Here is a 144,179-nt window from a genome sequence, read left to right as displayed (position 1 = left end):
TGTTGGAGCCCTAATCTCCTATATGATGATATTAGGAGGTGGATCTTTGGGGAGATAACTAGGTTTAGATGAGGCTGTGAGAGTGGAGTCTCATAATGGGATTAGTGTCTACAAGAAGAGGGAGAAGAACAGAGCTCACTCTCTCCAGGAGCACATAAAGAAGTTATGTGAGCAAACAGTGAGATGGTGGCCATCTGTGATCCAGGAAGCAAGTCCTCCACAAGAACTAAATCTTTAGGCACTTTGATCTTGGATTTCCCAGCCTGCAGGACTGTGAGAAAAAAGTGTATGTTGTTTAAACCACCCAGCCTTTGGTATTTTAATATAGTAACTGGAGCTGATTCAGTCAAAGGATTTCAACTCCTCAAGGGTAATGGGACTCAAAAGCACCCCATGCCTGACAAGTGACCAGAGCTGGGATCACTCCATGAAAGGTTACTAAAAACTGAGACCACATCTAGGGCCATGGCTTGTTAAAGTGGAGTGTCTCTGGCCCTATTACAAGTGTTGTCACCAATCGCCATCCTAAAGTAGAGAAAAGCCTTACGTATATTATCTCCTCACAGAAGCCCACACTTCCTTATATTAGTTTTATCTTTTTAAGGCCCCCAAATTATTTCATCAGATTTACCAATATATTTTACTATCTTGCCTTTTTTTCTTACATCCTATTTCTTCTCTATGAATGTACTTCTCTTCTTGCTAAAGTATATCCTTTAGTAACTCTTCCTTCAAGGGTCTATAAAAGGTAGATGCTCATATTTTCTATATTTCTGAAAATATCTTTATTCCCCCCCTCTTGCACAATAATTTAATTGGATATAGAATTCTAAATCGACAGTGATATTCCTTCATAACTTTGAAGATACTATTCTGTCTTCTGGCATTTCATTACTAATGAAATACCTTTTGTCAATATAATTGTTCTTACTTTTCTCTCTATTAAATTTTAACAATTTTTATTTATCCTTCATGTTCTAGAGTTCCCATTAATAAGTTTACTTGTGAGTTTATTTAATCTTGCTTAGCACCCTGTGTGTTCTTCTAATCTTAAAACTCATGTTTTTCTATAGTTCTGACAGTCTGTTATTATTGCTTCTAATATTGATTTTCTGCCATTTCCTTATTTTATTTCCTATGTGATTTTGTATTTTTGCCTGCCTTCCATGTCGTTGCATTCATATTTTTTATTGCTTTAGTTCCATAACTTTCTGTGTGATTTCTGCTATTCTATATCCTGGTTCATCAATTATCTAGAGTTTATTCTATGTATTGATTTGTATTTTAAATTTTGAAGAATATTCTGACTTTTTTAAGATTTCTGTTTCCCTTTTTTTACATTACGTCAAGATTTTTCCATGTTCAGGATTCACATCTAAATTGTTCTCATTTCATAATTCCCTGTTCTTTTTTATGGATATTATTCTGTCTCTTAACAATTTGGATAGTGTATTCATTTATTTAATAGCCTATTATACAGGGCTTACTATGTGCCAGATATATTAATTCCTTATAACAATTCTATAATAGCTCCTGTTATCCCCATATTACAGATCAAGAAACTGAGGTCCAGAAAGACAGTGGAGAGAAAAATCATCCTTTCAGCATAATGGAGTAAGTGAGAAAGGGAAAATTCAACTTTATTATAATGCTTTACTTCTTTGAAAAGGGTGAATTTGAAGGAAGAAATGGAAGATATATAATATTCTTATCAAATGAAGCTATTAATTCTATGCAATTCTAATCAAAATCTCAATAGGCATTTTCATTAAAAAGATAAATTGATTCTAAGTTGCACATGGAAGAAAAAGGCCAAGAGATAGCCAAGATAATTCTGAAACAAAGAATTTACTCTACAAGCTATATGGCCTTACTATAAAGTAAGATAGCAAGTTAGATAGTAAGATGATAACAGCCCAAATATGAACAAATAGATCAATGGAATAGACTAAACAGCCCAGAAATAGACCAAAGTATAAATGAGTCTTTGGTATAAAGTAGATGAAGCATTGTAAATCATTGGGGCAAAGACAAACTATTTAATAAGTGAAACTGAGACAACTTGATTTCCATATTAAAATTTCCATAGCTGAAAAATGTCGTTGGATCTCTACTTTACACCACTCAGAAAATAAACTCCAGATTGATTGAAAAAAATAACAATATCTATATGAACTTGGAAAGGGAAAACAACTCCTAAACAAGACACAAAAAGCAGAAATCATAAAGGCTTGATTAATTTAACTATAGTTAAACTAAATCTTCAGTACAATAAAGGTCATTTTATTGAGGGACAAGTGTTTCTTCCCTATAGTCACAGAAGAACACAAATGGATGATTAGTATATGAAAATGCTAGTAGCAGGAAAACATAAAAACACTGAGCTTCCATTTAACATGTCTCAACAGGACAAAAGTTGAAAGTATGACATAGTCCTGTTGGCCAAGATAAAGGAAAGCAGGAATTGTCAAATACTGCAAATACAAGTACAATTTAGTTTAACCACTTTGGATAATAACTGGAATCTGAAAGTTGACAACCCAGCACTTCCAACTCTAGATTATCACCTCGGATGAAATCTCAAACCTATGTTCTAGAGGAGAACTGTGTTTGTAATAAAAAAATATTGTAAAGAGCCCAAATATTCATCAAAAGGAAACAGATAAGTAAGTATTGGCATATACATATGATAGCGTATCATAACACAATTTATTTTTTAAATTAAAAAATTTTTTTCTATATAGTTAATTTGAAAAGATACATGCATCCCTATTTTCATTGTAGCATTATTTACAGCAGCCAAGATATGGAAGCAATCATAACACAATTTAAATGACTGAACTGTCTTTTTTTGATGTATTGAAAAAAAATTTAACAACATAATGTTGGATGGAAAAAGTCACATAACATTATGTACCATATGATACCATTTATGTACATTTTACAAAATCAATTATATATTGTTTGTAGAAATACATGTATTTATGCTTTTATGTGACAGATTCATGATAGTCCTTGCTTCTGGGCATGGAAGGAGGGGAATGAAATTGGGTATGTGAGCAAAGTAGAGTTAAAATTTATTGTAATGTTTTATTTATTTAAAAAGAAGCTAAAACATATATGATAAAATGTTGACATTTATTTATTTTTGGATTTGGGTGCATTGATGTTTATTGTATGTAGTTCTTTTGTACTCTTTCCTCAATTAAAAAATCAAAGAGCAAGGCAGCTGCTATATGTGAGTCTCTATCAGCCTGGCTAAAACTAGTCACCCTGCCCTGCTGATTCCCTGAGACCCTGCCCCATCCAACTTTCAGGCACACCCAAGTGGCTTTTCCATACAAACAGCCTGTCTGGACTCATGCTTCAGACTTTCCTAAAATCTCTCAAAGATTCACAAAACCCAAACAAGCAGCATCTGGCTTTGGCATGCCCCATACCTGTTGCTGAGCAGCTTCAAGCCTAACACTAGCAGCAGCCGACCTGGTTTGTGGCTTGGCCTCTTGAGGCACCTCCAAGGCCAGTGTGAGTGGTGGCCATCTAGTGATTGCTTTGTGGTTCATACGAGGTGGCCCCAGGGAAGGGCCTAGACAGTGGCTAAACTTGAACTATGGCAGGGCCCCTTCCAGGAGGCCCTGGGGATGACATGCCTGGTGGCCAGTATGCTCAACTACTAATACAACAGGAGGGCACACACAATCCATACATGTGATACAACTGGAGCCGCCAGCTCAGGTGACCAGGGAGATTGCACCACTGAGCCCCACAGTACATCTACTACACAAGGCCACTCTACTAACACAGGGAGACATAGCAGTTCTACCTAACACATAGAAACAAACACAAGGAGGCAGCCAAAACTGGGAGACAAAGTAACATGTCTCAAATGAAAGAAGAGAACAAAGGTCTAGGAAAAGAACTAAACAAAATTGAGACAAGCAATATACCAGACACGGAGTTCAAAACACTGCTTATAAAATGCCTCAGTGATCTCAGGAAGAACTTCAACAAAGAGATAGGAAACGTAAAAATGGAGATTGAAAACATAATTAAGAGGGTCGGCTGGGTGGCTCAGGTGGTTGGAGCTCCGTGCTCCTAATGCTGAAGGCTGCCGGTTTGATTCCCACATGGGCCAGTGGGTTCCCAACCACAAGGTTGCTGGTTCGATTCCTCGACTCCCACAAGGGACGGTGGGCTCTGCCCCCTGCAACTAAGATTGAACACGGCACCTTGAGCTGACTTGCCGCTGAGCTCTCGGATGGCTCAGTTGGTTGGAGCACGTCCTCTCAACCACAAGGTTGCTGGTTTGACTCCCACAAGAGATGGTAGGCTGCGCCCCCTGCAACTAACAATGGCAACTGGACCTGGAGCTGAGCTGCACCTTCCACAACTAAGATTGAAAGGACAACAACTTGACTTGGAAAAAGTTCTGGAAGTACACGCTGTTCCCCAATAAAGTCCTGTTCTCCTTCCCCAATAAAATATTTTTAAAAAAGCATAATTAAGAACCAGTCAGAACTAAAGAATACAATAACTGAAATGAAGACTCCATTAAAGGGAATCAACAGATTTGAAGAAGCAGAGGATCAAATCAGCAATTTAGAAAATAAGGTAGCAGAAAACACCCAAACAGAACAACAAAAAGAAAAAAAGGATCCAAAAAATGAGGATAGGTCAAGGGGCCTTTGGGGCAACAAAAGTACCAACATTCACATCATAGGGGTATCAGAAGGAGAAAGGAGATAGTAAGGAATTGAAAACCTATTTGAAGAAATAGTGATGAAAAACTTCCCTAACATGGTGAAGGAAATAAATATACAAGTCCAGGAAGTGCAGAGACTCCAAACAAGATTAACCCGAAGAGGCCTAACACCAAGACACATAATTAAAATGCCAAAAGTTAAAGACAAAGGATTTTAAAAACAGCAAGAGAAAAGCAGTGTTATGGGTGCTCCCTTGTTGGAAACTATCAGCTGATTTCTCAATAGAAACTTTGCCAGGAGGGATTGGCACAAAATATTCTAAGTGATGAAAAGTAAGGACCTACAACCAAGATTACACTATCCAGCAAAGCTATCATTTAGAATTGAAGGACAGATAAAGAGCTTCCCAGAAAAGCAAAAGCTAAAGTAGTTCATCACCATCAAACCAACATTATAAAGAATGTTAAAGGAACTCCTTTAAGATGAAAAAAATCAAAAATATGAATAATAGAGTGTTTCTAGAGATCCAAGATGGCGGAGTAGATAAACACTGTGCTTGCATGCTTCTGTGAACATTAAAATTACAACTAAATTATAGAACAATCAACTTGGAGAACCATCTGAAGTCTTGCCAAACAGAAGTCATAACTAAAAATATAAAGAAGAAGCCACGTCGAGACTGGTAGAAGGCGCGGAGATGCAGAACAGGCCCCAAACCTTCTTGTGGCCATTGAGAATCAGGAGGGATATCTCAGCTGTGGAGGTTCCCCCCCGGAGGAGAAAGGGACCACAGCCCACGCATCAGGCTCCCCAGCTTGGAGAACTAGTGCCAGGAAGAGGAGCCACCACAACATCTGGCTATGAGAAAAGTGGGGATTCTGACAATTCGGGTGGGACAGAAGGCTGCGGGAAACCCAGACTGCCTCTTAAATGGCCCGCATAAAGACTTACTTGCAGGCACTCACCTTGAGTTCCAGCGGAGGGAGAGTGACTTGGGGGGCCTCAGAGACAAACAGAGGGCAGACTGAGGTGTGTGACTTCAGGAGGAGGACTGGAGGACAGCCAGCATTTTCCTGGTGAGGGGTTCTTTCCCTGTGCAGCCTGCAGGTGGGTGTCATCTTTCCTATGTTGAGCCCGCCCCTACAGGCCAAATCTGAATCTAATTGGTCTAATGAGCTCTGCTGCTCTGCGTTGCTGACTCACTGGGACCTCGCCCCACCCAACTCTCACACTGCTGAAGGCACTTTCCAGGGAGCAGACAGCTCTGCCCACATTTCACTCTTTCTTGGAAAACTATCAGAGTCCATGGGCCCCAGGTAGGCACTGGCCTTGGTGTGCTCTGAGACTTTTGCTGAGCCACTCCAGGCTCAGCACTGGTGCCAAACCAGAGTCTACATTAACCTGGTGACTACAACTCTTCCTACTCTAGTGACTCCCTGAGACCCTGCCTCACACCCAACGTAATGTACCACATGAGGCTTTATCAGTGAGTGGCTGAACGTTAAGGGATCTGGCAGGTGGCAGCAGGCCTGTGGGTTTCCTGCCTTTTTTGCAGAGTTACCCCAGGCCAGGCACTGGTAGCAGCTGTCCTCAGTTTGCAATGTGACCTCTCCCACGTGCCTCTAGGCATAGCACAGTTATCAAACAACTGTGGATCACTTAGAAGTTCCTACCAGGTAGCCCCCCACCAGTCACAGATAGTTGCTGACTTGGGCCTGCACAAGAACCCCTTCCAAGAGGCCCCAGAACCAACATACTTGGTACTTTGCTTCAGAACACAGCAGAGCACCTCCCAATTAGCCTTACAAGTGGCACACAGAAAGAGCTCACTGGGGCAAATCCCACTCAGTGGGGTAAGTCCTCTGCACAGCAGCCTATAAGCTATGGATGTGGCCAAACCCCACAGCCAGTCAGCCTGAGGGTTAATCTGACCCACTGATATGTCAATATCATTCAAAGCTCAACTATAACAGGAGGGTACACACAACCCATACAAGGGACACTCCTGGAGCACCTGGCTCAGGTGAACAGGGAGTATGTGCCACTGGGCCCCCCAGGACACCTACTACATAAGGACACCTGGCCAACACTGGGAGACATAGCAGATCCACTTAACACATAGAGACAAACACAAAGAGGCAGCCAAAATAAGAAAACAAAGAATTGCATCACAAATGAAAGAACAGGAGAAAAATCCAGAAAAAGAACTAAATGAAATTGAGGTAAGCAACCTACCAGAGACAGAGGTCAAAATAATGGTATAAAGATGCTCAAGGAATTCAGTGAAAACCAAAACAAAAGCTGGTGTAGCAAAACTTATACTAGACAAAATAGACTTTAAAACAAAGGCTATAACAATCGACAATGAAGGATCTAGTAATCCCACTTTAGGGTATTTATACGAAGAAACCCAATATGCTGCTTTGAGGGGATAGGAGCATCCATATGTTCATTACAGCATTGTTTACAATGGCCAAACGGTGGAGGCAGCCTGGGTGTCCATGATGGATAAATGGATAAAGAAGAGGTGGTACATGTATACAATGGAGTATTGCTCGGCCATGGGTTCTTGCCATCGGTGGGGGCATGAATGAACCTGGAGGGTGTTGTGCTGAGTGGAGTGTATCAGACAGAGAAAGACAGATGCAATGTGATTTCACTTATGTGGAATCTGAAGAACAAAACAAACAAACAAATCAGAAAAATACTCATAGATACTGAGAACATTTTGATGACTGCCAGATGGGAGGGGGTTGGAAAGGTGAATGAAAAGGGATTAAGAAGTACAATTGGTTGTTACAAAGTAGTTATGGGGGTGGACGTATAGCATAAAAAATATAGTCAGTAATATTGTAATAACTATATGGTGTCAGATGGGTACTAAATTTATTGGGGTGATAGATGGGATGGGAATTGGGGGGCAGGGTGAAAAAGGTGAAGAGATTAAGAAGTACAATTTTATAGTTACAAAATAGTCATGGGGATATAAAGTAAAGCACAGGGAATATAGTAAATAATATGGTAATAACTATGTTTGTGCCAGGTGGGTACTAAACTAGTGTCATGCAAGGTCTCTGGTCCCGCTCCCCGCACCAGAACGCAGGATATGGTGAGGCCAAAAAGGAACACCAACGGAGCCATGGATAAGGGGTGTATACCACTATATTCTCACTGGTGGCTGGGTTGGAGACACAGGAAGCAGGAGTCACACGATTCGCAATCCGCCGTCCGCTTCTCTACCTACCAACAAACCAACCCCTTGCTAACAGCAATCCGCGCTTGCTAGCTCAGCCACGGCAGGTATATCAGTGGCCAATGGCTAACTGGTTACAGCTGATGGCCATCTACTACCCGAGTCAGCACATTTCCAGTGAGGCCGAGAGCCTGGAAACTGCTCTCTGGGACTCTGTCCCCACAACTAGTCAGGGGGATCACTGAATAAATTATATAACTGTTTAACCACTATGCTATACACCTGAAATTAATATAAAATAATATTGAATAGCAACTGTAATTGAAAAAGTAGAAAGGGGGGAAAAGTGAAGGAGACTAAGAGGTTCAAATTTCCAGGTATAAAACCAATAAGTCATGGTAATGTAATATACAGCATATTAGTGAATATATTCAATAATATTGTGATAGCGTGGCATGGGGTAAGATGGTTGCTGGACTTATCATGGTGATTACTTCTTTAAGCATGTAAATGTTAAATAACTATGGTGTACACTGTGGAAACTAATATAATATTCTGTTAGCTGTATTTTAATAAAAATCTTTAAACAGGAAGTAAAACATCAAAAAAAATCAAAGAGCTATTTCTTTCAGAGCATGTGAATCCATCAAAGTCCCTCTAACCTCATTAGCTTCCAACTGCTTTCTATCTCATTTGTAGGCACTCCTTGATCTCAGAAGTTTTTCTGTTTTAAGATGCACAGAGAGTCAAATGGCAACAAACACTTAGGCCATTTGAACTAGAAGCCCCAGAGGTCCTAAGAGAAAACAATCATAATGGAATTAGTGACCCTGATGAGTCAGGGGGCTCCATATCCTGCAAGAGCCATGCTGAATGCCACCAACCTGTCTACTTCAGCTCCCTTAAAGGAGTCTTCTTGTTGACAGAGCCTACCTAGCTCACATGTTGACAATAGCCAGCTCAACCCATAGGTGAAACTTAGGAAAAGCTGACCAGTGTTGCATAGAGGAAAGAGCTAAGTGGTTCATGAAATTTGCAGCCATGTTAACTCTGAAACAAGAACATGAATTCACATGGCAGATTTCCCGCAGAGCCAGGATCAATAAGGAGGGAGGGTTTTTTCCTAGCAAATGGTGAGCCCCACAGGATTTCATTACCTAACCTGACTGGTTCCTAAACTCTTTCTATACTAAATTCTCACCCTAATTGTGTTGGCAATGGTAAGTGGGTTCCAATGAAATGAAGTTAAGTCTCCAGGCTCAAATCCACACCATGCTAGTTTGCTGAGGGAACATGCAGAATATGATCAAGGAAGAAGTCAGTAATTTCCAAGAAATCAGACCAAAGTCGAGATAGATAAAATAATATCCGAGTTTTCAAACAGGAAAAAGTGTGGATCCCAGGGTTTATACCAATCAGATGGATTCTAGAATGTATAAGTGACTATGAAAATATGAATGGGAGGCAATGTTCACATGAGTTTTGAATCAGGCAGGCCTGGAAGGGCCAGCTTCACCGTTTAAGAGAAATATGATCTTGAAAATTTACTTACCATTCCTGAGCCTCAGTTTCCTTTTCTGTAAATTGAGGATTTTTTTTAGCACATAGTTTTCTTTTTAATATTTTTTAAATACCTTTTGTTATAGAAATCATCAATATTCCTAAAAGTACTCATCTAGTGAACTGCCTCCCTCCCTTCGTTTTTACCTTTCCTTCCTTCTTAATTTGTAATTTAAACATTTGGACAAGACTCATTTAGGGGAGAAGAGTTTATAACTCCATCGTCCTACCATTAGTCCCTCTAACCTCGTTAGCTTCCAACTGCTTTCTATCTCATTTGTAGGCACTCCTTGATCTCAGAAGTAGGAAATACCCATGAAAAAAATGGGGCTATGAATACCTACCTCACAGGATTTTTCGTGAAGATTAAAATTGGTAATGAATGTAAGGCATTTAGCATTGAACGTGCACATACCAATTGCTCAATAAAAAGTAGCGATGATGAAGATGATTTATAAATAATTTTTAAACCCATAAGCTTTGCGAAAGAATGCAATAAGCACTAGGGACTGGGAAAGATTTATTAATAGTTGTTTCAGACTGATTTCACTTACTTTTGGTTATTAAATCGATAAACCAAGGAAATACTAGTAACCTTAATCTGTCCTTATTTTATTAAATCATGTAGCAGAATCATTCTATCATATTAATATTTTTGTACTTAAAGGATATCATGTTATCTATGAGGAAGAATCTTGATCTATGAATAATTGTACCAAGCCACTAACTCTGTGTCAATCTTGAGGATAGTCAAGGTATGTGTGGGCTGAAGGTGCTGCTTCATTTAATATGTCTATTGTTTACTGATGGTTTGGATCCATTCATAGTAAAAAAATACGCACTTAAGCCTCCATAGAATTGAATTGGCACAACCTGTATTTTGTTGAAGATAATAACTGTATAACTTTTATTATCACCTCCCCTAAGGAGAACATTTTGATTTTATTTAATTTCTCCCTGAGAGAAATTGAAATACTAAGGAATAAGATTTTTGTTGGGTATGACTGAACTTTGGAGAGCACAAACCATTGCAAGGTAGAAATTATTTTCACTAATCACTCCACTGAGAATGCATAGGATACATAACCACACACTTTGTTTTATTTGAATAGAGAACATTCAAATTCATATTACATCATCAGCATTTCCTCATGTTAATATATACTTTTTATTTGGTGTTAACATTTTATTTGAATAGACATTTAGTGTGAGCCAACAAGGAGATACAGCTGCTAAAGAAAATATAGTCATGGGCTGTGTCAAAAAGTCAAGTGTTGAAGATAGTAGTAGTGGAAATGCTAATGTATTAGTTTGGTGCAAAAGTAATTGCAGTTTAAAAGGTTAAAAATAATTGCAAAACCACAGTTACTTTTGCACCAACCTAATTATTTGTTTTGGTGAGACTTCCTGAGTGCTGATCCAGTTCTAGACAGATAACTGTCAATGAGGTTCTGACAAGCTGCAAGCAATCAGAGTTGTGAAGCCTTGCCAAATATCACACGAGAAGCCAGATCACATGAGGAACCAGATCATAGAAGAAAAACTCGAGGGACTCAGAATAATTAGACGGAAGAAAAAGAAATGCATATGGAACATGATAATTATAGTCAAATATTTAAAGGAGGAAAACAGGGGGAAAATAGTGATTCAAAAATTCCACCCACAGCAAGGCTGCCATTTATGAGTCAGGGTAAGACGAAGACATTGTGAGCTAAGCGAGGACCCAGAAAACACACAACTCAGCTCCCTTTTTGAAGAAGCAACTGTCACCATGTTCTAAAAGTGTAATCCTAAATGCAACATAGTATCCTTGATTGCAACCTAGAACAGAAAAAAGACATCAGTAAAAAACTGTGGAAATCTGGAAAAAGCCTCTACTTTAGTCAATTATGTTACCTATGTCAATTTCTTAGTTTTGTTAAATATACCATGGTTGTGTAAAGTGTTTGTTCAGATTTCTCTGTTTTTCTCCTTTAAACATTCTCCTTTAAATATTGTTGGTGAGACTTCTTCTGGAGTTTTGAGTCTAGTTCTAGGCAATAAACCACCAACCTAAGAAAATAATTTTTAAAATCCACATGCACAAAGATAATCATTACATCATCATGCACACTTGTGACAATTTGGAAACAAAATGTTCAACAATATAGGAGTTGTTAAATTATGGTACATCTCTATGACTTAACGTCTTGGAGCCATTACAAATGTTTATAAAGTTGGTATTAACATGAGGAACTGTTTATGATGTAATATGAAATTTAGAAGCTGGATATAAATCTGAGTTGTAACCCTAACTGCTATTAAGCGATTATACAATTTAACCAAATAGAAAAGATTAGGGGAAAAAAGACCCACAAAACTAATACACATTTTCTCTGGTTATTAGCTTCTTTATCTTTTTCTCTATTTTCTTGCTTCCTGTAGTAGGTATGTACATATTACTTTCATAATTTAAAAATCTGTGAAAAGATTTGAGCTAGTTTTATTATGTAAACAGTTTAGAGGTCAACATCTCTCCTCTCTCCCCCAGGCTTTGTCTGACTATAGAATGTTCAAGGACTGAGAATAAAAGTCTGAAGATTGCGCAGCATAAAATACCAAACTCATAAGGATTTTTTTTTAAGAACATGAACTATGGCTTAATCACATTAGAGCTGGAAAAAAAAAAAAAAAAACACCAAAAAAACAAAACTGTCTACGTGCTTCCAAGCAGTCACAAATGGCTTAGAGGCAAGAAAGCCATCAAGATTGAAGAGTGTGCCAAAGATATTTCAACTGCTGATGAGTCTCCTGTATATGGAGGGGAAAACAAAGCCATAGGGGGAGGGATTAGAATCTGTCACAGGCCTTGGACAAAAAACCAAAATTACATTTTAGTGCAAACAAATGTTCATAAAATAAGAGTGGCAATAATCCAAGCTGAAAAACATATACTTAAGGATGGCATTTATCCAAAACAAAGATTTAAGTCTCATTATCAAAAATGCTTCATGTAACCGTCAAATACAGAGCAGAGAAAATCCAAGTCAGGGAGCTGAAATGCCACAGGCAAAATACCAAACACCAAGTATACAGGGATTGCATTGTATCCTAGAGAGCCTTCCTCGTGTGAGCCAGTCATTTCCTCCCCATGAGGGTTCCTTACGCAATGCTACTGCAAACAGAATCTCATGCACAAAGATGAAAGAGAGCATCATCTCATGGATATGGACAAGTGATACCAGCACCTGCACCCATCTTGCACAACCATCCTCAGGTATTTAGGAACATTGAAACTGTTGCAGAGACCAGCCATGAATCAGTAACCCTTCAAAGGCACCACATCCAAGCTGCACATTTCATTTTTCCAGTGATGGACCACATATGTGTGTAGACTGTATACAAATTTTACTGACAGTCTGTTTGCAAGCCAGAAGTAGGGGCTTTTTAGCTTTAATGCCAAAGAAAATCAAGACACATTTTAATAAACGTTGCTTCTAAAAAACATTTGATAAACCTATTAATTATAGGACTGATATCAACAGGCCAAGCTTTTATCAAACCTATAGAATATATTCATAGTTTAGTCTACTCTGCATATCTCTGTCTCCAAAACTTCAGAATTATGGCATCTTACCAGTCCATACAATATACTTTTATTTTTTTTAATTTTTTTTGGACAGGAAATATAGTTTATTGGCCAGTGCCAAGACTCATGAGTATAGGACCAGCCATTTGTCCAAGGGGCCATGATTAGGGATGTATTTGAACCCATAGCCATCCGGGATGAGCCACTTTTTAGCCACCGTGTCTTCAAACTCATCCGCATTAAACGTAGTAAAGCCCCACTTCTTGGACATGCGGATCTTCTGGTGACCAGGACACTTGAACTTGGCACTGCGTAGAGCCTCAATCACACACTCCTTGTTCTGCAGCTTGATGCAGATGGACATGATGACTTGGCCAATGTGGACCCTGGCTACTGGGTCCTGGGGGCTTTCCAAAGGCACCCGCATACCTGTCTGGAGTCTGTCAGCCCCAGCACAGGACCACATCTTGTTGATACAGATGACCTGGAAAGGGTGGAGCCGCACTCGGATTTGAAAACCATCTTTGCCACAGCTTTTCACCATGTACTTGTTGGCACAATTACGGGCAGCCTCCAGAGCTTTGGAAGAGAGCTGCTCCTAGTCATCTGACATCACGTGGCCGCAGAGTGGGAACTCATCCACTTTTGCCTTCTTCCGCCCCAGGTCAAAGATGAGGATCTTGACATCAGGAACACCTTGACAGAAGCAAGTACGGTTTGGGTACGGCTTCTTCTTACAATAACGGTCACATTGGGCGGGGCGACGGCCCATGGTGACACCAGGAACTTCTGTGGCCCAACCAAAGGGAAAGACGATGCAATGTACTTTTAACCCCAACGGTCCCATTGTTTATGGTGATATTCTGTACTTCTGAATATCCTGAAATTTCCAATCCAAGAGCAGCTACAGAAACCTAAGGAATGAATCATACGCACTAAAAAATTTGGGACTTTCTTTTAATACTTTGAATTAATTTCCATGAAATATCTACAGTTTGTACATATTTGTATTCCTTCTGAACTTGGGGTAGTTTGATAAAGGAAAGTATGTCCAGTTTGAATCTGAATACATTCACGTCTTTCAGTAAATTGAGGTACTCTTGACTTTTTTCCCCTTAAGCAGTTTTAAGGTTAATGTGTTCAAATGTCATGTCCTTTCACCAAAGATGTAAAATTCTCTGAGCCATTAAGAGCCTGATAAATGGGATCTCTCGGGGCATATTCATTTCCTAAAATTCTTGACCTGAGAACAAAGTTCAGTGCACTTCTTTCGATGACATTAAATAAAATAGACTTTAATTCTCTGCTTCAACTTATTTGAGTATCTCTCAAGGTATAGCCATGAAGAAAATTCAGCCTTGTTCACTCTTTTTCTCATCATGTAAGAAAGTTAATACAAACATTCATAAAGAAAATTTCTTGATAGAAGATTAATGGAAGCTGGGGTCACCCACCTTCTCTGTTAACATAAATGTAGATGCCAGTTCTACTTTTAATTACAGTGGCCCATCTGTGACATGTGAACTAAATTTTTCCAAGGTATTGTATATATTGATAGTGAGGGGTCACGCCAGGATCAAATAACACATCTACTGAAACTCACGGAGATACAGAGTTGGTCTTTTTGTTCCTTTCCCATTCTCATAGGTAGGAGGAAGTAATAGGGAGCCTGAGTCCCTGAAAGTGAGGAAGAGAGAAAGGTGAAATTCAGGCTGCTTGCTAAGGCCCACTGTTCACGAGCAGGATTTTTCCTGTCCACCTGCAGCAAGGGCTGCGCAAGGAGAAGTTACAAGGGCACATACTTGTCATGTGCATGAACAACTTACAACAATATTGCCCGTGAGCCACAAGCCACAAGCCATAAGCCAAGGCTTTTCTGGGGTATTTATGGCCTATTTGTTTTCACTCCATTCAGCCGGTGTGTTAGAGGACAGTTTTGTTCCCAAAGGACTTATTAGTTAGTGAGGGCTATAGACGTGTTGCAACTTGAAAACTGACTAGGATATGAATATGTAAATTATTTTCAAACACAATTGAAACATGAGCTCATAAGTCAGGATAGGGCCTTTGGGAAAGTTCCAGTAGGCTATACTATACTCATACTGTCAGAGATAAATTTGAAGATAGATTTTTTTTTTTTTTTATGCTGTCTGGGTTCCTTCCTTTTATATACCCTCTTTAGCTTATATAGTCTGGTACAACTATGGCTAGATGAGGATATTTACATTAATGAGGGAAACCTTCTAATCTTCCTCTATTCTTTCTTGATCAAGAGAATCATTTAGTATTTCAGAACTATCAGACTGAAGAGTGTAATATAAACCAGGTAGGAGGACTTCTCATCTTTTGATTCGAGATAGCTGACAGATTTTGCGTGGCAACCTCTCCCTTCACTCTAAATTCTTAGAAAAGATAATCCGCTCTGAAAAACAAGAAGATGAACCCTCGGGGGACCTGAAATCAGAAAAAAAATCACTAAAACATGACATACAGATAGGATCGGATTGAAGAAAAACAACAACTAAAATGCACACAGGAGAGGGCAGCTACAAAAGATGAAGCAAAGACAGGGCAGAGCCTACCAGCAGAGTAGAGAAAGAGGGGCCCTGAGGCACAAGGTGTACGGACTCCTTCCTCGCCTTCAACCTCTCCATCTCCCCACTCATTCCTCCTACTTGGATTGACCCACTTGGATCGAGAATCAAACAAAAGAATTGTCTGTTCTTAGCGGTGAGCAATGAGCATTTGTGCTTGCTCAAGTGAGAAGCAAACTCTTGACTTGGGCAACTCACGCCCCCCTGCAAGTATGAGGAGCTCTCCTGCCTACAAGCCTAATTATCAAAGTAACACTCCCAGCAGCAATTTGCTCCTCCTTAGGCTCACTATGCACACTGGCTGGCATACAAGTGCAGTAGCACGCAATGCCTCTCTCCTACCTCTCACCCTCTCTATGCAGGCTTGCAAGCAGGTAATGCACACATAACAGTTAACAGGAAAAAAAACAAAGAATCACTCACAGTCACAAATCATTAAACATTTGACAAAAGCTAACACCTTTGAAAAGATGGAAAACAGAGGTAATCAGGTGACAAGAAAACTAAAACCCCAAAACCAAGTTAAAATACACATACTCTGAAAATAATTGCCATGAATACTACAGATAAAGGAAAAGTATGTAGGATATATAAAGAACACCAATAGATCAATAAGAAAAAGATAAACAATCCAATGGGAAATGAGAAAGATTCTAAAGAAGTAATTTATAGAAATAAAAATATAAAAACAGTTTAATTTCACTGTTAATTGGAGAAATGCAAACTAAATGAAATATTGGTTTCACCTTTGAGATAAAAGTTTCTTAATGTAAAATGACGGCAAAAATAAGGGGAAATGGTTGCTTTTATGTAATAATCCAGCCACTTGGAGAGAGATTGAGGAGTATCTATTGAGATTGAGGAGTATCTATTGAAATGAAAATTCTAGATCCCTTGACAAAGCCATTCCATTTTTCTGTATGAGCTCTACAGAAACACTGATATATGTTCACTAAGTCACACTAAGTTCACATATGTAAAGATATTTGTGCCCACAATGTTTGTAATGCAAAATCTTGGAAATAACCTTAATGTCTTCATATAGGGAAATTATTAAATATACCATGACACATCCATATTATAGAAAACAAACAAAACAATAAGATTTCTCTACACTGATATGGACAACTGTCTAAGATATGTTATTAAGTGAAGAAAGCAATTTGTGGACAGTACATACAAAAAAACTCCATGTATGTAAAAAAATTAAAACACAAAAAAACCATATAATTTTAGAGGCACATTTATGCATGTAGATATCTGTACAGAAATTTGAAGGGATAAACATATAATTGATAACAATCCACCTTGAGGAGGAGAATGGGAAATGGGAGATGGCAAGAAGAGATTTCAGCATTATTTGCAATATTTGAGTTATTCATTAACAGAATATATACACATATTACTTGAATAAAAGGTTAAAGCTTCTAAATTCAGACAACAAATTTAAATATAGATCAAGTAGGGAGATAATTATTTGTTAGATGATAAAGAAAACCCACCACCCAGGATACCAAAAGGCACTGGTGACTGCTTTTGCAAACAAGATAAAAGAAAGCAGCCATTCATTTTATGATCTCCTAAGAAAAAGAAAAATAAATCAATGACAAGTTGTAGCTGCGTAGATACAGCACCACATACTGGCTTAGGAGACAACACAGCATTTCCTCTCTTTGAATACCAGGGCTCTCAACTTGTCTACTACAAAAAAAGAGAGAAATGATCTCTGAAAATAAAGTCTTGATACAGAGCTCACCTTTGCTGAGTGTATGAAACCCATACTTGTTTTACTAATAGATTACCTCTCACCACTGGATTATCAGAAAAAATAGAAACATGCCTTGTAAGACAGCCTTTTAGAAAGATAATATTCCACAAAGTATTTTATACATTTAAGTAGAATTTTTTTTAACTTAGTTTATGCCCCACTATTTATAATTATCAGAGTCCCATGTGAGAGGCAAATACAAGCCATTGCCTTTCAACTGATAACATCATGTTCTCAACACTTAGTGGCTATTCTGAGAATTCTGATGGGTCCCTAACCTGTTTAATGGGGGGAAGTGTTCTTTCATGCAAAAATGGGGATAGAACTTTGTGATTCATAAATCTTTGAAGTGGAAAAACATAAAAATTTAAATTGGTTATGGGGCATGCTCCTTCCCAGTAGACACAGAAGAGAGAGGAGATTTCAGAGTGATAAGCCTACCATTTCTGGCTATATCAGTCAGGCGAGGGTAGATTATGCTACAATAACAAACATCCTCCAAATTTCAGTGGCTTCAAGCAATAAAAATTCCTTTCTTGCTCATATCATGTGTCTGTTGTAGGTCAGCAGGGAGGCCCTGTATATCATTGTCACTCGGGAGCCCATGTTGATAGAACAACCACCATCCAGAATACTGCCACTCACAACGCAGAAGGAAAGACAGAGGATTCTGGAGGGTCTTGCACTTGTAATAAAATGCCCTGGCCCAGAAGTGACACACATCACTTCTGCTCATTGACAGAGTTATTTATACGGTCCCACTCAATCACGGGGGCCAGGAAGTAGAATCCTATTATGTACCAAGAAGAGGAAAGAGCTGTGTATATTTAGCAAACAAGCCTAATGACTGTCACATTAGCCTGGTGCAGGGGCATCAGAAACTTCTACGTGGAGGATGCGAGGCCAGCACCAAGTTAAATGAAGGGCAAGTGTATTAAGAACTTGGAGGCTCAGGTTGGCTTAACCGGGGAGTAGAAATAATTCATCCTGCTCAGGAATCTTAACAGAAATATAAAAATTCCAGTAATTTCAGTTTAAGATAATCTGTGCAGGTAGGTAATCCTGGGATATTTCTCCCAGTTGCTCACTCACAATTTATGACCAATAGTTTCCAAAGCTGGCTGACGGATCACCAGAATCACCTGAGAAGCTTTAAAAACTAGAAACGTCTGGGTCTCACTCCTAATGATTCTAATTCAATATACAGCTGGAATGGACTTCAAGAATCTACATAATTAACCCTCAGGCCCCAGAGATTCTTGTGATCATTAGGTTTGGTGTCTTTTGCTGAAGATACTCAGTCCAGCAGTCTTCGTGGAAGGTAATGCACCAGCCTCTCCAACGACACAGACCACGGAGACTGGTGAACGACCTCGGTAACCCAAAGAGAGCCACTGAGCAGCAACGCACTAGAGTGAAAGAAACACTGGCTGAGGGCCATAACACATGCTGCTTGGTACTTGTTCTGAGTATCTATTGCTACATAGTAAGCCATCCCAAAAGTTAGTGGCTTAAAACAACAACAAGCATTTCATTTGCTCATGAATCTGCATTTTGGGCAGGGTTCTGCAGAGATGGCTGTTTCTGTCCGATCTTTCCATCAGGGGGCACTTAACTGGAGCTGGAGGATCCACTTCCAAGTTGGCCACAAAATGCTGACTCAGCAGGGGCTGTTGACCAGGGACCCCAGTTTCTCTCCACGTGTATCCTTATGGAGCTACTTGGGCATCCTTACAGCATGGCATTGGGGTTCCAAGAGTCCATATTCACAGAACAGGAAGTAGAAGCTGCCAGTCTCTTGAAACCTGAGTCCAGAAACTGGCACAGTGTCACTTAGGTAGCTCTCTATTAGCTAAGTAGCCACGGAGCCTGCCAAAATTCAAGGGGAAGGTATAGGTCTCACTCTCAACGGGAGACATATCAAAGAATGTGTAGCCATTCTTGAATCTGCCATAGTCCTTGCTCTGCCCTTTGGGCCTCAGGCTTCTCACCTGTGAAATCAGAGTGAAGTTGGATTATCTTTGAGGGTGCTGACACCCCCCAAAGGCTATGAGTCACATGTTGTGTTGCATGATTTGCTGATTTACAAAGAAGCCCAGTCTGTGGGTCCATGCTCTTTGTAGGCCTGCACGTGGTGACAGGTGAACTCAGCCTGACAGACATGCATAGCCATGGGACAGTGATGACCCTAACCCCCCAACTTCCTCTTCATTGCCCACTAAACTCACTATTTTTCTCTCCAAAATCAAAGTCAGATTTTAATTTCCAGAACCTGACAGCAGCTGCCCTGAGGTTTCCTAACCATCCACATCATTCTTACCCCATCTCATGGACGATAATTCACAAGCTAACCATGCAATGAGTGAACAAGAGGTTTCCATACGAGATAGGCAAGGCTCAGGAGTACAACGAAGGGCTTCGAGGAATGAGCTCTAGTTCCAGACAGCCGGGGTTCGAACACCCTCAGCACTGCATTCTAGTCGTGAGTCTTTGGGTAACAGGACTTCATCCTTTTAAATTTCATTTTTCTGTTTTCAAATGGTGATACAGAGAGCACCTACCTCACAGAGTTGTTACAAGGGTTATTTGCAATAATGCATACAAAGCACTTAGCACAGCACTTGATCCACAGCAGGCACTTGATAAATCTTAGCCATTGTTTTTATTAAGTTATACTGCAATAGTCACTCTGGTCAGTGTTTGTTGTTTATTTTCCAGAACAAGTGAATATAGATCTTGCTGGAGTACGCCGTGTGAGGCCTAGGGCTGCCATACTACAGGCCTGGCCACTGACCACTGGCCTTCCCCTGGGGGAAAGAAAAGATGACCGCTTGAGCATCTCAGAGTGGGAGACCCGCATTAGCTGAGCATGACTGGTCAGGAATTTACTGATCTCAGTGTGGACAAAGGTCTCACCTCCTAGGTTACCCAGAGCCTTTGTTGAGTGTCTACCACGAGCCTACCAGATGCCGGGGCTGCAGCAGTGAACAAAGCAGCCAAGGCCCCTGCCCTCATGGAGAGCATATTTGAAATGCACTCGTTTCAGAATCCCTTGGCTGAGGTATTCTGGTCTTCCCTGACCTTCAGTCTCACATTCTAGAATCAGCAACTTTCTCTGATACCTGAAAGCTGGCTTTGCAGCCTCTCTTAGGGGTGGGGGTGTGCGACTGGTGAGGAAACACTACATACATTCTGGACAACACTTTTATGACCATATGAGAATATTTGGATGAAGCAGTAAAATGCAGTTCCTCCGTGTTATTACAAAACTGCCAGCTCGTTTCTGAAGAAATGCAAAACACAAACAAGCCAGCCTTGTTTGCTTTATCAATGCTGTACTGTAGTGCTGAGTTTACGGAGGTGGCTGCCCCAACAACATCTTATGATGTCCCTACTGACTCCTTCAGGAGATGGCTGCAGGGTTCCAACGCTTCCTGAATAAGGAAGAAAAGCCATGTTGCGCATGGGAGAGAGATTCAGACGTGAAACAAACAGGCAACAGGAAACGCATCCTGGTGCTTCAATGGGTGATAGTCAGCTCTCAGCAAAGGATGAACACAGACAGGCCAGTTCCATCAGAGTCCCTTACAGTCCCATACCCTCTGCCCCTTCCTTCTCAGCCACCTCCTGCATGGGATCCTCTGCCCCTTGCAGCTCCTTAACCATGACCTTCCCCAAGGTTTCTCTTCTCAGGCTGCTTACCGACTTGCTGTGATCACTCAGTGCTGTTGTCTCTTTGCTGGCAGATTCTAGATAAAGATACGCAATTCAAGCCTCCCCCCTGAGCCCTCACTCATTTCTATCCAGAGACCTCCTGGACATCTCCACCAAGGTCCCATGGCTCTTTAAACTCAGTGTTAGGGGTTGAATTGTGTCCCCCCAAAAGATTTGTTGAAGTCTTAACCCTCAACACCTGTGACTGTGACCTTATTTGGAAATTTGCTGATGTCATCAGTTAAGATGACGATTGGGGTGGGCCCTAATCCAACATGACTTGTGTTTTTACAAAACGAGGAAAATGTCATATGAAGGCGGAGACACACAGGTAGAAGGTTATGTGACAACAGAGGCTAAGATCGGAGTGATACAGCAGCAAGCCGAGGAAGGGCCAAGGATTGATGGCCATCAGTGAAACTAGAAAAAGGCAAGAAAGGAAGGATTCTCCCCTTCAGGTTTCCGAGGGAGCATGGCCCTGCTCACACCTTAAGTTTTGGACTTCCAGCCTCGAGAATTGTGCGAGAATAGATTTCTGTTGTTATAAGCCATTCAGTTTGTGAAATTTAGCCACCCTAGGAAATAAGTACACTCAACATGGCCCAGATCGAGTTTGTCATTTTCTACCTTTTTCAGACTTGTTTCTCTTCCGGTATATCTTATTGTAATCAGTGAAACAAGTTGCCAAATCAGAAATCTGAGAGACCACTTTGGCTCCCTCCCCATCCCCACACCAGCCCTTCAAGCATCGAGTGATGCCAACTTGACCGCCTTCGTCCTTCACCGATCTTTCCTCCTTTGAGCCTAGTCTCTGCCCTGGGTCAGCCCTGGTAACTTCTCCAGTAGACGACTGTAGTAACTTCCTTTCCATTTTGCACACTTGGGTAGTCTCCCTTCATCTGACATCCTCTCCTGGCCCCAGCCTAACCCATGCTGCCACTCTGATCTAAAACCCTTCACGTCACAGCCCTGCTTAAAACCTTCCTTCGTCGTTCTGCCCTATAAACTCGAAACTCAAGGGCATGGCCTGCAGGGACCTTCACGAATGATTTGATTCTAGTATAACTGCCTCCATTTATCATCTTTCATATATTCTTTTCCCCAGCCTTGAACTTTATACTCAAGCAGTACTAAATCTCTTGAGGTTTTTCAGAATATGTCATGCTCTTTCATGCCTCTGTGCCCTTGCAGGGGCTGGTCCTTGTGCCAGAGACATCACTCCATCCTCTTATTTTCCTGTAAATGACTATTCATCCTTCAAATCTCTGATTAAATGTTTTCTCACTTGTGAAACCTTCTAGAATTTCCCCAGGCAGTTTTGGGTAGCTAATGTTCCCTCTGTCCTGTAAGGATAAGTGTTCATGTTGTATTATGACTGGCCTGTTTACATACCTGTCTGTTCACCACACAATTGTGAGGGCACAGACTGTTTTCTTCTTTGTATCTCTAATGCTTGGCATTCATCCGTTTCATTCTTCTTTCCTTTATTCATTCAACAAACATTTATTGTATTTCACACCTACAATGAGCTAGGCAAGGCCCTGGGGACACTATGAAGAATGCTAGTCCTGTCCTCTTGGGATTTACTGTCCAATGGGGGATTAAACTAGGTAAACGAGCAATTACAGAGGAGGCCAGCAATGCCACCAGGGGCATAGGCATGAGATGATACAGGAATAGATGCGCAGGTACTGTTCCCAGTCTCAGGGATTCCCATGGGAAGGGAGGTCCAGGTGTGTGGGGAGGGCAGAGAGCTGTCAAGAATACTCCTGGTCCTGCACAGCTGGGGAACAAAGGGAAAAGGGCAGAACAAAGGGAAGAGTCTGGTGGCATATGCGGACCCCAGGTCCCAGGGCTTTGTAAGTTTGTTAGAGAGTGGACTTTATCCTGAGGGACCAATGAATCATAAAAGTGTTTTAGGCACTTTGTCATTTTTCTCCCTTTAAAATAGCCTTTATCCAATGACTTTTAATCAAAAGAAGCAAGAACATGATTCTTTTAGTAATAAGCAAAAAAGGACAAAGATATAGAAACAAGAAATTAAAAATCATTCCCTCTCATTCCTATGCCCTGAGGTAACTTGTGCTTGTTAAGCCACACTTCTGCAAGCTGTATAAATACATGCAAACACAGAACAGGCATGTGTATTGGGTTTTATTTGCTTTTATGATTGTTTTACAAAAATGGGATCACAGTATGCACATTTTTCCGCAACTTGCCTTTGCACTTAATATATTAGCATTTCTCCATGTGAATATGTTGATGGATCTAACCCATTCATTCTTCTTTGTGACAGCTATGAGACACCCCACAGTATGGAGGCGTCGTGTTTATTTAGCCATTTTATTATTGACAGACTTACATGCATTGCCCAATATTCTGCCACAGCAAACAGTGCTTCTATAAACACCTTCGTCCATATATTCCTAGGCACTGGTGGAATGACGAGCCAAATGGGGTTGCTGAGGCAATGGCTCACATCTTGAACTTTAATAAACAGTGCCAGAGTATTTTTCCCTAGAGGTTTCAGCAGTTCACACTCCCACCAGCAAGTTCCCCTGCATTTTCTCGAGCACAGAATGTTTCTGGTCTTTTTAAATTTTTGCCAACTAATGAATAAGTAAGTAAATTAGACTTTTTCTAATTCTTCTTGGACTTCATTAAATCTTCATTTCCTCTTCTGTGAATTGCCTGCTCATATTTTTTCCTATATTCCCATTGCCTTTTTCCATTTTATTACCAATTTATATGCGCTTTGGGCAAATCAAGAATAATATCTTTCATAGGTGCTACAAGTGTTTATCTGAGAGCATAGTTTGTCCTTTAACTTTCCTTGTGGTATTTTTTTTTTTGAATTGAAAAAAAATATCTGTAGGAACATATCTTTTTTTCTTTTTCCTTTCACAGTTTCTAAGATTTCCACCATTATTAAAAATATCCCTTCTACTCTAAAGTTATACAAATTTTGAAATTTGGAAAATGAATTTTCTATTAATTTTTTTCAAATATTTTATTTATGTATTTATTTGTTTACTTACAGTTAGATCTTTAACCCAAACCCATATCTGGGATTTAATGTTGGGTGTGGTATGAGCTAGTGTCGACCCCCCTTTTTTCCCCAGAGGGAGAGCCATTTAGGTCAATACCATTTCTTGAATCAATCATAATTTTCCCACTTAATTGAAATGTCACTTTTATCAAATTTTAAGTATGTAAACATATTGTGTCCATTCCTAGAATCTGACCTATTCCATTGAGCTAATTTACTCATGTGCCAAAACATATTCTCTTGACGACAATCGCTGTGTTTTAAATTTTAATATTTGGTAAAGAAAAGGTCCCCTATTTTCTTTTGCAAAATTATCTGACGAAAGTCTACAAGCACTCTGCTAAAATGCCCCACTATAATTATGTTTTCTAATTAAATTCATCTATGTTTCAAAGAGAATGTGGTTAAGAGAGGCTCAGTAAATCCGGAATGGCTGCAGGAATAAAAGCCAAGTCATCCCAGGCTCCACCCCCCCGCCCCCTCCCCCAGACACACACAGCCTCATACTCTGGTTTCCTGCCCACCAGACTACCCAAATATCCCCCAGAACTCTGGACCCTGATCACTGTTCTCCCCTTTCCCTCAAGTCCCAGTGATACAGGTTAGCTAGCATGTTCCTATGTAGACAGGGAGGTCCCTGGTGGAATAAACAAAAGACAACCATATCCTAAAACTTTAGGTTTTGAAATCACTCCTTCACTCCAGGACATAATGTAACAAAGCCCTGAGATTAATCATAAAATTCCTTTTGGCCTGACAAAAGGAGCAGATCTGATAGATAAGAACAGGTTATTTTGCTAATTCCTTTAGGATGGGCAAGCAGAACAAATCCAGTAGACGAATTTCATTAGAAGGCGCCAGTTCCCTTCTTCAAACAGTTCCCTTCTGCAAACAGCTCCCCTTCCCCAAGCAGGCAAGGGAAGGTATAAAAGTAGGAGCTTTTGCCTCAGTCATGAGGCACCCACATTCTGGACCCCTCCTGTTCGGGAGCTTTGACTCTTTGCTTTCAATAAACTATCCTCTTTTTAAAACTCTTTGCCTCTCCATTCTTCGGTCTCACGAGACAGGATCCTGGCCTACACTCAGAAACTGCTGGCAGATCCAACATCACCTACATCACCATGGGTCACCTCACCCCGATCCAGGGGGCAGCCTGCCCCCTGCTCTCCTCAGGTACCTCTGTCCTAGGCTAAAGGGCTCCCGCTTGGGGCTTTCCTTCTCTCAGTCTCCTTCCAGCTCTGAACACAAAGGCACAGAGGACCAAATCCCTGTGCCTGCCAACTGCCACTCCCCCTTTGTGCAGCAGTCCATGCGACCTGCACAGGCCCCTGCTCTCCAGCACAGACTCCCCTCCCAGCAGATGCTTCTTCCCCTGGGTTTCACCCTGGGGCACCACTCCTGACCCTCCCTGATGGAGAATCTCTCTGACCTCCTCTGCGGATGGCAGCAGCAGGGGAATAAAGTCAGAAACATGGTGTTATGGGTTGAACTGTGTCCTCCTAAAATTCACACATGGAAGTCTAACCCCCAGAACCTCAGACTGTGACTTTATTTGGAACTACAGTTGTTGCAGATGTAATTAGTTAAGTCACTAGAGGGATGGAATGTTTAGACACAGGGACCCACAGGGAGAATGCCATGTGAAGATGAAGGCAGAGACTGGGGCGGTGCTTCTAAAAACCAAGGAAGGCCAATAATTGCCAGAAAACCACCAGAAGCTAGGGGAAAGACCTGGAACAGATTCTCCCCGCCAGTCCTCAGAAGGAACCAACTCTACTGACACCTCAATCTTGGATTTCTACGTTCCAGAAAAGGGAGACAATAAATTTCTGTTGCTTAAGCCTCCCAGTCTGTGGTACTTTGTTACAGCAGCCCAAGCAGACCAATACCCACGGCAACCCAACACCGCTGAAGGAAGGCTGCCTCCCCGCTTGAGCCCCTTTCTCGGACCTTTACGGGTTGGGTGAAGAGTCAGACCATGACCTGAAATGGAAGCACCTCAGGCTCCCCATGGCCACCCACAGCCTGGACCCCAGGCAGAAGCAGGCTGATGGCTGTGACTTCACGGCTGGGAGTCGGGAGGGGGAGCGTTGTGTCCAAGATTCAGGGGTTCGGCAGGAAACAAGGAATTAACAACTGCTCTGCAAACTACCCAAACATGGCATGCTAAGGATTCTGTGACTTCTCCTAAGGTTTCTGTGACTTCTCCCCGCTGTCTGTTGGGGCCTGCACTGCACAGGAATCCTCACTCTGAAATGTGCGGAGACGATCTGTGGGCAGTCATTAGGGCTGTATCCAATCATGCCTCCTGCAGCCCCAATGGCTGCCTCACAGCAAGTGCTCAGTCTTTGTTTATTGGATGGATGGATGGATGGATGGATGGATGGATGGATGGATGGATGGACGGACAAATGTACAAGGAGACTGGGCTAAACTTTCTGTGGTACATGAGTCAATAAAACAACTGTGAAATCATTACCTCAAGGAGCTTCTAGGAAGTGAGTCAGTCTCTGAGTCTCTGTAGATTCTTGTTCTTGCCATGTGGACCCTAAATTCTTTCTCTGGGCTGAAAGTTTCCCAAACACCAACCTCCACAGCAGACTTCCAAATTCCCTTCCATTATGTTCCCTCCTGGCAGCTCTTTACAACAGCTTCACATAAAGGAGGTTTAAACAGCCTCTGGCAAGTCTCTCTGGAATTCCCAACCAGCACCCCCCACCTCCAAATCTACCAAAAGCTTCAGACAAAACTCAGAGAGGAAACGCTGTATGTTAAAATGGATCTCTTTCCTGACGCTTCAACAGCTTCTTCTCTCTAGAAAGAACACATTCATCTTGAAACAAAGATACACAGGGGTAAAAAAAAAAGGCAAAACAAAACCCTAAGGCTTATGTCGCTATATTCCAGAAACTTCCACAGGTGGAACTGCACTGGGGAGGGAGGCTGCCAAAATTGGGGAGAGACTGCGTGCGAGAGACACTGGGGACTTGAGAAATGGCAAGGAAAGTGCCCTGCACTTGGCCCAACTTGGCTCTTAAAGAGAACCCCACCACTCATTAACCAGCCCTAAAACCTGTTAAGTGGAAAAGAAAAATAAATGAGCTCATTAAATCCGGAAGGAGGGAAGACCTGGAGGCTTAACCAAGGAAATTCCCAACACTCAAAGTTAGAAAAACAAGGGGGTGTTGGGCACAATTAGATTCACGGCCTGGAGTAGGAGCCGGCCCCAAAATGAAGGGGTTCAGTCATCCTGTAACACCATGTAGGGCTCCGCTCTTTCTAGCTGTGCATACAGGCACCTGAAGAGGGAAGCACTGCTCAGAGAGAGGCTGGCCAGGATGGTTGGTGTGGTTATCCATTCAAGTGGTCCAGGTCTTCGGTCAAACTGGTGGGGTAGTGTGGGGACAGAGCCCCAAAAAGCAGTTTCCAGGCTCTCGGCCTCACATAGAAAGGTGCTGGCTCAGGTAGTAAATGGCCATCGACTGTGATCAAATGGCCAGCAGCTGTGGCTAGTTGGCCGTCAGCTGTAACCAGTGAGCCATCGGCCATGAATATAACTGCCATGGCTAGGCTAGCAGGAAAAAAAGGGGGGAGCTAGCAAGAAGATGGTGGCTGAGTCTGCAAGCGGCGCAGTGAGGGTTGAGAATTGTGTTGCTCCTGTTTCCTGTGTCTCCAACCCAGCCGCCAGCGAGAGTATAGAGATATGACTCCCCTACTTATGGCTCCGTGGGTGTTCCTTTTTGGCCTAGCCATATCCTGCGTTCTTATGTGGGGAGTGGGACCAGAGACCCCGCCGGACGCCCCGCACGACAGGTAGTCAGTTGGGAAGCACAGAAGGAAGGACATTCCAGAAGCATGACAAGTTCTTGGGAGAATTATGACTTCAACCCAGCCTCCAGTAACGGCCTGTGACAAATATGTACAGCCTCAGGTTTGGCTTAATAAAGGCTGCTCCATCATATTTCATCCATTCCTCCCTCGTTCATCACCCACTTCCTAAAAACCCTCCATCTATGTTCAGCCAGGCCAGATGCTGTGCCTTGTCACCTGACCTGCAGCGCTTGCTCCCATCAGCGTCTCCAAGTTCCTGGCTCCGGGACCCAGCTCTCCCCCCTAACCACAGCCCCCTTTGGTTTGGGGGTTCTGCAGACTCCTTTTGGATACCCTTGTTCTTGACAGTTTGGGGCACTCATTCCTGGCATCTGCTTTTGTCTTGATTAAAAGAGAATTCCCCTCCCACCCAAGAAGCCTGGGGCCTAAACAAACAATGACTGTGCCGTGAATAACACTGGTGCCTGGGCAAGAACAATGGGAACGAGATGAGAGAGTGCCTAACTCCACCTGTGTGTTGGGAGAGCCCTCAGAGAAAGAAAGCCTGCAGAGGCTTTCTTTGAAGATCTGCAGAGGTGACAGTCAGACTTTCTCCAAGTGGAGCCAAGTCGAGGATGATGGTAACTCCAGGCAAGGGAACAGCAGGACAACGGCACAGAGACACAAAAGAAGATGCCAGATTAACAGGAAGCACACTGACTACCAAGGAAAAGAAGTGGTCAAGGTCATTCTGTGCCCTTTGCTCACACCCACTGTTTCTCTTTCCACTGGAGACTGTAGGTCAGAACAGTTTTCATGGTTGACACATAGGCAAAGGTATCATTTGTCTAAACTTGAAATCTCACAAGGAACCCTGCCATATGGCCAAATCCATTCCCAACTACTTTCTCCCTGCCATCCTCTACCAAGGTGGATACCATTCTCAAAAAGTAACAGGATTAAGGGAAGTGAATGAGTTGCAGAGTCCTAAGATCTGGGTTTGAATCCCATCTCCACTAATAGCTAGTAGCTGTGTGACAGTGGACTGGTTATTTAACTTCTCTGAGCCACTTGTTCCTCATCTGTAAAATGGGGATAATAAATACTATCAAATAGTGTGGTTGTGAGGATTAGAAATAACATATGCAAAGTGTTTCCCCCCTGTGCTTTGCATATAGCTCATATTCAAAGGTGGCAGATGCTATCTTTGATGGCAGCCCATGTTCAAAGATGGCAGCTCAAAGATACCTGATTGTGAGATCTGTTGTCTCACCCTGGGAGCCCTCTGCTCCTCTCAGTGCCTGGCTCCTACTCAGTAAAGGTGAGACGTTTGTTAGTCACTGGCATGGCATCTATCACTCCCTGACTTCCTTCCCTGCAACAAAAACCCTAGGTTCACACTCTACATCTCCATGGAGTCTACCTTTTGCTCTTGGAAGCTTTAAAAACTAATTGCCATGCATGAACAAGCCGTTGGAATCTAAATTCACTTCCTTAAGTCAGAGGGGTCAGACTGCAGTGCTGTTTTCAAATACGCTCCCAGAGGTCTGCGGTGAAGGTCAGGGCCACAGATTGTTCTAGATCTTAAAGACTGTTAGACATACTTTTACTCTGAGACAGAGTGACTTACAAGAAGGGTGCCTGTGAAAGATTAAAAGATTACATTTACAGTCCCTTTTTTTAAATAAGAAAAGTGCCAACTTCTTCTGAGCCTGTAGACTCAGAAAACCAATTTGGCCTTCCTGGGCTGAAGTGGAGGGTAGGGAAGGGAAGAGGCAGGGCACCTGGAATCCCCTAGAGAGTCACTGAGGGTACTTTTCTCAGAAGTCTAGATGGATGGCAGGTAGCCCCACTGTCCAGGAAGGGGAGGTGATAACAGGACACTTGGTGTTTTTAGTTGAAAACAAAGGTTCTCTGGCATTCTGGGAGCCTATGCTGCCCTGGGGCTCCTGGGACCAGTTGGCACCTGGACGGCGGCTGTGAAAGAAAACTGGCGGCAGAACTCAGCTGAGCAGCAACCTCGTGAGCGCCAGTGGGGGTCACCCTGGCTGAGGTTACCGCCAAGGGAATGGGGTCATCCTCCCTCAGAACCTGAGCGGCTGCGTGGGGACACGGACAAAAGCGGCTTTGTGGAAGGCCGAGGAACCGTTCAACGGCGCCACCGTGTGGCAGCGGCGGATACAGCGATCGCAGTGCTCCCTCACACACCCGACCTTTTCTAGGATAGGTGAGAGGGGCGGCTTCAAGGAGGAGGTGACTTTCTGCTAATTAGATGGAGGTTACTGGCCATGAAATTGAAACGAGAGAGAGATCTGCCCACATTTGCACCTCATGTTAAAGGAGCAATATTGACCACTTGCATACTCTTTGCTGATTTGGGTCCCAGCCAGAAGCCTTACCTAAAAATTTATAACTTAAAGACAATCCAAATTGAATGGAATAAGGACTGCTTAAACATTAGAGCTGTCCAGTCTCTCAGGTGTTTCCAGGTTCCTGACAAAGAACAGGCTCTGTGGAAGTGATGGACGACGGAGCCAGCGATTGAGTGAATTGAGAATCTGTGAGTTGACCCCTGCCCACTAAAGTTTCCACCCACCCTGTAACAGGTCTGCCAGATGGGACTTTTCCTGCCTCAGGCTCACCTGTTGCCAGGCTTGGCTGGGTGAGAGTCATCTCACCACGTGCAGAATTCAGAGAAGTAATATCCTAAACTGGTTCTATAATCCTTGAGCACATCCCATACTTGAGAATGTAGACGGCTCTATAAAAGATCTGAAGAGGTGAGAAAAAGGAGACATTGTGAAAAGATTTCTTGGAAGGGCATTTGCTGCCAAGTCCTTACCGCCCTCTGAGAAGTGTGGAGGGGTGGTCTTCTTCCCTCAAGCCTGGAGCCCCTACCCTCAAGGGCCTCCCAGGTATGTTGGAGGAAGGTTTCATGCCTCCACTGGGACACTTAGTTGAAACAGGGTCACTGCAGACTAGGTGCCTTTGACTTCAGGCTCTCTCTCTCTTCCTTTCTTCATTGAGGACTCTGTGGCGAGGACCTGCCCAGTTCACGGAGGACACTGCCATCCCAGGGCTGCCCCAAACCTGTTAACATTCTCCAGGCCCTAGGGAGAGGGCTGAAGTGGCAGTTCCAGCCTGAACTGCCCTGATTCTCCTGGGGTAAAGCTGTTCTCCACCCTCCCTGCTCTACCACCATCCCCCAGCCAGGTGCAAACTCCTCCCCCGTGGCTCACGTCCCAGTTCTGCCCACAAGTCCCAATTCTGTCCTCCGGTCCAGCATCCAGTCCTTTCTGGACCCTGATCTGGCTCCATTGTCATCCTCCTCGCTGCTGCCACACGTTCAGGGACAGCTCAATGAGCAGTAACCACTGTCTGAAGTCCTCCTCCTCTTCTTCCTCACTTCCTGGCCCTGCCAATGATTGTTATTTTACAGATGACAGAAGCCTGAGCAAGGTGAGCCATGATGTGGATGCTGAGTAGCTGTGTCAGAACTAGAAGGGATATCTCGGCTCTGATCTGTCCACTTAGAGAGATGGAGAACATTCCATTCTTTAAATCTCCTCCGGGCCCAACTTTCTCCATCAACTGTTGTACTTCTCAACTGTTAGCATTCCTCAGTTATCAGCTCAGCCCGTAGCACTCTAAGGGCTCTTAGCACAGTGGGAGGAGGCCCTGCAGTGTGCAGCATTATCCCTATTTTAGAGATGAGGCCACAGAGAAGGAGAGAGAATGAAGGGCCTTTCTCAAGTCTCCCAGGCCCACAGAAGTTCTCCTGATCCTGTGTTCCATGTCAGAGTGACTAGCCCCAACTGCTATGTCCGGGGCCCCAATGAGAAACTTGTTGGGAATCCTTGTAGCTGCTGCTTCCGTCTCCTTTACCCTCCACGTCATTCCTAGAGAATGAAGGAGAGTCCGCTCTCCCTCATCAGTGTCTCAGGATTCTCTTCATTTCTGCTGCATCTGCTTCAGCTCAGACCTCTCCTCTTGGGACAGCCACAATTCTGTCCAAATGACCTTGCTGCATCAAGTCTATCCCACCAGCTTGGCTCCCACTCACAACAGAGTGTCTTTCTTGAGCATTTGTCCAATTCATGTAGATCGATCACCCCTTTTGGGCACTATGTGCGTCATCATCTAGTCGAAATGCACGGTCCATGCCAGGGAATTCAACAGAGGGAACTGAATACAGAGGACCAGTGACAGTGGTGTAGGATGAGCTGAAAAGGCAAGCGGAGAACAACGAAGCAACTTGGAATTAGCAACAGCAGCAGGGGTTCCCTAAAGTTGGAGAGACTAATGGAGGATGTGTGTTATCAGAGCCTGGATGGAAGAAGGGACCCCTTGGCAGAAACTTGAACTGTGGAGAGAGAGGTTGTCCTGCAGGAGCTGGAGGCTGGGGAAAGCCATTGCCCGTAGTTCTGCTCCAGGCAGAGAGAGAGGTGGAGAAACACTCTGGCCTTCCCTTTCTCCCACCAGTGCCTCCCACTGGCCAAACCTAGCAGGAAGCCAATTGACAAGTGATCCTGGGCTTAGTCCTTTGCAAGAGTTGGTGGCTGTGGTGCACAACAAGGAGCTGCAAGGATCTGAAAGCAAACATGCATATTTTCTGCATAGGCTCTGTGGTAGGAACTGGGGGCATAAAAATCAAATCAGACATTCACAGCCAGAAGGCATCCATAGCTATACAGATAGTTACAGTGCCGTGTGGTAAGTGATCAAGGAGATGTGCCGTCTAGCAGAGTGCTGGGAAGGACATCCAAATCAGTCTGCTTGGGGTGGCGGGGGCAGATTAAGTAAAGGCTCTTGGAAGAGGTGACATGTGAGTTGAAACTTGAAGGATGAATTCGACTTAATCAGATGAAAAGGAAGGTGGGATTGGGAAAGCCATTTCAGGGTAGAGAATGCTTGAAGGCAAGGAACCAAAAAGGATCATGACCAATCATAATTTCTCCATGAAGAATCCTTTGCTGGTTCCCTCTCCACATGGTACAAAGTTCTGCTCACTCCATGTAGTATGTGCCCCCATACTCCAGGTGCCTTGCCATTTTCTCTGCGCATATCAGGCTTGTGAGTTCACCCTCAATGCCTTTGCACAAGCCTTTCCCCCTCATTTCCTAGCAAGCTTCAGCTCAAAAACCAGCTGCTATGTGACCTTCTCTGACTCCTGAGACAAAGTTGTGCTCCCCTAGGACCTTACACATGCACTGGTGGATTTGTTCCCATAGCACACTGCCTCCAAGAACTGTGAATAAAGTCCTCGTGACTAAGATCTGCGTGTGTCTGTTATGTATCCTTAGTGCCTACAAAGCGCCTGGCACAAAGTTGGCACCCCAAAAACTGGGAGAGGGTGGAGAAGAGAGGGAGGGAGGGAAGAAGGAGCTACGGCACGTGGATTCCAAGGTCACATCATTGCTACACTTTAAAGTACTCATGTCTGTGTTGAAACGTAGAGAATTTTTTAACCACACTTTTGTGGATATTTCATTTTCAAAGCAAGATTTGATAGAGTGGAAATGTTCTATGGGCTTGGTTTGTTTTTTTCAAGGTTGCATTGCATTTCAGAATCTACCCCCTTAATGAAGTCATCCTCAGGAAGATAATGAGTCTGGTGGTGTTGTCCCCTGTCCGCCTGCCCCCAGCAAGGGTGAGATTTCACTGCACACAACCCACTTCTGCTTCTAAGGCTCCAGAGGGTACTTCTGCTTATTTGCTTTTCTTGCAAAACACCCAGATTAGCTTTCAAAATTGCAGCTAAACCTAAGGCAAATAACTTACAAGAAAGGCAAGGGTGGGTCACTGAATAATTACTACCTGATTTGTCCCCAGCTGCCTGTCTCAGCCACATTCTCCAGCTCAGCTTGACATAGCTTCAGAATTGTTCAATATATGCCCCTACTGTCTACCAGCAGGGTATCAGCCAAATGAATTGTGGTGCAACCACAGGATTTAACACTCTGCAAACATTAAAAATGATGTCGAAGGTCCATGTTTATTGACACAGGAGAATGTTCCTGACACCTTGTTAGGTTAATACATACATGGTTCTTATACAGAAAAAAGATCTGAAATATGAAAACCAAAACATTTGTTATTTTTCTTATTTCTGTAATTTTCAAAAATTGTAATAACGAAACTTAAATTGTTTGTGAAACAGTAATAATTTTAAAAATTTAAACTTGATCAAAGCAAAAAGATTTAATATATATAGTATTATAGTTAGTTTATCATGGGTGACACTTACATACATATTACAAGGTTAGGAGGACTTAGATTCCTCAGCTTTTGTCACCTCGCAATGTGTCACACCTATTTCAAGATTATCTTTGTTTGGTCAACCAAGGTCGGTCATTGGTGCCAATTCAACACCAACAGGAAACCCCCAATTTGGGGTGTGGTGAAGAAAGAAATTTTATTCAGTGCAAACAGCTCAATAGCATGGCTGTGGAACAACTCTATAGTGTTACAGCTCAATTATGAAGCAGTATGGCTGTGAAACAGGGTGAATCTGAGGCAGCCCTGGGGCGAGGGCCTCTCTCCAGCCAGCAGCTCTGCTCTGATCTGGTCTGCTACACTTGCTTTGGTCCAGTCCACTCCAGTGAGACGTCCTTGTTGTTTCAGCTCTAGCTGGGAAAACACAGTCTTCAGTCTTCAGTGGAAAGGGAAAGTGCACTCTCTGAACCAGAGGGGAGCTGATTTATATAAACAGAAGTCCTCACCCCCGTCCCTGATTGATCTGTCCTCATGCAAATGAGGCCTCCACATCTTGGAGTCCTCTTGGAATGGTCCAAAAGGCACTGTCCTTATTGGTCAGAATAGAGCTGCTCTGATTGGTTGGTGAAGATGCTAATAGGGGTATAGCTGTGCAGCTCCAATTGGATAAGGAAAGTCTCTGTTCCGCTGGTTGAAATAGGATTCCAGGATCTCCTTTAAAAGGGCTCACTCAGGTGGCAAAAACACAGTGCCGGAAGGCAGTTCATTGCAGGAGGCAGGCAGCTTAGGGCAGTCTTCTCCCTGAAGGGTGGTTTGTGTGAGAGGACTCTGTGTGCAAAGGGCTGCTGGGCTCTGGTTTTTACACTTGACCCCACTTAGCCCCTAGGAGTCCTTCTTAGTGGGTATCTTTCTCAGGGTCCACAATTTTCATAGCCTCTGGGCCAAATCTGGCCTGCCCCTGCTTTTATATGGCCATGTATAGCAACCATGCCTTTTATTTTTCTATATTTTGATGCTTTGACATCTGGGGCTTTGACAATCCAAAAGGAACTGCCCCTCCTAGGGGGAGCCGATTCCTAGAGATAGTTAACAAATGAACATGCTTTTCAAGTACATGCAAACCAACCAGTCGAGAGCCCACAACCCCCAACCCCTCCTTTATTTGGCTCTCACACTCCAGGCCACTGGCCACCTGCCTCAATCACAAAGGGCTGGGTCCCTGACAGCCAGGGACAGAGCCTATGCCCCAGAGCTCACTGAACTTATTCAAACCTGCCAACACTAAGCCTGCCTTTCCCATTGCTTCCTGCAGAAACCACAATAAAGGCTCTTGCCAATGATTTCCCCTCACTCCTCTGCCTCCTGATTGACCCTGGCACTTCCTGGAGTGGCCCCCCCATGGCGTGGTGGGCCCTATTCTCTTGGGAATTGTAAGTAACAAACTATCTTTTCAATGGTAATCATCTCCTGATGTACAGGCCTTACTAGACCTCAAAGTTTCTATTAATACAGTATATTTTAAAATATGGTTGAAAACAATCAAAAGAAAAATAATATTTCAGGACACATGAAAATTATATGAAATTCAAATTGTATTGGAACGCAGCCATACTCATTGCTTCACATATTGTCTGTGGCTGCTTTTGTCCTACCACAGCAGAGTTGAGTAGTTGTGACAGAAACCTTATGTCCCACAAAACCTAAAATATTTAATAGCTTCACAGATGTACAGGCATATCTTGTTTTATTGCATTTCACTTTATTGCACTTCACAAATGTTGTGTTTTTTATAGGTTGAAGACAAGACTCTCCACCCAGCAAAAACATTATGATTCGCTTTGTTGAGCTACTTGCTTGATCACAGTGGTCTGGAACTGAACCCGTAATACCTCTGAGGTATGTCTGTGGTTTGTGATCTCTGCTGTAATCTACAGAACATGGTGCTTATTTTATTTGATTATATAAGCTATAAATGTATAAATCCACCCATTGCTCTTTATGTGTGGTATAGATCTGCTTCTAGTCTGAAGGCTTCAGAATCTCTGGTTATAGCTTTCTTCTTAGGGTCTACCCCTTAACAGTCTCCAGTGTCTGATTTTTTTTTAAATGATCCTCAATAAGAACATTTTATAGTGTGACTCAGAACACCCACACAGATAACAGAAACACATTTTATGAAACATTATTCATCCTTATAATGTGTGGATCACTTTGATAGTTTCTGTTCTCTTCTTCTCTATTTTTAAAATATACTGCTTATAATCTACTGTTTACAACATCCACTTGTGAGTCAATGTGCACATTTTAATAAACATCATGAATCCAATAGACTCAAATCCAAACAACGCAAAATGTTTCTCCTCTGCGCAGTGTACTGAGGAAGACAAATATAGAAACACATAATAACAATAAAGCACAAATGATATAATATAAATATAAAAGAATGCTCTAAAAGAAAAAGAGCTAACTTTTTAAAATGAAGTTGTCGGATAGGGTTTCATAGAGGAAGTAAGATGTAAATTGAGTCTTGAAGGATGGTCAGGAAATCCTTGGGAGAGAAGCCAGAGACAGGCGGGATTCACTCCATGTCAGAAAGACATACTCTATGACAGAACCTCCACAAGGCTGAGGACTAGTCTTACTCGATTGTTTATTTCCAGTTCCTGGCATGTTTGGCACCAGTAGGTGTCTGTTATGGGCTCACATAGTAATTACCCCAGGACCTACTTGGGCCCAACCCTATCTATCTCTAAATTATGTAAATTTGAGTTTTTATGTCTCCCCCCACCCTTCTTACCACTTTTCACTTCTATCAGGGTCCTTTCCTCCTAAATATTACCTAATTTTCAGTTTTTTTTAGGTCAGGTATGACTCTCCCTTCGAGCACGCCTATAATCAATAATTTGTTTTATTATGCAGATAATTTTAGAGTTTCCCTTCCTCTCAGTCCTGGGCCTCTCTCTGCCCATCTCATCCAAATTGGACAAATGAAATATTCATAATAGTTTCCTCCATTTTAGTCACGTGCTACGGGAGTGGTAGGGGGTGGGAGTGGGTACCAGCAATAAGGGAGCGCCTTTTTGGTAAAGAATTTAAAAACATAACAATAAAACTAACTAAAAATAGGTCTGCTTTCTATTATCACCATGCAACAGCAATTCTAAATGATGTCAGTAATAAAATATTCCTCCCTCCTAGGCCTGCGCCACTGTTACCCTGTTACCCTTCCTCACCCCCTGCCCCACCCCCACACTGGTCGGCACTGCTCCATTTAGGAACCCAGAACAGGCAAGCACCTTGGAATGTCCATCTTTCGCATCATCTCTGCCAGAGAGTTTCTTTTTCCAAGCATAAGAGACTTCCTCCTTCTTGCTGTTCTTTCTTCCCTTGGCTTCTACATAACCACTCTCTCCTGGTTTTTCTCCATTGCCTCACTTATTCTTCCTTTGTTTTCTTCCAAAATTGTCCTTCCCCTTCACTGAACTAGGCAGGAAGCAGGCATGCTTAGTTTATTCCAAGAAGCTAGTTACATGAGCAACGCTTGCCCAAGCTTTGCCATGCAAATGTTGTTGGAGGAAAAATAGAAAATCATCATGTTCCAGAGGGGGTTCCCAGGCCCAGGAAGAGAAGTGTGTCCTAAATGAGGTGAGCAAGAAAGACAAAGAATGAGGGGAAGGCAAGGCTGGACATTTGTGATGTGAATGAAGCTGGCTTTCTGAGGTCTGTTGTAGACACATCCCACACAAGATTCTTCTGTCGGATTTTAGGAATGAGACAAAAACTGCCAAATACTCTATGACAGAATTATATTACTCCATAGCACAGCAGAAGGTTTGAATCTTTTAGATAAAGGTGGTGGTAGGTTTCCAGGTTGTAAAGGCAAGGATCAAGGGGAAGCACCAGGAGGAGGTGAGCAGCCGCACAAAGCAACCTGTGTGTTCCTGTCCTGCACTTAGCTTGGCATAGGCACCCCGTACATTCCCCAAACAAGAGCTCCTCATCAGTGGTGCCCAATCTCACATGTGCCCAGTTAGGGGCAGGTGGAAAGTTTGGCCTGCTCAACCATGGTTTCATCCACAGCCTTACTAATGGCCCAGTGCAGTGTCTGTCAAGGTCTTTATCCAGACGTGAGTATCTAAAGAGCATCTCCAGCACTGTGGACAGGGGCAGAGTCCAGGGCTCAGCCCCTACACCTGCGAAAGTGACAGGTGTTGCTGGTATCTAGGTGAGACAGAAACAGGAGAAGTGCAGCCTCTTGTATCACATACACTTACAAGTGTAGGAAAAGGCTGAACACCCACACTGTGACAGTAACAAGGAAAAGTTCATTGCCTTCCAGCTCTGGAGGTGGAAATCTCCAATCCTTCCTTATCCTCCATGAGGTTTATCATTCGGAGGGACAGAGGCAATGGACAATCTGACCCAACATGAAGTGGCATCTGAGGTCTTCCCAGAAGTGGGCCCTCAGCACCCACTCTATTCCCACTCCAATTCTACTCTAGAATGTTAAACTCTATGCAGTAGCTGGCCTCAGCCATGCCTCTCTGCTCCCTCTCCTCCCTCTCCAATCCATATTCCTGTTCACCAGAGTCTGGGCATTGTAACATTGGCTCCTGTTTGGCACATGATGTCACTAAATGCACTGCTCCAGTAAAGAAAAGGACTCCAGTCAACTGCAGGGTCCCCGACAATTGGAAGGGCTATGGGCTGTGGGAGTGAAATACCCCATCACTCTGGGCACCCACCCAAAGGCGAGAAGAATAACATCACAAGATGAAAATCACATAGGATGACGGTATTTTATGTAGCTATTAGGAGACTACTTGAAAACTTTGGAGAGGAGGAATCCTTTTTAAGAAAGCAAAAAATCCAGAAACTATGAAGGAAAAGATTGCTACACAGTAAGTCCTGACTTCACTTCTTTAACAGGTTCTGTGACTTTAAGCAAACTGATGTATAACAAAACCAATTTTACCACAGGCTCATGGATGTGAGCTAAGTTCCTAGGGCACCTCATCAACATTATAATGAAATAACATTGAACAAAATGATGTTATTCAAGAACTTGCTGTATTAAACTATTTTTTAAACATATATGAAAAAAATTATCATAAAGAAAATTAAATCAAAACAATAGAGTAGACAAAATACTTTTAACACATATGGTAGATAGGGTAGTATACAAAGAGAGCCTACAAACTTATTTAAAAACAGACTAATGAAAAAGTGGGCCTAGGATGTGATCACATAATTGATACAGGAAGAAATGCAAATACCCAAAAATTCTATAAAAAGAAACTCAATCTCACTAATAGGAAAATGTAAACTAATATAAAAATAAAATATAATTTTCACACTTGAGATTGGCAATTTTTTTAATTAAAAATATTTAAAGGAATTAACAAGCAGAACCAGTAAAGAAGAAGGAAACAGGAATGTCTAGACATTGATTGAAAGAGTCTGATAATTTCCAGTGAAATCACAAATCCACATACCTGTTGGCCTAGAAATCTCATTTTATGGATCTATCCTACAGATAAAAAACAGGCGGTATTTATTTATTTTTTTTTATTTTTATTTATTTATTTTTTAAAAATTTATTGGGGTGACAATTGTTAGTAAAATGAAACAGAATAGAGAGTCCAGAAACAGGCGGTATTTAGATTCAAACTCACCATTGATTTTAGTGGCAAAAAAAAGGAAAATTGTCAAAGGAAAAATTTTCCCTTATTCTTGCCCATAAGATGACCACACTGAATATCATATTTCATCCCAACTGATTGATAAAGGACTTGAACTTGAGTGACCCTGGGAAGACAGACCCTAACAGACCTATTGGAAGACATTTCCTGACCAGTGAACAATGGAACAGACACACGGACTCTTTTCACCCTTAATTCGCATAACCACTCCTGTTCCACATCTGCAAACTTTTCAGTGAATTTTTTCACTGGCGTGTACTCCTTGCCTGGAAATTTCATAACCTTTGTATTTTTAAATGTTCTTGTGGTCTCTACTTTATTCTTTGACAGTATAAATGACACAGATGAGTGATGGTTAGGACATTCTCATAGGACAAATCCTGGGGAGAGACGGGTAGGCAGTTGCAGGTACCAGTAAGTATCTGAATCTGAAGCTCGGTTGAGGTGTCTGGCAAGAAGTGGATCCAGGCGACATCAGCAAAGAGGTGCTCAGATGTGTGATCCTTTATCTATGATCATTCTTTACTTGCAGTCAACTTCTAGTGCCCAGTGCTTCCTGTTGCTGATAGTTCTAAACGAATATGTTGTTTCCTTCCCCAATTGTGATTTTTTTTCCCCCAGACCTCATTCAGGAAACAAGGGAGCCATGTGGCCATCTCGTGATAGAATAAGCATAGATGTCCGGGAGTCTCCCCATTAATTAGCATTACTATACAGCATTGATAAGAAAACAAGACCTGTCTGTGTTTCAGGGAGGAACCTCAGTCCTCAGATTCATGTAAAAAATTTTCGATTTATCTAAAAATGCAGATTCATCTACATTTAACTCAGTTTCTATTTGTAGCCCCATCACCACCAGCATTGCTGCTGACTCTTTAGGAAGAGTGGAAATTTAATCCCATCGTATCATGGTTCATCTCCGCCCACCTCGCAGCTCTTTGCCTCCTCTGTGCCATTGTTGAGAATTAACCATCAATTACTCGCAGAGATCTTACTGTCTGCTCACTGGCCTCAGGTCCCCAAAGCTCTCTCTGAAGTTCTATCACCCTTTGCTCTCCCCAAGAACTCTACCGAGACAGTATCATGCATGGGCCCGTTCTTCACGACCCACTCAATGCTCTGGGCCTTTGGGACTTGGGAACTGCTGCGAGGCTGTGGCCATTCCTTTCAGGAAATTTCCTAACTTTTTAGACTTTAACACCAGACTTCCTCCCAGCTCCACCTCACCCCGTAAATTCTTAATTATGATTTTTGACTCAAAGGTACTCCCTCCATTGTTACGTTTACCCTCAGAGGCATCTCACTTAATCTTCTGAGCAAGTTTGGGCTTTGTAGCCAGAGACTAGCAGGCTGTTTTCTACTGTTGCTCTCTTCCCCTGAGGCAATTAACTTAAACTGGCCCAACTTCTTGGATGGAGGTGGTTAGAGAGACAGTTCAGAAAATAAATAAATAAATAAAAAGAAATACTCAAGAGGAGAAAAACATTAATTAATATCTCCAGGTATCACTCTAATACTTGTGCTTATTAGTATTTCCTCAGAAGTAGGCTATTTCTAGCTCTGATCATTTCATTGTACCTGAGACTCCTATCAACTGCCCACTCACTACCCCCACATGGATATCTAAGAAACAGAATGAGACAACATAAGTTTTGCTGTTTTGAGCATTACAAATTTCCATTGACATTGAATTCCTGACACAAAGGAGGATAGAAATAACCTCAAATCTACATTTAAGCCACACCTGATTCACTCTAGTGGAGGGAGCATCAATTTTCCAATATCTCCTCATCATGAGGGTTAGGGTCCTGTTGTCAGTTGAATGATAATGGCTTCTGATTGGTCCTGGGTGGTACTATGCTAATGAGGAATTTTGGGACGCCAACTTTCTTTAAGAAATAATACTTAATAGAGTCCAAAGTGCTTTGTTAAATTTGTGGAATATAATTATGATAAATGTATTTTTCTAAAGGGCAGAAGGGGTGGGAAATGGGAGAAATCTTTCTATCCACAGAATAGGAATAGACTTCCCAGTCCCAACAGAGGCAAATGGCAGATGCTTAAAACTACCGTTTCAGGAACCATTTCTAAAGCATGTTACCAGAGGTGTTTCTCAACAAAGTAAAGCTTCAGAAACCCTGATGATGATCTGTGTAGTACTCTCTTCTGAGTGTGAAGTTGGCCAGCAGTGCCACCTGGTGGGCTTACTGCTTTCTTCCTTAAGAGGGAGGGAACACAGCTGAGAGGCTCCGTTCTGATGTAATCGCTCGCATTTTGTTCTCCGTTCTTGTGGTTTTTTCCCTTTCCATTCAAGGGAAGGGGTAACATCTAATTATATTCTTTTATTTCAATTTTTTATGGCAATATTAAGGGTGTATTTTAAAAATCTATTGTATAGTATCTTAAGATAGAACAAACCACAGTATATTCAGCCATTGATGCGCCATACCATATTTAGCCAACAGGTTTCTTTCAATTCTTTGCTGTAAAAGCAGTGCTGCAATGAACACTCTTGTGTGTCTTGTGCATATGTGTGAGTTTTCCTTGGGAGTAGATAAGATGTGGAATTACTGAGTCAAAGAGTATGTTTAAGTTCTACCATATTTCCCCCCAAAAAAGACCTAATCGGAAAAGAAACCCTCGCATGATTTTTCAGGACGCTTGTACTATAAGCCCCGCTCCCAAAATAAGCCCCAGTTAAGATCGTCAGCCAGACGGATGCATTTAGTACGTCCATTGCAACACATGACGGACATATTGAATTATAAAATAATAATATTAATATACAAGTAAATATAAATAAATAATATTATTGACATTAATACTTAAAATAAATAATGATGTAAATTATAATCAAGTATTTGTAAATACCCAAGCAGACAACTTTGGATGAGAGGTAAACGCCTATGCAAACAGATGAACTCAAGACTTATTGCCGAGCGACCAATCGGAGTACAGACACAACGCATGAGTAATGTGGGCACTGGATAACGGTCGTGGTTGTGTCTAATATGAATCTTTATAATTCAATACGTCGTGTGTTGCAATGGACATACTTAATGCACTCATGTGAAATAAAGAAACATTTTCTAAATTTTGGTGGCCTGCAATTTTTCGTCGCTTTTGTGTGGACCACCATTCTTAATTGTCATCATTTTTGTTGCCACTCCTGTCTCGTAAGTCTTCAATTAACACGATTTAATGGTAGGTTTAAAGGGAATAATATTTTAACCCCCAGACGATTGCAAAAAGAAAGAGCTATTCCGTCGAGTACAAGAAAGGAATCGTGGAGGACTCCCGGGGCAAGAATCTTACAGCTTTCTGCAAAGAAAAGAAGTTGGATCTCCAAATGGTCCGACAATGACAAGCAGAGTACGATAACCTCAGTCAACAGGTGGACGAAGGAAATGCTACGAAGCATAAGTGTGGATCAGGTCGGCAACCATTATTTCCTGAGCTGGAAGACATCATCTGTGAATGGATTGCTGACAGGAGAGCAAAGGCTTTGGTTGTGCGCAGGGCTGATATTCAAGCATTTGTCCTTGCCATGGCACCACAGTTAGAAATATCCCCAGAAGAATTCAAAGCATCACAACACTGGCTGGATGTCTTCCTTCAGCGATATGAGCTGTCTCTAGAAGATCAACAACACTGTTCATGCTGGCAGATACTGAAGTTATTAAATGTGCACTTGCATTCAAGTCCCTTGTTGATGGCGTCGACTTTTCTAAATACCAACTCTCCGACATGATTGCTATGGATGAAACTGCAGTGTTTATGAACCAAGGATCTCAAACGACAATTGATCAGAGGGGTGCCTCGTCAATCTACATTCCCTCCACTGGTTACGAAAGTGCACGTGTTACCTGTATTTTGGCAATTCGTCTGGATGGAAAGAAAGCCCCACCTCTAATCATCACTAAGGGCAAGAAAGATAAGGTTGAACGTGTTTCAGGCATTTATGTTCTTGAAACCGAAAAAGCCTGTTGCACACAAGCAGTTATAAGGAAATGGGTCGATTTAATGCTGCCGCTTGTTTTGTGAGGTGGCCAAAGAGGTCTGCTAGTCTGGGATTCAGCCAGCCTTAAGTTTTTTTCCAGAGGAAATTGTTCTAAATGTAGCTGTGGACTTTGTGTCGGTAGGAGGAGGTGAGTGAGTTCAGTTGTCATCTTGAACCAGACCCATCAAAAGGTACATACCTTTTATGTTTTTTTCTATGACTTTATAATTTTTATATTAATTTCTTTAACGATCAGAAACATACTTCTATAATCTAGCTCAACCTTTTTCCATATGTACGGACACAACTTGTTAAATAGTTCACCTTTCTAAACTGATTTGAACAGCCACCTTTTTCATCTAGTAAATATCAATATATACAAGGGTTTCAAGGTCAGTAGAGAGATTCTGGCTAGAGATGCAAGCTTGGGAGAAATTGGCATTTTCATGGCATTTGGAGTTTGCAAGTGAAATCGATCGCCGGAGGGTAATGTGAAGAGTAAAAAGGAAAATAAAGGAGACTGAAGATAAAATTGAAGGAGGACAGAGCCTGAGGCAGAGATGCAATGTCTATTGCATCTAAGCCCCTTGGAATAGTCACATTCCTATCTCGGGAGTGTATAGGAACCCCATCAAGAGCACAGGATCCTGCTGCCAGATTAGTCTCCCCCAATGGTTAGATCCCCCCCGATGGTTCCTGAGGTTCTGCTTTGCCTCTTGACATCCCGGGGTCTCTGATAAGCATTAACTCCTTAGTAGCACCACTTGTGGGAGGAGAGATTGGTTCCTACAACTAGAGGGCACTACTGACACATCCCATGTGCATGTATGCTCTGGGGGCTAAAAATCCTAGGATGCTGGAACCATTTTGCACAAATATACACCTTTCTTTCCCAAAATGCCAATAGCATCTTCTTTGAGAAACCCCAGAAGAGCGATGGGTAAGGAAGCTATTGCAAATCTGCAGAAGAAATTACGAAGACCTGAGCCAGAGCAGTGACAAAGAGTCCAGAAGAGGGGGTGGGAATAAGGAGTATTTATGAAGTAACGTCAACAGGAATTGGTTGTGACTGGATGATCCTCACGAAGAGGGAGGAGTAAATGAAGATTCCCAAGATTGTAGTTTGGGCAGGTACGTGGATGAGGATTTCATCTGTCAAGATAGAAATACAGGAGCAGATCTGGGTAGGGAGGGAATGATTAATTCAACTTGACACACGGTGAGTTTGAGGTCCCTGTAGGAGATTGTGTGTGGGTGCTCTGCAAGTCTAGAGTCTCTGGACATGTAAGAAACAAGTATAGAGAAAAATCCCATACAAGAGACTGAGGGGAACAGCCAGGTTTGGGAACCACTCATCGCCTACATGTCCACATGGATAACTAGCATCTGTGGGAAACATCCCAGCAACACACACAGACACTGGTCATCGTCCTAGGCCAGCCATGCGTCCACAGTGAAGCCTGCCTGTGGTTTTGGGGATCCATGACACAGCTAGTCTGGGGCTGAGCCTGACCTCTCAGTGTGAGTGCTCCCAGGCCCCTGGCTGCACCAGACCCAGCCAGGCCTTCCTGCTGTGACATGAACCAAACCTTGGCTAGTGTAAATTCAACTACACTGGAACTTTCATAGCTTCTGTCTCTTCTGGAAGAAACAAGCAAGGGGAGGGAAGATAGTAAAACAAAATAACCATCATGTTCTATCCCATGTGCACGGGTGCCTGGGAGAGGCATTTAAGCCATAAACCCCTCTCACTTATCTTCAACTCGAAGATAAATTTGATGTAGATTATAATTCTTGTCAATGTCATATAAAGTCCTCAACAAACACACAGCTTCAAGCTCCTATTACAGATTGCTGCATCTAACTTCTCCTGCAACAAAACCCTGGAGCTTTCACTAATCCCATCATTGTTGCTGTGTGGACCTCACATTCTTGTCCTTCATCCATTCAGGGAAGTGTCAGCAATGCTGAGTCCAAGGAGGAAGGATTCTCAGAACATCCTCTCAGCTGAAAGGGACTGGCCAGTAACCAGCCGTCAGGCCATGATTTGCAGATTAGAAATGTGCCCATCTCTGAGTTCCTAGGAAATACTACTCAATATTATTCAAGACGACAATCTCTTTGTTCATTTCTTTCATTTCTGCTCATTTGTTCTTCTAATTGAGGATTTCCTTTCTGCTGGCTTTGGAACACTCTAGCTTTCCCCTCTATCTGTCCCTTGTTCAAACATTAGCCTCCCACCTTAAGTGAAGGAGTTTATATTGAATCCTAAGACTCATCTTCTCTTTCCCACTGCAGTAGCTATTCTGTCCTCAACTTCAAGTCACGGTGGAGATTCTGGATTTGAGATATCTTTGCTGAACCGTTCAAAGAGGGCTTTTCAAAGGGATGGCACTTATGCTGAAGGGGTAAGATTAGACCACTTCAGGCACTCAAAGGCTACATTTATTTCAAAATATCTTTGCTCAGTTTTTCAAAAATGCAGCTCTCTCCCCACCTGCATCAAATTCTCCTGGGGAACCTGTTAAAACTGCAAATTCTTGTGCTTCACCCCAGACCGTTCAGCCTCAGATCTCTGAGGGTGAGGCTTAGAAATCTCCAGGTTAAACAAACATCCAAGTTGATTCTTAAATACACAAGATTTGAGAACCACTGAGAATTTGGTAATAAATAAACATCAGGTCTTATTTACTTAACCTCAAAATATCTGAATAGCGCACTGCAAGGTGGTGTTTTTTTCTTTCTAAATAGCAAATGCATTTCTTTGAATATAACCCAGCCAGATGCCCAAGACGTGCAATAGAGCAGAACAGAGCTACTCTGGGGGAGGTGGGAAGGGGTCAGGATTGGTGTTTCACCACTGACTCCCGCCTTTAGCAAACTTTCTCTTCCCTGCCCTGAAAAGCACAGATTTGGGGATTTGATATACCTGGTTTGAATCAGACACTCATTTAGCTAAGTGAAAGTGACTTTGAAGGTTATTAAACTCAGTGTTCTTTCCAGCAACCGGGAGCAGTAACACATAACACACAGAGTTTTTGTGAGCGTTTTCTTTTTCTTTTTTTGTATTCTACCCCATGTGCTAAAGGACACTTATTACATATAACCTGTGTCTGAATGAATGAAAGTGAGTGAGGCTCGTTCGCATCTCCCTGGCTTGGGTTCAAAGGATGTCTATAGATTTTCATTTGTGAACTAATGAACACTGGCTACATCAGCTTTAGTTTGACCACGATCCACCTGACAAAGAACATGTAAGCAAAGTTCAACAAAGAAACAGTGCAGTTTAGGAAAGATCTTCACAGTTTTTCATTGCAGTACGCTTGGTGTGGTCCCTTCTTTTCCATCTCCCGGAGGAATAACTACATAAGTTCTGCTTTCTGCTCACCTGCCTCCTCATGTCAAATTTGGCATCTCTATTGCAAGATAATTGCTGCCTAGACTATTCAATTAGCTTTCAATTAAGTATTGCTCATTATAACTGCAAGACAATAAAATATATGTCATTTGATTAGCCAAAAAATTCAAAAATAAATTACATCCATTTGTATGCCAACATGCACTTTACCTAATGAGACATTTGTCGTCTTGTTATAAAATGATTGTATGTTTTCCACTAGGTTTTCTTTCTGCTACCTTGCTAGCATCCAGCTTATTGGGAACATTTTATTAACCCTTGCTTTATTTACATTGCCTAGAGCTGACTGTCCAGTATAAGTAACATAAGCTGCATGTGATTTTGTCATAGCCATTGGCAATCAGCAAGATTTTACAATAGCCATGGCTAGTGGCTATAATATTGAATAGTCAGTGCCTAGATCTCTGAAGTCATGCAGATGTGCTCTGTCTCTCTAATCCTTTCAGATGCTAGAGACCAGATAGTTCGATATGATCACATGATCATCTCTATTCCTGTTATATAGGATTGACTGACTGACAGGACAACTGTGGAGTGAACAAAAATTATATTTAAAAGGGATTAAGATTCAAACTCAGGAACTAAAGCAGTAGAAGGAATCACAACATGGTGAATTTCTTAAATAAAAAATTTATTAACTTTAAATAATTGTGCGTATGTTACACATAATAAAAAAAAAATCTCTTTACAAAAGAAAAAGATTGTGATCTTATTTCCTCTAGAGATATTTTAAATGCCTGTAGGCAAAATTTAAATATTATAGGCAACAATTAATATTCATTTCCTATTGCTACATTAACTATCTAGAACAGAAAAGTTATATATATATACACACAATAAAACTTCTTCATAATAGTGTTTGGATATCAGCTTAATCCCCGATTATTTACTATGTCACTTTATATATCAAAATTTATTATCTATTACAGAACAGATGTCTCTTAATTTAACAATGCATTTTTTTCTGATTGTAACGGTATTATATACTTACCTAAGAAACTTTTGAAAATATGAAAGGGAAACCTGTTGATACATGGATATATTTTCTTCCAATTCTTTTTTTCTGTAAATTTTTCTGTTTCTTATTCTGTTTTAAAATGTAAAATTATAGCATATATTGTACATTTAATTCTGCTTTCTTCCATTTAATATTATATTGTGACCACGTACATGTCACTAACTACCCTGAAAATAAAAGCTACATAATGTTCCATGATACAGATCAACTATAATTTTTTGACACTAGGTTTTTCCATCAGTTGTTCACTATTATAAGTAAAAGTAAGGCAAATATATTTATTCATAAATCTTGACCATATCTCTGATTATTTCCTTACAATTGATTTCCAGAAATGGAATTATTGGATCAGAAGTACAAAGGGAATACTGTATTCTCAGCTCCTTACGTCTTTTCCAGGGTATGGACACGCCAGCTACAAACACTTCCAGGCCCTGTGTAGAACCTGAACTGATCTTTCCATAGGAAGGAAGAGTGACAAATATAATTGGAAAATTAGAGAGAGATGATAACTTCTTGTACAGGTATAGTTTCTGTGAAACACATCCCATCCCCTGACATCTTGGTTCACTTAGCTCTTGAAGTAAGATCATCAAGGTAGGGATCCCCACCACCACCATTCCAGCAAAGAGTGACTACCATTTTAAGCCTCAGGACCTGTAAGTGGGATGGGGTGGGAGAGGAAGTCAGAGTTAGTAGATCCCAAGGTCTAGGATTAGATAAAGGAGAAGAGGCCCCAGTAAGTTCTCCAATTCATTTTACTCAATAGGCCTGTACTTTAGAACATTTTGTACTCCTTGATTCAGATTCGGACTCTAATTTATCTACAAAAACCCAAGAGGGGAAAAGGGTCAATTAGCAGATTTCAGGTAACAACTCTTCACTAAACCTCCAACAAAAGGATATACAGCAAAAACTCAGGGAAGATAGACCAGCAAATTCATATTTAGAAACATTCCTTCTGCTCCAAATGTATAGTAGTGATAAATATATACATATATACATATGCAAATATATACATAAATATGTACATAAATATATACATACATATATATAAATATATGTATATATTTATCCAGTATAAATGGTTCAAAAACAGGAGGCAAATGGAACAAATATGGAAAAGAAATGCAAAATGGCACCTGGACTCTGTCTGGATCAAGAAGTAAACAAGAGCAATTAGAAGTTCAGCTCCTATGAAGTAATGCGGAATAAAAATGATCCACTAAGCTGGGCAGGGAATCAGAGCTAGATCCACTGCTGAAGACAGGGTTAGGTGAAGGATCTGCAATTCATGAAAGCAGACTGAAGAAAACTACTACCAGCTCTGCACACGAGTAGGCAAGCAGATTATAGGACCCATGGGAAGCCAATTTATTTAATAGATGAAACAAAATTCCAAAGAAAATGATGATATCTAATGCTAAGAAAGACATTTAATAAACTTAATACAAGTTTGAATTTATTCTAAGTGACATTAATTTGATACAACAGTCTGAATGACTTTTAAATAAACATCTTAGGTCCTTCAATGACATAAATGAAGGAAATTAAGCCATAAAAAAGAAAATTATCAAATAAAAGGAAGCAGAAATTTTTCAAAGGACAGGTGGACATAGAAAAGAGATAATTAGAAAATTTAAATATAAAAACATGAACATTGAGACTTTTTAAATCAATGAATAAGATGAATATGAGAAAGAGTACAGTTGAAGAGAGAATTAGCTAATCAGATAATAGTCTGAGGATTCATCCAAAGCACGACAATGAAGACAGAAAAAAACGATCCATACACACACTCACATATGTGCATGTACATACATAGATAAACACACATGCCTACATACGTCTAGAGCAGTAAGAGACATGGAGAAAAATATTGAGAGATGTCAACATATCTGTAATAGGACTCTCCAAGACTACAGCAAAGAGTAGAGGAGCAATTTTTGCCAAATTAATGACTGGAATTTCTTCAGAATTTAAAACGTATGTCCTCAAATAAAACATGGACTCCAACTTCTAAGATAAATTAAAAATAAATTCATACTTAACTACAGAGTGAAATTGTAAAACATCAAAAAAATAGAAAATCTTACAAGCTAGGAGAAAAGATATGTTATTTAAAAGAAATACCAAGATTGACAGGAGATTTATCTTTTCCAGAAAAACATTTCAGAAGATAATGGAGTAAAATATTTAAAGCACAGAGGGATAATAACTGTCAGTTTTGCCCTTAATATTTTTTGCAGTTTGTTCATCATGATCTCTCCAACATCTAAATGGTGGAACATATCAGGGTTCAAGGTTTGGATCTCTTCCTTTATCTCCTCTCACTCCCTCATGAGCTCAGATAGCTTCATTGCTTTCATACACCTATTGTTGCATAATAAACTTCCGTAAAACTTAGTGGCTTAAAGTAACAGTTTATTATCAGCCATCACTGTTCTGGGGGTGACATGCTCAGCTGGGCCGTCTGAGGCAAGAGGTATAGAAGGCTTATTCATTTACAGGTTGGTGCTTAGGCTAGGATGGCTCTACAGTCAAGAGCCAGTTCTGCATTTCAATTTCCATGAAGGGCTCTAAATTCCTCACAGCATGGTAGTCTCAGAGTCCTGGATCTACTTGCATGGTAGCTAATGCCCAAAGTAAATATTCAAGAGACACAGGCAGAAGCGGCAAGGGTTCTTATCACTCATCCTTGAAATTCCTAGGACATCACTTATGCCACGTTCTGTTGGTTAATCATTTCACTAAAGCTTAGCGTCTATTTTCAACAGAGCTGCTAGAGTGGTTACCTTAAATCTATGACAGATCATGTTACTGCTGTACCCAAGTCCCCCAGGGTCTTCCTATATCATTCAGAAAAACAAGTTAAGTCTTTACCTTGAATGACATTACCTTATGCACACTGATTTTTGTTCTCCTTTGAATTTATCTCAAAGTATTCTTCCCCACCCCATCCTCAACCTTCATCTCGCTCAGTCGCAATAGACTCCTTAATGTTCCTTGAACACATCAGATATTGCAGACCCTCCCACCTCAGGGTTTTGCTCTTGTTTCCTCTACTTAGTCCACTCTTCCACCAAATATGTGCAGACCTTTTTCCCTCTCAATCTCAGAACTTTGCTCAGATATCACCTTCCTGTTGAGACTTCCCTTGCAAATCTGCCCACGCCCAACATTCCTCATCCCTTTCTCTACTTTATATATTCACCACAGGCATTGTGACCATTAAAAATACTATTAATTATTTAACTATTTAATAATTAATTACTGCTATCTCTGTCCACTAGACTGTAAGTTTCTAAAAACAAGGATTTTTATCTGTTTTGCTTCCTGACAGGGCACACAACTGAAACAGAGTCTGGCATATTTTAGGTGCTCAATATACAGTGATGTGTTGGCAAACATTTAATGACCAGATCTCAAAACCAAAAACAAAACAAAACTTTGACTTGTAGCATTTGAAAATTTCCATGATGTATGTATTTCCATCATCTAGTTTCAAACTGTCACTGAAGATGGATTTGGGAAGGAATAAAGGCAATTGGTTCTCATGTGTCAGTACAAGTGGACTCCAACATGCCACTGTTCTATTTATATAAATAATGGGGGGTGGGGAAAGGAAGGAAGGAAGAAAAATGTACCTGTATTATAATTCCAAATGGAGGGAAATAAAGACTTTTTTTTATAAACAAAGATCATGGGAGTTTACCACCCACAAACTCTCATTGAGAAAACTACTATTAAAAATGCATGATTAGAGGGGGACAAGATGTTGGAGTAGATAAACGCTGTACTTTCCTCTTACCATGACCACATTAAAAATCCAACTAAATTATAGAACAATCAACCTGGAGAACCATCTGAAGACTAGCTTAACAGAAGCCCTATAACTAAGGATATAAAGAAATAGCCACATCAAAAATGATAGGAGGGGCACAGACACGAAACATGCTAACCCCACACCTGAGTGTGATGGTTGAGAATCGGAGGGATATCATGCCCATGCCAATGCCGCCCCAGCACAGTGAGGGACCTCAGCCCCACACTGGGCTCTCCAGCCTGGAGTACCAGTGCCAAGAAGAAGAGCCCCCACAACATCTGGTTGTGAAAAACTGTGGATTTTTGCCCCCTCCCCCGAGATAAAAGGTTGCTGAAAATGCAGACATCCTTATCCTCTTAAAGGGCCAACACACAGACTCACTTGCTCACAGGCACTTACTCTGGGTACCGACACAGGGGTGGATGGTGATACTGGAGGTGTCAGAGACACACAGGGAGAGACTGAGTTTTGTGGCTGCAGGGTGTGGCCTGGAGGGAGAGATGCCATTTTTCCTGTATAGAATCTTTCTTCCATCAACTGGTAGGCAGGCACAATTTTCTGTGTTGAGCCCCCCTTCTGAATCTGCATGGTCCTGGCAAACTCCACTTGCTCATCCCTAATGACTCCCTGGGACACTGCCCCCACCCAACTCACACAAGGCTGGAGGCACTTTCTTGGCCAGCAGCCACCCCTGGCCCATGCTACAGTCTTTCTTGGACAACTCTGGGGTTTCGGTGGGTCCCAGGTGGGTGATGCATTGCCTCAGTGCGCTCTGAGCCTTGTGAGAAGCTCCAGGTTCAGCACTGGCATCAAAGTAGAATCTACATTAATCTGGTGAACACCTCTTCACCACTTGCCCCACCCTGGTGAGTCCCTGAGACACCCCCCCCCCACCAATCAATCACACAATTTGATTTCCACACAGGCTATAAGTGGGAGGGGGAGGGAGGGAGAGGAAAGGAGGGAGGGAGGGGGAGAGACAGAGACAGAGAGAGAGAGAGAGAGAGAGAGAGAGAGAGAGAGAGAGAGAGAGAGAGAGAGAGACTTTGGTATTTTGTCCCATAACAGCTGCCATAGGGCGGTAGTACTCCGCCATCTCGGTGCACTGATTACTGGGAGTTGTAGTCTCTACCAGTCTGTACCAGCAGGCATGGCGGCCTTCATTGCATGGGGCTGTGGAGCAGCAGCCGGCCTGGCTTGGAGTACTGGAGCCGCCAGGACGCTATTCCTTGCTCCGGCCTCTGTCGCCTGCCGTACGTGGAGTGAGCTTTGCGAGCCCGGGCGCGGAAGGGCTAGGCTGGGGGTAGGCGAGCCTGGAAGCAAGGGACACCTCGGCGATGGCCCCTAGTGGGACCGCGAGCTCGGGAAGATTGCAGGGTTCCACGCGAGCTCAGGACAGGCCCGAGTAGTGTTAACCTCTGTTGTCCGCTCCCGCAGGGGCCCACGCGGGGCCGGGCCGGCAGCAGAGCACTGGACCTTCCGAACCTGGCGCGTTCAGGCCGCCCCCTAAACCGGTTATCGTGGACAAGCGCCGGCCCCCGCGCCAGGAAACCAGGTGAGGCCCGTACCTGGGCGCGATTCCCGCTTTTTGTATTTGTGCGCTCGCAAGCAAAGAGATCTCGGCTGTAAAGCGGGCCCTGAACTCCCACTCTATGTACTTGTGTGCTGAATTGTTGAGCCCGCGTGTGAAAGCACACCCAACTCAGGTTTATCTCCCTCGCTTCTCCCAAGCCTGTATTGAATTTGCTCTGTAGTCTTATTAAACCCGAACTTCAAGTAGGGAGGGATTCTCTGGATTTGAAGCTCTTTACACCCGCATTTGGCATATATCAAGAGTTTTTCTCAGAATCACGTCTTATTTTACCCGTTTACGTTCAGGAGTCAATCTTTTCTCGCCTGGGTGGAAATGCATTGGCCAGGACTCACCGCGTTTTAGCTTCCCCATTCACCGTGTTTTCGTTTCCTGGCAAATGCAATGCAGTGGTAAAAATTTCCAGTAATTTGTGTCTGAAATTTACTCTTCAAAACAGTATGCTTAAAAATCTGGTTCACTTAAAAGAATGCTGGTAACTTTGGAGGTACATGTAAATTTAGATGACCTAGGACTTGCAGAAAGTGTTTCTGTAGACCTGTATAATAACCTTCTTAAAAAGGCAGTCTTTGGGAGGGAAAACTTTAGGCTTTCCCTAACGCCTAAGATTATAGGCTTTCTGAAAGGACTCTAGGTTGGTGATTGGATTATTTCTGCGTGCTTGTGTGTATGTTTAACATTTCAAATATTCTTCGTTTTGGAGTTCAAAAAACTTGATTTTATGGAACCTAGAGATTTATAAAAGACTTCCTTATACAACTTTTTTTTTTTAAGGTGGAAAAGGAATATCTCTCATAAATGATAACACTTAATTCATTCAAATGGAATGTAAATTGTATAACTACTTTGGGAAACAATTTTCAGTAAGTTTGAAGTTGTGTATACCTTTCCACCCAGGAGGGTATACAAATTAAAGAAAGTAATAAGTACAAGGAGATATGTACAAGAATGCACACAAAAGTAGTGTTTGCAACAAGAATTCAGAAGCAGCCTAGATATCCATCAGTAGGTGAATAGGCAAATACATTCATATAATGAGCTGTTATACAGCAGTGAAAAATGGATGAACTAAAGCTAACAAGGATGAACTTCACAAATATGATATGTGAAAAAAGCAACCTACAAAGAATTGATATAGTGTGGTTGCATTTTTATATTGACCAGACATACACGCATATATGTGTAAAGTATAAGAAAATGTACAGGGGAAATTCTCCACTTTCACAGAGCAGTCAAACCTAGCTTTCCCAATACTGGTTCAAACTGATACTATGTGCCTCCTGATGTGGCAAAATAAGATCACATCATCACCTCTGTAATATTTTTACCAAAAATATTTAACCTTAGTCTAGGCAAGTGGAAACAATAAACAAATCCAGAGTCCAGAGATGACCTATAAAACAGTAGGTCTTTGATTCTTCAAAAATGTGTTATAAAAATACAAAGATGGGAAATAGTTCTAGTTTAAGAGACTAAAGAGACTAACAACCAGATATAAAGTATGAAGGTTGATTGTAGCTTGGATTGAGTAACAAACCGCTGTAAGAGACATTTTCCAGGACAATGGGGTATATTTAAATACGAACTATGTATTAGCTTATATTACTGAATTAATGTTGAAATTCTTAGGTGTCATAAAGGAATTGTAATAAATGTAGGGGAATGTCCTTATTCTGAACAGAAGCCTTCTAAAGTATTGAGGGATGAAAGGCCTTGCAGCTTGCCATTTTCAAATGGTTCAGGAAAAAAAATTATATGTATATATAAAGCAAATAAATAGCAAACTAGGTGAAGTATATATAGGTGTTCATTGTATTACTATTTCAACTTTTGGTAGGTTTGAAAATTTTCAAAGTAGAAAATTGAGGAAAAGGAAGAAATTCATAGGAATAATAATCGCCAAATTTGGTTAATTCCATCATAGTAATTAACTGTGGGGGTAGGGAGGGATGCACAGGCGCTTCAACCATATTGATAATTTATTTCTTGAGATGGGTGATAGGGACATGAATTTGCATTGTCGTATTATTTATACTTTTCTATAGATTATTCCATAATACGTTTAAAATCAGTTAAAGAAGAGAATAGGGAAATTATTTTAAGGTCAGTTTGCAATTGATGATTTATGTGTTTATAACTTTTCCAGCATAATTTATTGTAACCTGTACAGCTCAACATGAGGCCTATGGTTATGGTTGCAGGCTTTGGAGTCTGCCAGATACGGCTATATTTAAATCTTGACTCGATAAGTTTATAGCTAATATAATAATAGGTCAGTTATTTACCCTCCCCAAGCTTCAGTTTTTTCATCTGTGAAAAAAAGATAATGACACCAAACCCACCTGCTTGTCGTAAGGATTAATTTATGCTATAAATGTTTAATAAAGCTTTTAACACAATGCCGGGTGAGTACTCAGAGTTGTTAGCTAACTGCATAAGCACTGACAATTTTAGAAATAAGATTGACTTTTCTTATGTAGCGAGGGAAGAATAAAACATTTCAAACTCATAATCCTTTTTTAAAAAGAAAGCAACAGATTTTTTTAATGGTCTTTAAAGTTTGCATTTAATTATTTTTTTTTTCCTGCAGGTTCTTGAGTCCTGAATTCATTCCTCCAAGGGGAAGAACAAATCCTCTGAAATTTCAAATAGAGAGAAAAGATATGTTAGAAAGGAGAAAAATACTCCACATTCCAGAGTTCTATGTTGGTCAGTAAGAGCTGGGTGCTTTCATTATTAGCGGCTTGCGGGTTAGTTTTCTTGGTGTAGAGAAGATTGTTTTTTCACATATCTGGGTTTTGCCCATATGAGGTACTTATTCCTAATATTAAAATCTTCAGGAAGTTATGAAGTTATATAGAAATGCCGTTGTTTGTTCCTGCCTTTTTTGCGAAAGTTCATGTCACTTTTGAATTTATAGGAAGTATTCTTCGTGTTACTGTGGCTGACCCGTATGCCAGTGGAAAAACCAGCCAATTTCTGGGGATTTGCATCCAGAGATCAGGAACAGGACTTGGAGCTACTTTTATCCTAAGAAATACTATCGAAGGACAAGGTAGTTCCATTTCATTATTTTGATTTTCTGGTAAATGTGATCTGAGGATTCTTTTTTGTTTTCTGCATCCTGGGATGACATCTGGAACTTGCAAGTGCAGGCGGCTCTGACTGGTATGAGAATTGTGGCTGCGGATTAAGTACAGTTGGTGCTCTGCTTTCTCTTGACGATTTCTTTCTTCTGTTAAAGGGACAACAACCGTTAGAAGTAGACTTTCCAAACTGTGGCAGCATCTCATAGGAGGAGACAAGTGACTCTACAGCAGTGTAGGGACATTCATTTTAGCCGCAAATAACCCATCAGAACATTGTAAACATGATGTCCTTATGAGTTACTTTCTCCTAAAATGAATGGCCCCCGTTTTGCTTTATATTACACCAGTCATCACAAGGATCAGTTTTATGAGAATCAGGAATTTTTAAAAAGCCAAAATTATGTTTGCGGTGCCTAATAAGGCAGAGGAACAAGTGGTAAAATTTTAGAAAGATTATGAATCAAAATGGCCGGAACAGTGAAGTTTTGTACTTAATGTTGAATGCTTCATTGTTTCCAGCAGTGAAGTATTATATTAAAAAAAAATTGAATGTACGAGAGTGATTGCTGTGGTCCTTATCCTGTAATGACCTGGGTGCTGTGCGTGTAAGAGCTCAGCAGGAATTGACTGACTGATCAATTGATTGAACTTGTTCATCCAATCACGTTGCATATTTGGGGAAACCTTGTTATAGAAAGACATGAGCATAGGTGTGAATCAGAAAAACCTGGGTTTGATTTTCTTCTTTAAAGTTGAGATAATAGTTTCTATCTCCCAGGGTTGTGGTCAGTGGATTGTACATGAAGTGCTGGACTCAGAATACTCAAAAGTCTTAGCTCCTTCTGTATAGTATGTTTGACTGTCACCTGCCTGTACCTTTCCCATTGATGCTTCCTTTTTTGGTGGTGTTTTCTAGCCCACTGGCTTTAAATACTACCGCTATGATGACAGTTCCCAAATATGTATCTCGAGTACTGACCCTTTCCAGTTCCAGATTCGCACAGACAGCTACCAATTTGGCATCTCCATCTGGATGTCTTACAAGCATAAAACAAGTTCAAAAGAACTCTTTATTTCCCCTCTCAGTGTGTTCTCTTCACGTTTTCTTCTATTTCCATAAATGGTACACTCCCCACCCATTTACTTAAACCAAAAACTTACTTAGGTGCTGTTTTTATTGTTCTCTTTCACCCATACAGTCAACCAGCAAGTTTTCATGGCTCAGTCTCCAAAAAGTGTATCCCAGTTTTGTCTGTTTCTCCACCTCCATTGCTGCTGCTCTTGTCCATGCCACCAGCCCCGGCTTGTATTACTTTCCTGGCCCCCCAAGTTACTATGCTTCACACAAATAGGCCTTTTTTTGGTTGTTCCAGCATGACACGTTTGTTAAGATCCCAGGGCCTCTGCATGTGCCATTCTTTCTGCTTGGAGTATTCTTGGCCCTCTGTTGTATCAGTGTAAATGTCCTCTTTGCAGAGAGGCTTTTTCTGACTGTACTATTTAAAGTTGCTCCTTCCCCAGTCACAATGTCGTCACCCAGTATTGTTTTCACTATATGAAATTACCCTGTTGGTTGGTTTATTTATTGTTTGTCATCCACTAGACTGTAAGTTTTATGGGAGGAGAAGGATCTTACCTGTTTTGTTTTTGCTGTAGGCACAGTTCCTAAAATCAGTGCCTGGACCAAAATAGCTGTATAGTAAATATTAGATTAAATCCAGGTATTAAACAATAAGTGTTAATGTTCATATATTTTACTATTTGTATTTCTCTTGGGATTATTTCAGGAAAACTCAGAATACACTCTTGCCCTTAAGTGTTTGATGATACAGATGATATATCTTAAATTATTACTTGTAGCATCTTGGAAGCACTCAAAGCTGTTCCTAGCTTGCTTCATGTGAAAAGCTCTAGAGCAGGGGTGTCAAAACTGCGGCCCGCGGGCCAACTGCGGTCCGCAATCCATTGTTAATTGGCCCGCAGAAAATTCCAAAAATATGTTTAGTTTACTTAAATAAACCAGGTGAGGCAATACGTACTTCACCTCGAGTGAGTGGCCCAGCTGTTTGTGTATTTTACTGCATATGTGTTTTACCCTTGGGAAAAAATGTTGAAAAAAGTTTGGACACCCCTGCTCTAGAGTGTTACAAACCTAGGCCATCCTTAAGAGGGCTTCTAAACCAAAGTTGGAACTGAAAAATATACTTACTCTTTTTGCATCATTAATCCTGTTGCTCTTAATGTAGAAGATAGTTTTATTTAAGTAATTGGGACATAAACAGCATGACAGAGTGAAGAATTTACTCAAATTTTTCTCCAACTAAGTTAATGCTATCAGAACTGAAGAGATACATGACTCACTATATGTGACGCAATATATTTATAGAAGACATCATTCTTTTGAATCTGTCATTCTAATTCCAATTTTCTTATTTTTTAATCTATATGAATTTTAGTTTCTTTCTGTTTCTTTCAATCATCTTCATTTTAAAGATTACAAATTCATGTCACATTTCCTATGTGCAAAACCCTGTGCTAGTTCCTTTACGAAATAGTTCTTACTCTAGAGTGAGGTTTCTGCAGCAGTCAGGATTCACATTGTAAGAATGTTATTTTTCTCTTTTTTTAGGTGTTGAGATTTGCTTTGAACTTTATAATCCTAGAATCCAAGAGATCCAAGTGGTCAAATTAGAGAAACGGCTGGATGACAGCCTGCTATACTTACGAGATGCCCTTCCTGAATACAGCACTTTTGATGTGAATATGAAGCCAATAGTACAAGAACCTACCCAGGAAGTTCCTGTTAATCAGGTATATGTTGTACCTTTGGAACTGGAAGTTCAAGTATAAAATAAGACTCATCTTAATGAAAACTTTTGGAAGAATTTTGCTTATAACTATCAGCCTAATTTATTATTATTTTTTTAACTGTCTTCCTTAGCTGAAAGTAAAAATGAAGCCTAAGCCCTGGTCCAAACGCTGGGAACGTCCAAAATTTAATATTAAAGGAATCAGATTTGATCTTCATTTAACTGAAGAGCAAATGAAAGAAGCTCAGAAATGGAGTCAACCGTGGCTTGAGTTTGATATGATGAGAGAATATGATACTTCAAAACTGGAAGCTGCAATCTGGGATGAGATTGAAGCATCAAAAAAGTCCTGATCTGAGAATGAAGTTAGCTACTTGCAGAAGATATACGGACTCACAGAAGATTTTTTTAGAGTCCAGTTTAATTTCATGTATAAGGACATAGTCATTAAATCAACTAAGCATTCATTATTTTATGAATACTATTTAAAAAAATAAAATTAGTACATCAGTTTATTACTTTAAAAAGATAAATGCATGCCAAGTGGTCCGGTGTCCATTCTCTTACTGGAGGCAAAGCTACAATATAGTCAAACTATTACCAGAATGCTCTTCATTAAGCCTGGAATCTGAACAAAGAAGTGCGTAGGATGATTTTTACATCTGTGACATACATTATGAATACAGAAAAATATAAGGTTTAAAGAATAATAGTAAAGTGAGCGGTCATGTATCCACCATCAAATTAAGAAGTAAAACTTTTAGTAATACCTAGGAAGGTTAAGAAGGAGACAGGATCTAAGGAGATGCCTGTGTGTCCCGAATTGGATCCCTCCCCTCTCCCAGTTGTAGGCACTGTCCTCACTTTGTGTTAGTCATCCCCTTGCATTTCTGTTAGTTTATTATGTACTTATGTATTCTTAAACAATATATTTAGTTTTGAAAAATCTGTTGGCAGGTATAATAATTGTCATTACATGAAGGCTTCAGGGAGAACATAAAGCCTTTGGGTCATCGTCTGTCTTCAATTTCCATGGAATTTACAAAAATCATTTTTGAGAAAGTTCCTGGCTAAGGTCATGAGTGAGTTCTACTAAATACAAGGCTCGCCACAGGGCATTTGGCAGGACTAGAGCGTAGACTGAGTAACTGACATCTGGCCCAAATGTTGGAGGGAGTAGACAAGTGTGTATTTTCTAGTTCTCAGCTCATGATGAATCAAGCTCCAGCTTGTAGGAGTGGATCAAAACTACTTCTGTAGGGTGATACAAGTGTCTTGTTGCAAATGGAATGGAAAGCTAGCATGAAATCAATCCTACATGGATAGTTAGGGCCAGGCTCTCCTGGGCAGGTTGTTCCACAGGTAAAAGTATGGTGGTAGGAGGGATGGGTCTGGATGAGGGAGACCCTCAACCTGTCTTGAATCGCTGCTCAGATCTACGCGCTCGTGCCCAGTCATTTTGGGTTTTGCATTCAGTGGTCTCCTGTGCTGATCTGTTGTCTGGCTTCTTTGTTTTTCATTTTATTGGCTACTAACTCATTTTGGTGGAGCACAACCTTTGGTAGCTTCTGGAGGAAGTATATGTGGAGGTACATTTTTGGAAACCGTGCATATCTATCATTTGATACTGGATAAAATCTAGATGGGATGTAATTTTCCTTCAGAATTTTGAAGGTATTGCTCCAATGTCTCGTTCCCAGTTGTGCTGAGAAATCTCACACCATTTTGATTTCTGCTCCTTGTATGTGACTTGAAAGCTTGTAGAATGTCTTTGTCCTTGGGGTAATGAAATTTCAGTAATATGTCTCAGTGTGGGTCTGTTTTAATTCATTATATTGGACATTTGATGAACACTTTCAATATGATAACTCAAATCTTTCAGTTCTGGGAAACTTCTAGTGTTCTGTCTTTCTGGAACTGTTGTTTTCATGTTGGATTGCCAGGACTAGATGTCTGTTTTTCTAATCCCACCCCTGCCCCATCTCTGTTTTTTTAGCTCTTTAATTCAGTCTTGCAACTCTGCTATCATATTTTTAAATCTCAAGATCTCTTTGATTTCTGAAAGCTCCTTTTCTTACATAGTATTCTGTTCTTATTTTATATTCTTGTCTATGGATTTGTTCTGTTACCACTGAGGATATGCATGATAGTGTTGGTGTTTTTTCTTGTGAAATTGCTTTTCTATTCACTAGCATCTATTTCCTCCAATTATTTTTCTTTCTGTGGGTATTTATTTCTTTTTCTATGTTTTAGGCTATGCTAAGACATTTGGCAATACTTGATTGTCTTCTTATGGTTGACTAGTAGACTAAATTGATTCGAAGTTGGACTTGTGGGAAAGGGTTCTCTTTAGGATAATCTGGGTGGACTTTTTTGGGAAGTCCTCTCCATGTGAATGTTTTGGTTTGGTCAGACTCTCCAGAATAGAGTTTTCCAATCTTCCTCGAGGTTAAGACTCTCTGCCAATGTTTTGGGAGCCATACTGGGGAAGAAGTTTGGGATTTCTGACACTGTACATGTATATGGACATCCTGTCCACCTCCACTCCCCTTTTGGCTTAGTACCCAGTGCCTGCAGTAAACCTCTGGACTTCAGCTTGTGTGTGGGTGGGCCAGACAGGCCTCCAAATCATCAGATTATTTTAGCTATTGTCCTTCACCCCAGTTGCCGAGGTACTGGATCTGCCAATGGGACAATTCTGAGGAGTGAACTGGGTTGATTTTCACCTTTCTCCACTGCCGGCTTGATTTGCCTTTCTTTAGTCTGCTAATCCATCCATATGCTTTTTCACCTTTCAGAATTTTGTTCTGGTTGTTTCTTGTTCTGTTCTCTCCTGTGGTTTTATATGTCATCCATATGCTTTCCAACTTTCTGACTGCTTGTACATTGTCCTATTTTTTCTCCTTCCTATGGATTTGTCTTTGTCCCTGTGATATATTTTAATGGTCATTTGAATAGTTCATCTGACAGATTAATTTATAGCCACTTTTCCACTAACAGTGTTCTCCAAAAGAAATTTTTCAGACACTAACTCTTGAGGTTCTCAATATTCAGGGCTTCCCTGATCCTTTTCACTACGAAATGTTACACATCCATCTAACTACTTTCAAAAAACAATGGACATGCCATCATTCACTTATTTAGATTACTTGCTGAGATAGCCTTTCAAAATAAAATTTTAACACGAGCCTATATTCTATATTTTTCTTTTCTTTTAATTTGTTGGAAGATAACCAATGCCTGTTCTCGTTTTACATTGATAAACGCACTTCAGTCTTCTTGGTAAAAGGGCAGATGGATGATACCTATCAAGATCTAAAGCTGTGTAAATGTACGATCAGCTCATAAGTACATGTACTCATACCAGTAATGTTTCACTCTAAGATTATCTTTAAAATTCTTGTGAATTTTCCCCCAGAAACAAAGCAAATCTTAATACATTAAATATGGGTAGTTTAAAAAATTTTTATTGTGGTAAGACATACATAACACAAGATTTGTCATTTTAGCCATTTTAAAATGTACAATTTCAGTGGAATTAATTACATTCACAATGTACAGCCATCACCACTATCTCCAAAACGTTTTCATCACCCCAAATAGAAACTCGAAACATTAAGTAATAACTCCTTATTCCTCTCTCCCCTCAGCTCCGGGTAAGCTTTAATCTCTATGAATTTACTTATTCTAGACACTTATAAGTGGAATCATAATAATTGTACTTTCGTGTCTGGCTTATTTAATATATTTTCAAGATTCATCCATGTTGTAGCATGTATCAATTTCATTTTATGGTTAAATATTATATACCATATTTTGTTTATCTGTCTATTGATGAATACAGGTTATTTCTACCTTTTGATTATTTGAATAATGCTGCAGTGAACATTGACATACAAGTATCTATTTGGATTGCTGTTTTTGTATTCATTTTAAATATACTCCAGGCATATACCTTGGAGTGGAATTGTCGGGTCATTTCATATTTTTAAATTTCCCTTATCATTTCTTTGACCCATGGTTGTTCAAGACTTGTTGAATTGCCACGTATTTATGAATTTTCCACTTTTCTTACTGATCTGTACCTTCATTCCATTGTTGTCAGAGAAGATACTTAGTATGATTTTAATCTTTTAAAATTTATTGAAAATTGTTTTGTGGCCTAACAAAGGGTTTATCCTGGAGAATGTTCCATGTGCATTTGAGAAAAATGTGTATTGTGTTGTTACTGGGTGGAGTATTTTATATATGTCTGTTAGGTCTAGTTGGTTTATAGTGTTGTTCAAGTCTATTTACTTACTGATCTTCTGTCTAAATGTTTTTTTCCAATGGAATATTGAAGTTTCTAACAACTATTGTAGAACTATCTAGTTCTCCCTTTAATTCTGCCAGTTTTGCTTTATGTATTGTTGGGCCCTATTGTTTGGTGCATACATTACTATAATTATTTTATGTTCTTGATAAATTGACTCTTTCATCAATATATAATACGCTTTTTTGTTTCTTCTTCTTTGTAACAATTTTTGGCTTACAGTCTATTTTGTCTGATGCTAGCATAGCTAGGCTGCTCTCTTTTGGTTACTATTTACATGGAATGTCTTTTTTCATCCTTGCAGTTTCAATACATTTGTGTCTTTGGAGCTAAAGTGAGTCTTGTAGACAGCATATAGCTGGATCTGGACTCTGTGTGTGTGTGTGTGTGTGTGTGTGTGTGTGTGTGTGTGTGTATCCAGTTAGCAACTCTTGGCTGTTTGGAGAGTTTAATCCATTTATATTTAAAGTAATTAGTGTAATGAAGGACTTCTACCATTTTGTTATTTGTTTTCTTTATGTCTTAGTACCATTTTTGTCTTTCATTTTCCCCATTACTGCCTTCTATGTTAAAATTGATTTTTTTGTAGTGAACCGTTTTGATTCTCTTTTCATTTTATTTTATATATTTCTTAAATGTTTTGCAGTTACCACAAGATTTCATTTAACATCCTCAATTTATAATAATCTAGTTTGAATTGATACCAGTGTGACTTCAATAGCGTACAAAATCTCTATTCCTATAAAGCTCTGTTCTCCTTTTATATTATTGATGTCACAAATTACATCTTTATGTATTGTGCGCCCAATAACACACATTCATAATTATTTTCTATGCATTTGTCTTTTAAATCACGTAGGAGATAAAAAGTGGAGCTATCAAACAAATTGACGATAATACTAGCTTTTATATTTTCACATGTATTTACCTTACTGGAGGTAAATACCATTTATATCATATTATCTTACTGCAGGTAAATACCATTTATTTCATCATACAGATTGAAGTTACTTACTGTCTAGTATCCTTTCATTTCTGCCTGAAGGACTCCCTTTAGCATTTTGTGTAGGGCAGGTCTAATTGCAATTAGCTCCCTCAGGTTGTGTTTATCTGGGAATGTCTTTATTTCTCCCTCATTTTTGAAGGACAGTTTTGCCAGATACAGAATTCTTAATTAAAAAAAAAATATTTTTTCCTTGTGATGAGAACTCTTAGAATCTACTCTCTTAACTTTAAAATACACCATACAACAGTGTTAACTGTAGTCATCGTGTTGTATATTACATCCCTAATCTTACAACTGGAAGGTTTTACCTTTTGATCACCTTTATCCAGTTTACTCACCCCACACCTCTGCCTCTGGTAACCACAAATCAGATCATTTTTTCTACAAGTTTTTGTTTCTGTTCCACATAAAAGAGAGATCATACAGGGTGGCTGGATGGCTCAGCTGGTTAGCTCTGAACAACAAGGTTGCTGTTTCAATTCCCTCATGGGATGGTGGGCTGCACCCCCTGCAACTAAAGATTGAAAACGGTGACTGGCCTGGGAGCTGATCTGCGCCCTCCACAATTAGGTTGAAGGACAACAACTTGGAGCTGATGGGCCCTGGAGAAACACTGTCCCCCAATATTCCCTAATAAAATAAAATCATACAGTGTTTGTCTTTCTCTATGTGACTCATTTCACTCAAGAATAATGCCCTCAAGACTCATCCATGTTGTCGCAAATGGCAGTATTTACTTTTTTATGGCTGAATAATATTCCATCATATGTATCTCACAACTTCTTTATCCATTCATTTGTTGATGGACAATTAGGTTGTTTCCATGTCTTGGCTACTGTAAATAATGCAGCTACCATCATGGGGGTGTAGATAATCCTTTGACGTAGTGGTTTTGTTTCCTTCAGAAATATGCCCAGAAGTGGAAATGCTGCATCATATGGTAGTCCTATTTTTAATTTTTTGAGGAACCTCCATACTATTTTCCAAATGGTTGTACCAATTTATAATCCCACCAACAGTGCAAAAAGGTTTCCTTTTCTCCATATCCTTGCCAGCATTTGTTATCACGTCTTTTTGAAGATGGCCATTCTCACAGGTGGGAGGTGACATCTCATTGTGGTTTTGATTTGCTTTTCCCTGATGATTAGTGATGTTTTCTAATGTGCTTTCTAAACACCTTTTCATGTACTTGTTGGCCATTCCTATGGATAAATGTCTTCCTTGGGAAAATATCTATTCAGGTTCTTTGCCCATTTTTAAATTGGATTATTTGTTTTGCTATTGAGCTGCATGATTTCTTTATGTATTTTTGGATATTAGCCCCCTATCAAATACATGGTTTTCAAAATTTTTTTCACATTCTGTGGGTTGTCTTTTTATTTTGTTGATTATTTCTTTTGCTATATGCAGAAGCTTTTTAAATTTGATTTAGTCCCACTTATTTATTTTTGATTTTGTTGCTTGAGCTTTAGGTATCATATCCAGAAAATCATTGCTAAGACCCATGTCAAGGAGCAGGTTTTGCTATGTTTTCTTCTAGGAGTTTTAAGGATTCCAGTCTTACATTTAAGTGTTTAATCCATTTTGAGTTAATTTTTGTGAGTGGTAAAATAGGATTGTTTCGTTCTTTTACATGTGAGTATCCGATTTTCTCAGCAGCATTTATTGGAGAGACTATTTTCTCTGCTGAGTATTCTTGACTGCCTTGTCAAATATTAGTTGACCATTTAAGCATGGTTTATTTCTGGGTCAATTTCTTTCCACTGGTCTGTTTCCGTTTTTATGTCACGACCATACTGTTTTGATTACTGTAGCTTTATAATATAGCTTGAAATTAGGAAGTGTGATGCCTACCTTTTTATTTTTCCTCAGGATATTTTGGCTGTTCAGCATCTTTTGTGGTTCTATATAAATTTTAGGATTATTTTCTCTTTCTGTAAAAAATGCCATTGGAATGTTGATAGGGTTGCATTGAGTCTATAACTGGCTTTGTGTGTAGTATGGGCATTTAAACAATACTAATTCTTCCAATCCATGAACACAGATATTTTTCCATTTATTTGTCTTTCATTTCATTCATCAATAGCTTGTAATTTTCAGTGTAGAGATCTTCTACCTTCTTGGTAGAATTTATTCTTAAACAGTTTTATTGTTTTTAATGCTATTGACAATGGGACTTTCTTATCTCTTTTTTCAGATAATCCTTATTAGTGTATAGAAACACTATTGTTTTTTGCATGTTAATTTTGTATCCTGCAACTCTATTGAATTTGTTTATTAGATCTAACAGCTTTTTGGTGGAGTCTTTAGGATTTTTCTATATACAAAATCATGTGATCTGCAATAGAGCGAATTTTACTTCTTTCCAATTTGGATGTGTTTTATTCCTTTTTCTTGCCAGGTTGCTCTGGCTGGTACTTCCAGGACTATGCTGGATAGGAGTGGGTGAAAGAGTGGGTACTTTTGTCTTGTTAGTGATTTTAGGAAAAGCTTTCAACCTTTCACCATTGCTTGTCAAATATGGCCTTTATTATGTTGCAGTATATTCCTTCTATAGCTAATTTGTTAAGAGTTTTTACCATGAACAAATGTTGAATTTTGCCAGTTGCTTTCTGGCATCCGTTGAGATGATTATGTGATTTTTTTTTCTTTAATTCTGTTAACACTATATAGCACATTTATTGATTTGTGTATGTTAAGCCATCCTAGCATCCACGGGATAAATCTCACTTGATAATGGTGAATAATCTTTTTACTGTGCCACAGAATTTGATGTGCTAGTATTTTATTGAGAAATTTTGCATCTTTATCCATCAGGGATATTGGCCTGTAGTTTTGTTGTAATGTCCTTTTCTGGCTTTGATATCAGGGTAATGCTGACCTTGTAAAATAAGTTTGGAGTGTTCCCTCTCTTCGTGATTTTTTACAAGAGTTTGAGAAGGGTTAGTATTAATTCTTTAAATCTGGTCCTGGACTTTTCTTTGTTGGGAAATGTTCTGATTACAGATTCAATCTTCTTATAGTAACTAGTCTGTTCAGATTTTTTATTTCTTCCTAATTCAGTGTTGGTAGGTCATATGTTTCTAAGACTTATTCCACTTCTTTTATGTTATCCAGTTTGTTGGTGTACAGTTGTTCACAGTAGCTTTTTATGATCCTTTGTGGTTTTGTAGTATCAGTTTTACTGTTTCCTCTTTCATTTAAAATTTTGTTGATTTGGGGACTCTCTTTTTTCCTTTGGTTAGTCTAGATTAAGGTTTGTTGATTTTGCTTATTTTTTCAAAAAACCAACTCTTAGTTTTGTTAATTTTTTTTATTGTTTTTCTGTTCTTCATTTTATTTATTATTGCTCTAGTCTTTATTATTTCTTTCCTTCTGCTAACTTTGCGCTCAGTTTTTGTTGTTGTTTTGTTTTGTTTTAGTCTCGAGGTGTAGAGTTAGGTTGTTTATTTAAGATCTTACTCTTTTTTCAATGTAGGCACTTATTGCTATAAACTTTCCTTTTAGAACTTCTTTTGTTTTGTTCCATAGATTTTGGTATGTTGTGTTTACATTTTGTTTGTCTTAAGGTAATTTTTAAATTCCCCTTTAATTTCTTCTTTGACCCATTGGTTGTTCAGTAAAGTGGTATTTAAATTTCCTGTGCTCATTAGTTTTCCAGTTTCCTCCTGTTGATTTTAATTTCATACCATTGTGGTCAGAGAAGATACCTGATATGATTTCAATCTTGAATGTGCCAAAACTTGTTTTGTGGCGTAACATACGGGCTATTCTAGAGAATGGTCCAGGACTCCTTTATCATTATGTAATTTTCTTCTCTGTTTCTTTCATCATTTTTAGTTTAAAGTCTGTTTAGTCTGATATAAAGTATAGCTACTCCTGCCTTTTTTTTTTAAATTACCATTTGCTTGAAATAACTTTTTCATTCCATCAGTCAGTGATTGTGTCTTTAAGGTGAAAGTGAGCCTTTTATAGGTAGCAATTGTTGGATCTTGGGGTTCTTTTGTTTTTTAAATCCATTCAGCCATTCTATGTCTTTGATTGGAGAATTTAATCTATTTACATTTAAGGTAATTATTGATAGGTGAGGGCTTACTATGGCCCTTTTGTTCATTGTGTTCTGGCTGTTTTGTAGATAGTGTTCTTGCTTTTTATCCTGCTGTGTGTTTTTGTTGTTGTTGTTAGGATGTCTTTTGGTATCAGTATGCTTTGACTTCTTCATAATGTTCTTCTGTGTATTTACTATAGGTTTTTCACCCTTGGACTTTCTGCGAGGCTTACAGAAAACATCTTAAAATTGTAACACCCTATTTTAAACTAATAACTTTGATAGCGTTCCTAAAATTTAGACTTCTCTCCCCTCAGATTATAGGGTTGATGTTATAGTTTACATATATTTTTATATTGTGTATCCAGTAACAGATTATTGTATTTATGATTATTTTTACTATGCTTGTTTGTTAACTTTTGAACTAGAGTTATATGTGAATTACACATCATCATTACCATATTACAGAATCTAACTTTGACTATATATTTGTCATTACCAGTGAGTTTTACACTACTTTATGTTTTTATGATGTAAATTAGTATCCTTTTCCAATAAAAGAAATTCCTTTAGCGTTTTTTTGTAAGGTCTGCCCGAGTTTCTGTAGGAGTGTTGCTGGGCTATGCAGCTTTCCAGGTGGTCCCAGTTAGGCTTTTTGGTCGGGTGGGGCTGGGAGCTACACCTAGCCGTTGCCTGGGCTATTAATTAACTTGCCTGCCCCCACCAATTCAGGAAAGCCAGCTCCAAGCATCCTCCCAGGTGTTCCTGGTCAGGCTTTCTGGTCCGGAGGGGCGGGGAGCTACAGTGGGTGGAGTTATGGATTAGTTCCTCTGCCTGGGCAAAGCAAGAGAACCAGCTCTGAGCCCGGAAAGCTCTTTATGTGTGGTCTTGACTCAAAGCCAAACTGGACTCCAAATTCCCTGAACAGTGTAACTGGCTTTGCTCTGCGGACAGTCAGCTCTGCCTGCTGTACTCTGCTACAGTGTTTCTCAGCTATGCGGCTTCCAGGTGTTCTGACCAGGCTTTTCCTGTAAGGTAAGACTGGATTGGGACTCCCAAGCAGTGACTAGCAATGGTGGGGGAGCTGGATATGCACCCCAGGCTCTCTTTCACCACTGGAGTAAACGTAGGCTCGGGAGACCTCTTGGTGGGGCTCTGTCCTGGCCTGGGGGAGGGGGGCCAGGTGGTCAGCATGTAGCTGCTCCTGCTGTCTCTCTTGGTCTCTGTAGTACAAGAGGTGTTTCAGCTTCACCCCATTCTAAGATTTTCTCAGTGGTGTCCGTCCATGAATAGTTCAGTTGTTCTTTTGACTGGGGGCAAAGTCTGGAACTACTTATGTCTCCCTCTTGGTGACTTCCTACCATTTTAAAATCGCCTTTTTCTCAATTCAGTATTTGCTTGGTTGCCATAAACTTTTTACTATTTTCAGAGTCATGAAAAAGTTGGTTGTGCCTGTTCCTGTTTGTTTTTCAGTGTTTCTGTGGGAAGACAGGTCTTGGATCTGTCTACTCCATCATTTTGCTCAAGTGTGTGTTGTTTTTAAACCTCTCTCTAGCGTTGTGGTAGGGCAATTGTTGGCTTACGTAATTCCCAGTGTCTTTTGTATTATTCAGACTTCAAAAAGTCATGTTTTTCCTACTAGAAATAGAAAATGATTTAAAATTTCAGTTTTCAGAGATAGGTTAGTCTATGCCCCTTTAGAAGGCCTCCATTGTTTCAGACATCGGGCAAGGCACGTCGGTGTCTCCTAATGTTCACGCAAACCTTCTGAGATGGGTGCTTTTTATTTTACAAATAAGGTAGCTTTGGAGAGGTACGCAGTTTATCTAACGTGGCACAGGAGAGTGGTGAGGCTAATGTCAAAACTCAGAAGTGTCTGAATCTGGACTTTTAAAATATCAGTTTTAAAAAATATCTCCAGACTATATCAGAATATGACGGGAAGGTGAGGGATGGATATTAGTGTTTTACAAAGCTCCTCATGGGATTCGAATGTATAGCTGGTTTTGAGAACCACTGCACGTAACATCTGCCTCCTACAGAAACGGCAGAATGAAGGTGAAATTCAAAGCAGGTCATTTTGCTCTAAATTAGGCAGCTAACCAAAATGCGCAGGTACTGTTTTTAGTGAAGGCTGTACAGTGACTGTTTTGTTTGGGTTTGCCAGGGACTTCCCCAATTTTATCACTGAAAGTCCTGCGTCTTGGGAAACCCCTTATTCCTGGCAAACCAGACCAGCCAGATATTTATGAAATTTAATTATCTGTAACAGCCTTTTAAGATTTAAAAATCCTAGATGTTTTCCTGACAATTAGAGCACAATAAGGTAAGTGGTTTTTCTATTATTCCTTTAGTCTTAAGAAGCCCAAATGGGCCTAGGAACAGTCTGCCTTTGTCAATGAAAAAGTTATCAGTGCTTCTAACTTCTTCAGTTCACAAATCCTTCCGTTTTGCAGAAATTTTTTCAAGGTTGTCCTTGACAAAGAAAGGCCAAAAGAGTGCTGTTTATTAACCATTTAGGTTAAAATATTTAAAAATAATACATATAAATTAAAAAATATTGCACCCTTCAATAATTACTAATGGGGATGTGTGTATCTGTTAGCCACTGGGTGATTTATCAAACTTTGGAATCAGATTGAACATTACTACTCATTTCCTGTTCCACATGGAATTTCATAGGGCACTTGCTTGTCATTACAGCATCTTCTGACAGCCTAGTTTCACAAATACATATCGTCTTTAAAACTAAAGTAACACGATCTAATATTGAAGCTGAACAACCTCGAGCTATAAGTTCCAGTGGCTTCTGACAGATGTCAAGTACTGCTGTCCCCCTTGAAAATTTAAAGTGTCCCACAATGCCTCTGTGAGTTCACATCTGTGCCCCAGGGCATCTCAGTGCATAGTTAGGGAACTGTGGATCTATAGGCATTTAATTGTCACACAACAATTTACATGAAAATATTCAAATGAACAGTCAACCTCAATGCTCTTTTGACACTTACTGAAAAGCCTGTAAATTTTGCATTAACAATTCATATTTCTCTGGACTAACTCCATAAGACTTGAACGTGTAAGAGAACGTTGTCAACATAAATCAGTGTTTATAATGGTCTTACAGAATCTTCCTGGGACATTTCTGTTTAGCAGATCATACTGAATCCCCAACACGAAATAATACAGAGCAGTTATTCTAAGACGCTATTCTTAATGGCAAATTTGTTCGGTGTAGGTAAGTTTGAGTAGAAAATGGATTAAGAACCATTGGTCTAATGGATTGTGTACTTCGTATGTTAAAAGTATCTCTGGATATTGCTATCAGTTTTCCTCCACTGATGTCAGTTAATATCCACTGATGACCTTTGTAAACAATATCATGAAGGGCAATCATTATGGCCTTTGATGGTGCTCAGCTCACTGGTAACACTGTCAGGTAGTTCACTATTCCAGACACTTGTCTGACCTATAAGGTATTTTAAAAAATTGGTGTATAATTAAAGTACAATAAAATACAGATCCTAGACTTTGTGTTCAATGAGTTTTTAACAACTGAATACACCTATGTACCCAATGTGCAAATGAAGATAGAGCATTTCCATTGCTACTACAAGTATCCTCCTTTCCACGCCTCCATTACTCCAGTTATAGCTGTTCTTATATTGAATATACATTGAATCATAAGGTATTATTTTCTAACTTCTTTAACAGTGTGAGATTTACTTATTGTATGGCATGCTTTAGTTCATTTCTAATGCTGAGTAGTTTTCCATTGTGTACACTAGTTTATCCATTCTGTTTAGTTTTGGGCCATTGTTAATAAGGCTCCTACCAACACTCTTGTACAAGGGATTTTGTGAACATATTTTCACTTTCTTGGGTAAATACCTAGGACTAGAATTGCTGAGTTGTATGGTAAGTAAATGTTTAGTAAGAAACTGTTGAACAGTTCTCCAAGTGATCGTTCAATTTTACACTTCTATCAGCAACGTATGAGTGTTCCAATGGCTTCATATTCTCGGCAGCATTTGTTAGTCTTTTTCAGTTATCTTAGTGGATGTAAAATGGTCTGTCATTATGGTTTTAATTTGTACTTCTCAGAGGACCTAAGATGTTGAATACTTTTGCATAAATTTTACATTTTGATAAAGTACAACTTTTCTTTCTTGGTTAGTGTTTCCTGTGTCCTACCCAAGAAATGTTTACCTATTCCAAGGTCAAATCTTTTCTTCAACAAGCTTTTGTTCTGAGTTTTACATTTAGCTTTATAATTCATCTCTATTTGGGGGTGGTGGTGGGGGTAGGGGATTGTTTGCATATAAAATAAGAGTGTAGGCTCATTTTATTTCATAGATGTTCAGTTGTTCCACTAATGTTGTTATAAAGACTTTCCTTTTCCCACTGAGTTAACTTGGCACCTCGGTCAAAAATTGATTGCCTGTGTTTAGGTCAATTTCTGGACTCTTGATTCTGTTCTATTGATATATTAATCTATTCTTATCCTAATAGCATAGACTTGATTACTGTAGCTTTACAGTAAGTCTTGAAATCAGAGCAAGTCTTCCAACTGTTCCTCCTATTCAAGATTAGTTTGGCTACTTTAAGGTACTTGCATTTCCACATTAATTTCAATAATACTGTATGTTAATCAGTCTATTTTGTTTAAACCTGATGGAACTTTGTTAAGGACTGCTTAACTATAAACCAGTTTGTAGGGAGGATAGACACCTTAACTAAAATTCGAGTTTTCTAATTCATGAACATGCTATGTCTCTTTTATTTAGGTTTTTAAAATTTTCTCAGTAAAATTCTATAGTCTTCTATGCAGAGGTCTTGCACATCTTTGTACAGACTTGTTCCTAGGTATTTGATGTTTTTTTTGCTTCTGAGATGCTATTTTTAAAATTTAAGTTTCTAATCAGATCATTAGCATGCCCCTAGGCTTTGATTTTTGTAAGTTCTTGCTAAATGTGCTTATTAGGTATATGTATTTTTTTGTACAGTACATTCAAGTTTTCTATGTAAACAATCATGTCATTTGAAAACAATGTGTTAATGCTTGTATTTCAATCTTTATGCCTTTTTCTTGACTGTGTATGGCTATGACCTACAGAACAATGTTGAACAGAAATGGTGAGAGCAGACATCCTTGCTTTAATATTTCACCATTAAGTATGATATGAAGGGTAGCTGTTTTTGCAGATGTTCTTTATCAGACTGAGAAACTTATATTCCTAGTTTTTGTACTGGGAGAGGGTGTTGAATCTTGTCCAATGCGTTTTCTGTAGTCCTTGAGATGCTCATATAGTTTTCCTTTTATTCTGTTCAGGGGTGAATTACACTGATTGACTTCCTATTGTTAAACTAACCTTGCCTTCCTAGAATAAACCTTTAGGTTTCATGTATTATTACCCTTTTTATACATTGTTGGTTTCAATTTGTTAATATCTCAAGGACTCTATGTTCATGATGGATATTGGTCTGTTCTTTTCTTGTAATATCTTTTTTCAGGTTTTGTATCACATACAGTATTTCTAAGGAGTCATCCACATAAATATCACTTTGTCAAAAGCCTAAGAAAGGCAAAAGTCAATTGGTTTGAGGTGTTTTTCATGGTTACATTTTGGTTCCTAAACCATCATGAAAAAAAAGTTTTAAAAAAGTCTGTCTCATTCTGTAAAAATTTCATTTTTATGTGAATAGAAAACTGAAAAAAATCCAAGGGAAGAACTGAGATGCGCGATGAGTTGCTAACTCAGTGTTCTGTCCTTGCTACTTGTATTCCTTCCGTTCCTTCTGCTTCACAGCAACGGGAAAAAATACGAAAAAAAAAAATCTGTACTGAGGATTAGGCAAGCTTCAAAAATAAAATGTTTTTGAATATCCTCAATTATAGTATATGGTAGATAAATCTTGAGGTTCAAACTCCAAGCATAATGAAATTTTAGTTGAAAGATATTGAAATTTAAATCAATTTGCAGTTTTGAAAATAGATCTAATATTTTCCATTCTATGAAAGGAGAAATCTCTCTGTCCAAGTTAAAATGTTAGGGAACACATCCAACACATCTTTAATAAAAATGCAAAAGTCAAAGGGAAACTTACAAATGTACATTTTAATAGTAAAAAATTACAAATTTCATATACAATAAAGTATGTCTCATTTATGTAAACAATAAAGACACACACACACAGTTTTGTAAATAGAGAAAAGGTCTCAAAGGGTAACAACACTGAAGTGAAAACAGCAGCTACCTCTGGTAATAATTGTGTGAGAATGTGAAATACTTTTCATTAACGGCTTGAATTTTCTAGATGATATTCTTTTCCTGTGTAACTTACGTAACTAAAATAAACTTTAAAAAAATTGTTCGAGTGAATCACAAGTCTTCAGTGCAGTAGAAATAAACACATCAATCTACTACAATACATGCAGCTTCAAAAGTGCAGGTGATCGTGTCACAGGCCACATGCTCAAATCCTACAGTATAATCAATTTTTTTCTGATTATCTTTTGTGCAACAATATGCAAAGTATATGTATATAGGGTTGCCAGAGTTTCTTTACAAACAGATTTAAGAAAAATTATTAGTAAACCCATACTTTGAAAAATATGCTCAACTTTTTGATTCAATTATCTTGCCTCAGATTTTAATTATACAAATATTTGATTAGAAGATGAATAACATGTTCTGAATATTTAAAATACCTATTTCTTCTCTAAGCTTACCACCAATGACAAAAACCATAACAAAAAATAGTAGTAACTACCTAACAAGTAATGACTTAGTATACCAAAAAGATCATGCACAAAATTAAAAGAAAAATGGCAGATAAAGAAAAACTAACACCAATATCTTTAAAACATGAAGTTCTTACAAATTCATAAGAAAAAGATGAATGGAAATGTCAAGAAGAATTACAAATGGCCAAAAAACAAGCATTCACTTTCAAATGCCAAAAGAAACAATTAAGATTTTTTTCACCTATTAAATTTACAGTGAGTTAAAATGATAATGCCTATTGCCCACTGGCCTCTCTTGCACTTGTGTTGGGACAATACATTGGTATAGATTTCGGAAGGACAATTTGATAATCATTAGTCATCAAAGCCTTAAAATGCCTTAATCAATTAATACTTAACAATTCATTCCTATTAAGATTTCCATTTTAATTTATTTGTAAATAGAGATAACTAAAATGAAAAGAACTAAAAGATGTATTTATGAATCAGGACAGAAGACACCAAAGCCAAAGCAGCCATATAAGCAAGGCTTTTCCAACTCCTCTCTTAAACTGGAAAAGCATCCAAAAGAATCAAAGGGAAATACGTTAAACTCTTCTGTCCCTGTGAGCTTAATTCCTGCAAACAGCACAGAATCAGGAGGGGCAGCCTTTCCTGCTACCAGAAGGTAGAAAGTGGAAGGAATGGAGGGATGAAGTCCTTTCCCCTCCCTCCCCCTCAAAGCCTTGTCTCCATTACTAGGGCTAAAGAGGCACCAGGTTTTTTTTTTTCCCCAGCAAAGGAGCAGTGTGACTATACTAAAATTTCATTTTAGTACTTTCCTATAAAGGTTATTCAAACTTCTTTAATTACTGATATAAGATGGTCTAAGTGGCATTCTTCTATGAAGGATTCTGCTTGATTCAAAGCTCTTACTTTCACCAGAATAAGGATTATTTCTTTGACTTCATTCCTGAAAAATAAACAAAAAAACATTTTCCCCCTTAACAATGCAATGTATGAGAACACAGTGAATCACCAGTTGTTAATCCAAAACAAAAACTTTACCTTAAGCCAGTATCTAAGTAACATAGATGCTACCCTCTCCACATAAAGTTGGAATACAGACTATTTAGTGGATGTATTCTGGCAAATTTTAATGCGAACGATTTTAAAAAGCAGAAAAGCACAGAGCAGTCTAGCATCAGGAATCTGAACTGTGGTGAACAGCTGCCAGCCTATCTGGGCTATTATGGTGGAAGCCTCGGTGGGAACACTCACCCCACAGACATCATCTAGTGCTACAAATTGGGGGGTTTAACTTTTTTTTTTGAGAAGTGGTTTACCAGTACACCACTGTCCTTACGCCCCTGAACATCTAATGCTGGGAATGAGGCATGCAAAACAGAGATCCCGCTACTGCTGGGTAAACAGCAGGCTGCAGATCTGTAATTAAATAGTGTTGACACTTTAAAAATAGCTAGGAAAATTAAAAACATACTTAAAAAGAGGCTTTTGATTTATGTTTTTAATTCTAAATTACCATGTGCTATACTTTTCTGGAAGTGCTTATTTTGGAATAGATTTACATTTAAAAATATGAACTAATATGCATGAGGTGTGAGTATAAAATAGTGAGTGATTCCAAAGTTTACACATGAAAATGTCTACTAACTACAGTGATAGTCTCAGCAGATTCTTAGAATAAAAGTACAAATCTTTCTAAAAATTGCGAAGAATAGACTCTTTGAACTATGCTTATGGGGGTACAATTAAATATGCATTACCTGAATTCACTTCTAGATAATTTATGTGCAGTCTGCAATAAAAACTGGATGAAGTTTTCAAGCTGGGGAATAGATGTTCTCATGGCAGAATTTTCAAACCATTTTTCTGGTAAATATGCTGCTATCTGTTAATCAAAATATACAGTGGTTTTTAATAATGACAGTTGTCATCTAAGGACTTTTGCTAACAGGAGCCTCATAGTGATCATGCAAGTTGCATATTATTCTCCCATTTTATAGTTTATGGTTAAATAAATTTTGAAAATTCTCCCTTTCTTTGGCAAGGGTTATACACTTGGGGAAAAAAACACCCTTATTCTAATACCAACAGGTTCAAACAGACTACTTTTTATGAATATTCTCTAGTGGTACTTGTAGTACTTTCTATACTCTGTATTCTTGAGCCATTAAATCTGTATAAAAAATAATTTACAACTAAATGCCAGAAATTACTAGACACAAAACATTTTTAGTCAATACAACTATAAAATACATACATTGAATATTATTTCACTAAGATATAAGGTGACTCAGCATATGATCTACAAATTAGAGTTAAGCAATCAAGTAGGTAATTCTAAGATACATAGAATTACAAAAATTAATTATGGCTTTGATTTTCTTTTAATTTAATAAATTGCTTTTAAATGTCCATGGCAGCATAAAGACAGTATATGCAACTTTTCTTTTGAAGAAAACAAAAACAAAAACAACCACTTATCATCATAATGCTAAAGGTAATACATGATTTGGGGAAATGTTTTGGTAAAAACAGAAAAATGCTAACAAAACAAAAGAAGAAGAGAAAAACTTCATAACAGGAGGAAGAATAAAAGGGAGAGGAAAGGGGAGGAAGGAAACACCATTCAAACAAATTCTTGGACAACCGAAAAGGTTATGCTACAGTTAGTAAGATCAAGATCAGTTCTTATATAAAGTTGGGGGGAAATGTACCGCATATTTATTATAAAATGTGTTAAATGAAAGTTCTGGAATGCACTGTTTCTAAAATAAATCTGATCGGTGGCACTGAAAACACAGATAAGGAAAAAGATTTACACTACTTCTTAATTACCCTTTGCAATTATCCAGGAAAAATGCAGACACATTGCCTGACTAAGGGAAAAAATCCTACAAATTTTATTATGCAAACTATATCTCATTTTTTAAACAGATAAACCAGCCCTTACTGGCTTGAAATTTAATGTCATTTGCAGTTGGCTTTAACTTTTTGTATCAAAAGTCTCAATAAAATTCTCATGAAACCATCTAGCTTTTCCATAAGTGATCCCAGGATATAAAACCACATTGTCTTGGCCTGGTTTTCTAGCCACAAGCTGTGGAGAGAATGTCATGTGTCCTCTTCTCTATTTCTGCATGGTAGACTCTTAGGGTCAAGGGAGACTATGTGGAACCTGAAACACACAGCATTGGATGCTTTAAATTTTGGTAGATAATGTAGTTTAAAACTACATGATATAAAAACTATAGCCAGAGAAATCATGGTTGGCTAGAAACTGCAACCTAACATTTTATATATTGTTTTTTATTTAATTTATACTATAAAGTAAACATTTTCCCATATTAAAAATTCTTCAACATGACTTTTATGGATAATATTTTTGGACAATTAGTTTGTTTTCAACTATCTTTTATTATAAATAATGCTACAATAATAATCCTACTGTTAACCCTCCTTCCACCGGTACACACAGTTTCCCAGAACCGCTGCACCATGTATTCCAGGTGAATGATGTCCCTGGAATAATACTGGGGCTGTTGTTTCCCTGTGCTGATGACAATACTGGGAATTATAATGAAAACAGTAAAAAAATTTTGCCAACACAATAGGTAAAATAATATTCTTATTGTATTATTTGCATTTCTCTGAGTACTAGTTCTGTTCATCTTTCCACATGTTTAGAGGTTATTTTGCGTATTCTTTTTTGGTGAATTGAATGTCTTTGGGCATATTTTTAATTGGAATATTTGAACTGTTTACTGATTTATAAAGAACTTTTTTTATATGTAGATATTAATCCTTCTTATATAACTTTTATTTCTCAGTTTGCAACTCCTTTTCTTTTTAACTTTTTATTATAGAAAATTTCAACCAACAGGAGAAACATAATTATAGTGAGCTCAATGAACCCATCTTCCAGTTTTGACAATGATCAAACAATCTTGATACCTTTTTGGTTAATGTTTTTTGATCCACTGGAGTTTTGTATTTTTATCAAATCTATTATTTCTTTCATCATTTCTTCTTTTGCTTTTAGGTTCAGAAAGGACTCCCTTACCATCAGATATAATCATTAATCTTCTTAGTACAGTATTTTAAATAATTCTTTATTTCACCTGCAATTTATGTAAGTATTTAGTGAGGTAAAGATCTAATATTCTTTTTGTAAACAGTTAACCAGTATACTAATTTTTAAATATTGAGGGGCTGCTTCTGGGTTTCTGGTATGTTAAACTGATTTGTCTGTTATTATGTGAGCAACACAATTTTAGTTTCTACAAAATAGATTTTAATAACTGAATTTTAAAAAATGATAAAATTAGAACATTTCCTCCATAACTCACCTGGTTGCACTTTTTAACAATATCTGGCCCCGGTATGGCATTAAGAAGAGCTATAATAAGGTAACGATTTAGCAGCTTCCCTAGTCCTAGCTCCTGCAAGGTGTCATCTGGGAGGAGTCCATTCCATAAAAGAATATTGCCGAAGAGCTAAAATAAAATAAAATGTTAAGTGACTATGTACCTTCCTCCAAAGGAAAACTGGAATAGTCTCCAAACAAACATAAAAAGTTGGTCAAACTCTTACTTTCACTACAATTAGCACTATTGGAACTGTCCATTTTAGAAACAGTAGAAAATATTTCTAAATAAGTACCTGAAACTTTCCAACCTCCTCCTACTTGCTCATCCTATTTTCCTTTTTTAGGACAACCACCTAAAATCAATCTCAAATAAATTCGCTGGAGCCTTTCCATATCAGTAATCTTCCTTCTCAATCCATACTCTCCCAAAACCTAGGGCCAGCAGATGCAAGACCACAGGACCCCAGGACTCATAAAGGACTGTTAAAGCCAGTGCCACTGTTACCAATGTGTGTGACCTTGAGAAGTCAATCAAACCTGAGAACCTCACTGCTCTGATATACAGAATAAGATTAATAACTTGTAAGTTTGGAGATAACTTGGGTAAAACACTTATCCAGATCTTTCTGTGAATTTGACAGTGTTTCCCACTTCCAGTATTATATTTATCACTCTGAGTGCTAAACTACATGCCGTTGTACTAACCTGCAATGCTCTTTATACTTGGTCATTGTGATGTTGCTCCCTCTTCCTGGAAAGCCTTTTCCTTGACTCAACCACATGACAAATATGAATTTACCCCATTGATACTATTCTTGCTGAGGTCACCTATGACCTCTTAATCGTCAAATACAATAAACATTTTCAGTCTTTCTCCTAATTGTTTTCAGTGGCATTTGACACTTTGACTTCATTCTTGAAAACCCCTTGCTTACTTACCCTTATGCCACTCTCTTGTGACCATTCTAAGTTTCATAATTCATTTAAAGGTTTCTTTGAAGACTCCGCTTTCTCTATTCACCTGTTATGTCAGTGTTTTCCAAGGGTCTGTACTTAGCCTTCTTCTCATGCTTCACCCAATCTCCTCAGAGGCTATCTCATTCATGACAGTGGCTCCGAATACTGCCTACATGGGGGTGACTCTCAAATCTCCAGCTCAGATTTGTCCCCTGCAATTCAGACTCATATATCCCATTGCTTCTTAGACCTCTATTCCTGTATTTGTCCCAATTCACTATGTCTAAAACAGACCTGATCTTCCCTCCCAAACCTGTTCTTTCAGTATCCCATCCAATGCCCTTAAACAATGTCATCATAAGTTATCAGGCTGCTGAAGTCAGAAACTTGGCTAACACTCTACATTCTTCACATATAGTCAACTAGTCATTAAGGCCTTTCACTGGTTCAGCCTATCTTTTGAACCCACCTTCTCCTTACCATCCATCTATTGCCACTGACTTAACAATGACTTCATCCATCACCTTTCAGACCAGAGGTTAGCCAACTATGGCTTGTGGGTTAAATCAAACTTACTACCTGTTTTTTAGAGCTGGTGAACTACGGATGGTTTTTATATTTTTAAATGATTGAAAAAAATAGAAGAAACTTTTGTGACATGTGACAATTATATTTAAATTTCAGTGATCATAAGTAAAGTTTTATTCGAACACAGCCCTGCTTGTTTATGAATTGTCTATGGCAGCTTTTGCAGTGGCAGAGCTGAATAGTTCAAAAGAGACTATGTAGCTTACAAAGCCTAAAATAGTCACTCTCTAGTCCAGGGGTGTCCAAACTTTTTTCAATGTTTTTCACCAAGGGCCATATAAGGTAAAATACACAAACAGCCGGGCCACTCACTCGAGGTGAAGTACGTATTGCCTCACCTGGTTTATTTAAGTAAACTAAATATATTTTTGGAATTTGATGTGGGCCAATAAAAAATGGATCACAGGCCGCAGTTGGCCCGCGGGCCGCAGTTTGGACACCCCTGCTCTAGTCCTTTACAGAAAAAGTTAGCTGATCTCCACTCTATAGTACACTGGATTTAAAAGAAAAAAATTTGTTTTCATTTTTGCTTTTTTCTGCTTACCTTTAGACCTGACCAGAACTGTCTTTCTTGGAACTTTGCATGTGGTGATGTTTTATTTTCTACAGCACTAATTTGAAATGAAAGAGAAAGGAGAAAATGCAAATGACTATTAATGTTTCAGAACCATAGTTTAAACCTTAATGGAATAGAAATGGAGGTGCTCTTGTACCTATCAAAATTATAAATATATGCACACTTTGACCCAACCAACCCATTTCTGAGAATGCCTTCTGTAGATATTTTTGCACATGTATAGAATATATCTATAAAATTATTCACAATATTGTTGGTAATGGTTTATCACTTATGTGCCCATCAATTACAGGATATCTATATGACGGCCTATTATGCAGCTTAAAAAAGAATGAGGAAACTATTATACTTATATAATGACATGAAAAGATCTCAAAGATGTGCTAAGTAAAAAAAGAAGGTATAAGACAATGTACAACTATTTACGATATACTTCCTTTGCTATAAAATGAGGGGAAAATAATATTACAACATATATAAGTATTTAATTCTAATTGCATAAAGAAATTCTGGAAAGATTAAAAAAAAAAACACAGTGACTATTATTGCATGCATGTACGTGCATAGAGGAGGAAGGGCAAAAACCTGTGGATGGAGGTCAGAAATGGCAGGGAATAAGACTTTTCATTTTAAATATAAATAAAACTTAAAAAATATACTCATAGTTTTAAACCACGTGAATATATTACTTATCTAAAATATTAGAACACAGACCTCAACAGGGCAAAAGTTTTACATGTACACAAGTTTTCTTGATTCAAGTTCACCAGAAAGCTTAGAAATTCCTTTCTGTTCTCTGCATAAAGCTCTTCCATCCTGTGAGTACTTGCTGGATAGCTTTAGTTCATGATCCATTAGTATAACTGATGCCTTCTTAGCAAATGGATGGACAGGCATCAAATACTACTTGTTTCAAAATTTAAAGCTAATACAGAATTCACAGATACAGTTTCTGGCCCTTCAGTGATGTTCTAGGCCTTATGCTGTGGTTTCTCTGTGCCAGGCGTTGTTCTGAGCACTCTGCACCTTCATAACGTCCTTTGAAGTAGGCATTAATTTAATGCCCCATTTTTACATTTTCAGTCACAGAAAGGCTCAAGATTAAATGTCTAGTAATGGTGAATCTGGGCTCCAGAATCTGTACTTTTAATCATTCTGCTATGCCATTTGTCATGTTCTTAGGAACAACATTAAAAAAAAAACCCTATGTCCACGTGCCAAGCTTCATACATGGCATATAGAAGGTGACTGAGAAGTATTTGTTGAAATCTCAATTTGAATCTTAATAGTGTATGTGTGTTTTGGAGACACTTAATATAATTTGTTTTGTATTGCATTCTAAACAAATCTGTATTACATGATTAGCTATTTCATACAATTTAGAAATTAATAGCACTTACCTCTTTGGATACAGAGGAATAAAGACATCATCTTCTATTGCCTTCTTTATTCTTGAAACAATGGATTTAAGTAAATCCTATTATTTAAAAATTTAAAAGCATCAGTGACAGTCATAGGTAGAAATATCTTTTCCAAAAGAAGTAATTTTAACAGTATAGTGCAAATTTGTATACACTCACAGAATCAGGTGTTAAAATATCAATTAGGTACAAGAGAATGTTATTCATCCATGTTGTTGCATATCACTGTAGTTGGTGCATTTTCATTAATGTATAGTATTCTGTTGCATGCATACTACTGATAGAGGACATTTAGATGGTTTCCAGTTTTGGGGCTATTATGAATAATGTTCCTCTAAAAATCCTTGTACATGTCTTTTAGTACTTGTATGCATGGGCATACATTTCTAATGGATATTCACACAGGAATTTAATTATGGAATATAGTTCATGTCTGTATAGTCAACTTTGTACAGAATGCCAAATTGTTTTCTCAAGTGGTGTCCCATTTATATTCCCACTGGCTGTGTATGAGCAATCCTGTACCCTTACTAAAATGTACTTTGTTTGCAATTCTAGTGGAGTTTTAGTTGTATTTTATTATAGTTTAATTCTTATTTTCCTGTTGAGTAATGTGATGTTGAGCATCCTCTGATATTTTTATTTGCCATTCGTACATGTCCTTTTAGAAAGTACCTAAGCTGCTTGTCTACGTATCTGTTTATTTATTAGGTCTCTTTCTTTCTTACTGATTTATAGACTTTTATATACTCTAGCTATGGGTCCTTTGCTGGTTTGTCAATGTCCTTTGATGCAGTAAATTCACTTTGGCTAATTCATTTTATTGTCTGTATATGAAAAATTGGAAAACAACTAAGATACTCAATTCTAGGAACTTGTAAGAACATCAAGTTATACTCATTTATATTGCTGAAATATTTAGCTAGTTAAAGTTTGTGAAGACTGCAGTAAGATACAAATTTAAATATTTAAAGAGGTAATGTTAAGTGGAAGAAGTAGGTTACAAATGTACATGTCTGTTAGGATTATAACTTTGAAATAAAAGGCTGGATGAAAATATCCTACAATGGTATCATATCAGTCCTTGAACTAAGATGAAAAGGGGAGTTAAAATTTTTTTTTCCTTCTTTACCAAAATTTCTAAAATATGTTCTTATTCTTGAAAAGGAATCCATAGTGGAAAAATGAAAATGTATACTACACACTAGAGTGAGTTATTTTTTAAGTCAGTGACAATGTACATAGCACAAAGTAAGCTGTCATATACCCTATATACTAAGCAAATTACTCACAAATGTAGAATTCAACTAAACATATTTTTTCATAGAAAGTATATCTAAATGAAGTTCTATTTCTCTTTCTACTTAAGTATCTAACATTTTCCTTAAGTGGCCACAGAGCAACGTCTAATAAACATTAAAAACAAGTAAAAGCTCAATTTTCTTTTATTCCATTTGTTAAACATTTTGTGTTCTTTTATATGGGATATAGAAGGTGACGAAGGTCATTTTTCTAGGCAATATCGTCTCAAGTAGTACACGAGCTTGTGTAAATTATTAAGTTAGTGCTAAAAAGATAGTTATGCTTTGATATTTTTCCATTTAATTTAAATAAATGCCAACCTTGACAAATATTTCCCTACTGTTTAAATTTTTGTTTCATCCAGTTCAATAAAAATATTGACCAGGGCAAAGTTGAGAAGATAATCTAATACTAAAAGACTCCCCCTGTAGTCACATCCCAACTGGTCAGTATTCTTTAGGTACACTCTACCAGTTTCTTTGTATCTAACTGTACCACTAAGCTTATCTTTCCCCAGTTGATCCATAAGAACAATCATAAATATATTACCTACTGTACTGTATGTTACCTTATTTATTAGTGAAAGTAACAGATATGCTTTGATGAACAATCATTTGTATTTAGGAGCCCCGTCAATGAGAGATTCCAGTAATCACTTTCTTTTGTAAGTGTTCATAATCCACCTCTGTAGTAATTTATTTTAGAACCTTAACCAGAATCAAAACTATTCTTCACCAGGCATTAGCTTATAAAATTGTTTCTTACTTCAAAAACAGGAACTATGCTGTCTGACTCCTTGTGGAACTTTTCTCATTCTCTTCAATTTCTTATACATCACTGAAAAACAATACAGTGGTATCTCACTGGCAAACTGTCTTAGTAACCCGGAATATTATGTAGTTCCCTGATTCCCAACTAGGAGTAGTTTTGTTATCCAGGAAGTATTTTAGAGTCTGGAGATATTTTTGGTTATTAAGACTGGGGAGTGTTACTGGCCTCTAGTAGGTAGAGGCCAGGGCAGCTAAGCATACTACAATGCACAGGACAGTCTCCCACAACAAAGAATTATCTGTTCCAAATGTCAAGTGCCGAAGTTGAAAACTCCCGATGTAGTCCAGTATAATAATGTAGCATTATTATTACTAATAATGCAAAGAATACATTTTTCAGCATTAATAGCAGGAGGGCTTCCACAATAAAAATTATCAGTCTAAATACTTCCTGTTGCTGTATGTTCAAATCCTATCCTTTCAGTTAGCTCCCAGCTCAAATGCCACCTCTAACATAAACTCTTTCACTGTAGAAAGTAACTTCTCTCTCCTGCCTCCATTTAGAAGTTTCATAGCACTTTACCTGTGGTACTCATGGGGAGGCAATGTGGTCAGTGAGATGAGCTCAGACCTTAAAGTAAGACTAACCAAGGTTCAAGTAAATCCTAGTTTCCTAGTTGAAACTCCAGGTATTATTGTGAACAAGTTTTCGAGACTCAGTTTTTTCAGCTGTAAAATGAAGCTATCGCCCATTTTTTATAGGACTGCTGGGACTAAGCAGGATGATAAAAGTGTAAGACTTACCAGAGTGCTTAGTATATAACAGGAATTAAGTAAGTGTTCTGTGTCTTCCCCACTTCTCACTTCCTATTTGAAAAGATAGTTTATGTACATCTTACTTCCTCTAAGATGACATGCTTCTTAAAGGCAGAATCATGCCGGTATCCCTCTTCTCTTACTTCTTATAGCTTCCCTCCTTCACGATAGTAATTTCAAGTGCTAAAATTTAATGGTGTTCAGAATATGAATGTCACATGCCTCCCAGCTTTTCAACCACCTTGATTATTCTACTTTGGGTGCTCTCCAGTCTGCTTTCTTAAAGCTCAACATAAAATTAATTTACTTATGTAACTGCATTAAGTATACAACATTTTCATCAATAAAAAGAATGATAAAAAACAGAGTACTACAATAAAAGTAAGATTCAACAGATTCTCACCAGGGACTTTAAAAAGTTCCTCTTTATGTCTTATATTCAATGAAACACAATTCTAAATCACAGTACGATGAAAATCTATCCTATTGAACTCTGGATCCTTAAAGAGATCACTGCTCTTAACTTCAGCAGATTACAATTAGTTAATATAATGAATGTCAGCCTAATTTTAAAATCACTGTTAAAGCAAGTCCATAATACCACTAGGTTTTTGCCAAAAGAGCACAGGTAATGAGGTGGGTTTTTGTTTTTGTTTTTTCCTTTTAGAAGGAATGAATTTGCACTAATGCACTTAATGCTTATTCATCTCGGTACAAACCTACAGGATGGCTGTCTGGGCCATGAGAACACAAATCAGACCGATGAACAGAGAGACGCTAATAAAAGCAATAACCTGGGTCTTATTAAATGTATATGTGTCCTTTAACGATTATCATTCCTGTTAGAGTATCCAGGAATATCAAGGTATATTCTTTTATTATTATAAAAAGGAAAACATGGTCAATCCTAGTTTCTATAAATCAGAACTGTTTTTCCCCCAAATAGTTTTCTGGTAATTACTTCTTGTACATCATCTGAAAACAAAGATTTATAATAAAATTATACTGATTTATAAAGAAATAACTCTGGAAATTATTACCTGTTTGCCTTTACTAACTTCACTCTCACTAGTGGAAAGTTCTTCAAGAATCATTCTGCAGTGCGTTATTAAACTTGTTGTCTGTGAAGTCGACAAGGGATCCCATATGAATTCTACAAAGTCTGAAACAAAAATTTCACCGGTGCATGATTTACTTATTAGATGGCTTTGTTACATATAAACAACCAAGGTTTTTAGCAAAGACTACTTCCTTATATGGTTTGAAATCCATGCCAATCGTTACCATTACATACGAGGTGTGATCAAACTATCCAGTAAATGTTTTAAACAAAAAAACAATTATTACACTAAAAGACATATTGCCACTAATCCCCATCAAAATACTCCCCCTCGGTTTGAACACACTTATCCCATCGTTCTTGCCACTTTCTGAAGCAGTTCTGGAAGTCCTCTTTCGTGTCTTTAGTTGAGCTGTCGTGGCTGCCTCGATGTCCTGAATTGATTCAAAATGTTTACCTTTCACGGTCGTTTTTACTTTGGGGAAGAGCCAGAAGTCACAAGGTGACAGATCTGGTGAATAAGTTGGATGAGGACACACCATGTTTTTATTTGACAGAAATTGCTGTACCAGAAGCTTTGTGTGACATGGAGCATTTCCGTTGTGATCACAAAATATGGTGAATGCTGCTGCCGAGTGCCATCCAATGGAAAGGTCAGGATCTTCAAATATGGGAAGTGGCGTGTCAAACCTTAGTAACAGTGTGTGACAAGTTTCAACTTGTTCGGTGCAGTCAGTTGGGTGTGAATTATGGTTGAGAGAAGGTGTGTTTTAAAGTGTGCTGTAAATACTCATTCCATCATTACAATGTTCCGTGTCACACATCACTTCTGGTATGGCAATTTCTGTCGAATAAAAACATTATGGTGTGTCCTCATCCACTTTATTCACTGGACCTGGCACTGTGCGACTTATGTCTCTTCCCCAAAGTCACAATGACCATGAAAGGTAAACGTTTTGAATTGATTCAGGACATTGAGACTGCCATGACAGTGCAACTAAAGACACTTACAAAAGAGGGTTTCCAGAACTGCTTCAGAAAGTGGCAAGAATGATGGGAGAAGTGTGTTCGAAGCAAGGGCGAGTATTTTGAAGGGGATTAATGGCAATGTGTCTTTTACTGTAATATTTTTTTAAATTTAAACATTCTCTGTATTGTTTGATCACACCTCATATTTGCATACATCTTCAATTTCCTTGTCCTTTTTGGGCCTTTTTGAACTTGTCTGGCTAAACCACAACTCTAGTTAAATCCACCACATCACTGAGTCTGTGCTTGCAACCATGCAGCTAAAACGTGGCTGGAAAAAAATACACTTTAAATTCATCTCAATGAAACTCTAATGAGACCTACCTTCATGCTGCCGAGCAATCATATTCTGTTTCCCTAGTTCATCCTTTCTCCTTCTCGCCTACAGGATTATTTCCTGTCTTCTCCTCCCTCCTTGCTTATGGAGTTAAGAAAAGTCCAGAAGTTAATGGACTTTACTCTTCTAGATGACTGTTTCTTACCATCTATCTTGTCTTCCCCTTTGCTCTCACTCTTAGCTGATTACTTCCTAGTTTGATGAGAAAACACAATCGAGCAGAAGAGAAGCTCCACAAGCTCCTACCACAGCCTCTACCCACCAACCCTGAATCTCTGCCCACAAACGTGTCTCCCATTCCTATGGATGAAGCACTCATGCTCCTCACTACGGCCAACTCTTTATTGGGATAAAATGTCCCAATCCCTTTGGCTTATTTGAAGATCTTGCTCTGGAACTTTATGTTCTCACTCTGGTATTATCATCACTTCTACTGGACCTTTCCCATCGGCCCACAAACAATTATTTCTCTTGTATTAAAAATAATTGGTCTCTTGACCCTATTTTTCCCTCCAGTCCGTCACTATTTCTTTCCTTCATTTTTATAATAAAATTCTTCAAAAAATGGTCTAAACTTCCTATCTCCAATTTCTTTCCTCCCATTAACTCTTGAATTTACTTCAATTAGGCCTTATCTCCAGTCATTCTAACTAAACTACTCATCAAGTCACAGACGACCTTTACGTTGCAAAATCTAACGGCTGATTCCAGTCCCCATCTGATTTATCAGCAACAACTACAACAGCTGACCATTTCCCCTCGAAACACTTTCTTGACTTGGCTTCCAGCGTACACCATGGGTTTCCCACCTACCTCTCTGGTCTCCTTTACTGGCTGCTTGTCATCTCTGACTTTCTAATGCTGGAGTACCTCAGGACTCAGGTCACTTACTTTCTCTTTCCTACTTATATCTACACCCTTAACATTTAAAGTCAGTTTTGTGGCTTTAAATGCCATCTATGTGCTGATCAGTCCCAAATTTACATCTCCTGTTTGGACCTCTCCTTTCACTCATATACTCTACAAGCCTCATTAACATCTCCACGTGGATGACAGGTATCTCAAACTCAACACATGTCAAACTGAGCTCCTGGTGATACACCTTCTACCCTAAACTTGCTCCTCTCAGTCTTTTCCACTTCAAGAAATGGCAACAAAAACCAACTGCACAGGTCAAGAATCACGGAGTCATTCTTGATTCCTCTCTTGCTCCACAAGCAACGTATTAGCAAATTAGCAAACTCTGTCAGTGCTACATTTGAAATACATACCGAAGTCAACCACTTTCAGCACCTCCACTTGTAACACCCTAACCCAAGCCACTATATTCTGTTGCTTGGATTACTGCCAAAGCTTCCTAACTGATTTGCCTACAATTCATTCTTAACACAGTAACCACAGCGATTCTATTACATATTAAGGTAGATGTCACTTCTCAGCTCAAACCTCTCCAAATGCTTCTTACTCTTTCACTTACAGTAAAAGATGAAGACCTTACAAATGATTATAAGGCCCCATACAATGCAGCCCCTGCCATTTTGCTAACTTCTTACTCTCCAGCTTGCTCACCCGACTACAGCTACACTGGCCTAATTGCTGTTTGTAAAGCAAATCAGGCTAGCACCTGCCTCAGTGCCTTTGCATTTGCTGTTTCTACTGCCTTGGATGCTGTTCCCTCAGATGTTCATATGGCCTACTTCTTTACTTACTTTCAGAATCTGCTCCGAATTGTGACATTCTCAGGAAGGCCTTCCCTGGCCAACCTATTTTAAATTGCTTTCCTCTTTGATAATTTGTATCCCTTTCTCTTATTTCATGTTTCACCTTAGCCCTTCCTTACAACTAACATGCTCTAGATTTTATTTATCTTGTTTATAATCTGTCTTCTTCACAGAATGTAAGCCCCATGAGGACAGGTATTATTTTGGTCACTGCTGTATATGCTGAAGCAATAACAGTGCCTAACATGGAGTAGACCCTTGTAAAAATACAAGTTAAATAAAATAAAAAATAGGTTAAAACAAAGTAAAAACCAGTCAAAACCCAAACAGCTATTTATTTCTCAAACATCTAAGTTAGGCTTCTAATAACCTTAGTAATAGTCCACTAAAACTGAGAGCCTACTATGTGCCTAGCATTAAATATGGGAGACATAGTAATAAATAAGACTAGGTAGCTGCCTTTGAACAATTTGTTTAATGGCAAATACAAATGCTTACATAAGCAATATAATTTGGTGTGTAGGTGTCGCTGTATGTAGGAGTCCAGGGTGCTACAGGAACCCAGAGAGGTCTGCCTAAACCAGTTCCTAGAAGTGATGTCCATAAAAGTCCTGAAAGATGAAGAGAAGTCAGACAGAGGAAAGCATTGGGGTTGGGCGGTGTGTCAGATGGGTGGAACACAGGAAATGTAAATGCCTAGGAGAGTACAGCTGAAGTGCAGTAGAGCTGAGGATGAGGGGAAGGACTAGAGCTTGGCAAGAGATGGGGCTGGAGATTTACTAAACATAGCCGTGATTCTGAAAGGCCTAGAAGCCTATGTTAGAATTCAGACTTCATCCTTCAGGCAGTTAAGAATAATGAGTGTTTTAAGTGAGGTAAGAGAGAATCAGATTCACATTTCAGACAGATCAGTATGGTTATAGTATAGAGAGTAGGTTAGAAAAAGGGAAAAAATAACAGAGTTGGCAACTGCTTATAGAAAGAGGTAAGAAAGAGGAAAGAGTGGGTGATGTGAAGGTTCTGGTCTGAACAGATGGGCAAATGGAGGTGCCGTTCTCTAGATAAGGAATGTAAGAGGAGCAGGTCTGCAGCGAAGAGGACAAGCATGACTCTGTATGGGAGTTTGCATTGCCTGTTGCACATCCAAGAGATGTGCTCAGAAGGTAGGCTGATAAGAGAGATCTGGTGCTCCAAGAAGAGACTTGGACGTGTTCTTCCAGCCTTTTGGGTTTATTCATGTAGAGCAGCAGTATCCAAAAGAACTTTCTGTGATGATGGTAAAAGCACCTTATAGCAGCCAGCACTATCTAATATTGTAGCCGTGAGCTACATATGGGTATTGAACATTTAAAATGTGATTAGTGTGACTGAGGAACTGAATTTTAATTTTACTTAGTTGAAATTTATAATTTAATAGCCACATATAGTTAGTGGTTACCATAGTGAACAACACAGATGAAGATGACACTAAAGGAGAGCGTGAAATTACCCAGGGAGCTCATGAAGAGTATGAAGATGGTCTAGGATAGGACTTGAGAATAAATATACAGTATTAATTTCTCATAATGTTACTTACTTGAGGGACTGTTTACTTGTAAATGACGTATTCGGAATTTTTAGAAGAGTACTCAAATGAGGCACACATATTCTATGCTATTATTAATAAAACTAGTTAAAAGTGGTAACTTTCTAATATACCTCACGACTGCACAGCGAATTACACTAAGAAAAATCTAAAGTTTAGTCAAGTTGGCTGAGAAGCAATATATGCGTAAAGCTGGCTGCTTCATCTTTTAAGAGTTATGTAGACTTTGCTGTCAGAATCCATTCTCAGCAATAAAAATCCCTATCAAGTACCATTTTAGGTCAAACAAAGGTCTTTAGACAGAAGCAGAAGAATCAATACTAAGTGCTTCTGACTGTCAGTAGCAGATGTGAGGGGAAAGTAGTAATTTTTTTTTTTAAAGAAAGAAAAAATAGAAGAGACATAAGGGGATAAGTTAAGGAAAAGGAAGAAATACATGTAGTAAGGATGCAATTGACTCTCTAATAAGTGAACTAGGAGTTATAAGAGCAACACCAATGTCACAAATGCTAAAGTCCAGAGATTATGAACAGCCTGGTAGCAAATTTTTAGCATAAACAAGCATTTTTTTAACCACCTTAAATTATGCCATCAGTTGATTTTTACTGCATATATTACATTTCCTTGTATTCAAAAACTTGTGAGAAAAAAATTGTGAGTATAGCAGAAATTAATGATCTTATACTTTGACCAAGAACAGTTTAATTTTATCAAGATTACAAAGTACCTGTAAGTCGAGGGATAATTGTTTTGTTGATGACAATTGGCAAGATTTTCTTATCAGAACTATCTTCCTTCTTTGAATGTTCCACACTGCTATTCATAAATTCTTCTATAGATGTGAACCATGGCAACTGTTTTAAACCTACGGAATCAAACTTATAAATAAAATTATCACAGTTATAAATAAATTCTTAAACATCAGTTTATTTTTAATGGTTAACTTTTTCAGTAATCACCAGAGCTTTCTACGGATCAGAGAATAATCCTGTATTTTAAGTCCATGTACACAGCACTAGACCACCAAGGCTAGGAAGGATGACATGACTAAGACAGGATGTCTAAGCCATATGCATGCATTTCATACATTCATTCTTATGACAAATACCAAAAATGCCCACATTTGTTCAAAGCCTACCACATGGCAAGTACTGTTAGGAGCAAAATATACATTTGTAAGTATAGCACTTAAAATCGCCATGGAATTCATTTATAAAAATTCATTTACCTCATGCAAAATTCACTTCTGCTCCCTCAATTCTCAGAGGCACAAATGTGTATTTTGCATGTGGTTTAGCTTAGTAGGCAAACTGCAGACAGACATTTACTACTTGTTGATTGAATGAACAGATCTCTGCTACGCGTAACAGAGAACTTCATTCAGCTTGAGTGGTTAACAACTAGGCTGCTGTCCCACCAACTACCTACCACTTTCTTAGGGACAAGCCTGGTTCCTGTACTATGAAGACTGCATGCCTTGAACTTAACACAGAGCCAACAGGCATGCATGACTAAGGCAAAGAAAGATAAAAGGACATGGCTCCATACTTTACTTTGTAAAATCTTTACCTTTAACTCTCCTCTCTTCCTAGAATTTTATTTTCTCATTCCTGTTTGTTTACTAGTAGGCATATCCACATGGACGTCTGCTATCATTTCGTTATCTATGAAGTGAAATTCCCTTCAAAACCTTTTCCCTCTTTGAAAAGTCCCCATTTCTATTAATGGAATTACCATTGTTCTAATAAGCCAGAATCCAAACTCTGGGCAGGCCATATTTGGATGGCATGTTAGGGTTCTTGTCAGCATTTTAGTGATTCTTCATAACACCTCCTTTTTCAACTCTTTCTCTTCCCTTTGTCACTACCACCCCATGCAAGGAATTCATCACCTTGGACTTGGGCTACAGCAATCCTTCCAATATACAGCTCTACCTCTTACCTGCCTTCTCTCCAAGTTAGCCTACTGCTAGGACTTCTGAAAACATTACTTTCATCATGTCACTCCTTCAATAATTTACCGAAACAAGTTCATCTCTTAATTTAGGATCTGAGCATCTGTGCATTTTCTAACTCCTAAACTATATTTCTCCCTATGCAGCTTTATGAAATACCTTTTTCTCTCTCTCCCCCTCCTGTTTAAATCCTACAAACCCTTCAAATCCCCATTTAAATTCTTCCTCCTTACTGCGTCTTTCCTAACCAACTATTCCCAACGTATCATCTCCAACTTCAGAACTCTTGGTACCTATGTCAATTTCCCCAGATTGTATGATTCTTAAGGACTAAGACTACCTTTATGTTTTGTTTTTTTTTGAATGATATTAAACTTATCATAAAAGATGCTAAAAAAAAAAAAAAAAGTGTTTCCTTTACTGGTGTTTAGTGCCCCTCAGGCTCAAAAATAAAGTGAGAACCAAGAAAAGATGGATGGAAACTATTACTCCAAAGCACTAATTATCAATTCCAAATATAAAGGTGAGGTAATTTTTGGCTAATCTGCTAACAAAAGAATTTAAGTAACTAATGTGATGAGAATTAGTTTTTCACACGTTAAGCTTAAATACCTTAAGAGGATTCCAATCAATCAACTGAACTCGTATTAGGGGATTTAAAAGCTTCGGTATGCATAAACTAATGTAAGCGTCATAATAAGAATCAGGAAACTTTTCTCGCCATTGTTGAAATTTCAACAAAATATTCTGGATATCACAAAAATCATCATGCACATCTTCAAAAATCTTCTTATGAACCTGTAAAATGTCACCTGTGAACAAAATGAGTGTATATTACACATTTTACATTTGTGAACTTTGTTTGCTTACTATAAACAGTCATGTATAACTGTGTAATTAATAGAGCTGAAAACTTTTCTTTGATATTAACATATACATTCGTTTTTATTAAACAATCACTTTAGTAATAATGGTAATACTGACCCAAAATCTACCATTTATTGAGCCCCAGCTATATGTCAAAACATTTTAAATACATTATCTCACTATCTACTATCTTCCCTACAAAGTAGGTGTTAACAGCCTACCTATTTACAGACAGAAACAAGCAAATAAACAACATCAGATTTAGGGAGGTCAATCAAGGAATCTGCACGAGAACGCAAAGAAGAGTCCCTCTTCAAACCCATTCAATTGACTGTAAAGCCCACAACTCTTTCAACTACACATATTTTACCTTCTCATAATGGTAAGATGGTTTTACTGTATTCAATTATTTTAAATAAAAAATGAAAATATAGAAAGTATGTAACAGAGAAATGAAACCAAAAATGTTTATGGTTCCTTTGTAACAGGAGCTGAGAAAGGCTGAGGGAAAAAAACTATAAAGATGGCAATAATACTCACAATGCTCCTCCATTTTATCCAATTTTTTCAGAGGCAGGAAAAGTATTAAAGAAGATAAATAAGAAAAGATGATATAGGAACATTTGTGACAACATGGATGGATCTTGAGAGTATAATGCTAAGCGAAATAAGTCAGACAGAAAAAACAGAGAACCATATGATTTCACTGATATGTGGTATATAAACCAAAAACAACAAAAGAACAAGACAAACAAATGAGAAACAAGAACTCATAGCCACAGACAATAGTTTAGTGGTTACCAGAGGGTAAGGGGAGTAGGGGGTGGGAGATGAGGGTAAGGGGGATCAAATAGATGGTGATGGAAGGAGAATTGACTCCGGGTGGTGAACACACAATTGGATTTATAGATGATGTAATACAGAATTGTACACCTGAAATCTATGTAATTTTACTAACAATTGTCACCCCAATAAATTAAAAAAAAAAAAGAAGAGAGATAAATAAAAAATGTATTCCTTTTTCCCTGAATTTTCCCAACTATTTTATATAGCTTATGTATTTAAGATCAATCACTGCAAAGCATTTCCCACCATTTCAATACTTCAAATCAAGACACATTAGAAATTTGGTGATTAACCTTGGCATTTTTGGAAGTCAGTCGTGTCTGATGAAGACAGTTCATCATCACTAGATGTCCCTTCCTGATGATCACAATTCCCAGAAAGCTCCCTTGCTTGTCTTCTTTGTGCCCTGTATTTTATGATAAACCAAAAATCAATTAAAAACAAGTAGCTCCTGTTAAAAGTAAATGCTTTAAAACAAAAGGTAGAAGTCATAGTTTACTTAAAATGCTCAGAAATACAGCATCATATTAGCACACAATTTTATGTTCATATTTTTGACATTTTAGCTTCATTAATCTGAACTGGTGGTTTTCTCTTTTTTCCTTATAACACGTTGCCATTTAGCATGTTCCCATAGGCTACCTAGATTTTGAAGAGTGGGCCACAATATTATTAGGACTGGCTACTACTTAGCTGCAGTTCCCAGCCTGATAAATGCCCATTCCTTTTGACTGATCCAAATACACCAGTGTGTCTTTAAATCCTGACACTGAGGATTTAAATAAATTTAATTAAGACTGCTTAACTACATTTTGGTTTTTACATCATTCTCTCAAATTAATGTTAGGTTATGGTTAAACTATACCACATGGTTAATTATATATAAGGAGTGAAAAATAGTTGCTCAATGACACTTTAAGTCTTCACTTTATATAGCTACCTTCGAGATTCAATCTCTTCTAAAATCCATTGAGTTTTTTCATCTATAGCCAAGGTTCCATTTGTTGATGTCTCAGCTTTGCCTGTTCTCAAAAGAAATAAAGTGAAACACTTTGAAAATAAAAGTTATATCTTGGGTGTGTAAACATATAAGTATATATAAACACACACACACAATGTGCTTAAATTCCGTATTTCATCATGCAATGAAATTGCCATTGTTCACTTCCATCACAATATTAGTAAGCATTGAGTTTGCAAGCCTAAGAAAACGTACTTTGGCTGGGGACTACAGTTCAGCATTTTAGAACAGTAATAAAATCCGCCTATAAAGTTTTCTTTCCCTCATATTTTTTTAGCAGTTCTCACCAGTTTTTTCTGTCCCTAGAGCCAAATGCTAGAAATATTTGCATTACCAATATGTCACTCATATTATCTCCTATGTTAGTATGTATCATAATGCATGACCGACTAAATGTCCTATGTGTGAAAGTCATTTGGCTTTTGCTATGACCTGCTGCTTGGTTATGGTCTTAGCACTTGCACTATCCCCTGAAGCACCTTAATCAAAGGAAGACATCTCTGAAAATACAAAACTAGATTGAGAACTAAAAGGTAGCATCTAATTTTGTGTAATGAGATTTTATAGATAATTCTATATTGAAACCAATCAGAATTCCTTTAACCTCCACAACCAATCTGTGGAAGGGCCATGAAAACTTTATATATAAAGTTAGATTTCTGATAATCTATAGATTCGTGTAAACTCATCTCAAAACAGTCATTAAATGGCCATATAAATATATTGTCTCAAATAGTAAGTCATTAGGAATTATTTATTTTTTAGTCTTAGACATAATTTAAGACATTTTGAAGCTCTAATTCTAAATGTTTTGGGGGTTTTGGAAGGGGGTAGGTGAAAGGTCAGTGGGAAAATACACAGAAAGCATTTTTTATACAGGAATAAAAATATTTTTATTCTTCAGCTGATAATTTAGGTTAATGAATAATAAATCATACTGAACATGAAAAACACTAACATGATAACTGTTGTAAATACGCTGATTCATGTTTTAATTCATCTTGCCTGCGTTTCAAAAAGGTCATGGATTGTTTTAAAAGGAGAGCATGCATGGATGATTCTATTTCTTGAATGCTGACAATCTGAAATAAAACATAAAAGTAACATTTTGTGGGTCATCAATAATGAATAATAAAATGTTGTATTTATGTATTAGCATATGTATATGTTCAATGCTCATATAAAGGAACATATTATCTATCACGTCAGTTAAAAAATGTGAGGAACAGACCTAGCTGCCAATATTGTTAATATTAATAAAACCAGAAAAATCAACTTATCAACTTACTGTACTAAAACAGCTATACATATAAGTCATGAAACCAAATGGGCTGGAGTCAGGAACATGGATAAGAGTGGATAGAAAAGAAGGATGTTCTTTGTTTGAGATAGAAGATGAGGAGGAAATGATGGGTGCAGCCAGTTTTTATAGACTGAGTGGTCAGATTGTGGGGAGCAATGAGGAAACTGGTAAAATTATAAAAAATGGAGAACACAAGAGACCGAAATAGACAGGTAAGAAAACTGTGGAACTGAGTGATCAATTGAAATTGGCATTCTTACATTTCTTGGGTTATTTTCCCAACTCCAATGATGTTCCATAGTTGCTGCTATGGATATATCAATGTGTAAGATGACAAGACTAACAGTGTAATCCTTCAAGCATGAATGAAGAAAATTACACTGTAATAAATACTTCAGAAAGTACCTAGTCCTATTAAAAGATAGTCAACTTAAAATAATAGTAAATAAAAAGTAATGCAAAAAGTAGAGTACATTTTTAAAATGGTTAAAAAAAGGACAACTTAAAAGCCCAATATAAAACTGAGTATGTGTAAAACAAAAACAGAAACCATAAAGAGAAAAAAACGTTTCATAAATCCGATTAACACAAAGATTTCAAGACATCTGGATATCAAAAAACCATTGCAAACAAAACCGAAAGACAAAACAAACCTGGAAAGTTTATCTACATCAAGTAGGATAAATCATTACAAATTTTAAGCAATAAAGAACTGCTCACAATATATGGGGAAAAAAGGGGAAAAAATTCCCATTATGAACCAAAAAAATAACACGGCACAAGAGACAAATAATTCATGAGAAAAAATAAATGTGTTAATAAAGCAAAAGGTTTGCCTGAGATCAAAATATATAAAAACAAAAACCATTTTTAATGTAGTAAACTAAAAATAAAACAATCTTTCTGGAGGATAGTTCAGCAATGTTTCATAAGCCTTAAAAATATTTAGAGCTTTTGACTTAATAATTCACCTTCTAGGAATTTTTCTTAAACAGATAAAAATTTTAACACAAAAACTTACATACAAAACTTTCTAATACTTTAACTATCCAACATTAGGGGAATGCTTAGTATGATGGTATATCAAAAATATGTAGGAAAAGCACTATAGGAAAGTATTTAGTTGTAAGAATTAGGCTTTTTGTAAATCACATGGTAAGGGAATTTATGCATAAAAAGGAAACGTAAATATTTACAGCCATGTACCTTTTCATTTAGACAGTCAATTAAATTTTCCACATAAATTTTCATGCTTTTATAGAATTTAAAATTTAAAGCTTGATTTGATGAATTCTCTAGGTTCTGGATGGTACTCTTCGAGCTCTTCACATCTTGTATATATTTTTCATATTCCCTTAGGTGTGAACGGTGAGTATCCTGTAGTAATGTTAATCTATTTAAATAAAATAAAAAATAAAAATTGATTTATTTTTCAAACTTTTATTTCTACTATAATAAATACCGTGTTTCCCCGAAAATAAGACCTAACCGGAAAATAAGCCCCAGCATGATTTTTCAGGATGACATCCCTTGAACATAAGCCGTAATGCGTCTTTTGGAGCAAAAATTAATATAAGACCCGGTCTTATTTTTGGGTAAACACGGTAGCAGTCTGATGAAAGATTTTTCAAAGTCACCTTACAGAGAGACCATCAAGGAAATTGCCAATCACATAAACTTGGGCTTATGAAACTTGCTGTGCAAAGGAGAGCATCACAATGAAGGCAGTCTCAAAGGGAGAGGTAGGAAAGGACACTTAGAGGTTTTTAGGTGCTCAAGCTAATCATGGGGTAGTTTTAAGTCCTTTCCTACCTTTCCTTGTGCATAAATGCTGAGTTATATGCAATATTAGATGCAATAGCTGTAATTCTAGCTCTTTCAACTGAAGAAGGAATATCAAAAGGGCAGTAACAATAGTGAAATTGTCACAAAAATAATCTTAAATCAAGGCAATCTCATCATTTAACATCACTACTGAAAAAAGAATCATGTAGAACAGATGTCAGAAAACTTTTTCTGTAAAGGTGCAGACAGTAAATGTTTTAGGATTTGGAGGCCAGATGGTCACTGTTACAAGTACTTAATTCTGTGTTGTATCATGAAAGCAGCCGCAGACAATACATAAATGCATAAGCATGGCTGTGTTCTAATAAAACTTTATTTACAAAAACAGGCAGTCGGTTGGTAGTCTGTCTACCCCCTAAAATACAGATAACCTAATATTTAAAAACTAGTACAGATGAAGATTTTCATATATTTATTTCACTATAAAATGCTACAAAATATCCCTTTCTATATCAAACCATTTAACGGAACAAGACCATATGATCAAGACATTTTGGCTGCAATATGATAAAAGTATGAAGCTGCTTTAAAGCTGATTTATACAAAAGATACAGGGGAAGAAAATTTTAACCTATTCCCAGGTATAAAAAAGAGGCAATGAAAATGTTCTTTAAAAATACTTGCTCTGGCAGGAGAAAGAAACTCTCTCCTTGTATCAAATATTATAGGAACTAATTAGACTCTTACTATCATACTTATTCTTTCATACATCTAAAGATGTACACTAACTAGATCCTTAGTAAAACAGAAAATATATTTAAAACAACCTATCACAGGATTTGCCTTATTTTTTAGCAAAAGTATCACTTATATTGAGATTAATACTATTTAAAAAGATAACTATTAATAGCAGTAAAATAAAGGTTAGCTGTGTTTCAGAAAGATAATCTGTATCGAGAGCCATAAAAACATGCGTAACTTTTGTCAAGGTCAACTTTCCCTGGAAACTTTTTTTTAAGAAATAATATAACAGATTAAATGACCTACAGAAATGTTCATTTATCTGTAGCACTATCTAAAATAGAGAAAATTTAGAAATCAAAATGTCCAAAAAATACTTAAGTAAATTATGTCAACTACATGGATGGACAAATGTTACTATTATGCTTATAATTTTTTTATTGTACTTAAGAACATTTAACATAATTTACAATCTTAACGATTTTAAATACAGTACAGTAGTATTACCTATATGCACATTATTGTGTAACCAATCTCTAGTACTTTTTCATCTTGCAGAACTGAAACTTTATACCCACTGATCAACAACTGTAATTGCTGCAATTCTAGCTCTTTTCCTTTCTCCCCCATCCTCCTACCCCTGGCAACCACTGTTTTACTTTCTGTTTCTAATTATTTGACTACTTTAGATACCTCATCTAAGTGGAATCATATAGTATTTATCTCTTTGTGACTGGCTTATTTCACTTAGTCCTCAAGGTTTATCCACGTTGTAGCATATGACAGGATTTCCTTCTTTTTAAGGCTAATAATATTGCTTTGTATGTAAATACACCTTTTCTTTATCTATTTAACTGTTGATGAATATTAGGTTGCTTCTACCTCTGAGCTACTGCAACTAACGGCTGGAATGAACATGGGTTGCAAATCTCTTTTCAATTGTTTTCAATTCTTTTCGCTACATACCCAAAAATGGGATTGCTAGTCAGATGGTAGTTCTATTTTTAATTTTTTGAGAAATTTCCGTACTGTTTTCCATAGCAGCTGAACTATTTTACATTCCCAACAACAGTAAGTTCTCTTTTCTCTACTCTTGTTATTTTTTTTTTTCATAGTGGTCATCCTAATGGGTATCAGGTGGTGTCTCACTGTGGTTCTGATTTGCATTTTCCTGATTAGGGAAACTGAGCTGTATTTTCATGGTTGAGAAATGTCCATTTAAGTCCTTTGCCCATTTTTTTAGTTGGCTTGTTTTGTTGTTAAGTTGTATGAGTTCTTTATATTTTGTATATTCACTACTCGTTAGATACATTGTTTACAAATATTTTCTCCCATTCCATAGGTTGCCCTTTTCACTCTGTTGATTGCTTCCTTCGAAGGGTAGAAGTTTTTTAGTTTGTAGTCCTACTTGTCTATTTTTGCTTTTGTTGCCCGTGCTTTTCTTGTTCAAATTGTTTTGGTTATTCAAACCAAAACAGGCCTGGGTCCTTTGAGATTCCATATAAATTTTAGGATTTCTTTTTTCTATTTCTGCAAAAAATGCCACAAGGATTTTGGTAGGGAATGCATTACAGCTATAGACTGCTATGGGTAATATGGACGTTTCAACAATATTGTCTTCTAATCTATAAACATGGGATATTTATGTATATCTTCAATTTCTTTCAGCAATGTTTTGTAGTTTTCAGTATACAGATCTTTCCCCCCCTTGGTTAAGTTTATTCCTAAGTTTTATTCTTTTTGATGCTATTATATGTTTTCTTAATATATTTTTGGGATTTTTAATTTTTAGTGCATAAAACTGACTTTGGTTGATTTTATATCCTGCAATTCTGCTGACTTTATTTACCTCTTTCATTTGTGTTTGTGTGTGTGTTGTGTATGTGTGTGTGTGTGTGTGATCTCTAGGGTTTCCTACATATAAGATCACGTCATCTGCGAACAGAAATCCTTTTATTTTTTCCTTTTCTATTTGGATGACTTTTATTTTTTTCTTGCCTGAATTCTCGGGCTAGGACTTTCAATGTTTTGTTGAATAAAAGTAGCAAAAAGAGGCATCCTTGCTTTGTTTCTGGTAACGGAAAACTTTCAGTTTTCACCACTGAATATATTAGCTGTGGACTTCTCACATATATAACCTTTATAATGTTCAGGTAATTTCTTTCTATCCCTAGTTTGTTGAGTGGTTTTTTATCACGAAAGGGTGTTGAATTTTGTGAAATGCTTCTTCTGCATTGAGATGACCATGTGATTTCTGCCCTTCATTTTGTTATGTGGTGTATCACAGAGATTGATTTTCATATGAATCATCATTGTAATCCATGAATAAATCCCACTTGGTCATGGTGTATAATCCTCTTAATATGTTGTTGAATTAGGTTTGCTAGTATTTTGTTGAGTAGTTTTGCATCAGTATTCATCAGGGATATTGGCCTATAATTTTCTCATAGTATCTTTTTTGGGCTGCTGGGATCAGGGTAATGCCTATCTCACAGAATGAGATTGGAAGTATTCTGTTCAGTTTTTGGAAAGGGTTTGAGAAGGAATGGTGTATATTCATCTTTAAATGTTTGGTAGAATTCTCCAATGAGGACACCTGGTCCTGGGCTTTCTTTGTTGGTAGGTTTTTGATTACTAACTCAGTCTCCTTACTAGTAACAAATTTGTTCAAGCCTTTTTTATTTCTTAGTGAATAAGTCTTGGTAGGTTGTGTTTCTAGAAATTTATACTATTCTTCCTGGTTATCTAGTTTGTTGGTTTTTCATAGTAGTTATCTTATGATCCTTATTTCTGTGGCATCAGTTGTAATGTTTCCTATTTCTTACGTATTTTTGTTATTTGAGCCTACTCTCTTACCCTAAGAGTTTGTCAATTTATTGATTTTAAAAAAATTTAGTTTAGTTCATCTTTGTCTCCTTTTTTCTGTTCTCTGTTTATTTCTGTTCTAATCTTTATTCCTTCTTTCTGCTAACTTTAGACTTTGTCCTTTTCCTAGTTTATTGAGGTGTAAAGTTAGGTTTTTGATATGAGACCTTCTTTTTTAATGTAAGCAAATAGTTAGATTAAAAAAAAAATCCATTCAACCACTAAGTCTTTTGATTGTAGAGTTTAATCCACTTATATTTAATTACTGATATGGAAGGACTTACTATTGCCATTTTGTAAATTGTTTTTTTGTCTATTTTGTAGTTACTTTGTCCCTCTTTTTCTGGCTTGCTATCTTGTGTTTTGTATATTTTTCTTTTTGTTGTACATCTCCTATAGGTATTTTTGTTTACCATGGGGATTACAAAAACATCTTACAGTTCTAGTAATCTAGGAAACTGATAACTTCAATCAGATACAAAAACTACTCCTTTACATCTCCCCCTCCACCTCTTATTACTGATGTCCCACATTACATTTTTAAATTTTGTATCTATTAACATAGTGTTATAGTTATTTTTTGTGCTTTTCTTTTAAATTCTATATCTGAATTAAAAGGTATTTTCACCCCACCCTTACAGTACTACAGGACTCTGTCTATATATTTACCTTTACCAGAGAACTTTATATTTTTGTATGTTTTGTGCTCCTGTCCTTTCATTTCAACTTGAAGGACTTCTCTCAGCAATTTTTCTAAGGCAGGTCTAGTGGTGATGAATTTCCTCAGCTTTTGTTTATCTGAGGTCTTATTTCTCCTTCATATTTGAAGAACAGTTTTGCTGGATGTAGTATTTAGTTGGCAGTTTCTTTCTTTCAGAACTTTGACTATATCCTCCTACTCCCTTCTGGCCTATACTGTTTCTGTTGAGAAATCTGCTGGTGATATCCTGGGGCTCCCTTGTAGGTGACGAGGTGCTTTTATCTTGAGACTTTCAAAATTATTTGCCTTTAGAAAGTTTGATAATGTATCTCAGAGGGAGCCTCTTTGGGTTCATCTCATTGGAGTCCTTTGAGCTTCTTGAAACTGGATGTTCATTTCCTTCCTCAGGTTGTTAAGTTTCTGGTCATTGTATCTTGATATAAGCTCTCTGCTCCATTCTGCCTCTCTTTTCCTTGGACTCCCATAATGTGTATGTTGATGGTGTCCATAAATCCCTTAGACTTTCTTCACTTTTCTTCATTCTCTTTTCTTTATGTTCCTTTGACTTGATAATTTCAAATGATCAGTCTTTGAGGTCACTGCTTCTTTGTTGTGCTTGATTAAGCCTGCTGTTGATCCCATCCAGTGAGTTTTTCAGTTCACTTATTGTATTCTTCAACCCCTAGAATCTCTTTTTCTCTTCTATAGTTTCTATCTGTTTGTTGATATTTTGTTCATATATTGTTTCTGTGTTCTCTGGTAATACACTGAGCTTAAGAGGATTATTCTCAATTCTTTGTCAGGTAACTCATAGATTTGTTTCTTTAGGGTTAGTTCTGGAGATTGTTCCTTTGATTGGGCCATGTTTCCCTGTTTATTCACGTGTTTGGTTCTTCCTTTGCTGTGTTTTGTGTATTTGAAAATACACTTATGGGGAATAACTTCATACGGGGGAACTTCACCTGGCTAGAGGTTTTCAAGGGATGGGAGGATGGGTATCTTCTCAAACCTTTTATGGGAGATGCATCTTATCTAGGCTTCTACCTGAAATTTCCCAACTAGAGAGGTTTGTGGGTTTCTTTTTCAGGAGAGTTTGTAGTCTCTTGTTCCCTCTGGTGTTTATCTGTAGTACTGCAGCCTTTCTGGCACTGCAACAAGCCACTGAGCTCTCCTTTGTTGTCCGCAGGCCCCAGGCATCCAAGGTATGACAGTGCCCAATCAGTGCACTAAGATAAATGGGGCAGAAATGAGTCCCTTGGGCAGTCCCCCCAAAAGCAAGAATGTTGGATGTCTGTTCCACTCTTTTTTTCCCTTTCCAATGGAGAAGCCATGAGTTGGGCCTATTCTCTCTATTACAAGCAGTGCTGGCTTATGGGAGGGGCTGATGCAGCAGTAGAAATGAAATGGCGTTTCTTACCCATTACAATGTGGATAGTCTTGACTTTGAGCTTGCTTAGGGTACTGTGATTTCTGAACTGGTTTCTAGAGTTCTAATAAAGGCTTTTTAAAACATATTGTTGCTAAGTTGGCATCTCTATGGGGGAATGAGGTCTAGGGCTTTGTATTCTGGCATCTTGCTGCCATCACTCCCAGCATATTATTTTTTAAAGTTAAAGGCTATTTGACAATGCAGATACTTATAAAAACATTAAGTAAAAGGCAGAATTTTCTGGTTATTGATTTTAACCATGTAACATATACCTGTTATACAAAAAAAGGAACACAGGTGACTTTTCCTGTAAATCTGTTTATATTTATATTTAATAACTTAAGATTTTATCTGTATAGCACTAATTGTTTTACTATTAAATGTCTAGGACAAATGTAAATTTTAAAATGAATATCACTTACCTTGTATTTAATTGCTTCTTTATAATTTCTAAATTTACTGGTGGAAATGAAATGGAAGTATCAAACTTCTTCACCGTTTGAGATTCACTACTGTGGGAAAGGTCTATGTCTCGTCCCTAAAAATAATATGAAAATTTATATTGTTTTCAACATTCATTAATCTTACAACTATTAATAGCATAAAGGCAAACTGGATACACCAAGGTCTCACCAGCTCAAATTCCATGCCACTGACATTTTTCATAGTTACGATGTTTTTCAAATTCTGTTTTAAAATTTAGAACTTTAAAATAAATTCACATACAAGAAGCAAATTAAAAAAATCTTCGTTTTCACAAAAGCTCAGTTCTTAGTGTTTTTAAACCTAGTTTTATTTATGATCTAATGTACTCTCAGAAAACTAAACACGTGTTTCCCATGACAGAAGTTGCCACTTAACTCACTAGACAAAGAAAAGTAAATGGAAGTCTGCTGGTGGGTTTCTAGGTAAAGCTTTTAATTTTGTTTAAGCTACTGCTATCTGGGTTTTCTGTTACTTGCAGAGGAACGCATTCCTAACTAACACATCTTGTAGAACATGGTATATTTCATATTACTGTTTTCTGGCTAATCATAGCTTATTACTATGATGCTTAGAATGTTGAAAAGCTTTTGAAGAACATGTTTTAGACAAGGACATGTGAAGAAGTGGACCAGATAATTAGCTAACTCATTAGCTTAACTATCCCTTTTATATTTTTCATGAGGCACCATCATTTATCCTATCAATTCTTACCAACTCTTCCATCTAGCTCCAATTATACCTGCAAATCCTCAAACTAATCAGACTATTTCAAATCTTCTGTCTTTACTCCTGACATCTTATTTTTTTCTCAGATCCCTTACCTCATAAACATCTTTCAAAGATCCATTCAAATATGACCATTTTTGTAGAGGCTTTTCTAAACCTCCCCATTCACCTTCCAAACTATAAAACTGACCATTCACTTGCTCTTTTGTACTATCTCAGGACCCTGTACACAGTTCTGTCATGGAAACTATAAGATTTCACTATAATCATTTTGTTTCGCTGTCTCTCCCCTGCAAAATTGTGTATTTTAGTGCTTGTCACTGTTAAGTGGCTGTAGAGGACGAATGGTGACTCCAAAAAGATATGTGCATGTCCTAATCTGCCAAACCTGTTACTACTACCTTATATGGCAAAGACGTGATTAAGTTAAGGATCTGGAGAGGACGATCTTATCCCGAGTTATCTATATGGGCCCTAAATGTGAGTACACAGATCCACATAAGAGAGAGGGAGAGGGAGTTCTGGGACGCAAGAAAAGGAAGTGATACAAAGATGTAGTAGAGATAGCTATAGGTAAAAGCCAAAGAATGTCACCAGAAGCTAAAATAGTCAAGGAATAGATTATCCTCGAGTGCTTTTGGAAGGTGTAGCCCTGCTAACAACTTGGCTTTGGACTTCTGGCCTCCAGAAGAAGTGTGAGAAAATAAACTGCTGTTGTTTTAAGCCACCAAGTTTGTGGTAACTTGGTAGGGCAGTTACAGGAAATAAGTACAGTGGCATGTAGCAAATCTTCAATAAAGGAAACAGTAAATGTACCCATATAAGTAATAAAAATGCAAATCAAATAGCTTGAGATTCCATTTAAATTTGAGATTTCAACTACACTTGTACCTAAAGCTGGCAAGACTGTGGTGAAACATTCCCATAACTCTGGTAGCATTACAGACTGATCTGAATTTTCTTTAGAAAGCAACAGAGAAAAATTCAGTAAGTGCCATAAAAATGTTCATCTCCTTTATTAGTCATTCTAAGAGAATAGTTCAAAATACACATTTGAATAAAAGATAGAAAAAAAAGGGAGGGGAACAAAAAGATAAGCAAATATTTACCAATTCTTATTAACAGTAAGAAAAACATTCAGATTCCAAATAACCTAACGTGTTCACCAAAAAGAATGGTTGCGGAAATCACGATGCATTGACTCCAATAACTATTATGCAGCTTTTAGAATCAGTTACTATCATAACTATATAGAAATAGGGAAATATTTATAACATGTCAAGCAAAGAAATCAAGATTCAAATCTGTATGCATACTGTGCATACTGTCCCAAATGCATAGTATCCCAACCTGTGCCAAGGAATCCCAGTGAACTCCAAGGGGTGGTAGGAGGTATTTAAAATTTTTCAGGGAAACACAATACTCAACATTTGTTGGACTACTAGTCCTAATTATAATTTGTTCACAGTTGCAACATTAGATTGTGCTACATCCCTTTTCATGAAGTCTTATTAGCGAAGCTGGGTTTTGGGCAGACAATATGATAAAAAAGCAAGTAATGACAGAAATTTAGTGTGGAACAAGAGATGATGATGGCAGCCTCCAATCTGATTCCAAGGTCTGAGAGGTCATGCAGCACCCAACAGGTACACACATCCCATTACTAGTAACTGTAGTTACTTAAAAATGAAAAGTCTTTCTCGTCAATTTATCTGTATTATTTTTTCCAAATGGATACTAAGTTATCAGGACATAAATCTTATTAAATTCTTTGGACCTAACTACTAAATAAATGGAATTGTTTGGTAACTTCTTTTGGCCGATGCGTTCCATGATAAAATTATAGAGATACTAAGGGCTCCATGAATGGAAAAGTTTGGGAAATTCTGACATATGTTTTGGGAACTATGACTGCAATTAAACAAATACTTCAAATAAAAAGGAATTATAAATTTGAGCAGTTCGAGTAAGAACTGTGGCATATTTTTTCTCAAAGTGTTTTTTTTTTTTTTTTAATGCTGTTGCTATACTGATTTTACTAAAGCGGGCGGGTAGGTGGAATCTAAGCCTGTTATAGTCATAAATATAGTCACAAATCATTTTCTAGTTAGAGAGTTCTAAATTACAATCAAAGGGCTACCTTTACTTAGTTTCTTAGTTTTAATAACATGGAGATTATACTTACTTAAAAGAGCAAATATCCTTTCAAAGCATTCTTATTAAAAAGATTAAATGAAACCTTAGATCTGTATACTATTATAGAATTTACAATTAGTATTATATTTACTATTATAATTACTATTATAGAACTTACACTCTGATTTAGATCACTATAATTTTAAGCACTGCAGCCTACTCAGGTAGCATTATCATTCCCATTTTATTGATGAGAAAATTGAGATTTACAAAAATTAAATGATTTGCTCAAATTCATACAAATATTGATAGAGCACTCACAATGTCAGACACTGTGGGATATAACATGAACAAAACAGTTAACAATACTTAACATCATGGAGCATATATTTTAGTGGTAGTGCCAGAACCCAAATCCAGGAGTTTTGATCCCCAGTACAATATTCATTTTGTTCCTGAGTTTTGTTTTAAACTTCATTATTTATTTGTTTCAACTTCACATTTATACTTACCACATAACTTCACAATATATACTGTCAGTTACTGTACCATTAAAGATGAAAAAGATACGGTACTCTCAAGTGGCTTATAATGTGTGGAAGGTGTTTATAAGCTAGTGGGCAAGGAACATACGCATATACATACATGGTATAGAGGGTTGAATGGTGGCCTCCCAAAAAATATGTCTACGTTCTAATCCCTGGAACTTGCAAATCTGACCTTACTTGGAAAAAGGGCCTTGGTAATTGTAATTAAGTGAAGTATCTTAAGATGAGATCATCCTGGATTATCCAAGTGGACCCTATATTCCACAACAAGTATCCTGATAAGAGACACAGAGTAGAGACACAGAGAAGGCCACGTGAAGGAGGTAGAAGAGTAATGCAGTCACAAAGCAGAGAACACCAGGAGTGACCAGAACTTGGAAAGGCAAACAAGAATTCTCCCCTAGAGCCGTCAAGAGGGAGCATAGCCCTGCCAACACCCCTATTTCAGACTTCTAGCCTCCACAACTGTGAGAATAAATGGCTCTTTTTTGAAGCCATCAAGTTTGTTTAATACAGCAGTTATAAGAAACAAATACACATAGTATAAAAAAATTACCTCTGTGATTTTAACTGCTTTCCTCATTTGCTGCTCTTCCCAAATATCTTGATTTTCATCTTCCTGGCTTTCTTCACCTGTTTCTTCATTTCTAGTTGCTAGGGGGAAAAAAAGTTCATGTATAAATATTCAGTATTTTTTCCATTCTAATAGCAGCAGCCAACACTTTTGGGGGGCTTATACTGTGCTGGCTTAGTAGCACTTTACATGTATCAACTTATTCTTCTCAATAATTCTGGGAAGAAGGCAGTATTATCACCCTCATTTTATAAATTAGGAAACTCAGATATTAGGTTAACTTGTTTGAGGACTGTATTGAAGCTGGGACTTGAATCTAGCAATCTGACTCCAGAAACTGCATTCAGCACCAAACCGTCCCATTCATAACACTATAGACTTATGAAAAAAGCGCGGAAAAGATGAAACATTTGGTTTCTCTTATCTGAGTTTCTCAATTATACCTGAGAATCTAAATATTTAAAAATAATTTCCGGGTTATACAAAACCAAGTCTCATTCTATTACTTTAAATGACAAAAATTTTGGTAAACATATTATTTATAAATGAGAAATGTGAAAATGGTCCTTTGAGAACTAAAGATTCTTGTTAAGAAAATTATTATAACAGGGAAGATTTATACATGATACCTAAAATCTCTGTAGATGCTTTCACGTTAAAAAAAAAATTTATATAGGTGACAATGAATGTTTTCAATATCAAAAGTAAGACAGTATAAAATTTTTTTAGCCTGTCAAAAAGATCAAGTAGAATCAGATACATATGCTCTTTGATAGTAGCATTTTGATATAGACATGTGTTTTAGAGGCCATAATGTCACTGACTAAATTGGAATTAAATAAAAACCAACTTTAACACCCTTTAAAATATGAAACACTACATTACATTTTCATGGAGACTTTATCATATTATATTCTAATAAAGATGCCTAATATTCATATATTGTAAATAAATTAAATATTTACTTGTTTCTTCAGCCATTCTTTGTCTAAGTGTTTGAGGCTTTGGGGTAAATAGTATTCTATTTTCATGGTTATCAGGCTCACTGTCAGACTCTTCATCACTGTTTTTCTTCATACCAGAGATGGTGGAAGTATGTTTTACATCCAAAGAAATGTAGTCCTCTTGGGCCCTAGCTAATACACGTTTTCTGCGGGCTGCCTGAATAAAAGCTGCATCGGGGATATTTACTGAAAGAAACAACAAGGAGGACACTGAAAACCAAGCACAGACAGACATAAATATTCTTCACATTTAAATAAAGAAAAAAGACACAGTTTTTCACATTTTTTAACTATTTTGAAATGAACATAACTAAGTGTCTCCAAATCTACATTAGTAATGGAAAGAAATTATTTTGATAGGGATTAAATTACAGAAATGAACCAAATCTAGAAGTATCAGAAAATATATTGAAACCACTGCAATTTATCTTTTAACTCTTATTTATTAGACGTTATTGCTGACTTTTTGTTGAGGGCTAGCTATTTCTCATTTCCAGAGACTCTGAGGTTGTCAGGGTAGGATACGGAGAGGGCTGAGTATGGTGTTGCTCAGTCAGTGACAACTGTAGAGGTTAGCATAATGGTGATAGACAAGTCTGACATACAAAGTAAGAGGGACACTATACTATGATCCATTCCTCTCCTTTGGGCATCCAGGCATATAGGGAGTGAGAAAGAGACTACAACCAGCACAGAGCCAAGTCAGCCTTCAAGGTCCTGTGGTGATGCCCTTGTGAATAAACGTGAGAGGTTAAAAGGTATAAAGGAAATAGATTTATTTACCAGGTGAAAAATACGTATGTGACATCTTTTAATAGAGCCGTTTTATTTTTTTCTTTATTTTATACAGTATAAACCTCATTAATATGTCTTCTTCCAATTCAAAACAAGTTTCTTCATGCATGATCTAAGCTGAAATTAATCTTTACCTTCTGAGAAAAATGGTTTCTCAAGTAAAATACTAAGGTAAACAAAATGGCAAGAGAAATTTTCACCATTTCAAGCACTTCAAAATACTAATTAGGCGTGTTAAGTCACTGAGGCTCAAGTAAAATTTTCTAACCTTTCCCATAAATTGGTCTAAATTCTTTAGGATATAAATAGAAAAAAATGTCATGTGCCTGGAGATGCAGAAATGTTCCCATTTTTGAAACAGAAAAAAAGAGATTTCAGAAATCACAGACCAATGTGCTTGAATTAAGTATGAAGCAGTAGGTGGTAATCACTAGAAACCAATATATGCTCATTAAAAACATGGAATATCAAATCAAGTGATTTGCTTTTTATAAACTAGTGCTTATTTACAGACTAGTATCAGAAAAATGATGCAAGTCAGGTGTCTCTTCATCCTCCTAAAGCATTTAACAGCTGCATGTTTTTCTTGTGGATAATGTTAAAGTATAGGGGGAAAAATCACATAGTGCACTGGATTCTCAACTGGTTGAATAACTACTCCAAAAAAAACCTGTTGATTATGAAGCAATGTAGAGATCTGTGAGAGGGTTCTGCATTTTTGTCTCATCTATTTTAGTGATTTTATTGTGATGTGACTGAAGACAACATGTCTTTAAAGCTGAGAGATAGAGCTAATATAACCTAAAGCAGAATTAAAATTCAAAAACATTATAAGTTACACTGGCATTTCTTGATCCTGGCTACACATTAGAATCACCTGGGAAGCTTGATAATCTACTGGTACCCAGGTTCATAGCTCAGAGATTCAGTCTGAGATGGAGCTGAGCTGAAGTATGTTTTTATAGCCCTCTAGGGGATTTTAAAGTGCAACCGGGTTAAGATGATATGCTCTGGTTCAAATACTCAAATGTATGAATATAGGAACAGAAATACTTGAATTGGAAGTGATTCACCTGCAAATGACTTGGTAGGGTTTAATGAATAAGTCACAAGGAATAAACTCACTAGTGAGATACTAGTGCTACATAATGCTAATCTTCTCAGGCTACAAAACATAAGTAAAAATTCAAAGGAGTACTTGACCCTGACCTGTCTATATCCAACACTTAGCTCAAGGTTTCACACATAGCAAGTGTTGGGCAGACATGGGATTAACTAACAAAGTTAGCATACTGCTTTATAATAATAAAACATGTTTTTATAGATTTATAACTCATAAATAATTTTCACATGCATCATCCTATCTAAGGAGAAGAGGTTATATATCATGTCTCATTAGTAACAAGCAGTTTCTACAACAGTGAACATCTCAAGACAGATATTCCATTGCTGGACCATTCTAATAGCTCCATCATTTGAACAAAAAGTGTACTCCTTCTTCCACATACCAGTCTTTAAGTTACCACATTCCGTCTTCATCTTTTCTTCTCCAGAAAAAAGAAGGAAAAAAGTGTGCTTCACAGACAAGTTTTCAACTTTCAATCAGTGCTTCTTAAAGCGGCTATGAGGGACAGTTCTTCACTGTGCTAACTTGTCCTGCTCTTTGCAAGACATTTAGCATCGCTGCTTCCAGGGCACTACATGCCAGCAACACCTCAGTCCCTATGTTAATTACAAAGTATCGAACACATTTCCAAATGTTATCTTCTCTCCTTAGGTGCACAGTGCAGCCAACACTTTACACCTACTGCTTTACACACCTTCTATAACAGCACTGTTCAATTTGGTAATCACTAGCCATATGTGACTACCTTGTTTGCCTGAAAATAAGACCCCGTCTTATATTAATTTTTGCTCCAAAAGTTGCATTAGAGCTGATTGTCCGGCTAGGTCTTATTTTCAGGAAAACACAGTATTTAAATTTAACCAAATTAAAAATCCAGTTCCTTATTTGCATTAGCCACATTTCAAGAGCTCTATTGCCACACGTGGCTAGCAGCTAATGTACTGGACAGTGAAGATACAGAATTTTTATCATCATCACGGAAGGTTCTATTGGACAGCACAGAGTCTAGACAAGGCTTCACTTGTCTACTAGGCTTCAAGTCTTAATATTGGCTTCATAACTAAGTATTTGCACCTTGGGAACTTGTATAAGAAAAAAATTTAGAAGCGCTACTGGTTCTTGTTATTTAATAAGTTAATAAATTACTACTGTAAGTCTTTTAAAATATATTTTAAGTTATATTTCAAATTCATTTGTTTTCTTTATAAAGCTATGTATTTTACTTTATTTTCTCAGAAAGGTCTTAGGTTTCAAGAAACTGAAAAGAGTTCACAGCACAATTATAAACCCATGAACTAGAGTAAAAGGCCAGATAAATATTTTTGGCTTTGTGGGCCATAAAGTCTCCATCAACTCCTCAACCCTGCCATTGTAGTACAATAGTATCCGAAGAAAATACGTAATTGAATGAGTGTAGCTGTGTTTTAATAAAACTTTACTAATCAGGTGGTGGGCCAGATTTGGCCCACAGGACAGGAGGTAATTTGCTGACTCCTGAACTGGACTGATTTTTCTAATACACAAAAATGGCCATGTCATCAAGTTGCATAAAATTTTCAGTAGTTCCCCCAAGCCCTGTATTATCTGACTCCAATTTGTCCCTCTGCTTGCTTTCTTTTTGTTCCTTTCTTAAACTCCAAGCTCATATTTTCAGTCCAACATCTATTTTTAGTTCTCTACATATGCTATGTTATCTTCCCTAGAGTTTTATACATGTTACATCCCGTACCTGAAACTTCCTCACTGACAAATTCTTACTATCCTTCAGATATTGGCATGAATCACCAAATATAGTACATTGGTTCTGTACCAGATTGTGGGTTTGAATCTTAGCTCTACCTCTTAGCAGCTGTCTGAACTTGGGCATGTTATGTAATGGAAATGAGCAGTCAATTTTGGCAGTCTGACAATCATTAGTAATGACTTACTTGCCCCATACTTCACGAGAATTTGTTGTGCTATCAATAATTAAGATCACTGGTATAGAAAATACTGTGTTAGAAATAGAGTTCTTAAATAAAAATCACAAAATTACCAACCTATTGATGAAAATTCTTCTTCTAGAGAGCTAGAGCTATCGGAAGATGAACTCTGATCATCCTTACTTTCTGAGGAATGATGTGTTCCGTTCTCTTCATCTGTTGAAAGATCAACTGTTCCGGATTCTAACAGGACATTTTTTAAATATAACAAAAAAGAGTCAAGATATTGAAATTAATAATTATGAGCAACATATGGCATATGTATAAGATGGTGTTTTAATTTTACTCCACAAGCTTAAAGTAGATATATAGCTCTTTTTCCGACTTTCATTCTTTCTGAAACCAAAGGATGGTCTGAAAAATGTACAGTTTCCCCATTTGTACTATCTGCTTATTTAGTACAATAAGTCCTTTAAAGGATGCACTGAGGAGGGGGAAGGGAACATTAGAGAAAAAGTGAAGGAATATTTAAAATAAGAAAAGAAAAATAGTTGTAGTGAATAAGTAGAAAAAGAAAAAATACTAATGCACACTTAATATGTTAGGCACATTGAAATCCTGTTTTACAAGGTTTATTTAGTTTAATATTCACAATTCTATAAAGTAAATACTATTACTGAGGAGGATTAGTGTCCTTATCAGGATTGGAGAGGCTAAATAACATGTCTAGTGTCACAAAGTAAGTGGAGAAGTAGGGCTTTCAACCAAATTTCATCCAACTCTGAATTTACACTTTCTTTATGCATTTTATGTCATATTTCAGTGGCTGGTGGCAAGAACTACTGTAATGAGCATTATAGTCTCAAGTTAAATCATGTATCTATTTCCATTGTGTGATTTTGGGAAGGACACTTAATCTGTCAATTAATCTATTAAACAAAGATAACAATAAGAGATAATACCCATAGGGATGTTGTGAGAATTGAATGAACAAAATGTTAAGGAATTCATGGTTATTATTGACAACAAAGGATTTGTTAGTTCACAATTATTTTGTAATTTTTATGAATAACCTTACAATTTAAGATTACATAAATAATACTCTTTGTCTTAAAACTTTCCTTAAGTGGAAGACCTACATACAGCCCGAAAAAGTCTTTAGATCAAAACTTAAAAGACAAAGGAACATAGCTGCAGCTTACATCTTTCAAGTTGCTGCTATTTATGTTAACTCCTACCTGTTCTCAAAATGGATTAACTCCAGAGAAGAGGTTTTCAGAGTATGGTCCATCAACCCTTGGAGGTCTCTGTGACCTCTCAGAGGGTCTGTGAAGTCAAAATTCTTTTCATCATTATACTAACATTTTTTTTTTTTTTTGCCCCGTTTACTCTGTTGATATTTACATAATGAAGTAGAAGCACTGGTGAGTAAAACTGCAGGCCTCTTAATATGAATCAAGACAGTGACACCAATATGTGGTAGCAACCACCGTATTTCTTCAACCATACATTGATGGGGAAAAAAGCCAGTTTCGCTTATGGTCCTCACTAAAGCAATAAAAACTGTTAATTTGATTAACTCTTGACCCTAGAATATGCATCTTTTTAATAATTTGTGGAACAAAATGGAAGCGTGCACAAAGCACTTCTGGGACGTACTGAAATGCAATGGTCGCCTCAAGGAAAAGCACCTGTGTAGTCTGCAAGTTGAACTAGCCACTGTCTTTGAGGAGGAACACCATTTCACTTGAAACGAATGACAAACTAGTTATTTGACGTGGATATATCTAACAAACATTTTTTTCAAAAGTGAGCAAAGTTGTGCCTATCACTTTAAGAATTAGAGATTTCAAGTGAAAACTGGAATTTCGGAAAACTTATGTTCTCCACTGTGAACTTGATAAATTTCCAATACTTAAAGACTGATGACATCAGTAAGAGGTTTTTGGGGTCTTTTTTTTGATATTGGATAATAAAGTATACCAACATTTGCAAGACCTGAAAACTCAGTGAACCAATACTTTTTGAACAGTCAAAGCATGATGTTACCAACCACGCATAGGGAAAAGATCCATTCAAAATATACAGCAGAACAGTGGATTTTAATAAAAGCAATGCCACTCTTACTGTTTTTTGGAAAACAGTTATTTTTCACAAAAATATGTTCCTTATCCTTATGTGTAATGAGGTAATTAAAAATGAATTATTAAACATGTATCTTAATTTTTAAATATGGTACATATTGATAGATATAATCCACTGAAACAAAAGATCATTAGGATCGTTAGTCATTTTTAGGAGTATAAAGGAAGTAGTAAGACCAAAAGGTTTGAGAACCACTTTAGAAGGCAAGAGAAAAGGCAACTCCTGGTCTCAATTCTCCCTATTAAAGTTTAATCAGATAACTTACAAAAAATAGAACAATATAAAAAGTTATCCGAAATTTAGACAAAACTAAGAAATCACTGAGAATCGTGGACTATAAATAGTGGGGAGAAAAATTTTAACCTTAAGACTAACCGAAAACTGCGTTTTTATAGAACACATTCAATGCAAACAACTTATGCTGCTTGAATCCTACATTTAAGGACGCAAAGATAGTTAACAATTACTACACTGTATTTAACGCCATTATTGGTACGGTCGACAGCGTCATCAATCTTTTGTTACTTAACTGACATGTACTGTTATTTTTCTTATCTGTTTTCGCAAATAACAGATGAAAAGGAAAATAGGCACAAGAAAATGTCTCAAAAGCCCGTCACCTACGTTCTTCTAACGTATTATTCCGGCTAAGTGTTTCCTAGAAAAATAATTGGGGACAGTTCCAAAAGGTACGTGTACCTGTCTTCTACCTAAGAGTCTTACAAATTTTAACTCTTTTGTGGCGATTTAACATAATCAAATACTGCACTAAAGCTGTAATTGGTGGTGGTCCATCTGATGGCGCAAACCCAGACGAGCCCGCAAACGTACAGCATTCTTACTACTGCCCCAGCGTCCTATGTGGAGATGCGGACAGCGGGCGCGGGCTCGCAGGCAGGCTGTCATGCTATTTCCGCGAATCAGCCTTGCTTCGGTCAGCACCACGTTATAGAAACCTCTAGAGAAACCCGCCGGCCTCTTCCCGCCCCCTCAGCTCGTCGCTTTGGGCGCCCACCCGCCGATCCGCGTCACCTGGGACGTCCGAGCCACCGTCCGCGCGAAGAGCCGCTCTCGTAGCGCGCCGAGAACTCGCCCAGACCCGGCCGCGGCCCCGGCCCGGGCCCCGGCCTCGAGGGACCCGGACTCGATGGGCCCGTTCCGCTGCCTCTGTGCGGCCTCCTCCCGGGGGCGGCCCGTCCTCCGCAGGGCCCGGGGCTGCCTGCTCCCCGGGTTCAGCAGATGGCTCCTCTGCGCCGTCGCTGTCACTAGAGTCGGCTCGGCGCTGTCGGAAAGTCCTTTTCGGCCTGTGAGCCATGGCAGAGGTCCAGATGCCTTCAGCGGGTTCTTTTCCGGCCCACGCCAACCCAGGTCAACGACGTCCACTCAGGCGCGCGCTCCTCCCTTCCTCCGGACCGACGCGTGCGCGCGCCCGTCCAGTGCACCGTCGACTCACGCTTCACCCTGCGCATGCGTGCTTTGCCTCCTCGGCTCTGCTACACCGAGATAGGTTCACTGCGCGCGGGTCTAAGGATGCAAAGTGTTTTATTTGCGTGGCCAGCTTGTACAGAAGATCGTTCAGCGATTCCCGCAGACCTCTCGTACTGCCTGCTATGGACAGCATCACTCACAGGCTCTCGTTGTGCAAACCCTATCTGGGGAGTCGCGATGCCCGCGTCCTGGACTGGAAGCGGATCACCTGTTTTCTCCTTTATGGAGAGAGCAAAGTTTTTTCTCCAACCAAGAATTAAAACAAACAAACAAAAAGGAGTGTGTGTGTGTGTGTGTGTGTGTGTGTTGCTTCTGAGAGCTAAACAGTAAAATCTACGCATAGATAATAGGCGCACAAATAAGGAAAACAAACAAACAAAAAAATCAAATGATAGCTTCCAGGCTTCAACAGAACCTGGTTAAATGCTTTGGTCCTCAAAAAATATTGCATCTGGAAAAAAGGGGGTGCTATTTAGAAAGACACTCAGATAAAAAGGACGGCTAAAGCAAACTTGGACTATGTCCATTAAGCACTGTCGAGGTTTGGGGGGAGGGAGGGAGGGAGAGAGAGAGAGAGAGAGAGAGAGAGAGAGAGAGAGAGAGAGAGAGAGAGAGCCTTCACCGTGGACTCTGAATTGTTGGTTCCCTTGGTAAAACCCATTCTTGCTTGGGTGCCTCTGAACATATCCATTTGGGGCAAATAAACATTCAGTTCATTTAATTCCTCTTGCTGGGGTCTGCTGTATGTGTTACGTTTCGTTCACTGCTTTAAATTTCAAGAAGACTTTCCCAGAGGTTCATAGAAAGGATTATTTTAAGGGATAAATTTCCAGATACTTGACTCAGAAAGGGAGACGTTTATTTAAGTGTGATGTTGACATTCCAGGAGGCTGTCCTTTCCCCTCAACTGTCACCAATTCACAAACTGTGTCCAACTGAAATGTGACTTCATTGTTTTCAGCTAGGTTCAAAGCCTTCAGCTGATGTGGGCTACTTGCTTACTTCCTCATTTTAAACTACACTGCCTCCACAGGTAGGGCTCCACAGGTGGGGCCCTCCACAGGTAGGGCCCTTACTCACCTTGATACGCCCATACTTAGTGTAGATCCTAACTCAGAGTATTCATGGAATGAACATGAATTCAGTGAACTAAATGTGTGGATGAGGCGATTCTGAAACCCGAAAACAAATCCCTCTGTTTAACATGTTGGATGCAAATATGTTAGCTGACAGGTGATGTACTACTGAGACAGAAAGAAAAACTTATTTAAAACATAAACCAAATATTTGTTCTAATGTAGAGAAGTGAGATAAGTGGTTTTCTCTGGGTATGGCCTGGATAGAAGAGGATGAAATAGACAGCATTTGTTTAATACAGGGAGGGAAACGCTGGATTTCCTCCTCTGACCCCAGGGAAAGCAGCGTAAAGGCTCCAGGGTAGAGTTGTTACATTTAGAAAAAAATATAGGGTATCTAATAAAATTTGAATTTCAGATAAACAAGGAATAATTTTTTTTAAAAGATTTTATTGGGGAAGGGGAACAGGACTTTATTAGAGAACAGTGTTTATTTCCAGGACTTTTTCCAAGTCAAGTTGTTTTCCTTTCAATCTTAGTTGTGGAGGGTGCCATTCAGCTTCAAGTTGTTGTCCTTTCAGTCTTAGTTGCAGGGGGCGCAGCCCACCATCCCTTGCAGGACTCCAGGACTTGAACCGGCTACCTTGTGGTGGAGAGCTCACTGGCCCATGTGGGAATCTAACCGGCAGCCTTCGGAGTTAGGAGCACGGAGCTCCAACCTCCCGAGCCACCGGGCCGGCCCAAAGAATAATTTTTTTACTATAAGTAAGTCACATCTAATATTTGGGACATACTTGTATAGAACATCTTGGAACCCTAATCTATGATGAAGAGAAATGTGGAAAAAATTTCAAGGTTAGAGTCTTGCAACCTGGGGCTGGTAGTGCTTCTGGAACCTGAGGAATAGTGCTGGTCAGTGAGAAGTTCCCATTTGCAGGGGGTAGGTGGAAAAGGAACTTTTAAGACATAGTGCTGTTTCCCCTCAAGCCTTTAGTAAAACTTTGCTTCACGCAGATTTGAGTTAACACTGCTGTTGGGAATAAAGGACTCATCAGCTGAGGTCACGATGGTGGCAGTACCTTTGTGATGAGGAAAGGTGATGGCTCTTCAATTTCTGAGGTGAGAGTGAGAGAAGAGATGTAGTGGATGACAGGAGAGAAGCAGGCTGCTGAGCACACTGGCTTAGGATTTGCTATGAGATAGTCCCTTTCCCCAACTTTAAAGGGGGTAAATGCTTCACAGAATTATGCATGGAGACAGGAAAAGAGCAGCCAGACAGCAAGAATTGTATTTCCCCAAATAGCCTTTCTGAGTACTTGTAATCATCACTACCTTATTTTATTTGCTCTTTCTCATGAATGCTAGTTATTTTCCCCCAAGAGGACAAAGACAATGACACATCTCTTATTAGACCTACACCATACTTATTTTAATACTAGCTTGTTAAATCAATTGACTTTCAGGACACTTTGCATTATTCACCTCTTATATAATTTAAAACTGCAGAGGTTAATAATTGAAGAAAATACGCATATGAAAAAAATTCCAACTTCTGGAAATAGATGTCATATTTACTCACAGACCAGTTTTCCCCTGAAGTGAAATGGACATTTTATTCAACTTCTCTTGCCTTTGATCCGTGAGTTTTGAGCTCCCTCTAGTGAGAAATATGTTACTTACAGAAGGATTGTGTCAATCTTTTGGAAATTGGCTTGTTATTAAAGAGCTATTTTTTCATTCTCTCTTGTTAGAAATAATGGTCTTATTTTCATTTTTAAGCCAACCTATGTCAAACTTTCTCAGAGGACAAAATTTTGGAAAGTCATGTTTATAATTAAACATGACTTAATTAAACATGATAAAGAAAGAATCATTCTTTCTTTTGGGAATTAAAAAAAATATTATGGAAATTCATCTAAAATATGGACTTAATTGTGCTTTCATTTTTACAGCATCTATTCTTTGTTTTTTTGAGCTCTTACTATGATGGGCAACTTGTGCTGGGACCAGGAGGTCCTGTTCCCAATGTTCGCATGCTATTAGCAAAGTTAGCCCTACAGGTTGGCTTATTGAAAATTAAAAAATTGTAGTAAAAACACTCAACATAATATTTACCCTCTTAACCAAATTTTAAGTGTACAGTGCAGTATTGTTAATTATAATGTTGTATAACAGATCTCTAGAACTTCTTCATTTTGTTTAACAGAATATTTATACCTGCTATACATCAACTCCCCATTACTCCTCCCCTAGCCCCTGGCAACCACCATTCTCCTTTCTGCTTCTATGAATTTGTCTATTTTAATACCTCATATAAGCAGAATCATGCAGTATTTGTCAGTCTGTGACTTAGTATAATGTCCTCAAAGTTCATACATGTTGTTGCATGTACCAGGCATTCCTTCTTTTCTAAGGCTGAATAATGTTTCATTGTATGTAAATAACACATTTTCTTTATCCATTTATTGAACAATGGGCATTTAGGTCATTCCGACATCTTGGCTATTGTCTTTTTTTATGATTTTTTATTACAATATAGCTAACATACAACGTTACACTAATTTCATGTGTACATCATAGTTATTCAACGGTACCCACCTAGCACTACACAGAGTTATTACTACATTATTGATTATATTCCCTATGCTAAAGAAATGATCACCATGGTAAGTCCAGGTGATTTGACACTATACCACGCTATCACAATATTATTGATCTTCCCCCCTTTTTAAAATTTTCAATTAGAGTTGACATTCAATGTTATTTTATATTAGTTTCAAGTGTATAGCTTAGTGGTTAGACATTTATGTAATTTAGGAAGTGATCCCCCTGACTAGTACCACTTGGCACTATACATAGTTAGTACCATATTATTGATTATATTGCCTATACTTTAAAACCCCATGACTATTTTGTAACTACCAAGTTGTATTTCTTATTCCCTTCAACTTTTTTACCCTCAGACACCCCTCCCATCTATCACCCTGATAGTCTAGTACCCATCTGACACCATACCTAGTTATTACAATATTATTGACTGTATTCCTTAAGCTATACCCTACAACTCCATGACTACTGCATAACAACAAGGTTGTACTTCTTAATCCCTTCCTCTTTTTCACCCACTCCCAACCCTCCTCCCATATGGCAACCATCAAAATGGTCTTTGTATCTATAAGTTTGTTTCTGTTTCATTTATTTATTTTGTTCTTTGGATTCCACTTATAAGTGAAATCACACATTTTTCTTTAGCTGTCTGACTTATTACACTCAGCACAGTAGCCTCTAGGTCCATCCATGTTGTTGTAGACAGATGCCAAGATTTCCTTCTTTTTTTTTTTATGGCTGAGTAATAATATTCCATTGTATATATGTACCACCTCTTTTTTATCCATTCATCCATTTAGGGACACCCAGGTTGCCTTCATAACTTGGTTTATGTAACTAATGCTGCAATGAACATATAAATGAACATGTCCCCTTGAAGTAACATTTTAGGTTTGTTTGGGTAAATACCCAGAAGTGGGATACTAGGTCCTTCTTTGTCTCTTGTTATAGACTTTGTTTTAAAGTCTATTTTTTGTCTGATAAAAATATTGCTGCCCCAGCTTTTGTTTGTCTGTTTCCATTTTCATGAAATATCTTTTTCCATCCCGTTACTTTCAGTCTCTGTGTGTCTTTTGATCTGAAGTGCGTCTCTTGTATGTAAGGTATGTTAAGGTCTTGTTTTCTTATACATTCAGCCCTCCTATCTTTTGATTGGAGCATTTAATCCATTTACTTTGAAAGTAATTGTTGACAAGTATGTAGTTATTGCCACATTAGTATTCATATTTTTTCATTTTGTTTTCATCTTAAAGTAGTCCCTCTAAGATTCCTTGTAATACTGGTTTGGTGGTGATGAACTCTTTAGCTTTTTCTTGTCTGGGAAGCTCTTTATTTGTCTTTCAATTCTAAATGATAGCTTTGCTGGGTAGAGTAATCTTGGTTGTAGGTCCTTTCTTTTCATCACTTTGAATATTTTCTGCCAATCCCTTCTGGCCTGCAAAGTTTCTGTTGAGAAATCAGCTGATAGTCTCATGGGGGCTCCCTTGTAGGTAGCTAACTACTTTTCTTTTGCTGCTTTTAAGATTCTGTCTTTGCATTTAACCTTTGGCATTTTAATTATGATGTGTCTTGGTGTGGGCCTCTTTGGGTTTATCTTGTTTGGGACTCTGTCTTCTTCTTGGGCTTGTATGTCCATTTCCTTCTCCAGGTTTTGGACGTTTTCTGTCATTATTTCTTCAAATAGGTTTTCAATTCCTTGCTCTCTCTCTTCTCCTTCTGGTACTCCTGTAATGCAACTGTTGGTATGCCTGATAATGTTCCAGAGGTCCCTTAAACTCTTCTCAATTTTTTTGGATTCTTTCTTCTTTTTTGCTGTTCTGGTTGGGTGTTTTTTGCTACCTTATCTTCTACATTGCTGGTTGGATCCTCTGCTTCATCTAATCTACTGTTGATTCCCTGTAATGTATTCTTTATTTCCATTATTGTATCCTTTATTTCTGACTGGTTCTTTTTTATAGTTTCCATCTCCATTTTTATGCTTCCTATCTCTCTGTTGAAGTTCTTCCTGAGATTATTGAGCATTTTTATTGAGCATTCTTGGAACTCTGCTTCTGATAGATTGCTTGTCTCCATTTTGCTTAGTTATTTCTCTGGAGCTTTGTTTTGTTCTTTTATTTTGGACATGTTTCTTTGTCTTCACATTTTAACTCCCTCCCTGTGTTTGTTTCTATGTATTAGGTAGGGCTGCTATGTCTTCTGGTCTTAGTAGAGTGACCTTATGTAGTAGGTGTGTTGTGGGGTTCAATGTCATGGTCTTTCTTGTCACCTGAGCCATGCATTCCCGGTGTGTCCCTTGTGTGGGTTGTGTGTGCCCTCCTTTTGTAGTTGAGCCTTGGTTGCTATTTGCACATCAGTGGGAGGGATTTACCCTTGGGCTCATTGTTTGTGAGGACTGGCCATGACTACAGTGGAGGAGTTGTGGTGCAGGTGCTGGCCCTACAGAGCAGGATCAGCCTCAGGAGGGCTCTGGTGCCTGACCAATCCACCCCTCATGTTTGTCATTCTTGGAGGCAGCCTAGTGATACTCCAGCTCGTTTTGAAACTGGCCACTGGGGGTGCCAGCCCCAGGACAAGCTTGGAGGGGGTCTGCTGCAGGTCAAGTTCAGCCACAGCCCGCACCCCACCTGGGGCCACCTGGCAGGAGCAACAAAGAAATCCACAAATGGCTGCCACCTGTGCCATGCTTGGAAGTGCCTTGAGAGGCCGGCTGGTGCTAATGCTGGGCTGCTCAGCCAGAGGTATAGGACACACTCAAACCAGATGCGGCTTGGCTGGGTTCCGCAAACCTTTGAGAAACCCTAAAAATGTCTGCAGCATAAGCTAAGGCATGTGGTTTGTGTGGATAAAGTTACTGGAAGTGGATTGTGCTCGAAAGTTGGGCAGGGAGGGGTCTGACTGGGACGTGGTGAATAAGCGGCATTAGCCAGCTTTTTGGAGATATGGAGATATGGCTGCTGCCTGCATATGCATGCTGGGAAGAGGGGGAACCTGATAAAGAAACAATTTGGCCTCCACCAGTTCCTCCATTCGGGATAAAGCTGCCCCTCCAGCCCCCATCCCAAGCTAGACAACTCTATTCCCCACCATATGTCTCTGTGGCCTTTCCAGCTGCTGCCACAGCACTGGAGCACAGAGCCAGTGATTCCATCAGCGTGTAAGTCCATGTGCGGGCCCTTTCATAGGAGCTGCTGGGACTCTAGCAGCCTTCAATTTCACTCAGTCACAATCTGCACTCGTTTTCACAACCAGAAACGATGGGGACTTCTCTCCCCAGCACTGGGACCCTGGGCTGGGGTGGGTCTGGGAACTCTCACTCCTCCTGGCGAGATATCCTTCCCAATTTTTAATGATCACACTCGGGTGTGAGACCAGCCTGTTCTGCATTTCTGCTCCTCTTACCAGTCTCAAGGTGGCTTCTTCTGCACGTCCTTAGTTGTAGGGCTTTTGTTCAGTAAGATTTTAGGTGATTCTCAATGATGGTTGTTTGTAGTTTAGTTGTAATTTTGATGTGATCATGAAAGAAGATGAATGCAGCATTTATCTACTGTGCCATCTTGACTGGAACCATCTTGGCTATTGTTAATAGTGCTGCAATAAACATGAGAATGAAAATCACTTTTCAAGATTCTGATTTCTTTCCTTTTGGCTAAATACCCACAAGAGGGGTTGCTAGATCATGTGGTAGTTTTATTTTTAATTTTTTGAGGTACCTCCATACTTGTCGTGTCCCGTGCGATGAGCACTGTGGGGAGCGAGGTTGTGCGGCGCAGGGTTAAGAAAAGACAGTAGCCATGAATAGTGTGCAAGCGGGGCCAAGGGACTCCAGCCTCAAGGACTGAGCCCCGAATGGGACCTACACATAGCTTTTATTAGTTAGGTGGAGAAGTAAAGGAGATAAAGCTTGTCAATCTCAAGATCTGTGAATCCCATACATCATAATAGCAAACTGATTCAAGCCAATCACCCTTGCTGCAGGCAGCAGAACCGTAAGTCTCAGGATGTATGTACTTCCCCAAGGGACAAAACCTTTATGCATATGAATAGATGGAGAGCACACCATTGAATCTCTTCCCCTGCAGGTTGTGGGAAGGAATGCAGCCACAGAGGCAGAGGCTCGCCTTAGCTGGGGGAAGGTAAGGAGCTGTGCCCACTTCTGTGAACCCCGTGGATTCTCCTGCTGGTCCCCATGCGCCTCTGCCTGGCTTGGGTTGCCCCCCCTCCAGCCCCCGTGGGGAGTCGTACCTGTCATTGGCTGACTAGCCATCTTTCTGGGGCCAAACAGGGAGACATAAGGTGCAAGGACAAAGGTGAAGCAAAGTCCCTAAAAGGATCCGTCTCACAGACTGTCCTTTCTTTAGGGGCAGGTACAAGGAGACAGACGGGTAGGCTGCTGCGAGGCAACACATACTGTTTTATATAGCGACTGCACCATTTTATATTCCCACCAACAGTGTAAAGCGTTCTAGTTTCTCCACAACCTTGCCAACACTTGTTATTCATTTATTTTATGCTGGCCATCCCAACCGGTGTGAAGTGATATCTCACTGTGATTTTCATTTGTATTTCCCTGACAATTAGTGATGTTGAGGATTTTTCATATACCTGTTTGTTGGTTTCTTTGGACAAAGTCTGTTCAAATCTTTTGCCCATTTAAAAATTAGGTTTGATTTATTTGTTTATTTATTTATTCATTTATTTATTGTTGTTGAATTGTAGTAGTACCCTGTATATTTTGGATATTAATTCCTTATCTGATATATGGTTCACAAATATATTTGTCCTTTTCATAGGTTGTCTTTTCACTGTGGAGTATTTCCTTTGTTGTGCAAAAGCTTTTTAGTTTGATGTAGTTCCGCTTATCTATTTTGAAATTTTGTTTCCTGTGCTTTTGGTGTCATACCCCAAAAATCATTGCCAAGAACAACATCTTGAAGATTTTCCCCTACATTTTTTTAAAGGAGTTTTAAAGTTTAAGATCTTACATTTAGGTGTTTAATATATTTTGAGTTGATTTTTGTGTATCGTGTAGGATAAGCGTCCAATTTCATTATTTTGCATATAGCTATCCAGTTTTCCCAACACCATCTGTTGAAGAGACTATCATTTTCCCTTTGTGTATTCTTGGCACCCTTACCCAAGATTAGTTGACCATATATGTGTGGTTCTATTTCTGGGCTCTCTATTTTGTATGATTGTTGTACATGTCTGTCTTTATGTCAGTACCATACTCTTTTAATTATAGTAGATTTGCAATATGTTTCAAAATCAGGAATGCCTTCAGCTTTGTTCTTATTTCTTAAGGTTGTTTTGATTACTCAAGGTGTTTTGTGGTTCCATGTGAATTTTAGGATTGTTTTTCATATTTCTGTAAAAAATGCTATTGAGATTTTAATAGGGATTGCAATGAATCCTTAGATCATTTTGAGTAGTATAACATGGTAACAATATTATTTTCCAACCCATGAACATGGGATATCTATCCAGTTATTTGTGTCTTTAACTTCTTTCATCAATGTTTGGTGGTTTTCAATGTTTAAGTCTTTCACCTCCTTGGGTAAGTTTATTCCTAAGTATATTTTTCTTTTTTGATGCTATTGTAAATGAGATTGTTCTCCAAATTTCCTTTTTGGATGGTTTACAGTTGGTGTGCAGAAATGCAATTGGTGTGTGTGTGTGTGTGTGTGTGTGTGTGTGTGTGTGTAGCCTTTAGGGTTTCCTACATATAAGATCATGTGCAAATAATAATAATTTTACCTCCTCCTTTCTGATTTGGATGCCTTTTATTTTTTTTATTTTGTCTGATTGAATTTTCAGTACTATGATGAATAAGAGCAGGCATCCTTGTCTTGTTCCTGATCTTAGAAGAAAAGATACAAGTCTTTCACTGGTGAGTATGATAGTCACTGTGGATTTGTTGTATATGACTTGTATTATGTTGAGGTATGTTCCTTCTATACACAATTTATTGAGGGTTTTTACCATGAAAGGATGTTTTATTTTATCAAATGCTTTTTTTTTTTTTTGCATCTATTGAGAGGACCATATAATTTTTCTCTTTTATTCTATTAATGTGGTGTATACCAGGGATAAATTCCTCTTGATCATGGTGTATGATCCTTTTAATGTGCTCTTGAACTCAGTTTGCTAAAATTTTGTTAAGAGTATTTGCATTTATATTTATCAGGTATATTGGTTTATAGTTTTCTTGTAGTGTCCTTATCTGGCTTTGGTGTCAGTGTAATTGCTGGTGTTTTAAAATGAGTTTGGAAGTGTTCCTTCCTCTTCAAGTTTTTGGAAGAGTTTGAGAGGAATTGGTGTTAATTCTTTAAATGTTTGGTAGAATTTACCAGTGAAGCCATCTGGTCCTGGGCTTTTCTGTGTTGGGAGGTTTTTGATTAATGATTTAATATCTTACCTGTTATTGGTTTGTTCAGATTTTCTATTTCTTCATGATTCAGTCTTCATAAGTTGTATGTTTCTAAGAATTTATCCATTTATTCTAGATTATCCAATTTGTTAGCATATAATTATTCATAGAAGTCTTTTATGATCCTATGTATTTTCTGATATCAATTGTAATGTATCTTCTTTTGTTTCTGATTTTATTTGAATCCCTCCCCTTTTTTCGGTTAGTAGCTGAAATTTTGATGTAGTCCCACTTGTGTATTCTTACTTTTGTTGCCTTTGTTTTTGGTGTCAAATCCAAAAACTCATCACCAAGATTGATGTCTAGGAGTTTAATCATCTTTTCTTATAGGAGTTTTATGGATTTAGATCTTACATTCAAGTCTTTAATCAATTTTGAGTTAATTTATGTGCACACTATAAGATAGTGGTACAGTTTCATTCTTTTGTATGTGGCTGTTCAGTTTTCCGAGCATCTTTTATTGAAGAGACTGTCTTTTTCCCATTGTATATTCTTGGCTTTTTTTTGTTGTAAATTAATTAACCATGTATACATGGGTTTATTTTGGGGCTCTATTCTGTTCCATTGGTCCACATGTCTGTTTTTATGCCAATACTATGCTGTTTTGATTACTATAGCTTTGTAATGTAGTTTGAAATCAGGAAGTGTAATGCTTCCCGGTTTGTTCTTCTCTTTCAAAATTACTTCAGCTATTTGGGATCTTTTGTGGTTGCATACAAATTTTGGGATTGTTCATTCTATTTCTGTGAAAAATGTCACAGGAATTTTGATAAGGATTGCATTGAGTCTTGGATTGCTTTGGGTTACATACTTTTTAAAAGAGAAACTTCTCTTCTAATATTGGGTCTCAGTGGTATCATTCTTGTAGGAAGGAAGTATAAATGCTTATTCCTTTGTTTTTATTTAACAATTTCCAAAATAATGAGTTGCTTCATAACATCCTCCAATAGTGACCAATTAATATTTTTAAAAAGTATTATATGTGTTGTGATTTAAACACATTGGATGTCTTCTGGATCATTGCAGTTCTTATTCTAATTCATAATCAAGGTATCCAACTTCAGCCAAAGGAAGCAAATAACATACACCAATTCCGGCTACTTAAGGAGAGAGAGAGAGAGAGAGAGAGAGAGAGAGAGAGAGAGAGAGAGAGAGAGAGAGAGAGAAATTATAAGAATATAGGGTGTTTTATTTGCTCCATTTTCACTTTATCTTTTACTCAGAATCTGCACTCTCCTTATCATATATAAACTTCAGGAAAAATAAAGAGAATATAGGGGATGTTAAAGCTATAACTATCAAAGCTCTATGAAACCTCAAATTTCCAACGCCCGATTTGTTGCCATTAGCCTTGATGTCAGTAAGATCAATTATCTCCTTGTGAGTTAAAAACGGGTTACCTCATGGATTTGGACATTATTTCCAATTGTAGATTCTAGTCTATTACAAGTTAATATGACTGAACACCACAGGAGATTCATATGATGCCTCCAGCTTTTGCACCAACAAGCTGAATTTCTAAAACACCCTCCTAACTAGACTACATGTTCTGAAACCTGGATATTGAGTTTTCTAAAGGATGTATTAGAGAAAAAAACTGCCGTTACGCCTCAATAAAATACATTTTACCTGGTAATGTTAACAACTGACATCCTATGAAAATTCCAAGTTGTTGATCTCAACTTCAAAGACATGTAACACTTTCTTCTGACTATTGGATGTCCATTCATTTGGAGACCTTAAATTAAGGACTCTTAGGAAAAGTCCAGAAGCTTCTGACCATAGAAATCTTTCACCAAGATGATAGAACACACTGTTGACTACAGAAAAAGCAGCTTCCACCCAAGGCAATGGAAGAAGATTAATTTTCTTATTCTTCAGAACTTATTTGCTTTTGCTTTATCATTAATCTTACTTATTATATTTTGATACCCTCTATTAGCTAACTAAAAGATTTCTCAATATGACCTCCCTTACGTTCATTCTATTACTTTGATTCTGTATGGTCTCTGACCACTTAAGAAACAAACCAAAACTTTATGATGTGTTTTCTTCAGATAATAGCTGTCAGCTGACCAGTTTAATAACTGTTCTTTCAAACACTTCAAAAGGTAGATTATCTTTCATAGGACCTTCCGTAATTTAAATTTGCATCACATCATTAATCCTAACCTCTGTTTAGTCTTATAAAGATAGATCTTGACCTCACATTAGCAAAATACTTTTGATAAAGTTTTTACAACTGAATTAGCAAAACCTAGTCTTTCAGGAATGAGAACTAATATTAGGATTATTCTTCTTGCAACGTTCAGTTTATTCTCTTCAGAGACATACAAACCTGCTTTGCAGGACCTGTTTAACTCCATTCAAAGACTCTGCCCAAATCAACAGACAAAAATTTGGCCTGCTCCTGTTGTATTAACTTACACTGTTAATATATTGTACCTACCAAAAGAGTACTAATTATGTGAAATATCCCTGCCTGTCACATGCTAACTTAACCTGTGTTTTCAGGGTAATTGTTAGAGATTTTCATAAATTTAAAAGTACCAGGAATCATGCTTCCCTGAAAAGAATGCCCAAAACCTACAAAAAGAGGCAAGCACAGGCAATTTGGAAAAATCTCTTGTAAGAAAACTACCTTTTTATTTATACTCTATGGGCTATAGCTCCCACATTTTTTTGAAACACTACTGGAAAAGATTAGAAAAACTTACAAATTACAGAACTTTGTCTCTGGAAGCCCAATAAACCAGTTTAAATTTAAATTCATTAGCTGGAATTATCATGGATAGTCACATAGCCCCTGAATTATTCCTAACTAGTAAAGAAAAAAACTTGTGCTGTAACAATCATTTTTTTATGCTTAAATACTAGAGAGCAAGTAGAACAGTCCATGACTAAGCTAAAAGAAAAATCTACCTGGCTTTCTAAAACAGATCGAGGTGTTATCATTGCCTGGGTTTTATATTCTAGGCCCCTGCCTTTGAGACTCATTACAAAAGTCAATAATCATTTTGTTTCAGGTGATTACTTTTTTTGCAGTTTGCACTCCTCTCATCCAGAGTCCTAAATGTTACTGCACAGGTATTGTCATGTCAAATGACTCAACAACTCATGCTATCACAGAAGAAGGAGGGATTAACTCTAGTCGAACTGTAAGCTCTGTTCTCTGAACACTCTTGATAAGCAAAATCTTAGCAATGATAAAAATCTGGATATCATGGATATCATCTGCCTTTGGCCAAGAAGAGAGACTGAAAAGAAAAGCAGTCCCTGACATCCAGAAGTTGGCCTGATACTATCATCAAGCCACAGTGTTCCTAGGTACTGGCCCAGCACTCACAATTAGGCCATGTGCTGCTCTGTTGGACATAAACAATTGTATAGAATGTCAACATCAGACAAAGTCATTCAGTGGTCATAATGGATCAAGACAAAACCTAGACCACCCTGTAATCATGTCTATAAACCTTGTCCAAATCACAAAATGACCAATATTTCCTTATCCTGGCTGATATGAATGACTACTTCTTTGTCAATTATAGCTTTAGCTTCACTCTAGTCTTCCCTCCTAAATTAGATTTATTAAAATAGTCATCGAATTCCTTCTGCTTTCTGACAGTCTCCAATCCAGAATAAAGCCCTGCTTCCTTAACCCTACCGTCCCCTCCAATTATCTAAGACAAGCCCAAATCCTATAATGTTTTCTAACATCCTCCTACTGAGGCACCATGTAGTTCCCCATGGTATGTCTTCTACCTCATTGCAAGGAGCAACCAACCCTGCTCAATTGCAGGTGTGATCCTACTACTTACTCTTTGGCTGGAGGGCATCAACAGATTGAATGATATAAAATTTCCTTTTGTGTAAGTCTAAAGTGGTTGCACATTGGCCATTTCATACAGTTCAAGTTAATAGATCAAACATGGTGGTTTTGAGGGTCCATCTCTGAGAGTCAATGGCAATTCTAAGAGACGAAGCTCTTTCCACTACTAGATGCTAGACTAGTTGTAAGAAGCTAATACTGTGTTTCCCTGAAAATAACACCTACCCCCAAAATAAGCCCCAGTTAAGATCTCAGCCAGATGGGCGCATTTAGTACGTTATGACGATGTTCCAGAAGAAGATGACATGAATGTAATTGAATAAATATAGATTGTTGTATATGAAAAATAAGACATCCCTTGAAAATAAGTCCTAATGGAGCAAAAATTAATATAAGACCCAGTCTTATTTTCCGGGAAACATGGTAGGAAAATGTGCCATTAATAGTTGACTGGTTTTTAAACTACTTTTCTCTGGAGGGAGAGATAGGAAGTAACTAGATATTGGATAGGTTTGAGAGAGTTTATATGTCAAGACAAAGATGAAAGTAGAAAAGGAGAGTTGAAAATACTACAGAGAGAAAATGTACTGGAGTTTCAGAAGCATGGAAAGAGTTGGAACTTAGCTGCTCAGGAAGAGTAAGCCCAGGGAATGATCATTTCAAACAGTAACACAACACGCTTATAATGGCCCAGAGACAGTTCTAAGCACTTGCAAATCCAACCTTGAAGAACATTGTGCTATGTGAAAGGTGCCAATCACAAAAGAACAGGTAGTGTACGATTCCATTTATATGAAATGTCCAGTATAGGCAAATTTATAAAAACAAAAGTAGATTAGTGGTTGCCTAGGGCTGGACAGAGGGGAAGGAGGGGGAATGCTAGTGGGTATTGGGTTTATTTTTAGAGTGATAAAAATGTTCTAAATTTAGATTGTGGTAATAATGGTACAATTCTGTGAATATGCTAAAAATCATTGAACTACACAATTTAAAGGTGTGAAATTTATGGTATGTGGATTATATCTCAATAATTTATTTTTTTGAAAGGCTTATGGGTGTGTATTCTGTTTATTAATGAATGACTTATTTAATACTCACAAATACCCCATGAGATCCGTGTTATTATCGCTATTTTATAGATGAGAAAACTGAGGAACAGCAAACAAAGAAGGAAAGGAGCAGGAATAATTTTTAATTGAAACAAGAGGAAAAGATATAAGATAATGTAGACAAAGGTGCTTTTGGTGGTTGACCATCAAGAAGTTGAGAGAATTTCTGCACTATGGCTTATTTAATTTTTCCCCCTTGAAGTAGGAGATGAGCTTACATGCATAGAGTCTGGATGGGAAAGGGTGGAGGAGGAGAATTAACTTTGGGAAAGTGGGTAAATTTCAAAACAACTAAGCTGGTCAAACATAAGTAGATAGATTTCTGAGAAGCCCTGAGAAGACGGTGAAGCTGCATACCACAGATTTAAATGAGTCCAACACTCAGCAATATATTTTCTCCATCAATGCTTGAATGCTAGGAGGTAGGAGAAATGGGAGTAGATTTGATGGATTCGTGGTTGGGGAATTTTTGACGGGGTAGGGCTAGGTTGTTACAGGTTCAAGTAACAAAGTGATCTGATGAAAGAGGGAGTCCAGACTGGATGTGGAAGAAAGAGAGGCCCAGGAGGCCTCCCGGCCAGGGCAAACAGAATAGGTGAAAGGAATGAGAGTCTACAGCTGGTGAAGAATTAGAGCAGCAGGAACAAGGGCATGACAGAGCTTAAAGATGGAAGAGCAAATAAGGAGCTGTGTGTGTAGGAAATTTTAACAGCCAGTTCTCCAGGAGAAAAGCCCTGACTTGTAGGGTTTATGGCTTTCCATGGTAATGGTATAGATACTATCACACTTACCTAACCGTCAATGCAGATGCTGGACCTAGCCAGACCTTATGCAGATGCTGGAGACCAGCGCAAAACTCCACTTTTATGGAATGACCCTCCTCTCTCTTCCCTTCAACTTTGCCTCCTCTTTCAGAGAGGACCCCCTGCCCATTTCTGCAGGTGCTCTGTGTTCAGGGGACTGAGCAAAGGTCTGACTCATTGCCTAGTGCACCCAAACACCATTGCTCCTGCCATTAACAGAAAAAAAAGATCTTGAGTGAACATATGAAACCACGCTGTTCTTGCCTTGCAGATGGCCATGCTTTAGGGCCCAGTGGATATAAATGGGTCGCTAGGGGAAGATTAATAATTGGACACCCCTTCAAACTACCTTTAAAAATCACCTCTACTTAGTGAAGGCAGGAAAAATGGATTTTCTGTTAATTAGATGTTATATTTACTTCTGTCTTTATATTAAAAATAAGTTGTCTAGTTTTGTTGAGTCCCAGATAAGTTTTGGGTTTAAATTTAATATGACAAAGTTCATCCTTTTTTCTCTGAACATAATACTTGGTCACGTAGCATTTCGCTTCAGAATGTTAATCATCTTGGCCTGTGGAGGGTTGTCAGCTGGCTGCTCCTTGTTGTGGAGTGTAAGTAGCCTTTTGATCATGTCTGAAAAATACCCATTAGCAACAGGTCACTTGTAGGAGTTTGTTTCCTTAATATTTTTTCTTTTTCCCCACATGAGAACACTGTGTATTTTGGTTTTGGCAGTTCTGTAAGAACACACTTCCCATCTTGCCCATTGATATTTAGTTCTATTTGTTGATCTGTTTAACCCTCGTGCACCTAGGAATGTCAGGTTATAGTTTTACATGATTGCTGAGCATGGTGCAATTCCTTGCCTCATGGAAAAGGAGAAGTGGATAGTACTTCTCCAGCTCTTGTTTGGTGCTTAAAAACAACCTGGACTTCCAACCTGAGCCAAGCAATCTATTTGGAGGCCAGGCATAAATGGTCAACAATGCCATCCATAGACCCTGGCAGGACTTGGTGACTGGAAGTCTCTATGGGCTAGTTTCAAGGTTGACGGGGCTCGGAGGATTTTTGAATAGATAATATTCACCACAATTAACAGGGACATCTGGTACCATGTCCACAACTTCCTGTGGCTACTGTCCTGGGATCCCTGCTACAATTTTATTTCCATTTTCATGAAATCTACTTTTGCATCTTTTTGCTTTCAATCCCTGCGTGTCTTTTGATCTGAAGTGGGTCTATTGTAGACAGTGTAGGTATGGGTCTTGTTTTCTTACCATTCAGTTACCTTGTGTCTTTTGATTGGAGCATTTAATCCATTTACATTTGAGGTGATTTTTGATAGGTATACATAGTTATTACCATTTTAATACATATTTACGTTCTGCCCCCCTCCCCTTTTTCTTAAAGAAATCCCTCTAACATTCCTTGTAATACTGGTTTGGTGGTGATGAACTACTTTAGCTTTTTCTTGTTTGGGAAACACTTCATCTCTCCTTCAATTTTAAATGAAAGAGTTGAAGGATAGAGTAGTTTCGGTTGCAGACTCCCTTTGAATATTTCGTGCCAATCCCTTCTAACCTGCAAAGTTTCTGTTGAGAAATCAGCTCACAGTCTGATAGGAGCTCCCTTGTAGATAAATAACTGCTATTCTCTGCGGCCGACCAGCAGCCACGAATCAACGCGGATCCTGAAAGGGGGAGTGGGAATGAAAAGACACTCACAATGATGATGATGCGGCCGGTCTCCAGTGATACTGAAGCACGGAGTTTACTTTCCTTTACCAATATATACCACCTGTGTACGTGCAGCTTAACAATCACGAGTGAGCATTTTCTCATTGAAAGTAAAATTTGCAACTTTTACATATGAACTACAGACTCACTGAAACTCTCCCAAAGTCATTATCTCAATGACAAAGCCCACCAATTACCCTGATAATCATCAGTGATCTGTGTCCGGGAACTGGCCGTTCCCACCTCATTCCTCAGCAGCTTGCAAGCACCCTCCAGGTGTAAGCAGAGACAACGCCTTAAGAGCTAAAACTGAGCCAGTCTGCAAGGTTACAGAATAAACAAGAAATCATGGCTCCCCACAATTCTCTTCCTGCTTTTAAGGTTCTCTCTTTGTCTTTAACCTTTGACATTTTAATTATGATGTGTCTTGGTGAGGTCTTCTTTGGGTTCATCTTGTTTGGGACTCTCTGTGCTTTCTGGGCTTGTATGTTTATTTCCTTCACCAGGTTAGGGAAGTTTTCTGTCATTATTTCTTCAAATAGGTTTTCAAAACCTTGTTCTCTCTCTTCTCCTGGCATCCTTATGATGCAAATATTGGTACTCTTGATGTTGTCCCAGAGGCCCCTTAAACTATCCTGCATTTTAAAAAGAATTCCTTTTCATTTTGCTGTTCTGATCAGATGTTTTCTGCTTCCTTAAAGTCTAAATCACTGATTCACTGATTCAATCCTGTTTCATCTAATGTATTGTTGTTGTTGTTGTTGTTTTTTTTTTTAGTTTCGGGTGTACAAAACAATGTAATAGTTAGGCATTTATACCATTCACAAAGTGATAACTCTCCTCCCTCAATCTATTACCCTTCTGACATCATATATAGCTGTTACAATTAAAATTCCATTGACTCTATTCCCTATGCTCTACTCCACATCCTGTTCTTGAATTTTATATATATATGTACATATATATATGTATATATGTACATATATATATATATATATAAAATTATAGTTGACATTCATTATTATTCAGCTTCGGCTTCAGGTGTACACTGCAGTGGTCAGGCATCTACACCATCCATGAAGTGGTCTCCCTAATAAGACAAGTGTCCATTGGATACCCTACAAAATCTTTACAAAATTATTGATTATATTCCCCAAACTGACTTTCGTATCCCCATGGCAATCTTGTGGTTACTAATTTGTTTTTTCTAATCCCCTCACCTTCTTCCTCATCCCCACCCCTCTCTTATCTAGCAACCCTCAGTTTTTTCTCTATATTTCTGAGATTGTTTCTGATTAGTTTGCTCATTTATTCTATTCTTTAGATTCCACATATAAGTGATATCATATGGTATTTGTCTTTGTCTGACATATTTCACTTAGCATGATGTTCTCTAGGTCCATCCATATCATTGCAAATGCTAAGATTTCATCTTTATGGTCGAATATCATCTGATGTACTGTTGATTTCCTCTAATGTATTCTTTATTTCAGTTATTGTATTCTTCATTTTTGACTGGTTCTTTTTAAATGATATCTTTTGAAATGATATCTATGTCTTTTTTGAAGCTTGCTATCTCTCTGTTGAAGTTTTGACTAAGTTCCTTGAGCACCCTAGTAACAATTGTTTTGAACTCTGCATCTGGTAGATTGCTTGCCTCTATTTTTTTTAGTTATTTTTTCTGGAGTTTTCTCCTGTTCTTTCATTTGGGACATATGTCTTTGTTTTCTCATTTTGGCTACCTCTCTGTGTTTGTTTCCACGTATTAGGTAGATCTGCTATATCTCCCAGTCTTTGTCAGGTGACCTTATGTAGTAGGTACCCTGTGAGGCCTGGTGGTGCAGTCTCCCTAATCACTTGTGCTGGGTGCTCCAAGAGTGTCCCTTCTGTGGGCTATGTGTTCCCACCTGTTGCAGTGGAGCCTTGATTGCTGTGGTCTCATTGGTGGGTCGGATTACCCCTCAGGTTGACTGGCTTTGGGGTTGGCCATGTCCACAGCTTACGGGCTGCTGTCTGTGTGGGCTTAACCTATGGTTGGGGATTTGTCCCAGCAGTCTCTGGTGTCTGCTGAGATTGCTCTTTGTGTGTACCATTTGTTGGTCTAATTGCGTGGTGCTCTGCCATGGTCTGAAGTTAGACTCTGAGTATGGGTTCTGGAGCATCTTGGGAGGGGCTCTGGTGCAGGCCCAGGTCAGCCACTATTTGTGACCGGCCGGCCTGGGAATACCAAGTAGGAGCTACAAAGTGATCTGCAGTTGGCTGATGTCTTTGCTTGACCTAGAGGTGTGTGGGAGAGACCATGCTGTGAAGCGAGGTTGGCTGCCACCTGTACCTGGCCTGGGGTAGCTCCACAAAAAGCCCAGGGTACTCCAAGGCCTCCTGCCTCCTGCTGGCTACCCGTAAGGCTCCACCACTGATAGAGTCTCATGTGGAATTCAAGTTGGGTGAGTTGTGGTCTCAGGGACTCACCAAGGTGAGCTAAGTTGTATTCACCAGGTTAATGTAGATTGTGGTTTGATGCCAGTGTTGAACCTGAAGCTTCTTGCTTAAGGCTGAGAGCACACTGAGGCAAGCTGCCACCTGCCTGAGACCCACTAATCCCTGAGAGTTGTCTAAGAAAGATTGTAGCATGGGCCAGGGATGGTTACTGGCCAAGAAAGTGCCTCCAGCGTTGTGTGTGTTGGGTTGGGGCAGGGTCCCAGAGAGTCACCATGGATGAGTGAGTGGAATTCACCAGGCCAATGCAGATTCAGAAGGGGGACTCAGCACAGGAAAATTGTGCCTGCCTACTAGTTGCATGGGAGAAGGATTTTACACAGGGAAAATGGCAAATCTCCCTCCATTCTTCACCCTGCAGCCACACAACTCAGTCTCTCCCTGTATGTTTCTGACACCTCCAGTGTCACTGTCCCTTTGTTGGAGCCCAGAGTGAGTGCCTGTGAGCAAGAGAGTCTGTGTGTTGGCCCTTTAAGAGGATGTCTGTGTTTTCAGAAGCCTCCTATCTCACTCAGGGGGGCAGAATCCACACTGTTTTTCACAACCAGATGTTGTGGGGGCTCTTATTCTTGGCACGGGTACTCCAGGCTGGGGAGCCCAGTGTGGGGCTCAGGTCCCTCACTCTGCTTGGGGGGGCATTGGCATGGCCATGTTATCTCTCCTGATTCTCAACCATCCCATTCAGGTGTGGGGTCAGCCTATTTTGCGTCTGTGCCCCACCTATCAGTTTCGATGTGGCTGCTTCTTTATATCCTTAGTTATAGGACTTCTGCTCAGCTAGTCTTTAGATGGTTCTTCAGGTTGATTTTTCTATAATTTAGTTGTAATTTTAATGTGGTCATGGGAAGAGGCAAGTACAGCATTTATCTACTCCAACATCTTGTTCACCTCTAATAATTCATTTCTTATATTAGTTTTCTCAATGAGAATTTGTCTGTGGTACACTCCCATGGTCTTTGTTTATTAAAAAAAAGTCTTTATTTCCCTCCATTTGGAATTATACTATATAGATACATTTTTCTTCCTTCCTTCTTTCCCCTCCCCCATTATTTTAGTAAATAGAACAGTGGCATGTTGGAGCCCACTTGTACTGGCACATGAGAACCAAATGTCTTTATTGTTTCCGAAATCCATCTTCAGTGACACTTAGCTAGAAATGGAAAATACACACATAACGGAAATTCTCAAATGCTACAAATCAAAGTTTTGTTCTGTTTTTGGTTTTGAGATCTGGTCATTAAATATTTGCCAGCACATCACTGTATATTGAGCACCTAAAATATGCCAGACCCTGTTTTAGTTGTTTGATCTGTCAGGGAACAAAACAGATAGAGATACTTGTTTTTAGAAACTTACAGTCTAGTGGACAGAGATAGCAGTAATTAATTCATTAAATAGTTAAACAGTTAATAGTATTTTGAATGATCACAATGTCTGTGGTGAATACATAAAGTGGGGGAGGGGATAAGGAGTGTTGGGCAGTGGGCAGATTTGCAAGGGAATTCTCACCAGGAAGGTGCTATCTGAGCAAAGTTCAGAGGATGTGAGGGAACAAGGTTTACAGATATTTGGTGGAAGAGTGGACTAAATAGAGGAAACAAGAGCAAAACCCTGAGGTGGGAGGGTCTGCAATATCTGATGTGTTCAAGGAACATCAAGGAGTCTATTGTGCCTGAGCGAGATGAAGGTTGAGGATGTGGTGGGAAAGAATAGTTTGAGATAAATTCAAAGGAGAACAAAAATCAGTGTGCATAAGGTAATGTCATTCAAGGTAAAGACTTAGCTTGTTTTTCTGAATGATATAGGAAGACCCTGGGGGACTTGGGTACAGCAGTAACATGATCTGTCATAGATTTAAGGTAACCACTCTAGCAGCTCTGTTGAAAATAGACGCTAAGCTTTAGTGAAATGATTAACCAACAGAACGTGGCATAAGTGATGTCCTAGGAATTTCAAGGATGAGTGATAAGAACCCTTGCCGCTTCTGCCTGTGTCTCTTGAATATTTACTTTGGGCATTAGCTACCATGCAAGTAGATCTAGGAGTCTGAGACTGCCATGCTGTGAGGAATTTAGAACCCTTCATGGAAATTGAAATGCAGAACTGGCTCTTGACTGTAGAGCCATCCTAGCCTAAGCACCAACCTGTAAATGAATAAGCCTTCTATGCCTCCTGCCTCAGATGGCCCAGCTGAGCATGTCACCCCCAGAACAGTGATAGCTGATAATAAACTGTTACTTTAAGCCACTAAGTTTTAGGGAAGTTTATTATGCAACAATAGGTATATGAAAGCAATGAGGCTATCTGAGCTCATGAGGGAGTGAGAGGAGATAAAGGAAGAGATCCAAACCTTGAACCCTGATATGTTCCACCATTTAGATGTTGGAGAGATCATGATGAACAAACTGCAAACAATATTAAGGGCAAAACTGACAGTTCTTATCCCTCTGTGCTTTAAAGATTTTTCTCCATTATCTTCTGAAATCTTTTTCTGGAAAAGATAAATCTCCTGTCAATCTTGGTATTTCTTTTAAATAACATATCGTTTTTCCTAGCTTTTAAGATTTTTCTATTTTTTTTAATGTTTTACAATTTCACTCTGTAGTTAAGTATGAATTTATTTTTAATTTATCTTATAAGTTGGAGTCCATCTTTTATTTGAGGACATAGATTTTCAATTCTGGAGAAATTCCAGTCATTAATTTGGCAAAAATTGCTCCTTTGCTCTTTGCTGTAGTCTGTGAGATTCCTATTACAGGTATGTTGACATCTCTCAATATTTTCCTTTTACTGCTCTAGACATATGTAGGCATGTGTGTGTATGTATGTATGTACATGCACCTATGTGTATGTGTGTAGGTATCATTTTTTTCTGTCTTCACTGTTGGGCTTTGGGTGAATCCTTATACTATTACATGATTAACTAACTCTCTCTTCAACTGTACTCTTTCTCAAATTCATCTTATTTATTGATTTAAAAAGTTTTAGTGTTCATATTTTTATTTTTAAGATTTCTAATTATCTCTGTTCTATGTCCGCCTGTCCTTTTAAAAAATTCTGCTTGCTTTTATTTGATAGTTTCCTTTTTATGGCTTAATTTCCTTCATTTATGGCATTGAAGGACCTAACACGTTCATTTAAAAGTCGTTCAGAATATTGTATCAAATTAATTATTAGAATAAATTCAAGCTTGTATTAAATTTCTTAAATTTCTTTCTTAGCATTAGATATCATCATTTTCTTTTGAAATTTATTTCATCTATTAAAAATTTTGGCTTCCCATGGGTCCTATAATCTGCTTGCCTACTCGTGTGCAGAGCTGGTAGTAGTTTTCTTCAGTCTGCTTTCATGAATTGCAGATCCTTCATCTAACCCTGTCTTCAGTAGTGGATCTAGCTCTGATTCCTTGCCTGGCTTAGTGGATAACTTTTATTCTGCATTACTTCATAGGAGCTGAACTAATTGTTCCTGTTTACTTCTGGATCCAGACAGAGTCCAGGTGCCATTTTGCATTTCTTTTCCATGTCTGTTCCATTTGCCTTCTGTTTTTGAACCATTTATACTTGACATGTGAATATATATATATATATATATATATATATATATATATATATCACTGCTAAGTATTTGGAGCAGTATTTGGAGCATTTCTAAGTATGAATTTGCTGGTCTATCTTCCCCGAGTTCTTACTTTATATATATCCTTTTATTGGAGATTTAGTAAAGAGTTTGTTACCTGAATTCTGCTAATTGACCCTATTCCTCTCTTGGGTTTTTGTAGATAAATTAGAGTCCAAATCTGAATCAAGGAGTACAAAGTGTTCTAAAGTACAGGCCTATCGAGTAAAATGAATTGGAGAACTTAGTGGGGCCTCTTCTCCTTTATCTAATCCTAGACCTTGGGATCTACTAACTCTGACTTCCTCTCCCACCCCATCCCACTTACAGGTCCTGAGGCTTAAAATAGTAGTCAGTCTTTGCTGGAGTGGTGGTGGTGGGGATCCCTACCTTGATGATCTTACTTCAATAGCTAAGTGAACCAAGATGTCAGGGGATGGGAACCATACCTATACGATAGGGTATCAGCTCTCTCCAATTTTCAATTATATTTGTCACTCTTCCTTCCTATGGAAAGATCAGTTCAGGTTCTATACAGGACCTGGAAGTGTTTGAACTTGGTCTGTCCATACCCTGTAAAGACATACGGAGCTGAGAATACAGTATTCCCTTGGTACTTCTGATCCAATAATTCCATTTCTGGAAATCAATTCTAATGAAGTAATCAGAGAGGTGATCAAGATTTATGAATAAATATATTTGCCTTATTTTTACTTATAATAGTGAACAATTGATGGAAAAACCCTAGTGTCCAAAAATTATAGTTGACTTGTATCATGGAACATTATGTACCTTTTATTTTCAGGGTAATTAGTAACATGTACATCGTTACAATGTAATGTTAAATGGAAGAAAGCAGAATTAAATGTTGCAATATATGCTATAATTTTAAATTTTAAAGCAGAATAAGAAACATAGAAAAAAGTTGACAGAAAAAGACAACTGGAAGAAAATATATCCATGTATCAATAGTATTCCCCTCCGTATTTTCAAGTTTCTTAGTTATATAATACTGCTACAATAAAAAAAATACTGGTAAATTAAGAGATATCTGTTGACTAATAGATAATAAATTTTGATATATATAAAGTAACATAGTAAAAACTTGGGGATTACGCTGACATCTAAACACCTATTATTATGAAGAAGTTTTATTGTATGTAACTGTATATAACTTTCTGTTCTAGATAGTTAATGTAGAGATAAGGAAATGAATGTTAATTGTTGCATATAATATTTAAATTTTGCTTACAGGCATTTAAAAAAATCTCTAGAAAAAAGTAAGGTCACATACAATCTTTTTTTGTAAATAATATTTTTGTGTGCAGCATATGCACAATTATTTAAAGTTAATATTAATAAATTTTTATTTAAGCAATTCACCATGTTGTGATTCCTACTGCCTTAGTTCCTGAGTTTGAATCTTAATCCCTTTTAAATATAATTTTTGTTCACTCCACAGTTGTCCTGTCAGTCAGTCAATCCTATATAACAGGAATAGAGATGATCATGTGATCATATCGAACTATCTGGTCACTAGCATCTGAAAGGATTAGAGAGACAGAGCACATCTGCATGACTTCAGAGATCTAGGCACTCACTATTCAATATTATAGCCACTAGCCATGGCTATTGTAAAATCTTGCTGATTGCCAATGGCTATGACAAAATCACATGCAGCTTATGTTACTTATACTGGACAGTCAGCTCTAGGCAATGTAAATAAAGCAAGGGTTAATAAA

General features: G+C 38.4%; 3 protein-coding genes and 1 pseudogene across 7 annotated transcripts; 2 read left to right on the top strand and 2 right to left on the bottom strand.

Moving 5' to 3' along the window:
- Nucleotides 1-13,148: 13,148 nt before the first annotated feature.
- LOC117033404 (60S ribosomal protein L10-like) lies at nucleotides 13,149-13,796 on the bottom strand. Its single transcript, XM_033125563.1, has 2 exons — nucleotides 13,710-13,796; nucleotides 13,149-13,616 (listed from the first exon to the last, which is right to left on the bottom strand). Exons 1-2 carry the CDS (start codon nucleotides 13,794-13,796, stop codon nucleotides 13,149-13,151), a joined length of 555 nt encoding a protein of 184 aa, XP_032981454.1.
- Nucleotides 13,797-41,939: 28,143 nt separating this feature from the next.
- On the top strand, nucleotides 41,940-42,125 carry LOC117033480 (uncharacterized; annotated as a pseudogene).
- An 11,116-nt stretch (nucleotides 42,126-53,241) lies between these two features.
- Nucleotides 53,242-64,432, top strand: MRPL19 (mitochondrial ribosomal protein L19). Its single transcript, XM_033125355.1, has 6 exons — nucleotides 53,242-53,392; nucleotides 53,577-53,694; nucleotides 56,321-56,439; nucleotides 56,651-56,785; nucleotides 59,449-59,630; nucleotides 59,761-64,432. The coding sequence occupies exons 1-6, from the start codon at nucleotides 53,290-53,292 to the stop codon at nucleotides 59,980-59,982; spliced, it is 879 nt and encodes a 292-aa protein (XP_032981246.1). The 5' UTR covers nucleotides 53,242-53,289; the 3' UTR covers nucleotides 59,983-64,432.
- Nucleotides 64,433-75,091: 10,659 nt separating this feature from the next.
- Nucleotides 75,092-118,731, bottom strand: GCFC2 (GC-rich sequence DNA-binding factor 2). 5 transcript variants are annotated; one of them, XM_033125129.1, is made up of 17 exons: nucleotides 118,281-118,729; nucleotides 115,221-115,346; nucleotides 111,222-111,446; nucleotides 110,239-110,336; nucleotides 106,209-106,324; nucleotides 99,473-99,659; nucleotides 97,922-98,045; nucleotides 96,883-96,964; nucleotides 96,236-96,348; nucleotides 94,842-95,041; nucleotides 93,003-93,153; nucleotides 87,584-87,705; nucleotides 83,635-83,711; nucleotides 82,202-82,268; nucleotides 80,093-80,239; nucleotides 77,507-77,631; nucleotides 75,092-76,692 (listed from the first exon to the last, which is right to left on the bottom strand). In XM_033125129.1, exons 1-17 carry the CDS (start codon nucleotides 118,561-118,563, stop codon nucleotides 76,575-76,577), a joined length of 2,361 nt encoding a protein of 786 aa, XP_032981020.1. In that variant the 5' UTR covers nucleotides 118,564-118,729; the 3' UTR covers nucleotides 75,092-76,574. The 5 variants fall into 5 exon arrangements, 4 of the variants coding, with proteins under 4 accessions (XP_032981020.1, XP_032981022.1, XP_032981021.1 ...); XM_033125131.1 differs by lacking the exon at nucleotides 77,507-77,631 and having other exon boundaries at nucleotides 76,565-76,692; nucleotides 118,281-118,730; XM_033125130.1 differs by lacking the exons at nucleotides 75,092-76,692; nucleotides 77,507-77,631 and adding an exon at nucleotides 78,171-78,921 and having other exon boundaries at nucleotides 118,281-118,730.
- Between the last annotated feature and the right edge of the window lie 25,448 nt (nucleotides 118,732-144,179).

The sequence above is a fragment of the Rhinolophus ferrumequinum genome, chromosome 13 (assembly GCF_004115265.2).
Source record: "Rhinolophus ferrumequinum isolate MPI-CBG mRhiFer1 chromosome 13, mRhiFer1_v1.p, whole genome shotgun sequence".
Classification (NCBI taxonomy): Eukaryota; Metazoa; Chordata; class Mammalia; order Chiroptera; family Rhinolophidae; genus Rhinolophus; species Rhinolophus ferrumequinum.
The sequence above is the reverse complement of the archived record's forward strand: the minus strand, read 5'-3'. Positions and strand labels throughout refer to the sequence as shown.

Bases quoted from the DNA above. Each gene is read 5' to 3' on its own strand.
- LOC117033404 (XM_033125563.1), bottom strand. From the start codon at position 13,796: ATGGGCCGTCGCCCCGCCCAATGTGACCGTTATTGTAAGAAGAAGCCG. The intron at 13,617-13,709 runs GTCAAGATCCTC...GACTAGGAGCAG, and splicing joins TCTGTCAAGGTGTTCCTGAT to CTCTCTTCCAAAGCTCTGGA.
- MRPL19 (XM_033125355.1), top strand. From the start codon at position 53,290: ATGGCGGCCTTCATTGCATGGGGCTGTGGAGCAGCAGCCGGCCTGGCT. The intron at 53,393-53,576 runs GTACGTGGAGTG...CCGCTCCCGCAG, and splicing joins TCCGGCCTCTGTCGCCTGCC to GGGCCCACGCGGGGCCGGGC. The intron at 56,440-56,650 runs GTCAGTAAGAGC...TTGAATTTATAG, and splicing joins CATTCCAGAGTTCTATGTTG to GAAGTATTCTTCGTGTTACT.
- GCFC2 (XM_033125129.1), bottom strand. From the start codon at position 118,563: ATGGCTCACAGGCCGAAAAGGACTTTCCGACAGCGCCGAGCCGACTCT. The intron at 111,447-115,220 runs GTTGGTAATTTT...TGTTTCTTTCAG, and splicing joins AGAAGAATTTTCATCAATAG to TAAATATCCCCGATGCAGCT. The intron at 106,325-110,238 runs GTAATTTTTTTA...TATTATTTTTAG, and splicing joins AAGCAGTTAAAATCACAGAG to GGACGAGACATAGACCTTTC.